This window comes from Argopecten irradians, chromosome 7, assembly GCF_041381155.1.
Source record: "Argopecten irradians isolate NY chromosome 7, Ai_NY, whole genome shotgun sequence".
Lineage (NCBI taxonomy): Eukaryota > Metazoa > Mollusca > Bivalvia > Pectinida > Pectinidae > Argopecten > Argopecten irradians.
The window spans coordinates 41,453,651-41,574,572 of record NC_091140.1 but is presented as its reverse complement, the minus strand read 5'-3'; the positions used below and the strand labels follow the sequence as shown (position 1 = coordinate 41,574,572).

The 120,922-nt window shown below is 36.2% G+C and overlaps 6 protein-coding genes and 1 pseudogene across 8 annotated transcripts; 6 read left to right on the top strand and 1 right to left on the bottom strand.

The window, feature by feature from the left end:
* Window positions 1-5,196: 5,196 nt before the first annotated feature.
* On the top strand, window positions 5,197-6,282 carry LOC138327226 (uncharacterized). Its single transcript, XM_069273207.1, has one exon. It carries the CDS (start codon window positions 5,197-5,199, stop codon window positions 6,280-6,282), a length of 1,086 nt encoding a protein of 361 aa, XP_069129308.1.
* A 743-nt stretch (window positions 6,283-7,025) lies between these two features.
* On the top strand, window positions 7,026-15,596 carry LOC138328468 (beta-1,3-galactosyltransferase brn-like). The gene is made up of 2 exons (XM_069275284.1): window positions 7,026-7,077; window positions 13,044-15,596. The coding sequence occupies exon 2, from the start codon at window positions 13,475-13,477 to the stop codon at window positions 14,654-14,656; it is 1,182 nt and encodes a 393-aa protein (XP_069131385.1). The 5' UTR covers window positions 7,026-7,077; window positions 13,044-13,474; the 3' UTR covers window positions 14,657-15,596.
* Window positions 15,597-23,296: 7,700 nt separating this feature from the next.
* LOC138328467 (beta-1,3-galactosyltransferase brn-like) lies at window positions 23,297-34,830 on the top strand. 2 transcript variants are annotated; one of them, XM_069275282.1, is made up of 2 exons: window positions 23,297-23,448; window positions 32,550-34,830. In XM_069275282.1, the coding sequence occupies exon 2, from the start codon at window positions 33,000-33,002 to the stop codon at window positions 34,236-34,238; it is 1,239 nt and encodes a 412-aa protein (XP_069131383.1). In that variant the 5' UTR covers window positions 23,297-23,448; window positions 32,550-32,999; the 3' UTR covers window positions 34,239-34,830. The 2 variants fall into 2 exon arrangements, with proteins under 2 accessions (XP_069131383.1, XP_069131384.1); XM_069275283.1 differs by lacking the exon at window positions 23,297-23,448 and adding an exon at window positions 23,892-24,037.
* A 5,903-nt stretch (window positions 34,831-40,733) lies between these two features.
* On the top strand, window positions 40,734-51,704 carry LOC138328466 (beta-1,3-galactosyltransferase brn-like; annotated as a pseudogene).
* Window positions 51,705-57,759: 6,055 nt separating this feature from the next.
* On the top strand, window positions 57,760-76,122 carry LOC138328465 (beta-1,3-galactosyltransferase brn-like). 2 transcript variants are annotated; one of them, XM_069275279.1, is made up of 2 exons: window positions 57,760-58,172; window positions 72,672-76,122. In XM_069275279.1, exon 2 carries the CDS (start codon window positions 73,095-73,097, stop codon window positions 74,346-74,348), a length of 1,254 nt encoding a protein of 417 aa, XP_069131380.1. In that variant the 5' UTR covers window positions 57,760-58,172; window positions 72,672-73,094; the 3' UTR covers window positions 74,349-76,122. The 2 variants fall into 2 exon arrangements, with proteins under 2 accessions (XP_069131380.1, XP_069131382.1); XM_069275281.1 differs by lacking the exon at window positions 57,760-58,172 and adding an exon at window positions 69,578-69,701.
* A 5,678-nt stretch (window positions 76,123-81,800) lies between these two features.
* On the top strand, window positions 81,801-99,862 carry LOC138328464 (beta-1,3-galactosyltransferase brn-like). The gene is made up of 2 exons (XM_069275278.1): window positions 81,801-82,020; window positions 97,936-99,862. The coding sequence occupies exon 2, from the start codon at window positions 98,255-98,257 to the stop codon at window positions 99,671-99,673; it is 1,419 nt and encodes a 472-aa protein (XP_069131379.1). The 5' UTR covers window positions 81,801-82,020; window positions 97,936-98,254; the 3' UTR covers window positions 99,674-99,862.
* Window positions 99,863-115,014: 15,152 nt separating this feature from the next.
* On the bottom strand, window positions 115,015-116,169 carry LOC138327224 (uncharacterized). Its single transcript, XM_069273204.1, has one exon. The coding sequence runs from the start codon at window positions 116,167-116,169 to the stop codon at window positions 115,015-115,017; it is 1,155 nt and encodes a 384-aa protein (XP_069129305.1).
* Window positions 116,170-120,922: the final 4,753 nt, after the last annotated feature.

Below are 120,922 nucleotides of genomic sequence, written 5' to 3'. Positions count from 1 at the left end.
GTAAACTTTTCATTCAAACAACTTCTTCTCAATAACCGTAAGGCCCAAAGTACTCATATTTGGCCTGTAGCATACTGGGATGAAGGGCTATCAAAGTTGTGAAAATAAATGACCTTGACCTACTTTCAAGGTCACAGAGGTCAAATAGGCTAAAATCTTTGAACAACATCTTTTAACTAACCCACCAGGGTACTCATAGGTCACAGAGGTCAAAAGATGGCTAAAACCTCACTTTGAAGGTCACACATCTTCTAACTAACCCACAGGTCCAGGGTACTCATATTTGGCCTGTAGCATGCTGGGATGAAGGTCTACCAAAGTTGTGAAAATAAATGACCTTGACCTACGTTGAAGGTCACAGGGGTCAAATAGGCTAAAATCTTTGAACGACTTCTTCTAACTAACCAAAAGGTCCAGGGTACTCATATTCGGCCTGTAGCATGCTGGGATGAAGGTTTACCATAGTTATAAAAATGAATTACCTTGACTTTCTTTCAAGGTCACAAGGGTCAATTAAGCTAAAATCTTTTAACTACACCTTTTAATTAGCTGAGAGGTCCAGGGTATTTATATTTAGTCAGTAGCATGCTGAGATAAAGGGCTATCAAAATTGTGGAAATGAATGACCTTGACCTACTTTCAAGGTCATGAGAGTCAAATATTCCAAAATCTTAAATTTTGAACTTCTTCTCAAGTTCTACCAGTGTGATTTAGCTGAAACCTGCATGAAATGATCCTGACATGGTCCCGACCAAGTGTTGTTATATTTTATGTCGATCCAAAATCCAAGATGGCTGCCACAGATGATCCAAGATGGCTGCCACAGATGCCATCTTGAAAACACATTTTGAACTTCTTCTCAAGTTCTACCAGTGCAATTTAACTGAAACTTGAAACATGAAATGCGGCTGATATGATCTTGTCAAAGTATTGTTATATCTCTGGTTGATCCCAGATTGAAGATAGCTACCATGACACCATATCTAATTATTTTCATATACAGCTATTGCCAAGATAGTGAGATGACCGTTAAGGCCCTTGGGCCTCTTGTTTAATGGATTAATATTGGTAAATCCACTTTAATTTAGTTTACGGCAACTCTTTTTTCCGACCGAGTTCCGTTTTACTTAAACAGAACTGGGAAATGTGAGTTGATCGAAAACTAAATTATAGTGAATTCATCACTAGTAACCCATGAAAAAAGACAACAGGCAACATTTCTCATATGTCTTAGGCATATAGAATGATTTTATCTAAATAAATAGAAAATTTCCTTAAACGGAACTCGGAACTGGTTCCGAGTTCCATTTTACTTAAACGGAACTTGGAAATAAGAGGTGATCGAAAACTAAATTGAAGTGGATTTACCAATATTAATCCGTTCAAAGAGCCAACAGGCAACATTTCTAATATGTCTTAGGCATATAGAATGAATTTATATAAAATGATAGAAAATTTCCATGAACGGAACTCGGAAATGGGAGTTGATCGAAAACTAAATTAAAGTGGATTCATAACTAGTAACCCATGAAAAAAGACAATGGAACGGAACTGGTTCCGAGTTCCGTTTAGCTTAAACCGAACTCGGAACCAACTTCAGCCTCCCAGTAGCAATACCTCGTGTATTGAGAGATGACGTCTTAAAGTCATATCATGATAGTCTAGCAGGCGGAGCTCATCTTGGCCTTGATCGCACATACCATGCGATACAGCTGAAATATTTTTGGCCGCGAATGAGAACATGCGACACATGTCAACGCATTAAGAAACCAACAAACCTGAAGCAAGCTCCGTTAACACCTATGCCAACAGAGGATACATTTTCTCGCCTACACATGGATGTCTTAGGTCCAATCACCACCAGTAAAGAAGGATACAAATACATTCTGCTAGTAGTAGATTCTTTCAGCAAATGGCCAGAAGCATTTCCACTAAAGACTCAAGATTCCAAGGAAATTGCCCGAGTGTTGTTTACAGAGATTTTCTGTAGATACGGAAGTCCCCGAGTGATTGTAAGTGATAGAGGACAAAATTTTCTCAGTAAGCTAGTCACAGCTGTCTGTGAACTCTTTCAGGTAACTAGACACTACACTAGTTCATACCACCCACAGACAAACTCTACTTGCGAGAGAATGAATAGTACTCTTGCATAATGTCTAAGAGCTTATGTTGATAAAAATCAACAAAACTGGCCCGAAATCCTGCCAAGTATAATGATGGCATTTCGCATGAGTCCATCTACTCAATCATCTAAACATTCTCCATATCAACTCTTGTATGGTAAGGAAAGGAACATACCTTTCGATACATCTCTAATTCCTAAGGATGGTTTTAACAAAGATACAAAGACACGCGTTGATAACCTCATGTCTCATCTGAAAGATGTAAAAGACGTAGCCAAGAAGAACATCGCACAGGCCAAAGCAAAACAAAAGCAACGTCATGATCAAAAGTCAGCTGAACCCCAGTTTGCTCTCAATGACCTTGTCATGCCTCATTCTACAAAGGTACCACAAGATTTATCTCCCAAACTGCATGATCCTTGGAATGGTCCATTCTACAATACTGACAAAGGACCAAGTCATACTTTCAAGTTACGACGGTGTTCAACACATAAAGAACTGAAATCACTTATTCACGCCAATCGCTTAAAGATCTATGTGAATCCAAATTCTAGACAGGATTTAAATCCAGCACCCCCACCAAACCAGGTGCCCCCTCCAAATCCAGCATCCCCCACCAAACAGGTGCCCCCTCCAAATCCAGCACCCCCACTAAATCAGGTGCCCCCTCCAAATCCAGCACCCCCACCAAAACAGGTGCCCCCTTCTTTGTACAACAATTATCTCCCTTTCATGAGATGATTATTTTTTTGCAACTGTTGCAAACAATTTTTGTTTCCTTAACATGTTTTGGGGACAAAAATTCAACCAATAGGGATATTTCATAAGGAAAATCTGTGATTTTCTATAAAACTTATATTTAATTGAAAATCAAATTATATTCATTTAAAACTTTGTTTTTGAAATAAAACACAACATGTTATTTAGCAAATCAATGTTACAAATTAGAATTCTATTTTCTCTGTAATCTGCTAACGATTACATCGTATTAGTATCATAAGGATTTTAGTGCTTGAATAAAACAAAAGACAGTGAACGCGTACCTACATATAATTTTAACGGACAGATGGATGTATATATTTATTTCAGACACTACATTTGACATTGCTATACAAATTTCCTTGATTTTATTGTTTTTGGATTAACCGCGGTAATTATATCAGCTTCAGTGTCACACAAAGTTAATTGAGTAATTGTATTACGTACACGGGGCAACCAGGTGGTATGACACTTAGCCTCAGGGCAATGGACACGCCAATTAAGCATAATTAGCCTACCCGCCTGAACAGTAAAATTAGAGCAGTAAATGTCAGGTGTTTATCTGTTGTATCAGTTTATGTAAATCGACTGGCCTTCGTATTATGAACGGCAGACTGGCCTTCGGCAGACTGGCCTTCGTATTATGAACGGCAGAGATCCTGACGGTACTTCGAATGATTTTACATTTTGTGGGTCAAATGGTATAAGTGTTATTGATTACTTAATTTTGCCTTTTTCTTTGTTTCCAGTGGTAAAGAAATTTATTGTTGGTAACTTTACTGAATTCTCGGACCATTCACCTTTGCATATTCAGTTATGTGCTAAACGTAATGTTAATGCTGATATCTTAAATGATTCCTATAATGGCGTAGATCGTCCTAAATTTGTATGGAACGATGAATCAAAACATTTATTTATGGAGTCATTAAATGTAAATTTAGACAGGCTGCATAATCATGTACTGATAAGAGGTGACCTGAATCAGATTTCCATTGATGAAAGTGTTAAAAATTTTACGCTTGAACTACAAAGTATAATGAAACCTTTTTTTATGAAATCGTGCTATGATACTAGAAAAAATACTTGTGATAAGAGGCAAAGGTTAATGACAAGAGAAGACAAACCATGAATTAAAATTTTTACGAACGCAATATCTTGACGCCCTATATAATTTCAATTATGATAAAAATTATTTAACTCACGATGTACTCAAAACTAAGAAAAAGCAGTATAAAGTAATGGAATGTAGACTAAAGCGTCAATATGTGTGTGAAGAGGGTGACATGATGGAGTACTTAAGAAAACATAATCCAAAATACTTCTACAAACTTTTTGCAAAGAAAAAAACAAAAGCTCCTCAAATGCCAATGGATCAACTTTTTGATCATTTCAAAAACGTAGCAGGTCACGGTAATGAAGATGGTAATTTCGTATCCGATACTGATAACAGCGATTTCGAAAATGACGTCATCTTCAATGAATTAGATTCTCCAATTTCTATGGAAGAAATAACTCTTGCAATTTCTAATCTTAAGAAGGGTAAATCTCATGGTCCGGATGGTCTGCTCAACGAATGTTTTATCTTCTGTAAAAATATGCTGATTCCATCATTACACACTCTTTTTCAATAATATCTTAGAAGCTGAATGCTTTCCAGCAGACTGGTCGTCAGCACTTATTGTCCCTATTCATAAAAAGGGTGTTACTACAGACCCTAACAATTTTAGAGGAATAAGTTTAATAAGCTGTTTGTGTAAATTATTCACTTCTATTCTTAACAAACGACTTGCAAATGTTTGTTCTGATCAAGAAATTCTTACGGATGCGCAGTTTGGTTTCCGATCGGGTTTAAGTATAGTTGATGCAATTTTTGCTTTACAATCTATAATTTCCAAATCTTTATCAACCAAAAAAAGATTATATTGGTGTTTTGTTGATTTTGGGAAAGCATTGGACGTTGTTGATAGAGTAAGTTTATGGTATAAGTTAATCAAACTGGGCATCAGAGGGAAATTCTTGAAAGTTATTAAGGGTCTGTATTCATTTGTAAAATCATGTGTTTTTGTGAATGGGAAATGTTCTGATTTTTTACTAGTCATATTGGATTGATGCAAGGGGAAATCTTATCCCCTCTACTCTTTTCCATGTTTATAAATGATTTTGAAAATAGTTTTATTGAAAATGGTGCAAGTACATACGAATTCGGTGATCTCAGTCTATTTTTACTTTTATATGCCGATGATTTGGTTCTTTTCTCTGAATCTGTCGAAGGTTTACAAAGTTTGCTTAATTGTTTATGTGATTACACTAAAAAATGAACACTGAAAAGACCAAAATTGTAGTTTTTCGAAATGGTAGGAATATTAAGGAATCGGAATCATGGACATATGAAGGAAAAGGTATTTCAGTTGTTGATGAATTTTGTTATTTAGGCGTTTTACTACAATTTAATAACAAGTTCAAAACCACTATTAAACACATAGCTAGTCAAGCTCGCAAGGCCGTTTTTGCCTTGCGGGCAAAGTGCAATCAAGTAAATTTCAATATTAAAACTTTATTACATTTATTTGATACATATATTGTTAGCATCCTTCATTATGCTTGTGAAACATGGGCGGGATTTAAAGCTGATGAAGTTGAAAAGGTTCATATAGAATTTTGTAAAAATATTTTATGTGTAAAAAAATCAACTTGTAATGCAATGGTTTATTATGAACTTGGTCGTTTTCCCTTGGTAAATCAACAAATCTTCAAAGCCTTCAAGTATTGGTTTAAACTATTGAATAGTAATAACTGTATTTTGAAGGAAATATATCAGTTCTTTTTTAAGGAAACTGAAAAAGTACATCCAAAACATAATTTTTTAGTGTTTATTAAACAGAAACTATCTGAACTTGGGTTAGGTTATATATGGTTAAGGCAGTCTCCTGCTGATATCATTTTACTTCCGTTAATTAAACAACGAATTGATGATCAGACAAAACAACTGTTGTTGGCAACAATAAGCACTTCCAGTAAATGTGATCTCTTTAGATATCTAGTAGATGACGTAACATTACAATTTTATTTAACGAAGTCTCTTTCAAAACAACGTAGAATTTCTGTATCCAAACTCCGTCTTTCAGCTCATAATCTTGCAATCGAGACAGGTAGATATAGAAATGTTGAAAGGAATAATAGATTATGTAGAAACTGTGAACTCTTCGAAATAGAAGATGAATATCATTTTTTATTTATTTGTCCAAAATTTTCAGATATTCGGAGAAAATACATTAAAAACTATTTTTGGGTAAAGCCATCTGTTTACAAAGTTATTGAATTGCTAAATACACATAACATGAAAGATCTTAATTCATTAGGCAAGTACATAATTGAGGCAAACAACAGCAGAATCACTTAATCACATATGTGAATTTCAATTTGTCTATGATAATTTAATGTTTACCCTTGTTGATTGTATATATGTATATTTTATGTTAATATTCCAATAAGTTGTATACTTACGGAAATAAAGAATTTCGAAAATATTTAATTTAAGCTTATGTTTATACTCTGTAAGGGAGTGAAGGCCACGACCACCGAACGGACAACACGGCACTATTTTGGAATATCCAGGATATGCCTACCGTTCACGGCCAAAGTGCTAGTGTAATAAAAGACCGTCAAAAGAAATCATTACGGATCCTTGTTTCTTTTACGAAATCAACATTTTGTATAACAAGCGAAAATTTCCTTGTTATATTAGTGTCAGCTTAAGGTATCCTGTGAAATTTGCATTTAGCTAAGTTCTCAAGTAAATAACTCAAATCTGTCTCTATAGACATAATGCTTTACCTGGTACCTGAGAACATGTCAAATAGGATGTGTTATCTGGCTAATTGTATAGAGAAACGTTTTCCTTCATGTATCTTTTGTACGCGTCACTTTGTGGCTTTTAACCATGAAAAACAAGTATTGCTTACGGCCGTTGAGAACGGACTGTCCACGCTACGTTATATGTAATAAGCCAGTACGCTGGTCAATTAAGCAAAATGTGTGAAACCCAAGTGGTCTTATGATAATTGACCAATCAGATTCTCACCTGACCAAGATAGCAAGTTTGTATAAACGCGTCCCTGGCTGAAATACTTCACTTCTTACCAGGACGCCAAATAAATAACATCAAACTTTAGAAGCTGTCTTGCTGTATTTTCAGGTGAGCATTTTATATTTTTATATGTACATTCCTTATTATTTAAACTTTGGTACAATTTTCTATGTAATATCTTTTATTAGTTTTGTTTTTCTAGTTGTATGTTACAGATACTGTATTTAATGTACTGTATATAAATCTTTCATTTTTTTTTCTTGTCGAATAATTATTTTTTTTACTATACTTGATTGTAAATCATAGCATTTGATATTGTTAAACAAATTTCTCAGTTAGAAATTGTTCAAGATATAAATAATAGGCTTAGCATTAGTTTAAATTGATATTCAGTATTACTCAAAAATACATATTCCAAATTATTAATGTGCTTCAGTGAATGACTGTCGCGCGCCCTCAGAAATATCTATTAGTACTGGAATTGTCTCCCTTGCATTTCCGGCTCGAAACAATGTTGTATTGTGACAAAAAATCACCAATCAAACAATTTACAATGCATGTCACATTCATCGACACGTTAATTATTATACAGGTAATGATCAGTTTCTTCCAAATTTGTTCCTTATGCGTAAAGCTGTTCTGATTGCTCTAAAATGGTATAAATTAACCTTTTGCACCTTGATTCGCATCAAGCATGTTTTTCATAAAACAGATTTAGTTAAGACCATTTTGATATTTACTAACTATAGTCTATAGGAAATAGTTCATTTCAATATTCCAAAGAGTAAGCATTTATTCTGATTCCTGTAAATACTTTTATTGTATTGAATGATAATTTTTTCATATCTTTTTATTATGATTTTATATGACCTTTCAACTCACTTTCAATTTATACTGTGACCGGAAGTGGTCCTTATTATGTCACCATTTGAGTGACCGGAAGTCTGTCTCTAATGTAAACAAACATGGCTGCTCCCATGACAAACATGGCTGCTCCCATAACAAACATGGTTGCCCCGATGCAATACTATTTTGTTATTTTTGTGTATTTGTATTTCTATATGTGTCATTATTTGTCTGTTGTTTCCATATCATTTAATAGTCTTGTATTACCTTTCACATGCCAAGTACAGTTCTACCATTTAATTCTGTATCACTTAATTCTATGTGATAAAGCTAATCTCCCTCCTCAGAATTTATTTGTATATTTACATATCTTAAAGTTCTGTCTTATAATGATTCAGCTAATTATTCCCCATTTTAATGTACATTTCTTTAATTGTGTAACCTCAATTCTTAACTATAATTATAAAGTTTCATACATTCTCTTTGTACATCATTGATCTCTATTTTAGTTCATTTCTCTGTAAATGGTACTCATTGTATTAGTAGGATATCTGCTATCCCAATACACTAATATGTTAGAGATCTTGTGCAAATGTGTATTGTGTCATTTATATTGTACTTGTGGATGTTGTGACTTCTTACCAGGACGCCATATAAATAACATCAAACTTAATCAGCTATCTTGCTGTATTTTCAGATCAAACCGCAACATAATAAAGTATAAAAGTGTCTTGATATGTGTTTTAAACGCTTTATGAATAATTGTTGCATACTTTTTATAGGGTGTACTGGGTTTTTTTTCCCGGCTTTCCCAGTTATATACTTTGATATGACGAAGCTATCTATAACAGCTACCAATAAACACCAGGGTTACAAACTTACATGTACACAAATGTAATTGTTTTCTATGATGGTGATTATGTATCGGCCCTTGCTGTGTTAATTTGTCTGCGCGAAATGATGATACTGTCCCGTGGTTATCCTATGTTTTTATTTGTGATTCAAATTTTTAACCAGGTTGTTATTACCAAACCGTATACTAATGAATACCAAACCGAAATGTTATGCGTACCAAACACGTACACTTTAGTCATAACATGCTCACTGAACACCATCGAGTATGGCACAGAGGACGTATTTACGGTAAATTTGAAGAGGTAGATCGTTTTAACTCCATCCTAATTATTCATTCAACATTTTATCTTAATGAAATGCGTCCGACATCTTGAGATATTTTCATATTTTTACGCATGTTCTCAATTTTGTACGGAAATACGATCCAGGTTACATGTTTGAATACAAAAAGTCTTTATTCTCATTTTCACATACAATTGTGGGACATATTAAAATTTTAAGCTTTCACTGTTCTAATTTTTGATAGGTTTCGATAAACAAATGAAATAATATCGAGTTTTTGAAGCGATTTAGCACGTACCCCTCTCATTTTTTTTATTTTTCCTGAAGTAGATACCGAACAAACGGGGCCGGATCCCGTTACCATACAGTGATACTGCTATTATTCATAGTATTGTAGGGAATACATTTAACAAGCGCGCATGAATACTTTAAATGCGTAGCCCTTTCAAAATAACGGAAACATTCCAGCCACAGACCTGTTTCAGAACTGAATTCCATAATTGCAAATATAATTCAATGGAGCACCGACTGTTTATAAATAAGCATGAAAAAATGTACTTTAAATAAGGAATCATTTATCGCTATGAAAGTAAACCCGTGTAATTTTTACATTTAAAAATATACATAAAGTATGAATGACGTAATCCGAAAAATAAACGAGAGATCGCGTAAGATATATTATATACGGTGCATATATACATGTCGCTGTGACGGTTTACGTTTACTAATATATCACAATGTCGTATGGAATTTACATGAAGCTACTACAGATAGTTCAGTTTATCCTATCATTGCTAAGGGTGATGCTATCAATTACTTGTGGTAGGGGTCTCCCACGGGAAAACAATAATACGATTTAGAATGGCTGAGATGAGTTTTTCGATGTATTTTGATGAATTTGAGAGCGCCAAAGACTCTTGTTAAAGCCATTTGCAAGAAAGAACTATGGATATATTTCATGTTTAGATAACAGACAATTATCTTTCTTGATTTTAATAGTCGGACTGCTATGGTTTAAATTTCACAATTTGACTCTCCCTGTAGTATCCCTACATGTAGGATTTAATTATGCATATTTTATTTTGGAATGGTCAATTGACAAGATGGCTAACGAACAGCCAATATAATAAAATAAAACTGTGGCGTAACGGGACGTGAAATTGTTTCATAATTATTCTTTTCTATCATTAAATTATCATATAGCTGTGATCATTTCTTATTATGAATAATTATAAATTCATATATTGTAAACATTTCATTATTTAAATGTCTATGTTATTAAGCAATGTGTTTATTGCTAATAAGTTTGCAAATCAATTAATGTCAATTAGTAAAAATAACTTTAAATGGAACATTTTGCTTTAGGCTGGCTTTCACTAAGGGTGACCTAACAGACTAAATCGATTTCAGAGGTGAAGACTAAGTGAACACAATTATCTACATTTAATTTTATTGATTCTTGATTAATGTTTAAAGGGCTATTGTCACGATGCTTCTCTCTCTCTCTCTCTCTCTCTCTCTCTCTCTCTCTCTCACTCTCTCTCTTTCTCTCTCCCTCTGCCTCTCTATCTTATCACTCTCCGTCTCTCCGTCTCTCTCCCTCTCCAACTCTCTCTCTCTACCTCCCCCCACCTCTGCTGACCGAGTGTGTTGCTGTGTCTTCGGTGGATCCTTCAGTGATATAGTGCTATAAAAGGATAAGTGTTCCATTATACAAGGATCGAGACACAACATAAATACATGTATACAACAGTCTTCTCAAATATGCACCTCGCACATCACACGCGCAATACACCACCTACACGGAGCACAGTCCTAAATGTATAGTAAACCAAACAAAACAAAATCTTGCAACAATAGAAGACCAAGTTAGTTGGGCAGCTTAATAGCAGAAGTTTGTTATCATATAGTTCTAAAGTAGACAGTTCTAAAGAAATATATCTCAAATCGCTGTTTGGTATTTTGATATTTTAATGTCAATGGATTGCATTTATGTACGATCATTTTTTAGATGGAGAAATGATTAAGTAAGGAGTATTTGGCTATTTTAAATCAGAAAAACGGAAAATATTTATGTTTGAATCGTTGATTTCTTTCTGTAAATTCTATATGTGATATCTAATATGAATTGACATAACTGAACAGGCACGTGGGAATGCTCATCAAACATATCTTCATAAGAGCGAAAAGGAAACGCTATCAATAACACCCTAAGTCTTCTGTCTTCATGTAGTCAAGACATTTGGATATATCATGTATTCGTGTATTTCTGCAGCTATAAGATAACATGTGCAAGAGAGTTATTGTTGAAATCATTTATATCTATGCCTTTATATCGTCCCTGTCATGCCGACATTGTTTAAAAGTTTAACGTTTCTTGCATATCGTCATAACTGCCGATCTGTACAATTTTGACAACGGAATTGTACCTCATGGAGATGCAGTTTGTAAGTTCCTCAAATCAATTTTGCTTTAGCAAAGGTTTCATACAAAGAACAAAAGAACAAGATTAATTGATGTGTGAAAGAATAGACAAAAACAATAAAAGAACAAGCAAATTCGTAGAATTTAACCCCCGCTTTCCTTAATCAAGGGCCCAGAACTCCGCCATACAATGCAAGTGCCGATCGAAGTTGGCCAAGACCTTGAGTCATTTAACCATATTACCAAGTTTCGAGAAAATCCAGTAGTATTTGCGAGAGTTATTTATCGGAAAACGAAAGAAATTGACGTTTTTCGTCAATCAAAGGGCCAACTCCAAATAGCGTCCAATCAAAGCACTGATCAAACTTGGGTCAAAATAGGGTCCGAAGAAAGTGCCGAGTGAACTCATCCGGGCCCTTGGCACATTTGATAACTTGAAAAATGTGGCCCATTTACAAACAAGAGATCCGAGAGGGATATTGGCGCCCACCAAAGAATGATCTACGTCTGACAACGGAAAGATGAAATTTACTCTGCTTTTGAAACTTTTACTTCATACTACATATGAAATTTGAGAAAGATCCTTTCAGTACTTTCTAAAATATATAGCAGTTACAAACTCCAATTATCTGGCCATTTTATTGACCGATCGGTCCCAAAGTGCAATATGCACAACTAAGGCCCTAGGGGAACATGCACATGAAATTTGAGACCCCTTCAGTACTTTCTGGGAAATAGCGGAAACAAACTTCAATTGTCAAAAAAAAATCAAGATGGCTTCTTCTCGGCCATCATGTTAACTGATCGGTCAGGAAATGTAATATGTATAACTAGGGCCCTAAGGAGACCTGCACAGGAATTTAGAGACAGATCCCTTAAATTCTTTTCTGAGAAATAGCGGTAACGATCTTCAATTATCAAAATCCAAGATGGCTTCCTGTCGGCCACCGTGTTCACCGATCGGTCCCAAAATGAAACATGCACAACTAGACCCCTTGGAAAATCTGCATATGAAATATTAGAGTGATCCCTTCAGTACTTTATGAAAAATAGCGGTAACAAACTTCAATTGTCAAAATCATTTCGGCCATGTTTTTTATCGATCGGTCCGAAAATAAAATAAACAAAACTAATGACGTAGGGGAACCTGCATATGAAATTTGAGACAGATATCGTTAGTACTCTCTAAGAAATAGCGGTATTAAGAATTGTTAACGGACGGACGGACGACGGACCACGAAACTTCTTCGAGTCTCTAACATCATACTGTCTTTGACGCATGATATGTTTAGTAGATGTTTTGCTTTTATGTCATGATATCAGCTTTTCGTGGTTTTGTGTGTCTGATATCACTTCCGGTGACGTAGGTTGTGTGCATACAAATCAATGTCCTGACGACATCCGCTATACTAATATAGGTCACTGTGACATCCGTCATACAAATATATGTCACGGCGACACTCGCCGCTGTCGGGGTATAGATAAAATTGGATTAGTGGTAAGCACTGCCATTTACGCATTCATACCGAACATTTTGGACCTCACGAGTAGAGACGCATTTCCCAATGAGTTGCATGATACAACCAAAATTTTTTTGTACATTTTTTAATTTCCTAGTTTTCATAAAATACACAAAATTCTGGAAAAAAATACTTTCTTTGTTCTAGGTCGATTGCTGGTGATGATCGGGCGATTGTGTTGAGGAAATACGAAGTACGCACTTGCCATTGCAGACTTTCTGGACATTTGAATCAGTTGATCTAGATAAATCAACTAAGTCAATTATATTGAATTTTTTACATCACTAGCAACAGAACAGACATAAGAACTATTCTGCTTCTGTGAAATGGATGAAGAAGTCAAAGGACAAAGCACTTGTTAATGAAAACAAATCGACGAAAACAATGACAGTTAATTTCAATTAAAGACTTTATTGGTTTTCGGTATTTCTTGGAGTGGTGATATGTTACTTCGTGAAGTGAGCTGAAATAACATCCATGTAACATTTATATACATGGTGGTGTCATAATGTCTTTTCTTATCTAAAAAAGAAATACTTGTTGGTAGCTTTTCGCATTTCTGGAAATCCAATGTTATCATGATGCGTAGATCTATTTGCCTTCGATCAGTTCCGTGTGCCTTGAAGTGCTTCTTCATCTTGATAGCTCTATATGTTTTTATTTTCATTAAGGACCAAAGAAAGATACAGAAAGTAACTTTGCACGACAAACCAAGAGTGGAGGTAAGAGAGAATACTCCACAGATGAAAATGGACCTTAGTAAGGTACAGAAAGAAATTTCGCAATCAACAGTGAAGATAAGAGAGACTCCCCCTATGAAAATACTCCCCTTCAGCCAGTTTCGTTATCCATTGGACGTGGACCTTCCGAAATTAGTGAATGACGTCATCGAAAACGGGACAACAGATGTTAAACCTATCAATGTTTATCCGTTTTCCTTTTTGGAACCAATGGAAGATATTTGTGGTTCCTCAACACATAAAGTTTTTCTCTTGTTTATGATCAAATCAGCACCAGGAAATTTCGCTCGGAGACAAAGTATTCGAGAAACTTGGGTTAATACCGCTTATTTCAAAGCAGACGTCATTCGTCATGCGTTTTTGCTAGCGAGAACTTTAAACGAAACTATAAAAGAAAGAATTACACAGGAGAAACAACAACATCGCGATATTATAGAGATGTCGTTCGTTGATAGTTATTACAACAATACATTTAAGACAATCGGTGGTATAAACTGGTGCGTCAGCCATTGTTCTGCCTCTGAATTCGTCATGTTGGTGGACGATGATATGTATCTGGCTACCGATTACCTATTGAGCTATCTTCACGGCTTCCCGAAGAACAATATTCGTTCTCTCTTCGCCGGCCGGATGGGGTTGAATCTTACCACAGAACGAGGGCCTCAACAGAAGTGGTATATGTCTGTAGCTGATTATCCTTACAAAACATATCCGCCATTCATTTGCGCTGGGGCTACAATAATGTCAATGGAATTTGTCAAAAGACTTCAAGTTGGTATCCAGTTCACGAAAAAGTTTAAGTTTGACGATATCTTTCTGGCAATCGTTGTTCACAAACTTGGTGTAAAACCGATAAATCTTCCAAATATTCATATATTCCCTCCTGTTTCTTACAACGACACGAAATTCAAAACTGTGCTGGCTTCTCACGGGTACGGGGATCCAAAGGAAATGAGGGCAGCATGGAATTCACATTTACGTATCCTAAACACCATGACCACAAGCACCATAAACAAGTAGAATAGGACGATATTTGATTAAAACCTCTTTTGATAAAATGGTATCCCAAAGCCAGCTACGTCCAACCCTTCACTCTTAGTCAGAAAGCCGAAAGGTCTGTTTTGACTGATGTGGTCTTGCACACTTCCATATTATTTCAAACCCATGTATGTATTTTTGTGGAGGGCTAAACAACCAATTAAAACAAAACCTGACGTTACCGCGTCCTAGTATTTACGACATTCTACGAGCCTATAATTAGTTCCTGAACTTTGGAGCTAGTAATGCAGATGATTTATAAGTATACATGTAGTTGGCATATGTCTGCGGTTTTGTCCCTACTACTACAGCTACCTCTGTGACCATGGTCTGACACTTCATCAATGGGTATAAGTTATCATAAGCATAAAATACAAATTAGGATATTGTCACATACGCAGTTCACCGAACAGTTACTTCTCTTCAATTCAACGCAAATTTCCAAATATTTTATTGATAAAAAGATGTTAGTGTCAATTGGATTAGACATCAGGCGTACATGTAGCCTATCTTAGTCTTCTCCCGATATTGGTGGTACAAACAAATAGTTATATAAAACATACATACATGGTGAGGTTTATGAAAATAAGGGGAGGTAACTTCTAGATGAGAAATGACATAATTTATGATCATATTTATTGTAACTCTTTAAATTAATTGTTAATTTTCAGGTTTTTTTATATTATAACCAAATATTATCACATAACTCTAACTATACTTGATAGTATGTATATTTTGTGATATTGGTCCTATTCGCCACAACAGATACAGGTTATAACGTATACATATGTATAACACAATTAGCCATTCACTGATGGGCATCAAGAACCAATCTCACAAAATACACATATATTTGATTTGTGGAGTTACAACTATATTTGTAATTACTAGTGTTTACCCATAATTAGTTTCTTATGAGTTACCTTACTTAAATATTTGATGAGTTACCTTACTTAAATATTTGATGATTTTAAAACAACACAAGGAAAGAAGGAGAATGATAATCATATTAACATATTAACAGAGAGACAATTCAAAAATTGAGTTTAAATAAGTCTCATTAGGCTGACCATAGTACAAATATATTGTTAGTTCCTAGCTGTATCAGGGTGGATCTAAAGGGATGAAGGATTATAGGTACATGTACATATATAGTCCGCTAAACCTGCCTATATTATTAGGCTTTTTTTAATTTGATTTAATTTTTTATTTTATTTTTTTTTGCCTAATATATAGTCAGCTCGCGGTACCTCGTAAAAATGTGAAATCGTAGGACAGATTTGGCCTACGCTACGTCAGCGGTATATTTCTAATATATCGTCCATGCAAAGCCAGGAAAACGTACACATACCTATTCATTGGGATCTTATGTACTCCACTGCCCCCATGTTACATCCCATTTATGAAATTTAACAACTTTGCACAATGAAAGACTTCCGATATCTTATTATTTCACACATTTTTAATGGCCGCCGTATACACATTTAGTAGAGCAAACGGTAGCCAATCAACGTCGCTTCCGGTTTTATTTTTTTAAAAACCACGTGTAGTTGAAAGATAAACAAAATGTTACCATGTATATGTATATGCTACATGTATATTAGAAATATACCGCTGACGTAGCGTAGGCCAAATCTGTCCTACGATTTCACATTTTTAAGAGGTACCGCGAGCTAACTATATATTAGGCAAAAAAAAAAAAAAAGAAAAGAAAAAATAGAATAAAAAAGCCTAATAATATAGGCAGGTTTAGCGGACTAGTACATATATACAATAATGTATAATTTTATAAGACCTACCATTACTATGACCTACATGGCTACATATACCAGAATAATTAATATTTTATTTACACAAATAAATCAAACTTTAAATCTCTTTGATTGAGCTATATAGTTAGACACGTGAGTTAATAAATTTCTATTTTCAGTATCATTACAATTACTTCTCTTCGATGGCTCTTTATTATGATTAACAGGAAAAATTGTTATACATGTAACATATATAGCTCTTAATACGGTTTTTACTAAGCATTGATTTATACAATTAGCTTATAATACTGTGACAAAAAGATGTTTTGTCAGTGGATGCAGTTAGATCTATTCATGATAAGGATGTATCACTTAATATTACTTAATAGAGAGATGCTACATCCGATAACTGATTACTTACGAGGTCAGTACATTGTGTAAAGATGTCAAGTAATTGATCTATTCAAGCACATGTTTCTGCAACTGGAAGCAGCCATTATTGTTATGACAGCTGCGGAGCTAGCCGATAGCTTAGTTACATGTACGTATTTTGTATTAATAGTGCTTCCTGTTGTTGCAGACAATGGTTTGAAAATGTAAAGGAAAGTGAGTTATTACAGTTATATTACATGTATTAATTTTGATAGTAGATAAACAATGTTTTGTATGATTATTGTTGTTGGTTTAGAGATTATCCAGCGAGTGATCCAGCCATTTCTAGCGAATCCAGCGATCGCTTTACCTGCTAATATTCCATAAATGACGATATCTTTGAAATCAGTCAGTCTCTGTGTCCGATGTTGGTTGTGTTTGTTGTTGTGAGTGTGTAGCGATGGACTAAGAGGTGATTTCCTCAGTTCGTGAGCTTGTAATGTTTGCGTATCATGTTACATATAGTTAATATGTGTGGGGATGGATTTATGGGATTATTCATGTTAATTTTAGGAATTTATTTGGTACTGAGAAACTGGAAATACTTTGTAAAGATGCATCTGTTACTATTACGTTAGGCTCAGTTGTTATTGGATTAGATTTATTTGTTGATGTGAAGCCTAGATTGCAATGAAGAATTTAAGAGACAATTGGAATAAAAACTTTTGTATCTTCGGAGATGGTGAAATATTGCTGAATTTGTGAACCTTTATTTTATGTGTCTTATTAATACATTTGCACCTGTATTTGGAATCCTGGTTGTTTCTTAGAGGATTTTAGAACTATTCAGATGAATCGATGGTGTAACTAAGTCGTCAATGGTTAGGGTAGTTAGGCAAGAGTCCCCTACCCCTCAAATACTTATGTGGCGGTAGCCGCGCTACCACTGGTTATTTTCAAGTTGGTTCAGGATACAATGTCCTGACCACTTGACCATCACAATATATATAGCCATTTGAAAATACTCTAACATATTAAATGCTGTGTGTAAGGCGGTGATTGGATTTTTATTGGATAAGAACGTGATCGTCGGGGACACAGACACCTGGCACGATTTTGCACTATTATATTATTTTTAACATATATGTATATACTGCTAGTTAAAATTCATGCCAGGTGCTTGTGGTCGGAGACCCATGGTTGTTTTCACTGCGCTACACTTTTCCTTTTATCGAGGCACATGCCTTTGGCTCTATAGACATTGTTCTCTCTAAATGTATATACGTAACACAGTACATATACATATATATAGAGAGTTTCAAATTTCATATGTAGGTTTCTCTTGGGCCAAAATTGTGCATAATGCATTTTGGAACCGCTCGGTTAACAAAATGACCGACACGCCACCATTTTGGATTTTGGTAGTTGAAGTTTGTTACCGCTATTCCTCAGAACGTACTGAAGGGATCAATCTCGAATTCGATATGTAGGTTCTCCTATGACCCAAGTTGTGCATATTGTATTTTGGGACCGATCAGTCAACAAGATGGCCGACCTGGCGCTATCTTGGGTTTTGGTAGTTGAAAAGTTTCTAAGAAAGTACTGAAGGAATTTGTCTCAAATTTCATACGCGTTTCCCTAGGTTCATAGTTGTGCATATCGCATTTGAAACTTAACGGTGAATAAGTTTGCAAACCAATCGTCATCTTGGATTTTAGTTGTTGAAGTTTGTTTCATATATAGGATCTCCTAGGACCTAAGTTGTGCAAATCATATTTTGGGATCGATTGGTCAACAAAATGGTCGACATGCCGCCATATTGAATTTTGACAATTAAAAATTAAATATGACTGCTGGTCGGTCATCTTGTTGACCGATCGTTTCCAAAATGCAATATGCGCAAATATGGCCCAAGGGAAACCTACATATGAAATTTGGAAAAGATCCCTTCAGTACATTTTGAGAAATAGTATGCAATATGCGCAGCTAGGGCACTAGGTGAACCTATATACGAAATTTTAGAATTATCCCTTCAGCACTTTCTGAAGAATAGCGGTAACAAACCTTTAGTATCAAAATACAAGATGGCTGCCGGGCACCCATCTATTCGACAGATCTATCCAAAAATGCAATATGCGCAACTAGGGCCCTAGGGGAACCTACATATGAAATTTGAAAAAAGATCCCATAAGGACTCTTTGAGAAATAGCAACTGTTACAGGATATTCATATTGTCTGGTACTGAGCTCTTTGCCTGGCTAATGTCGATACAAGTGCTGAAAATGAGTTGTTTATTGATGTTGTTCCACTGCTTTTGTTGACTTTAATTCGTAAAATGAACTTAACCCTCCGATGGGCGTCAGAATGGTTGTTTTCAACGAGAATAAACACCGTAGTGATAAAGACCTTCCAAATATGGCGACAGTGAATATTTGTATCTGGGAAACGGGGACATAAAAAGTTGACTTTCTTCAAAAGTAAGTAAGTTACAATATATTAATTTTGCTGAACACTTAAAAAAATCATTCTGATTTCAGAACAGTTCGAATTTTGAAGATACCTTGAACAGTATTTTTATTACTATTATCATATATTATGAAAGATAATTAATAGTTAATCAATAAAACTCATAGAGGAAATTGCCCAGAATTCAAATCAAAAGACTAGCTAACTTGACATTTACATATGTTTTAAAGTCTGTATTAGTTTACATCATTTTTGTTCATGGAACGGTTGTCTCCTAAGTATTTCAGCTTGGAAAACTGGTGTTTGTGTCTTCCAGTGGATAATTGAACCTTGGATCGAAGTACCCTACTGAAACATAGGCATATGAAAAAGTAAAACATTACCTCATTTCCGAAAACACATGCATTGCTATTCCTATAGTGTTAAGACACAGCTACTATGGTGTGGCGAAATGTGTGGCGAAGGGACCTGTTACACCTACCATTGAATTTTGCCCACGAACCAATTTAACAAAACTCATGTGGATTTTATACTAATGGCTGCCTTCAACTGGCAACTCTCGGGTCGACAGAGTTATTACTCACTGTATGGTAACGGTATCCCCCGGTTGTTTGGTATCTACTTCCGGAAAAATCGTACCCAAAAAATGATAGGGGTACATGCTAAATCGCTTCAAAAACTCGATATTATTTCATTTATTTATCAAAACCTATCAAAAATTAGAACAGTGACAGCATAAAATTTTAATATGTCCCACAATTGTATGTGAAAATGAGAATTAGGTCTCCTTTTTTGTATTCAAACATGTAACCTGGAATTTATTTCCGTACAAAACTGAGAAAAATGCGTGAAAATATCTCAAGATATCGGACGCATTTCATTAAGATAAGATGTTGAATGAAGAATTAGGATAAAACAAAAACGATCTACCACTTCAAATGTATCGTAAAAACGTCCTTTGTGCCATAATCGATGATGTTTAGTGAGAATGTTATGACTATAGTGTACGTGTTTGGTACGCACAAAATTCCGGTTTGGTATCCATTAGTATACGTTTTGGTAATAACAACCTGGTTAAAAATTTGAATCAAAAATAAAAACATAGGATAACTTTGGGAAAATATTATCATTTCGCGCAGTCAAATTAACACAGCAAGAGCCGATACATAATTACCATCATAGAAAACAATTACATTTGTATACATGTAAGTTTGTAACCCTAGTGTTTGGTAGCTGTTATATATGGCTTCGTCATATCAAATTATAAAACGGGAAAAGTCGGGAAAAAACACTACACCCTATAAAAAGTATGTAACAATTAATCATTAAGCATTTTAAATACATGTCAAGACACTTTTATACTTCCATACTCATGCGTAATTTTTACTCATGTTATTTCTTTTTTGTTATCATGTTATTTTATTCACCCCCAACCCCCACCCCCACCCCCCCCCCCCCCACCCCCCGGGGAGGAGATACGTTGTCTTTGTGTTCTATTTACAGATAAGCATTTTATTACATATAAAATTAATATCGATGTCCTTCTATTTTCATACCAATTTATTAACATTATAATCTCTCCCATGATTTTATCTACTGGGCGAAGCGAACGATGCTTATTTAAGTGTTAATTTTTATTAAACAGCCTATATCCAATTCTCCATAATTTACTGACTGTGGTGTCATATCGCATTTCCTTTGTTCAACTGCACTACATATATTTAAACAGCATTCCGATTGGAGAGACGTATCATCAGGAATCTCTCAAGGATCCGTGCTGGGCCCACTACTGTCCGTAATATTCGTGAACGATCTACCGGAAATAGTTATTTTAGATGTATATTTATCTACTGAGAATGTTGAAATATTTTAAAATTATAAACAAAATGAGAAAAGGAAATGATAGTAGATTTGATCCAATTTTATACATAAAGACAGCTTCAGTTTGCGGCCGCCCTTTTTATACATATGGGGAGGGGAATCATGGGTAATCAGCGTGGATATGATGCTTTGACGTATCGAGCGGTTCAAATGCTGTGATGATCTGACAAACGTAATCTTCATCGGCCAGAAGCTCACTGCTATCGCTCTTTATTTGCAAACGTTCAAGTGATTTAGACCACCTTCCAATATCATTATCTGACCATAAACGGAATATCTTTTACGGAAATAAAATGTCTTCCTTCTGTAATGGCCTTCTCAAATAGGGGTTTGGGGACAAGGGTAGAGTGTGAAGATATGAATAATAAATAAAGAGAAAATTTGGCTACGCTATTACCATAGATTGCACTTTTTAACATTGTATAATTAATGGTTACTTAGATATTTGACGGCGCATTTTAAGGCCTTGCCTTCAGTCATGTGATAAGCCTATATCCAGCTGTGCCTATGGGTACCACGTGTCCTTCCTTCCTTCCATCTGTTAAACTGTCTGTCAACAGGACAAAAAGTTTCAGCCATTAAAACATACAGTGTTTCGTACGAAAGAAGTCTTGTCAAACCAAAAAATAGATTTCTTTCGTGCGTCCTTTTTTGCACGTTCGTTACTTTGATCGTTCATCCTTTCGTTCCTTCAGTCAATCGGATTCTATTATCACCCGCGAAACGCGCTTTCTTTGTATATATATATAAGACAAGTGCCCTAGTTGTGCCTTTTGCTATTGCAAACCTTCCATTTTTTTTTATTTTTTTTTGTTACCATGGAAACTAAGTCAAAATCACCGAATTACCGAGGTTTCTTAAAAAGCATTAATAACATAAGAAAATATACCTTAAATGAGGTAACAACACCAAAAATATTCAAGATTTCCTGCGTAATATATGATAACTGTGGAGATTCATTTCGCTGTTTTGCCATCTGGCGCAGTGATAGTCAACTACCGGGTATGGTATTTAGGACGACGGCGGGAAACATAAGACGACCCGCGTGATCAAAATTAATATTTTATTCATTCTAATTAAATTGTTTAGAAGATGATGATATGTGTAGTATTAATGGTAAGTTAATAACTTTTGCTAATCTACAAAATGGTTAATCTTGTTTTACATTCCCATTTTAAAAATTAAAAGCCGTCTCGTAAAGGTGGTGGGCCTTTAACCCTACATAAAAATGTGTCTTCCATTAATTTCACCTCTGAGCCGCCGTACTTATTGCCCAGATGAGAAATATTTCTATACTCGGCCGTAGGGTGTTTTAAAGGGACAATTCAGTCTAAGAGTACATTAAAATTTGCACATAATCGGAAACAAACCTGTTGTAATAGAAATAAAATTAGTTGGTTTTACGGTGATATGCCAGAAAAGCCCACTGTAGTGAAATACATTTTTGTATATGTGAAATGTCCAAACTAGCTTACTGTCCGCCATTAGACATAGTGCTCGGATGTCGTGTATGCCGAACCCTGGCCCTTGCCAGTGTAGTAAAGATTTTTGTGTTTAGAACTACTCAAATCGCTTTTACAGTAGTGTATTTACCTTATTAGATGCATGTTCTTGTCTAAATATAATTTCATCAACTCCTCAATGGTTATGTATTGCATTTGTTTAACGTGCGTGACATTGGCTCGGGTATCAGTACAGCGTGCATGTTGCACCTGCTTAATCGTATTGATCCACGATTTGGAATTCCAACGGTATTAATCAATATACATAACAATGTCGTGGAATTTGTCAACATTTCTTGTTATTTGTTTCAAAAGGAACGTAGAATAATACATTTATGTCATATTTTGCTTCTTGCTTTTGTAAAAGAATAAGCCTCATTGAATTGTCCCTTTAAATGCCCCAGGTGTTAACAAGACAATTGTTTGATCAAACAACCAAACCGCCTACAGTGTCATGTCCTCGGTAAGTGGTGCACCTGTTTAAATAAGACATATCCCTCAGGTTACTCACTTCATCTAAAATAAACTGCATTACTGTCATGTATCTATTGTTGTGTCAATCTAAAATCAAATACTTGAGTTTTACTATAACAATAGAAACAGGTGCAGTTATTAAATAACTAGGCCAATACTGAACAGATGGGAATCCTCTCACCACTAGAAAATTAACTGATACGTGGCCGATGATTTCGTCGATAGTTAATGGAAGAGAGTCACTTTAGAGTGTACACTACATTTAACTACCTGTATCTATGTGTTATTGATGTACTGTAGGCATTTTTCATATCCAAAATCAGACAAGGTAAGACTTTCAATGACGGCTTTTTATATCGATTTAAAAGTAAATTTATTGTAAATCAATATACAAATGTACTTTTGTAAATCAATAGAGAAACGCGCATTTAAAAAAAAGTTATTTGATTTGACAAGAAACTGTTAATCGCGAAACAACACGTATATATGCACAAGAAAAACGTCATGATAACACAAGAAAAACCCGACTGAATAGTTCCCGATATTAACTAGATCATGCTCAAATTTAAGCAAAATAGAGAATTCAAATACCTCTTAAAAAGAAGCAAAACTATATATGAGAATCTTATGATATCATACTTTACAACTAGGGTAGATATCTCTAGATCTACCGTGCGTGTTTACGGTCACGGCGTCATTTATATTCATGCATGAATGAATATATGATATGTATTAAGTACAAAGGTGAACTCTAAAGTTAAAGTACCTTTAAAGTATTCTGTTAAGTTTACGTTCATACACTTTGAGAGTCATGGCAAATGGTCGTGCTTATTGGGACGTATATATCAGTTTATCAAGGCCGGTGACGATGATGACAGGAAGTTAATTAAATGGCTGCACATCAGTCAATATGCACGGTAAGATACAAAAGCGATTGTACTATAGTTATTAAACCTTCATATTCAAAGTGGCAATACTTAATCTACTTCCAACAGCGAATCAAGGTTGATATTTTTTCCATTCCATGAAATGACCATAGTACCAATGCGATTGACTATAATGATGTTGGTTTTTAACTTTTGTATTCAAATCTCATTATGTTTTTGACGGTATAAATGGACGTTCTACGGACGAATCATTAATATTCCTTACGAATTTATCTTAACTTGGTTTTGTCAAATCCTCACAGATTCGAAAAAATATATAAAGATAGAACTTGTTTATGATCTTGTCTAAAAATAACCTAAAATGATCATATTTTATGTGTACATTTGTACGTCGTCGGATGAACACCATGGCCGGGTAAATCTAACAAACTGCAACAGAGGAGATTTAGAACATGCTCTGATCTATTCAACGTTTCACAATGTTCATCCTAATAATATATCTGTAATAAAACAATTTACCACATTGTGACGACTTTAACCACGCAAATGCATGCAAAACTAAAAATAAATAATATATAAATGAAATATAATAAAAGAACCCTCAGGCGCCCCTAGTACAGACGGGTATGCTATATTCGACTTCGATCTGTAACCTACATACCCGCAGTAATTCTGTGTACGGTTATGACTGCCTAAGCCTCAAGGTACAGAACATAAAAAAAGTAATTGTTCGTTTATGAATTAAAGTAGGATTTTATTGTTTTCGGAGCGAGCTTTGACAAAACGTTCAATAATCTGTATTAACGATTGCCCTAGGACTATTACCACATCTATGATACCAGCTGTACGTTATGGTTAAAGGGACAATTCTGTCTAAGAGTACATTAAAATTTGCACAAATATCGGAAATAAACTAGTTTTTTTTTGTCAAGAACTACTCAAATCACTCAAGATTACAGTAGTGTGTTTACATTATTAGGTGCATGTTCTTGTCTAAATACAATTTCACCAACTCCTCAGTGGTTATGCATTGCATTTGATTAACGTATGTGACTTTGGCTCGGGTATGAGTACAGCATACATATTATACCTGCTTAATCGTATTGAATTTCAACGGTATCGATCAAAATACTTAACAATGTTGTGGAATTTGTCAATATTTCTTGTTATATGTTTTATAAGGAATACAGAACAATACATTTATATCATATTTTGCTTCGTGGCTACATTTTGTATGTAACATGATTAGCCTCACTGAATTGTCCCTTTAAGTCCTCTATCTTAGGCTAAATATTGTGCTAAAAGTGTTTGTTGTATTTAAATGCAAGTTAAAAAATAAATAAAATTTTGTTTTAATGCTAATGAGATTATGAATAAAAGTTATCTTTCCTATTCAATTCGATAAAAAATGCATTGAAAAAACTTCAATTATTCATAATATTGTAGGGAATACATTTAACAAGTGTGCATGGATACATCAAACGCATACCCAAATATGGGATACATCCCATTCACAATTTAGGCCTCACACCGTTTTCAGAAACTGTGCGGCGGAAAACCAAGCTAAAAGACAGCTGAATTCTATAGGCGCAAATTTTAGTCAATCAAGCACCGGCCGTTTATAAATAAACAAAAAAAAACGTATTTTAAAATAAGGAATCCTTTATCACTATAATAGAAAACCATGTAAGTTTTACATTTAAATATATACAAGTATGAATGAAATAATCGGAAAATACACGAGAGATCGCGTAAGCTACATTATATACGGTTTGCTGTGACAGTTTACTTTTACTAAACATATCACGAGTTCGTATGAAATTTACATGAGGCTACTACATATATTTTATAGTTTTGTTTATCATATCAATGCAAAGGGTTATGCTATTAATTACTTGTGGTCTGATTTCTGTATTGCCAGTAAACAGTGTGATGCTGTAAATGATACTTCAATTCTTTATTTGTAGCTGCTACAAAATACCAAAGTGTGATGTTCTTTTGCATTTTAAATCGCGGCAGTGAATTGTTCTCTCTGTATTTCTTATCCAAAGAACACACGTACAATGTAGGTCTTATATTAACCAAATACTGTGACAATTGCCCGTATTTCTTGGGTAAAGGTTGGTTAGCTTCCCTCTCCTCCCATCCCGTATCTCCTCCCACCCCTGTATCTCCTCCCACCTCCTCACCCCGTATCTCCTCCCATCCCCGTATCTCCTCCCACCCCTGTATCTCCTCCCACCCCGTATCTCCTCCCACCCCTGTATCTCCTCCACCCCCGTATCTCCTCCCACCCCGTATCTCCTCCCCCCTGTATCTCCTCCCATCCCCGTATCTCCTCCCACCCCCGTATCTCCTCCCACCCCGTATCTCCTCCCACCCCGTATCTCCTCCCATCCCCGTATCTCCTCCCATCCCCGTATCTCCTCCCACCCCGTATCTCCTCCCAACCCCCGTATCTCCTCCCATCCCCTGTATCTCCTCCCACCCCGTATCTCCTCCACCCGTATCTCCTCCAACCCCTGTATCTCCTCCCATCCCCGTATCTCCTCCCATCCCTGTATCTCCTCCCATCCCCGTATCTCCTCCCACCCCTGTATCTCCTCCCACCCCCGTATCTCCTCCCATCCCCGTATCTCCTCCCACCCCTGTATCTCCTCCCATCCCCGTATCTCCTCCCATCCCCGTATCTCCTCCCACCCCGTATCTCCTCCCTCCCCTGTATCTCCTCCATCCGATCCCTCCCACCCCGTATCTCCTCCCCCGTATCTCCCCCCCGTATCTCCTCCCACCCCGTATCTCCTCCCACCCCTGTATCCCACCCCTATCTCCTCCCACCCCCCGTATCTCCTCCCACCCCGTATCTCCTCCCACCCCGTATCTCCTCCACCCCTATCTCCTCCACCCCTATCTCCTCCCACCCCGTATCTCCTCCCACACCCCTGTATCTCCTCCCATCCCCGTATCTCCTCCCACCCCTGTATCTCCTCCCACCCCCGTATCTCCTCCCACCCCTGTATCTCCTCCCACCCCCGTATCTCTCCTCCCACCCCCCGTATCTCCTCCCACCCCTGTATCTCCTCCCACCCCGTATCTCCTCCCACCCTGTATCTCCTCCCATCCCCGTATCTCCTCCCACCCCGTATCTCCTCCCATCCCCGTATCTCCTCCCACCCCTGTATCTCCTCCCACCCCGTATCTCCTCCCACCCCCGTATCTCCTCCCACCCCGTATCTCCTCCCACCCCCGTATCTCCTCCCACCCCCGTATCTCCTCCCACCCCCGTATCTCCTCCCACCCCGTATCTCCTCCCACCCCTGTATCTCCTCCCACCCCCGTATCTCCTCCCACCCCTGTATCTCCTCCCACCCCCGTATCTCTCCTCCCCACCCCTGTATCTCTCCCACCCCGTATCTCCTCCCACCCCCGTATCTCCTCCCACCCCCGTATCTCCTCCACCCCCTGTATCTCCTCCCACCCCCGTATCTCCTCCCACCCCTGTATCTCCTCCCACCCCCGTATCCCCTCCTCCACCCCTGTATCTCCTCCCACCCCCGTATCTCCTCCCCCCTGTATCTCCTCCCACCCCCGTATCTCCTCCCACCCCTATATCTCCTCCCACCCCAGTATATCCTCCACCCCCTGTATCTCCTCCTATCCCCGTATCTCCTCCTCCCCCCTGTATCTCCTCCCACCCTGTATCTCCTCCCACCCCCGTATCTCCTCCACCCCTGTATCTCCTCCCACCCCCTGTATCTCCTCCACCCATTTCTGTATCTCCTCCCACCCCCGTATCTCCTCCCACCCCTGTATCTCCTCCCACCCCTGTATCTCCTCCCACCCCCGTATCTCCTCCCACCCCGTATCTCCTCCCACCCCTGTATCTCCTCCCACCCCCGTATCTCCTCCCATCCCCGTATCTCCTCCCACCCCGTATCTCCTCCACCCCTGTATCTCCTCCCACCCCTGTATCTCCTCCCATCCCTGTATCTCCTCCCACCCCGTATCTCCTCCCACCCCTGTATCTCCTCCCACCCCCGTATCTCTCCTCCCACCCCGTATCTCCTCCCACCCCCGTATCTCCTCCCAACCCCTGTATCTCCTCCCACCCCCTGTATCTCCTCCCACCCCTGTATCTCCTCCCACCCCCGTATCTCCTCCCACCCCCGTATCTCCTCCACCCCGTATCTCCTCCCACCCCGTATCTCCTCCCACCCCTGTATCTCCTCCCACCCCCCGTATCTCCTCCCACCCCTGTATCTCCTCCCACCCCCGTATCTCCTCCCACCCCTGTATCTCCTCCCACCCCGTGTATCTCCTCCCACCCCGTATCTCCTCCCACCCCGTATCTCCTCCCACCCCGTATCTCCTCCCACCCCTGTATCTCTCCCACCCCCGTATCTCCTCCCACCCCTGTATCTCCTCCCACCCCCGTATCTCCTCCCACCCCTGTATCTCCTCCCACCCCCGTATCTCCTCCCACCCCTGTATCTCCTCTCACCCCTGTATCTCCTCCCATCCCCGTATCTCCTCCCACCCCCGTATCTCCTCCCACCCCGTATCTCCTCCCACCCCGTATCTCCTCCCACCCCTGTATCTCCTCCCACCCCGTATCTCCTCCCATCCCCGTATCTCCTCCCATCCCCTGTATCTCCTCCCACCCCGTATCTCCTCCACCCCGTATCTCCTCCCACCCCGTATCTCCTCCCACCCCTGTATCTCCTCCCATCCCCGTATCTCCTCCCCCTGTATCTCCTCCCACCCCCGTATCTCCTCCCACCCCCGTATCTCCTCCCATCCCCGTATCTCCTCCCACCCCCGTATCTCCTCCCACCCCTGTATCTCCTCCCACCCCTGTATCTCCTCCCACCCCGTATCTCCTCCCCCCGTATCTCCTCCCCCCTGTATCTCCTCCCACCCCTGTATCTCCTCCCATCCCCTGTATCTCCTCCCACCCCCGTATCTCCTCCCACCCCTGTATCTCCTCCCCCCGTATCCCTCCACCCCCGTATCTCCTCCCACCCCCGTATCTCCTCCCACCCCCGTATCTCCTCCCACCCCTGTATCTCCTCCCACCCCCGTATCTCCTCCCACCCCTGTATCTCCTCCCACCCCCGTATCCCTCCCATCCCTGTATCTCCTCCCACCCCCGTATCTCCTCCCCCCCTGTATCTCCTCCCACCCCCGTATCTCCTCCCACCCCTGTATCTCCTCCCACCCCCGTATCTCCTCCCACCCCTGTATCTCCTCCCATCCCCGTATCTCCTCCCACCCCTGTATCTCCTCCCATCCCAGTATCTCCTCCCACCCCCGTATCTCCTCCCACCCCTGTATATCCTCCCACCCCCGTATCTCCTCCCATTTCTGTATCTCCTCCCATCCCCGTATCTCCTCCCACCCCTGTATCTCCTCTCATCCCTGTATCTCCTCCCACCCCCGTATCTCCTCCCACCCCCGTATCTCCTCCCACCCCTGTATCTCCTCCCACCCCTGTATCTCCTCCCACCCCCGTATCTCCTCCCACCCCCGTATCTCCTCCCACCCCCGTATCTCCTCCCACCCCTGTATCTCCTCCCACCCCCGTATCTCCTCCCACCCCCCTATCTCCTCCACCCTGTATCTCCTCCCACCCCCGTATCTCCTCCCACCCCTGTATCTCCTCCCACCCCCGTATCTCCTCCCACCCCTGTATCTCCTCCCACCCCGTATCTCCTCCCACCCCTGTATCTCCTCCCACCCCGTATCTCCTCCCACCCCTGTATCTCCCTCCATCTCCCAGTATCTCCTCCCACCCCGTATCTCCTCCTACCCCGTATCTCCTCCCATCCCCGTATCTCCTCCCACCCCCGTATCTCTCCCCCCGTATCCCCCCACCCGTATCTCCTCCCACCCCCTATCTCCTCCCACCCCGTATCTCCTCCCACCCCTGTATCTCCTCCCACCCCCGTATCTCCTCCCACCCCCGTATCTCCTCCCATCCCCGTATCTCCTCCCCCCCGTATCTCCTCCCACCCCGTATCTCCTCCCACCCCCGTATCTCCTCCCATCCCCTGTATCTCCTCCCACCCCGTATCTCCTCCCACCCCTGTATCTCCTCCCATCCCCTGTATCTCCTCCCACCCCCGTATCTCCTCCACCCCGTATCTCCCCCCTGTATCTCTCTCCCCCCCTGTATCTCCTCCCACCCCCGTATCTCCTCACCCTCCTCCACCCCTGTATCTCCTCCCACCCCCGTATCTCCTCCCCCCTGTATCTCTCCCATCCCTCCCCCCCGTATCTCCTCCCACCCCCGTATCTCCTCCCCCCCGTATCTCTCACCCCTGTATCTCCTCCCATCCCCGTATCTCCTCCCACCCCTGTATCTCCTCCCATCCCCTATCTACTCCCATCCCCGTATCTCCTCCCATCCCCATATCATGTTTACACTCGGGTGCACATTTTCTGTTGTAATAAAATACATTTATAGTGATTTTCCGAAATGCTCCTATAGAGTTTAATTCTCCAAAAAATAATGTGCATATCTTCAATCACACAGATATAACTTACCTCGCCACAAATATTTTCGACACCACGAGTACCGGTCACATTTTATTCCCCAAGAACAGTTTTAAATTATAAATAATTAAATTTTCATTCACAAAGCTGTCCCGTTTACTTATATGTAATAAATGACTGTTGAAAAAGAAATTCCATTCATTATATCTACTCTTCTTTTAGAGAAATATGAATTTGTTTTATTGGAAAATATTAAGGTCACATCGATCACATTTAGAACTTTGCGGGTAACGGTCAAGGGTAACGGTCAAGGGTAACGGTCACAGAGTTGTTGCTCTGTAAAAAAAACCTTAATATTGAGTCGTTATCTATTAGCATTCATGCAACTTCAGTGAATAAGTCGCCTTTATATATTCTTGGTAAATTTATCAGATCGTAAAAGACGACTTTTCAACCTACTATCAGTAAATGGCTGGCGAGCTCTTCGCCCGTCTGTCTATTGTTACTGCTATTTCTCAGAGAGTACTGAAGGGATATGTCGCAAATTTCATATGTATGCTCCCGTTTGTCTCCAGATATGCATATTATATTTCAGAATCAAACAGAAATCGAAGCGGTAGGAAGAGATCTTGAACTTCGATAGTAGAATCTTGTTAAATTATACATTGTTTAAAAGTTTAACGTTTCTTGAATATCGTGATAACTGCCTATCTGTACTATTTTGACAACGCAAGGTTAAATAGTACCCAATGGAGAACAAGCAAATTCGTAGAATATAAACCCCGCTTTCCTTAATCAAAGGCCTAGAACTCCGCCATAAAGGGTCCAATCAAAGCTCTGATCAAACTTGTGTCAAAATAGGGTCCAAAGAAAGTGCCGAGCGAACTCATCCGGGCCCTTGGCACATTTAATCACTTAAAAAATGTGGTCCATTTACAAACAAGAGATCCGAGAGGGATATTGGCGCCCACCAAAGAATGATCTACGTCTGACATCGGAAAGATGGAATTTACTCTGCTTTTGAAACTGTTACTTCATACTACATATGAAATTTGAGAAAGATCCTTTCAGTACTTTCTAAAATATATAGCAGTTACAAACTCCAATTATCAAAATCCAAGATGGCTACATGTCGGCCATTTTATTGACCGATCGGTCCCAAAATGCAATATGCACAACTAACCTACACATTCTTGGAAATAGCGGAAATACTTTTCTGAGAAATAGCGGTAACCATCTTCAATTATCAAAATCCAAGATGGCTTCCTGTCGGCCATCGTGTTCATCGATCGGTCCCAAAATGCAACATGCACAACTAGGCCCCTAGGAAAATCTGCATATGAAATTTTAGAGTGATCCCTTCAGTACTTTATGAGAAATAGCGGTAACAAACTTCAATTGTCATTTTTGGCGTTTTTTTATCGAGCGGTCCGAAAATAAAATAAACATAACTAGGGACGTATGGGAGTCTGCATTTGAAATTTGAGACAGATGTCGTTAGTACTCTCTCAGAAATAGCGGTAACAAGAATTGTTAATAAACGGACGGAAAGACAGACGGAAGGACGGACGGACGACGGAACACGAATCTTCTTTGAGTCTCTAACATCATACTGTCTTTGACGCATGATATGTTTAGTAGATGTTTTGCTCTTATGTCATGATATCAGCTTTTCGTGGATTAGTGTGTCTGATATCACTTCCGGTGACGTAGGTTGTGTGCATACAAATCAATGTCACGACGACATCCGCTATACAAATATAGGTCACTGTGACATCCGTCATACAAATATAGGTCACGGCGACACTCGCCGCTGTCGAGATATAGATCAGATCGGATTAGTGGTAAGCACTGCCATTTACGCACTCATACCGAACATTTTGGACCTCGCGAGTAGAGACGCATTTCCCAATGAGTTGCATGATACAACCAAAAATGTTATTATCTTTTTTATCCATTTTTTTAAATTCCTAGCTTTTATTAAAAACACAAAATTAGAACTAATTCTGAAAAAAAAAAAATTTAAATAATACTTTCTTTGTTCTAGGTCGATGGATGGTGATGATAGGGCGATTCTTTTGAGAAAATTTGACGTACGCACTTGACATAGCAGTTCTTTTACATTCTGGACATTTGAATCAGTTGGTCAAGATAAATCAACCAAGTCAATTATATCGAAAGTTTCTTATCACTAGAAACAGAACAGACATGAAGAACTATTCTGCTTCTGTGAAATGACGACTGGATGAAGAAGTCAACGGACAAAGCACTTGTCAATGACAACAAATCGACGAAAACAATAACAGTTAATTTTAATTAAAGACTTCATTAGTTTTCGGTATTTCTTGGAATGGTGATATGTTACTTCGTGAAGTGAGCTGAAATAACATCTATATCATTGATATACACGGTGGTGTCATAATGTCCGTCTCTTTTCTTATCTAAAAGAAATACTTTGTTTGGTAACTTTTCGCATTTCTGGAAATCCAATGTTACCATGATGCGTAGGTCTAACTGCTTTCCATCAGTTCCGTGTGCCTTCAAATGCTTCTTCATCCTAATAGCTCTATATGTTTTTTTTAGAAAGGTACAGAAAGTAACTTGGCACGACACACCGAGAGTGGAGGTAAGAGAGACTACTCCACAGATGAAAATGGACCTAAGTAAGGTAAAGACAGTAACTTTGCACGACACACCGAGAGTGGAGGTAAGAGAGACTACTCCACAGATGAAAATCGACCTTAGTAAGGTGCAGAAAGACATTTCGCAACGAACAGTGAAGATAAGAGAGACTCCCCCTATGAAAATACTCCCCTTCAGCCAGTTTCGTTATCCATTGAACGTGGACCTTCCGAAATTAGTGAATGACGTCATCGAAAACGGGATAACAAATGTTAAACCTATCAATGTTTATCCGTTTTCCTTTTTGGAACCAATGGAAGATATTTGTGATTTCTCAACACAGAAAATCTTTCTCTTATTTATGATCAAATCAGCACCAGGAAATTTTGCTCGGAGAAAAAGTATTCGAGAAACTTGGGTAAATAACGTTTATTTCAAAGCAGACGTCATTCGCCATGCGTTTTTGCTAGCGAGAACTTTGAACGAAACTATAAAAGAAAGAATTACACAGGAGAAACAACAACATCGCGATATTATAGAGATGTCGTTCGTTGATAATTATTACAACAATACATTGAAGACAATCGGTGGTATAAACTGGTGCGTCAGCCATTGTTCTGCCTCTGAATTCGTCATGTTGGTGGATGATGATATATTCGTGGCTACTGATAACCTATTGAGCTATCTTCACGGCTTACCCAAGGACATCATTCGTTCTCTCTTCGCCGGCCGGATGTGGAATGATGTTCCACAAAGAGGGCTTCAGCAGAAGTGGTATATGTCTGTTGCTGATTATCCTTACAATAAATATCCGCCATTCCTCAGTGCTGGGGCTACAATAATGTCAATGGAATTTGTCAAAAGACTTCAAGTTGGTATCAAGTTCACGAAAAAGTTTAAGTTTGATGACGTCTTTCTGGCAATCGTTGTCCACAAACTTGGTGTAAAACCGATACATCATCCCGAGATTCATATACACCATCCTGTTTCATACACCGACACGAAATTCAAAACTGTGCTGGCTTCTCACGGGTACGGGGATCCAAAGGAAATGAGGGCAGCATGGATTTCACATTTACGTATTCTTAACATCACAAGCACCACAAACAAGTAGAATAGGACGATATTTTGTTTAAGAGCTGTTTAGATTAAATGGTATCCCCGAGCCACCTTCGTCCAACCCTTTGCGTCTGGCTCTAGACCAGGAAGATCTGTTTCGACTGATATCGTCTTGCACGCTTCCATATTATTTCAAACCCACGTATGTGTTTTTGTTAAGAGCTCAAAAAAACAATTAGAACCTGACATTACCGTGTCCAATTATTTACGACATTCTACGAACCTACATAATTAGTTTTTGAACTTTGGAGCAAGTGGGGCAGATGCGTTATAAGTATAGTTGACATAGGTCCACGGTTTTGTCCCTAGGACTCCGGCTTCCTCTATGACCATGTTCTGGTTATTCATTAAATGACCACAAATGGATGTAAATTATAAAATACAAATTAGGATATGGTCACATACGTAGTTCACTGAACAGTTGCTTCTATTCGATGGCTCTTTATTATAATTTACAGAAAGAATTGTTATAAAAAGATATAGATCTTAATATAGTTTTTACTAAGCATGTATGCTATACATTTAGCTTTTGTGTTACACGTACAGCCTTTTGAAAAATACTCTAACATATTAAACACTGTGTGTAAGACGATGTTTGGGTTTTTATTGGATAAGAACGTGATCGTCCGGACACGCAAACCCGGCAGGAATTGTTTAAATATAGTATCTATAATATACACACACTTTTGGTTAAAAATTCGTGTCAGGTCCCTTAGTCGGAGACCCACGGTTGGTCGCACCACAGGTTTACGACGCGCAAAAAAAAAAAAAAAAAAAAAATACTAAAAATACTGAAAGGTTGTTTACTTAGCCCTGTATCCCATATCCAGAAAAGGGGGTAATTTATTTAAAAATGCTCTGAACACCATAAAAATCATCCGATCTGAATAGTTTTTAGCTTACATTGAAGGCAATTCCTTACTGGTTACTATGGTATATGATTTGATGGGATTATGGTCGAATTTTATTTCGTGTAAAAATCGTTAGTCGGAAAAGTACACGCTACATCCTCAGGTCACAATTCCCTAATGAGCACAGACCGAATAAAATCGCCATCCATTCAACGAATGCATCCCTGAAGTGCAGATCCTCAATATAAACTCACTTACTTATAAAAATTACACATTAGTATCCCTTAGCGATCCCCACGCTCCATTTATTGTCATGCAGAACAGATGATCACCGATCTCGGCCATTTTTTTGTCTGTCGTCTCCGATTTGATACAAACTCTCTGATTGACTACTAGGATCGAGTGGACCAATCAGAGAGCTTGTATCAAATCGGAGACGACAGACAAAAAATAGCCGAGATCTATCAATATATTGTTTTGAAGCCAGGCTCAAGGTTTCATAAACACTCAAAAACAGTTTTTTCTTGCATTGTCTCAACTTTTATTATTGAAAAATAACTGAAAAGGCGATTTTCAAAGTAATCAATTTATTGAAATAGATGTGTAAACTACAAAAACAAAGCACATAACACGGATGTGAACTTTGCTTAATTTACATTCACTACGCCAGGGTATCTTTCAACACAACTTACACATATTTTTCAAAAATATTGAGATTGTTAACCTATTTGATATATCTACATGCAGCACCCATTTTGAGAATAACAACCCCGAGAGACATCGCATGTTACATTCGCAACGTAAAAAATTGACAATATGCATTGAAATATGGGACTACATCTACAGGATAGCTGGTTTGGATGTTTCCTCCAGTTGCAGGTGTGTATAAAGGTTGGCAATAAATGATTCGTTATAAAGTCCCTAAAATGAGTAAAACACACATTGAATAGCAGTACCCGCTAATCTGTTTTTTAATCTCTCGCTTCGGCGGTCGCAACGTCCGGTATTTATACAGTGTAGTTCGCTTACTGTGTAGGTGGAATAAATGTGCTTTTTAATCGCTTTAAGTGAAGTGGGGTGTCGTAGATCACGTGACCTAGTTGCCAACCCTATACTATATAATTACCAAGACCAACGTCGAAATGTTTAGCTTTATGTGTCGAATGAAAGGTATGGCTTTACAGAAAGCCGAGACATTGGTAAGGTACGATGGCCGAAACCGGCGTGACACATTTTGGTGATATTTTAATCGTTTGTGTACCATTTTACACTTTTCAAGGTGAATAGTTATCGTAAGGAGACATTCTTGGTTTGTGTTTTAATGTAGGGACACCAAAAATAACTCAGGAGCATGCGCACGACAACCACTAACTACTAACACTTAGTCCGTCGGGTGGGACGCCCAGCCTCGCACGATAAAAACCCCTCTGCGGTCTTTCGATGAAAAGTAGGTGTGATAGGTAAAGGTACAAGATATACTTTAGATATTTTACATGGATAATTAGAAGGGCTTCAAAATTATAATCTATATATCAAATTGATAGGCCAAGTTCCTTCGAATTCCTTTCCCCCCTAATGGGTTGGACTAGTTACTGCTAGATGATGCCAAGATAGGACCTATTCGTAGTCGTCTTCCAAATTAATAGATATAGGTATAGCAGACGACTCCTCCCGCTCTGTGCTTTTTCTTTAAATACTTTGCTATTCCTACTCCAATTCCTATCTTTTCGCGTACCCAGAAACGATAACGTGACGGTACGTATTGCATATTGTGGCGTTAGTTTTGTGAGGGAGTAGAGAGTTTAGTAGGACGACTATGGGATGTTATTATGGAAAGATGAATGGATGGGGGGTGGGGGTTGATTGTGGACGGATAATACTTATATGTGGATGTGGATGACTCCCGTTGCCATTTGCTGTATTGTACAAAATAAATATTGACGAGGTCAATAATTATGAATATTAAGTTATTGATATGTTATTAAGGCAATGATACTAGGCAATTTTATATATGTAAAATCACCACAGCTTTAACAGTTTGCTGGTTCTTCCGTTAAGACTTTGTGGTGTCAATTATGACCTAAGGGCTGTTATATATATGTATTATCTGGTCTACGAGATATCTGGTAAGATCGTACTTATGGTCTAAGGGGAGATAAGCTAATTCCGGAATTGTCCATTTTCACTTTTAGTTTATACCAAAATCCGGAAATTCTTACCGGAAGTGATGTATTGATGTATAATTAGAACGTAATAAAAATGGAGGAACATAACGGAGACGTTGATCATTTTTCCCCCAAACAAGAACTACAACATGGTGGAGAATTTCAAATTGATCCCAACATCAAGGTGAACTTTGTATATCTATGAATTTTGGATGAGACTTTTCAATTAGCTACCAGTAACGTACGTGATTTTATGATGGACCCTTCACTAAATTTACAACCCTCCACGCCAGAAATCACAGCAAATATGGCGGGAAACATGTGGCCACCCCAACCCTCCATGATACCATTACAGAACAATCAACCAGCCCAATCCCAATCTCAACCCCAAGGTATTATGGATAGGCAAGCGATTATTATACAAGCCCCAGCTATTTACCTGAAAAAACATTGAATTTTTTTCTGGGATGATGTCTGAAGACGTTGATAAATTTCTGACAGAGTTTCAATCATATCTGACATTATCGCAGATAGATTCAGCGACATAAACTCCATAATTCCAAGTGTCAGATGTGTAAGCAGTGGGGTCACAAAGCCAAAAACTGTTTACGTTGCCCCGAGGAAATGTCTAACCCACACTGCCAATTGTGTTCGCTCCCAGGACACACAGCTCCCTCTTGTCCGACGTTAAACGGGCAAGGCCTGAAAGCTAGGCCACCTTTCAGGCCAAATATCAGACAGTTATATAAATGCTAACTAAGATGATTGTACAATGATTGATTCCAATGAACATGATTGTAATGATGATAAAATAACAATTGTATTGATGACCATATAAACAAATGTACAAATCACCATTTTATGTATCAAACTTTTTCTGTTAAATGTTGTCTCAAAATAATTTTTTGACAAATTTTTGGCAAGTCTTTCAGATTTTCAGCCTACAGATAGTAGTGTAATACTTGCTAACAATAGTACTGTAGATATTATTGGTACAGCTACATTGAAACTAGGTTACAAATCTAGTACTATTGGAATATTTTGATATTTTTGTGTATATCATACAGGAAACTTCACACCCATTGATTCTAGGTACACAATATGTGAAAGATCATGGTATTATTCTAGATTTTTCAAAACAACAGATTTTTCCTGATGTAAAGAAAAGTGTCAAAGTCAGATGCGTATCTTCTGTAAACGTTGAACCTAACTCGGAGTGTATAGTTATGGGTAAATTTCCAGATGTTGTGCCCATTGGTACACAAGGTGTCAACATTGGACATTTTGATGTTATGAACAAAGGTGTTTTAGTAGCCAAAGCTCTTGTTACATGTGATGTTGATCGGTTGACTCCTATCAAAATACTTAATCCTGGAAATAGTGTTGTTTATATCCAGAAAGGTATTATATTGTCATCTTGCCAGTTATTTGACAATCTTACAGAAATTGTTCCTTTGTCTTGTTCTAATGTACAGTTATCTAATGTCAGTGATAATAATAGTCACAATGAGCATGACATGTCTGATTATTTTCAAACTTTTGCATCAAAATTTTGATTTTGATAGTCGATCAAATTTGACAAATGAACAGTCACTTGAACTACAAAAATGTTTGTACCAATACAAAAATGTTTTTGTCACTCCTGAGAATCCTGATCTAGGTTACACTGAGATGGTGAAGCATAGAATCCATTTAAAACCAAATTTTGTCTCAAGCATCAGAAACCTTATCGTTTACCTAGTGATAAGGAAACTGTGCTTCGGCATCAGCTTGATGAGCTTTTACGACAGGGTATTATCAAACCAGTGTCTGAAACTGAGGAAATCCCTATATCTAGTCCTATTGTACTAGTCACCAAACGTAATAAGCCAAGACTTAAAGCAGGTGAGGAGATCACAAGGCAGCAAAGTTTATCATCTTACAGATTCTGTTGCGATTTTCGGTATTTGGATAGTCAGACATCTGATTTTAGATATACTATTCCTGACTTGAAAGACTTGACAGAATCATTTGCCTACCGTACGCCAAATTTCATCTCCTCGCTTGATTTAAGTTCTGCGTTCTTTCAAATGGCCATTGATAACCTATCAACAAAATACACAGCATTCAATACTTGTTATGGCACCTTTAAGTTTTTGAGGTTGTCTATGGGTTTATTTACATCACCTAATTCATTTGAACTTCTTATGGACAAAATACTAAAAACTCTTGTACTTTCTTAGACCATAAGGTTTCTAAAGCGGGTATTAAACCACCTCAAAACCGTATAGACCTACCTACAGAACATCGTGATCTGAGCATCCTGTCCCAAAAGACAGCTTCAACGCGTGCTCGGAATGTTCAACTGGTTCCGGAAATACATACCAAACTACAGTGCAGTGACTCAAACTATGCATCTATTACTCAAAAAAGGTGTTGGAGTAGTGATAGTCATTTCCGCGCTTTGATTTAGATTTCATTTCGTCTCGCGGTGGACACCAGTTCTAAAGGCATCGGATACACTTTGTATCAAATTCACTAGGACAGGATACCTCATGTTCTTCGTTTTGGATCAAAAGGACTAAATAAAGGACAGGCATCCTATGGACCTACCAAGCTCGAACTTCTTGGAGTGGTGACAAGTGTTTTAGACTGTTCTCCATATCTAAGGGGAAAGCACTTCGTCATGGAATGTGACCATCAATCTTTACGAGCCCTGTTTCAGAGACAGCTTCATGGCGCTATCTACGACAGATAACACCTCGCGTTATTTATTTGTGTACAGGAAGGAAGTAAGCGGGTCTAGCTACCATAGTTATCCCCCCATTGGTAACATGTGTTTCCGATTGTATAAGGTCAATTTCAGAGTGATAAATACTCTGAGTGACTAATGGGATTAAAAGCCTTACATTAGTAAGTCAGCACTTAATTAGAATAACTGACCAATGGGAAATCATGAAAATAATAGAACTATGCTCTGTCTGATGTGAAAACATCAGCACTTTGAAATGTGCAAGCGATGCGGCAGCAGGCAAATGCCTTTCTTTCTATTTTCCCACCCACCCTAGAACTTCCCATTTTCTTTTTATTTATTTATTTATTTATTTTAACTTAGATTAATTATTTTATATAATTAAGGTAGCTTTAGTAATTAGTATAGTTGGAGGATCATAGTTTAAGTTTATTCTATAAAAAATAACTGTAATTGTTGTACTGTTATATTTTATGATTATGTAATGCGCAATAAAAGATGGTCTGAACTTTACTCAAACCAACGTGTTTGGGTTTTTTTCTCAAAGGGATAGCATCTTCTGCTAGAATTAGGTTCAATTAGTTCTCACTCCTGATTTTACTTAAGTGCCTGAGCAATACAATGGGGACGAGTCTGAAAAAAACTACTAGAGTGTCCCAGCAATGGGGACGAGTCACGTGTGCCCCGAAACGATAGCGTGACGGCACGTAAAACTCTTCACTTCACTTCGGGGACGAGTCTGAAAGAACTCCCGACGCCGTGTTTTGTGATGTTTGAATGATTTTAAAAAGATGTGACTTGACTAGCCATTTATACGGACACCTGTATATGTGTAATACTGGGTACACGGTTAGAGTCTTCCGTGTATCAGCAGTCAAAATCTGGGTGTTCACTCAAGCCTTGCTGACTTATTGCATACACGGCCCATGTTCACAGGGATTAGTAAGCGATAGTGCGACGAACACCCGGGACGGAGGATGTACCAAGCCACGTTGTCAGATGATCTTTTTAGTCTGCGAATGGTCGTGGGCACCACATGTAAAGTAAGTACAGTAATGAAATAATTATTATAGATCATTATGATTTATTACTATTTATCTACTATGTTACATCTCGTTGCTATCTCAAATTAATATTTATCAAATACAATTTAGTTGTATATTCAAATATATATGTAGCCAAAGTACACTCAGTACACGTATGTGTCAATCACATATGTGTCCCGGGTGTACATGGACACCAATCTAAGGGGCGTCGATTGGGACTTTATTTTTTGTAATCAAAATCTGAAAAGTTGAATTCTGTCATAACGAAATCATTTTCGTCTTACAAAATTATCTTCCAGCACACAAAATTCATATTTGTCTACACAAAATTCATTTTTGTCTACACAAAATTCATTTTTGTCTACACAAAATTCATTTCTGTCTTGACAAAAAAATTTTTGCAGACGAAATTGTGTTTTGTCAGACAAAAGTGAAAATTGAACACATAATTCATTTCTGTCCTGACAAAATTCATATTTGTGGACGAAATTGAGTTTTGTTAAGCAAAAATGAAAATTGAACACAAAATTCAATTTATTGTCACAAAAGTCAATTTTGTCACCGAATCTAAATATGAATATATGCAAATGAACTGTCTGATCACGATTTTGTAACGTGGCCTCTCATTAGATATACACCGTGTGGTAATGACCCCGGAACTAGGTACCCCCTGAAGCGACAGTGAAAAAATCAGGATTTGAACGGAGCTAAGATTGTTGCATTTATCTGCATTTTAAGACGGTTTTGGATACTGACGTTTGGTGCACGTGTTTCCGTATATATCAGCCATACAATATGATATATACCATATATAAATGGTGTTCTAGAAGTGTCGCAAAAAACTTGACAGATGTAAACATGTCACCTCGCCAAGGGAGGTACCGACGTAAATCGCCTATCGTTAGAACAGATGCTGGAAAAGAACTTTCCATCGACCATAATTACATATTTTAGTACTACATTACTCTATTTTGATATATAAGGCTAGATTCACAAGAAAAATTATTCCCATCCCGTTTCATTTATGTCAAAAGGATCGTCCAAATCGTAATGGTGTACGGCACATAGCGAAGAAGGTGTACGGCTCATAGCAAATGCAGTCACTTTATATGAAGGGAGTTGTACGGCTTATAGTTACTATATATATCTTTTCAGTGATGGGTTGGTAAAAACAGAAAGGATAACTATTTAAGACTTAAGGTAATGGCTCATATGCATCATTATTACGTTATACGTTATAAGTGTTACTAACAGTTTACAATCACGCATAAATTTGGGATTTGTTTGTTTCTCGTAACCAGTGAACTGCAACATAAAGACACGTACAAAACGCACTAATTTCGTTCCCACTCACTTATTAGGTTATCATTTGTAAACCCAAATATATTCAATATCCACGAAATTGTCGAGAATGTAATACGTTTTCCTATGATAAATATATATATATATGTACCTAATCTATTGTCAAGTTTAGAAATAAAGATGCTGATGATGATGATGACGATGATAAAAATCATGGAATGATGACGATATAGATGATGATTGTGATGATGATGATGATGATGATGATGATGATGATGGTATGAGTAAGATGTTTGAGGGTGAGTGTGATAGCGATTAGCGATACTGAATGTGAATAAGAAGGAAATTATTTATCTATGTGTAGTATATCGCACATGAAAAAGAAACAACAATAGATTACAGATGTATTAAATTTAAGTCACAAAAATTGTTACTGGTTTACTTTCATATGTAACTGTTTCAGCTTTATATTAGGAAATGCTTGGTTTTGATTTTATTAGTTAAACGTCCAATTTACAGCCAGGGTCATTAATGTACATGCATGGTTTGTTGGTTGCGGAAAGTCGGAGTACCCGGAGAAAAACCACCATCCCGTAGTCAGTGACTTTCAACTGCCTCACATGGAATTCTAACCCGCATCCCAGAGATGGAGGGCTTGCGGAAATATGTCGGGACATCATAATCACTCGGCCACCCGAACCGGGCCTCGAGACACTTTCTTAGAGACGCACATGATAAAACTAACAGTTTAGTCTACAAAATCGATAATAATTTATCACCAAACTATCTCCACTCACTTCTTTGTCCAAACGTCGCTGATGCTTATAACTATGATTTAAGAACTAACAGCAATTATGGAATTCCTCTTCACAGACTTTCTCTAACTAAATCTTCTTTTATACATTCTTCTCTGCATGTATTTAGAATGAATTGGATAAGCGACTAGATCATTACCTTCATTAGCATTTTTTTTAAAAGTGTGTCATGTAATTATGATGAAAAAGATCCAGCCTACTACAATTTTTGGTAACACGAATACAAATGTTGTACATGCAAAGTTAAGACATCGGTGCAGTCAGTTAAACTTGTTTCGTGCAAACCTCATCAACAATCTAAATTGTATCTGTAGTCATAAGTGTAAGAGTGCCTTTCTTTTTTTCCAATGTAATAAATATTTGAATGGCAGAATTATTTTATTAGATAACTTAGGAAACTTGAATATTGATAAAAATTTGAAAATTTCACTACGCGGTAGCTTGCTATATTCTGCTCATATAATCCAAAGTATTTTCAGACACGTGCATCAATATATAAAGTCCAGCAAAAGATTTTGGTTTTATAAAAATAAAAAATGAATTATATTTTATGTTATTATCATTGTCAAATATATATTGTCTCTTGTTTCGTCATTGTATGTTACGAGAAGGCTTTTCAAAGTTGTAATAACTTTTGCCTGTTTTTTTTTTGTCTATTGAATTTACAATAAAATATATTTCAAAATGCAAATAATAGCTATGATCTTAGCTCTATTCAAATCCTGATTTTCTCACTCTCGCTTCAGGGGGTACGTACCTAGTTCCGGGGTCATTACCACACGGCGACATTGAGAGAAAAATAAAAAAAAACAATTTTTGCATGTAGAGTGATTTCCATTCTACTGATGAGATGTGTTGATTGGAACCAAGGATGCATTCGTTCAAACTAAGCCACATAAATCATGCGAGTAGGGGCAATGGGGTGATTTGTTACATTTTTCGCTGTCAAAATACGGAGCATGCGGTGGTTTTACGTAGTAAGATTTTCATTAACATTGAAAGGTGGTTTCTAGAAGTAAATTTTCTCAATGACTTGTAAAATGGTTGAAATTTGGCAAAAATTACCCTCCGTTAGCGAGGGACGGGATCGGGGTGAGACCCTATTTTAGCTGGGAACGGCGCATGGGTGGGCCCGCGGGCTACGTACGTATATATACGTATTTATATATATATATTCGTTAGTTCTACTTTAATCTGCAGAATGAATCACCTCATTTAAAAAATGATTAAAGATGAGTCTAATTTCCATATACATGATTTATAAGTCATCTACGTTCCTGTTTTTGCGATTTCTAAACCGGAGACATACTTGATTTCTTTCAAACATATAGTTCTACATTAATATTGTAGACAAAAAATATCCAATCATCAGCTTTGAAATAAAATTTTGTATTCATTTTTATTTATTCAATTATTTTATTTTATTTTTTTTTTATTATTGATATTATCATTTAGGGTGGTATACCTATCAATATCGTTATTCCAATGTTGAATAAATTGGTCAATTAATTTTTGTTTGATACATATTTTCAACTTATCTTTGCTAATAGTGCATGTGTTTTGGAAATTCCACATATTACTGAAACCAGTATTATCAAAAATGGATTAAGCAAAAGCCAGCCATTTGTACTCAATTTGACCTTATAAATGAAGTTTATTAACAAGAGTATATAACACACTAGATAGTTCCCCCCTCCCCCCCCCCCCCCCCCCCCCCCCCCCCCCCCCCCCCCCCCCCCCCCCCCCCCCCCTGTGATGAGCTTGTGCCGGAAAGTCGCAATTCGCCATGTACCATAGAATGTGGTGTATTATTTCTTAAGTTTTTTTGGAGACAATCTCTTGATTCCGACATCAGAACAGTATTGTCGGCATACAAGATAATAAAAAGTTTCAGATACAATCCAATGTGTAATGCATGCAGTTTCAATTTCTTTCAATGGATTTACATTATTTTCACTTAAAAAACTTTCTAAATCATTTAAATACAAGGAAAATAAAATCGGAGATAAATTTTCACCTTATTTTACTCCGACATTACATATGAAAAAATCTGACATTTCGCTTCCTTTTTTAACACAAGAATTAGTGTTCAAATATAAATTGTAAATGACTCGGAAAACTTTTCCACTTATATTTTGAGCAATTAACTTTTTCCATAGACCTACGCGCCATATAATATCGAATGCATACTTAAAACCTATAAAGGAACAATATAATTTTTTCTTTTGTGAAAGATATATAGAGATTAACGAGTGTAGGATAAAAATGTTTTCCGTGGTTGAATATTTTTTCCTAATCCCAGCTTGCGCATTAGAAATAAGGTTAACGTCTTCTGCGTAGTGATTCAGCCTTTCATTGATAATTGCAGTGAATATTTTTCCAAAACATGTCACTAAAGTTATTGCCCTATAGTTGTCCGGGTCTCTATTATCGCCTTTGTTTTTATAAATTGGTTTGATAACGCCAACTGTCCCAGGATTCCGGAACTTTACCCGTTTCTAAGACATGAGTTAGGCTGGTTTGGATGGCGACCAGCACTATCCTAAGGCGCTTGATCCCTGGAACGCGCAGGGGTTTCCCCGAATACACTGGTGTGTCTGAATTGATCGCGCGAGTCTGGGCGCGCATCCTGTAGGCGCCAAAGTTGGATACTGAGGCTGGTGGGGGTTCTCTGGGAGGAGCGCGGTCGGAATAATCCGGATGATGCTGAGGAGGTGGAGGATGGTATTGTCGGCCGGTAATGAACAGTTTGTCAGCTTTTAGTGGCACTTGTCGATTGTTACGTTTAGCCTCTTTGAAAACCGAATATAGAACACGACGGCGTTCGTTTATCTCCGGCGGGAACTGTTCGTTAATGATAATAACGTTGTTTCTAAATAAATTGAGTTGCTCTTGAAACAAATGAAATGCTTCATTTGTTTCAAAAGCAACTCAATTAATCACCCCATGAAATCGACCAAAGCAAGATTCAATCTTTAATTAAACCTACTTATTATCTTGTGAAAATCTACTTTATTTTTTATTTTTTTCATGGTATTTTTGGCAGGAGCGCGGTCGGAATATTACATGTACAGTAGTGTTCAATCAAGACAATACCTCCTGAGCTAATTAACACCCTGGCTAAGGTATGTACAGGTACTTGTCTAAAGTTGCTACATATTTACATAGTATTGTAATTAATTACCTGAATGAAAGTAAAATATGAACATAAAGCATACACGTATCGCTCACCGGATTCCATATGTAGTTGGAATATCGAGTAATTGTAATTTCTTAATCAGATAACATGACATTAGTTTATTATTTATAAGGCTAACAAATCACTATATAGCGGCAAAATAGGCCTAACATTCGTATCCTCATTATGAAATTCATGGCCGTGCTCACCCAGGCCGCCGTCGCCGGCTTTCGGCCTCCTCATCCATATCTCCGTCCCCAATATATTCACTATTTCATCATACCACCACTGAATTACACCTTAAATTTCCTTACAAATTAATATTAGAACATCTAACATCAATTATGTATCTTAAACACAGTGTAAACTACACACATGTACATAAAAGCACCGCATGCTCCGTATTTTGACAGCGAAAATGTAAACAAATCACCCGTCGCCCCGACTTATGAGGCTTAGCTTGAACAAATCGTGCATCCTTGGCTTCAATCAACACATCTCATCGGTAGAATTGATATCACCCAACATGCAAAAATTGTAAAATTGTTGGTTTTTAATTTTCCTCTCAATATCTGTGTCTATGATCACATTGAAAAAAACTTAAACAACTACGTCGGCCATTTTCTCGCTTCGAGCTCCCCCACAATGCCGTCTAAGCGCCCCCTAAGTCAGAGGTAAGCACCTCCTGCGCACCCCTATTCCGTTAATCTTCTCCACGGTGGAAATGGATACTCTATTAAAAATAGTCTTTCAAGGGAAATGCACATGAACTGCAATAAGCGTAATGATTATACGGACATATTTAACAAATATTCGTTCACTGTCACAAACTTCCATGTCTGGTTACCCTTCGCCAAAGAACGAGCGAACTGTAAGCGTTTCAACCAATCAGTTAGCAGCTTACAAGTAAAGGTAAAACTTATTTGCATACTTTATTAACGAAATTGAATTCTGTCGAGACGAAAATGAATTCTGTCCACAAAAATGAAATTTGTCATAACAAAAATAAGTTTTGTCCACAAGAAGATAATTTTGTTTAACGAAATGAGGTGATTATTAAAAAAAACATTTTTTTTCTAAGACGAAAGTAATTTTGTTACGACAGAATTCAATTTTGTATTCACAAAATTATTTTTGTCTACAAAATTGAGCCTACAAAATTGAATTTCGTTATTACTTTCGTTCGCTGAAATATTGTTTCTATAATAAAAGTCATTTTTTGTAATATGTTATAAATTTTGTTAATCTGAACTCCTTTTTGTTGAACAAAATTCATTTTTTTCTACACAAAATTGGATTTTGTGTACAAAATCACAAGTGTCCCATTTGGCGCCCCGTACAATCGGAAGACCTCGCCCACTTCTTCGAACATAAGCTCGGACCAAACTGTATGAATACACATCAAAATGATGTATTTTGTGATCCGCCGGACAATGGCCAAATCACCTCTACCTGTAGGACTATATCATATAAGGTTACCTCCCTTGTGAAACATACAGCGTTTATTTTTGTCTGCTTCAAAGCTCTATATGTACCACAAAGAAGAACTGAAAACAAACTCCCTGATTTATACTATCTAGATTTGTGTTGTGCAAGACTTATGAGATATATTTTTTTAGATTGAACATGAATACTCGAACAAGAATCATCAGTCAAAATATTTTCTTCTTACTATATTTTAGAAAAATCGTCCAATGCGTACGGTAACCTTTTATGAATTGAATATATGACTTAATAGTGGGGGAGGAGAAATAGGTTCAGGCCTAGGGAACCGAAATCCAAGATAGCCACCATATGACCCCTATGGGACATAAGTTGTCAATGGCAACAAGCATAAAATGAATATAGACATCATACCGGTCCTCAAAATCCATGTTTCGAAAAACTGCCAGAGGGGTACATGGGAACCTATTTCTCTTCTCCCCACTATACAGCTATAATACATTATACTCCTTTGAAAAATGTTCATAAAATGTACCTCAGTTTGTGCGTTATTTGAATCATTAAAATGCTATACTGCTGACCAATGGTATTTTTTTCTATAGTATATTAAAAAAAACAGGAGCAGACGAATCAAGTGCTTTTTTTCGTCAGTTTCAAAAGTTACTTACTTCACACCATTACCGTCATTGAAAAATTTGAGCTTCTTATTTCACTTCAAAATAAAAAATGTTAAAATAATTATTACTTTCCAAAAAAGTCCATAGCACTATATCCTATATTAAATTAAGTACTTATTGCGCAAGCACCAATTTGCAAAATATTCTATTTTACATATTTTTTGTGTTAATTAGACATACATTTACATGAGTAAACATTATTTTTTTCAAATGATGAGAATCGTTTATTCTCTGTCGGCGATGGAGCATCTTAAAACACATTTGTACCGAAATATGCATTTATTTGTGTGGTGACCGTTCCAGCTTGAAGACCAGATAAGATACTGTTTATTTTTATATGAAAATGATAAATTAAGTCTTTAACATCATACTGTCTTTGACGCACGATGTGTGTTTCGTAGATATATTGCTTTTATGTCATGATTTCAGCAAATGTTTATCTTGAATTGAGCGTTTTTTCGTGGTTTTTGTGAGTCCAATATCGCTTCCGGTGACGTAGGTTGTGTGCATACAAATCTATGTCACAACGACATCCGCTATACAAATATAGGTCACTGTGACATCCGTCATACAAATATAGTTCACGGCGACACTCGCCGCTGTCGAGATATAGATCAGATCGGATTAGTGGTAAGCACTGCCAATTACGCATTCATACCGATCATTTTTGACCTCGCAAGTAGAGACGCATATCTGCATGACACAACCAAAAAAATACTATTTATTAATTTTATTTAAAATACATAAAATACACAAAAATAAAACCAATTATGAAAAAAAACATTTAAAATGATACTTTCACTTTGTTCTAGATTGACTGCTTGTGATGATCGGGCGATTATGTAGTACGCACTGGACATTGCAGTTTTTTGAAAATTTGATTCAGCTGATCAAGAGAAATCAACTAAGCCAATCATCTCGAAAGGATTTCATCACTAAAAAAGAAAACAGACATGAAAACAATCCGGCTTCTGTGATATGATGAATGGATGAAGAAGTCAACGGACAAAGCACTTGTCAATGAAAACAAAATCGACGAAAACAATAACAGTTAATTTTAATTAAAGACTTAATTGGTTTTCGGTATTTCTTGGAATGGTGCTATGTTACTTCGTGAAGTGAGCTGAAATAACATCCGTGTAACATTTATATACATGGTGGTGTCATAATTTCTTTTCTTATCTAAAAAAGAAATACCTGTTGGTAGCTTTTCGCATTTCTGGAAATCCAATGTTATCATGATGCGTAGATTTATTTGCCTTCGATCAGTTCCGTGTACCTTGAAGTGCTTCTTCATCTTAATAGCTTTACTTGTTTTTATTTTCATTAAGGACCAAAGAAAGGTACAGAAAGTAACTTTGCGCGATAAACCAAGAGTGGAGGTAAAAGAGAATACTCCACAGATGAAAATGGACCTTAGTAAGGTACAGAAAGTAACTTTGCATGACAAACCGAGAGTGGAGGTAAGAGAGAATACCCCACAGATAAAAATGGACCTTAGTAAGGTACAGAAAGAAATTTCGCAACCAACAGTGAAGATAAGAGAGACTCCCCCTATGAAAATACTCCCCTTCAGCCAGTTTCGTTATCCATTGGACGTGGACCTTCCGAAATTAGTGAATGACGTCATCGAAAACGGGACAAACAGATGTTAAACCTATCAATGTTTATCCGTTTTCCTTTTTGGAACCAATGGAAGATATTTGTGGTTCCTCAACACATAAAATTTTTCTCTTGTTTATGATCAAATCAGCACCAGGAAATTTCGCTCGGAGACAAAGTATTCGAGAAACTTGGGTTAATACCGCTTATTTCAAAGCAGACGTCATTCGTCATGCGTTTTTGCTAGCGAGAACTTTAAACGAAACTATAAAAGATCGAATTAAACAGGAGAAACAACAACATCGTGATATTATAGAGATGTCGTTCGTTGATAGTTATTACAACAATACATTTAAGACAATCGGTGGTATAAACTGGTGCGTCCAGCCATTGTTCTGCCTCTGAATTCGTCATGTTAGTGGACGATGATATGTTCCTGGCTACCGATTACCTATTGAGCTATCTTCACGGCTTACCCAAGGACATCATTCGTTCTCTCTTCGCCGGCCGGATGTGGAATGATGTTCCACAAAGAGGGCTTCAGCAGAAGTGGTATATGTCTGTTGCTGATTATCCTTACAATAAATATCCGCCATTCCTCAGTGCTGGGGCTACAATAATGTCAATGGAATTTGTCAAAAGACTTCAAGTTGGTATCCACTTCACGAAAAAGTTTAAGTTTGACGATGTCTTTCTGGCAATCGTTGTCCACAAACTTGGTGTTAAACCGATACATCTTCCCGAGATTCATATAAACCGTCCTGTTTCTTACAACGACACAAAATTTAAAACTGTGCTGGCTTCTCACGGGTACGGGGATCCAAAGGAAATGAGGGCAGCATGGAATTCACATTTACGTATCCTTAACATCACAAGCACCATAAACAAGTAGAATAGGACGATATTTTGTTTAAGACCTGTTTAGATTAAATGGTATCCCCGAGCCACCTTCGTCCAACCCTTTGCGTCTGGCTCTAGACCAGGTAGATCTGTTTCGACTGATATCGTCTTGCACGCTTCCATATTATTTCAAACCCACGTATGTGTTTTTGTAAAGAGCTCAAAAAAACAATTAGAACCTGACGTTACCGGCAGGAATTGTTTAAATATAGTATCTATAATAAATACACATATATATATGTACTTTTGGTTAAAAATTCGTGTCAGGTCCCTTAGTCGGAGACCCACGGTTGGTTGCACAACAGGTTTACGACGCGCAAAAAAAAAAAAAAAAAAAAAATACTAAAAATACTGAAAGGTTGTTTACTTAGCCCTGTATCCCATATCCAGAAAATGGGGTAATTTATTTAAAAATGCTCTGAACACCATAAAAATCATCCGATCTGAATATTTTTTTAGCTTACATTGAAGGCAATTCCTTACTGGTTACTATGGTATATGATTTGATGGGATTACGGTCGAATTTTATTTCGTGTAAAAATCGTTAGTCGGAAAAGTACACGCTACATCCTCAGGTCACGATTCCCTAATGAGCACACAAACCGAATAAAATCGCCATCCATTTAACGAATGCATCCCTGAAGTGCAGATCCTCAATATAAACTCACTTACTTATAAAAATTACACATTAGTATCCCTTAGCGGTCCCCACGCTCCATTTATTGTCATGCAGAACAGATGATCACCGATCTCGGCCATTTTTTTGTCTGTCGTCTCCGATTTGATACAAACTCTCTGATTGAGACATCTAGGATCGAGTGGACCAATCAGAGAGCTTGTATCAAATCGGAGACGACAGACAAAAAATAGCCGAGATCTATTAATATATTGTTTTTGAAGACAGGCTCAAGGTTTCATAAATACTCAAAAACAGTTTTTTTCTTGCATTGTCTCAACTTTTATTATTGAAAAATAACTGAAAAGGCGATTTTCAAATTAATCAATTTATTGAAATAGATGTGTAAACTACAAAAACAAAGCACATAACACGGATGTGAACTTTGATTAATTTACATTCACTAGGCCAGGGTATCTTTCAACACAACTTACACATATTTTTCAAAAATATTGAGATTGTTAACCTATTTGATATATCTACATGTAGCACCCATTTTGAGAATAACAACCCCGAGAGACATCGCATGTTACATTCGCAACGTAAAAAATTGACAATATGCATTGAAATATGGGACTACATCTACAGGATAGCTAGTTTGGATGTTTCCTCCAGTTGTGTATAAAGGTTGGCAATAAATGATTCGTTATAAAGTCCCTAAAATGAGTAAAACATACATTGAATAGCAGTACCCGCTAATCTGTTTTTTAATCTCTCGCTTCGGCGGTCGCAACGTCCGGTATTTATACAGTGTAGTTCGCTTACTGTGTAGGTGGAATAAATGTGCTTTTTAATCGCTTTAAGTGAAGTGGGGTGTCGTAGATCACGTGACCTAGTTGCCAACCCTATACTATATAATTACCAAGACCAACGTCGAAATGTTTAGCTTTATGTGTCGAATGAAAGGTATGGCTTTACAGAAAGCCGAGACATTGGTAAGGTACGATGGCCGAAAGCGGCATGACACGTTTTGGTGATATTTTAATCGTTTGTGTACCATTTTACACTTTTCAAGGTGAATAGTTATCGTAAGGAGACATTCTTGGTTTGTGTTTTAATGTAGGGACACCAAAAAATAACTCAGGAGCATGCGCACGACAACCACTAACTACTAACACTTAGTCCGTCGGTCGGTGGGACGCCCAGCCTCGCACGATAAAAACCCCTCTGCGGTCTTTCGATGAAGAGTAGGTGTGATAGGTAAAGTTTATAAGATATATTTTATACATTTTACATGGATAATTAGAAGGGCTTCAAAATTATAATCTATATACCAAATTGATAGGCCAAGTTCCTTCGAATTCCTTTCCCCGTGCTCTTGATGGGTTGGACTAGTTACTGCTAGATGATTCCAAGATAGGATCTATTCGTAGTCGTCTTCCAAATTAATAGATATATAGGTATAGCAGACGACTCCTCCCGCTCTGTGCTTTTTCTTTAAATACTTAGCTATTCCTACTCCAATTCCTATCTTTTCGCGTACCCAGAAACGATAACGTGACGGTACGTATTGCATATTGTGGCGTTAGTTTTGTGAGGGAGTAGAGAGTTTTAGTAGGACGACTGTGGGATATTATTATGGAAAGATGAATGAATGGGGGGTGGGGGAGGGGGTTGGTTGTGGACGGATAATACTTATATGTGGATGTGGATGTGGATGACTCCAGTTGCCATTTGCTGTATTGTAAAAAATAAATATTGACGAGGTCAATAATTATGAATATTAAGTTATTGATATGTTATTAAGGCAATGATACTAGGCAATTTTATATATGTAAAATCACCACAGCTTTAACAGTTTGCTGGTTCTTCCGTTAAGACTTTGTGGTGTCAATTATGACCTAAGGGCTGTTATATATATGTATTATCTGGTCTACGAGATATCTGGTAAGATCGTACTTATGGTCTAAGGGGAGATAAGCTAATTCCGGAATTGTCCATTTTCACTTTTAGTTTATACCAAAATCCGGAAATTCTTACCGGAAGTGATGTATTGATGTATAATTAGAACGTAATAAAAATGGAGGAACATAACGGAGACGTTGATCATTTTCCCCCAAACAAGAACTGCAACATGGTGGAGAATTTCAAAACGATCCCAACATCAAGGTGAACTTTGTATATCTATGAATTTTGGATGAGATTTTTTCAATTAGCTACCAGTCACATACATGATTTTATGATGGACCTTTCACTAAATTTACAACCCGCGACGCCAGAAATCACAGCAAATATGGCAAGAAACATGTGGCCACCCCAACCCTCCATGATACCATTACAGAACAATCAACCAGCCCAATCCCAATCTCAACCCCACGGTATTATGGATAGGCAAGCGATTATTATACAAGCCCCAGTGTGTTTACCTGAAAAAACATTGAACATTTTTTCTGGGATGACGTCTGAAGACGGTGATAAATTTCTGACAGAGTTTCAATCATATCTGACATTATCGCAGATAGATTCAGCGAGCCCGCAGGCCGTGGCTGCGTTCCACCTGCACTTGACAGGTCCAGCATTGGTTTGGTTTGGAACTCTTTCACCGTATTCTAGGTCAAGTTTCTTCAATGTGCAAGCCCTGTTTAGAGAAGAATTTTGCTCCGACACCAACCAGCTTCAGTAGCTGAAGAAGCTGCCTTCCGACATTTGCTATTACGCCCAGAGCAGTAACTGGAGGAATTCCATTCAATAGAACTCCAGAAGAGGAAGCGTCTTGGAAAGTCAGACCGAGACATTGCATTAAAATTTACTGAGGGTCTACCCCCACAGCTTGCCTTTTTTGTCAGTGCGGGTAAAGCGACAACATAACGAGATGCTTTACATTCTGCCAGAATCGGTGAAACTCATGGTTACCGTCAATAGTCCCCTAGTCAAATGGCCGTTGCAGCTGTATCTCGCTTAACGAAAACCCTATGACACAGCTCTTAACGAAATTGGAGGATATTTCCAAACGATTAGACAGTTTGGAAGTGAGAGAGCCCATGCAGCGTCCGGAAACATTCGCGGATACTCGAACATATGGCGGGAAGCCTAAACCTGATGCCCAGGACACCAGACAGCAGTCTCGCTCCCAACAGGATTCGAACTCAAAGTCGCGAACGTGTTTCCATTGCGGAGGTCAAGGACACATAAAACATGCTTGTAATTGGAGTGGTGAAGGACATAAACTCCCTAATTCCAAGTGTCAGATGTGTAAGCAGTGGGGTCACAAAGCAAAAAACTGTTTACGTTGCCCCGAGGCAATGTCTGACCCACACTGCCAACTGTGTTCGCTCCCAGGACACGCAGCTTCCTCTTGTCCGACGTTAAACGGGCAAGGCCTGAAAGCATAGGCCACCTTTCAGGCCAAATATCAGACAGTTATATCAAATGCTAACTATGATGATTGTACTATGATTGATTCCAATGAACATGATTGTAATGATGATAAAGTAACAATTGCATTGATGGCCATGTAAACAAATGTAAAAATCACCATTTTATGTATCAATTTTTTTTCTGTTAAATGTTGTCTCAAAATATTGTTTTGACACATTTTTGGCAAGTCTTTCAGATTTTCAGCCTACAGATAGTAGTGTAATACTTCCTAACAATAGTACTGTAGATATTATTGGTACAGCTACATTGAAACTAGTTTACAAATCTAGTACTATGGAATATTTTGATATGTTTGTGTATATCATGCAGGAAACTTCACTCCAATTGATTCTAGGTACACAATATGTGAAAGATCATGGTATTATTATAGATTTTTCAAAACAACAGATTTTGCCTGATGTAAAGAAAAGTATCAAAGTCAGATGCGTGTCTTCTGTACAAGTTGAACCTAACTCAGAGTGTATAGTTATGGGTAAATTTCCAGATGTAGTGCCCATTGGTACACCAGGTGTCAACATTGGACATTATGATGTTATGAACAAAGGTGTTTTAGTAGCCAAATCTCTTGTTACATGTGATGTTGATCGGTTGACTCCTAACAAAATACTTAATCCTGGAAATAGTGTTGTTTATATCAAGAAAGGTATTATATTGCCATCTTTTCAGTTATGTGACAATCTTACAGAAATTTTTCCATTGTCTTGTTCTAATGTAATTATCTAATATCAGTGATAATAATAGTCACAATGAGCATGACATGTCTGATTATTTTCAAACTTTTGCTTCAAATTTTAATTTTGATAGTCGATCAAATTTGACAAATGAACAGTCACTTGAAGTACAAAAATGTTTGTACCAATACAAAGATGTTTTTGTCACTCCTGAGAATCCTGATCTAGGTTACACTGAGATGGTGAAGCATAGAATCCATTTAAAACCAAATTTTGTACCCAAGCATCAGAAACCTTATCGTTTACCTAGTGATAAGAAAACTGTGCTTCAGCATCAGCTTGATGAGCTTTTACGACAGGGTATTATCAAACCAGTGTCTGAAACTGAGGAAATCCCTATATCTAGTCCTATTGTACTAGTCACCAAACGTAATAAGCCAAGACTTAAAGCAGGTGAGGAGATCACAAGGCAGTCAAGTTTATCATATTACAGATTCTTTTTTTGCGATTTTCGGTATTTGAATAGTCAGACATCTGACTTTAAATTTACTATTCCTGACTTGCAGGACTTGACAGAATCATTTGCCAACCGTACAACAAATTCCATCTCATTGCTTGATTTAAGTTCGGGGTTCTTTCAGATGGCCATAGATGACAATCAACAAAATACACAGCATTCAATACTTGTTATGGCACCTTTAAGTTGTTGAGGTTGTCTATGGGTTTATTTACATCACCTTATTCATTTGAACTTCTTATGGACAAAATACTAAAGACTCTTGTACTTTCTTAGACCATAAGGTTTCTAAAGCGGGTATTAAACCAACTCAAAACCGTATAGACCTACCTGCAGAACATCCTGTCCTAAAGGACAGGAAACAGCTTCAATGCGTGCTCGGAATGTTCAACTGGTTCCGGAAATACATACCAAACTACAGTGCAGTGACTCAAACTATGCATCTATTACTCAAAAAATGTGTTGGAGTAGTGATTGTGACTTGAGCTTTCACAAGCTCAAGCAGTGAGGTTTTGTCATTTCCGCGCTTTGATTTAGATTTCCGTCTCGCGGTGGACACCAGTTCTAAAGGCATCGGATACACTTTGCATCAAATTCACGAGGACGGGAAACCTCATGTTCTTCGTTTTGGATCAAAAGGACTAAATAAAGGACAGGCATCCTATGGACCTACCAAGCTGGAACTTCTTGGAGTGGTGACAAGTGTTTTAGACTGTTCTCCATATCTAAGGGGAAAGCACTTCGTCATTTAATGTGACCATCAAGCTTTACGAGCCCTGTTTCAGAAACAGCTTCATGGCGCTATCTACGAAAGATATTACATCGCGTTATTTATTTGTGTACAGGAAGGAAGTAAGCGGGTCTAGCTACCATGGTTATCCCCCATTGGGAACACGTGTTTCCGATTGTATAAGGTCAATTTCAGAGTGATAAATACTCTGACTGACTAATGGGATTAAAAGCCTTACATTAGTAAATCAGCACTTAATTAGAATAACTGACCAATGGGAAATCATAAAAATAATAGAACTATGCTCTGTCTGATGTGAAAACATCAGCACTTTGAAATGTGCAAGCAATGCGGCAGCAGGCAAATCCCTTTCTTTCTATTTTCCCACACACCCTAGAATTTCCCCTTTTCTTTTTATCTATTTATTTATTTATTTTAACTTAGATTAATTATTTTATATAATTAAGGTAGCTTTAGCAATTAGTATAGTTGGAGGATCATAGTTTAAGTTTATTCTATAAAAAATAACTGTAATTGTTGTACTGTTATATTTTATGATTATGTAATGCGCAATAAACTATGATCTGAACTTTACCCAAACCAATGGGGTTTTTGGGGTTTTTTTTCTCAAAGGGCTAGCATATTCTGCTAGAATTAGGATCAATAAGTTCTCAATCCTGATTTTACTTGAGTGCCCAATATAATGGGGACGAGTCTGAAAGAATTCCTGTTGTCAATTGTTGTGATGTAAAAAAAGAATGTATTGACGAGGTCGTTAATTCACTTCTCATTCCTGATGTTACTAGAGTGCCCCAGCAATGGGGACGAGTCTGAAAGAACTCCTGTTTTCAATTGTTGTGATGTAAAAAGAATGTATTGACGAGATTGTTAATTCACTTCACATTCCTGATGTTACTAGGGTGTCCCTGCAATGGGGACGAGTCTGAAAGAATTCCCGACGCCGTGTATTGTGATGGTTGAATGATTTAAATGAAATGTAACTTGACTTGGCATTTATACGGACACCTGTATATGTGTAATACTGGGTACACGGTTAGAGTCTTCCGTGTATCAGCAGTCAAAATATGGGTGTTCACTCAAGCCTTGCTGACTTACAGCATACAAGGCCCATGTTCCCAGGGATTAGTAAGCGATAGTGCGACGAACACCCGGGACGGAGGATGTACCCAGCCACGTTGTCAGATGATCTTTTTAGTCTGCGAATGGTCGTGGGCACCACATGTAAAGTAAGTACAGTAATGAAATAATTATTATAGATCATTATGATTTATTTCTACATGTATTTATCTACTATGTTACATCTCGTTGCTATTTCAAATTAATATTTATCAAATACAATGTAGTTGTATATTCAAATATATATGTAGCCCAAGTACACTCAGTACACGTATGTGTCAATCACATATGTGTCCCGGGTGTACATGGACACCAATCTAAGGGGTCGCCGATTGGGACTTTATTTTTTTGTAATCAAAATCTGAAAAGTTGAATTCTGTCATAACGAAATCATTTTCGTCTTACAAAAATTATCTTCCAGCACACAAAATTCATTTTTGTCTACACAAAATTAATTTCTGTCTTGACAAAATTTATTTGTTTTTGCAGACGAAATTGTGTTTTGTCAGACAAAAGTGAAAATTGAACACATAATTCATTTCTGTCATGACAAAATTCGTATTTGAGGACGAAATTGAGTTTTGTTAAGCAAAAATGAAATTTGAACACAAAATTCAATTTTGTGTCACAAAAGTCAATTTTGTCACCGAATCTAAATATGAATATATGCAAATGAACTGTCTCATCACGATTTTGTAACGTGACCTCTCATTAGATATACACCGTGTGGTAATGACCCCGGAACTACAGTTGGGAGCAATCTAAACTTGGTATCTAGTGCACTTTGTAGTGTACACGTAGTGAACAACGTAGTGCACTAGACTAAACATTGAAGTGCACTAGAGTGCACTACGATGTGAACTCCAGTTAACTACAGTGTTAACTCTAGTGCACTACAATGTTAACTCTAGTGCACTACAATGTTAACTCTAGTGCACTACGTAGTGCACTTCAGTTTTACAGTGCCTGTACGTGATACACACATGTTCCAGTATAACCTTACAAATACAAGTATATTCAAATTTGTGGTATAACTTATATTCATTTTGAAATAAATAGATGAATGAATTTTCCGGATACCATATGGATCCTTACTAACATTGAATTGCAATGTGGGGGATGAAAGTAATCCCAACAGTGTGCATGGACAATTAAAATTGTCAATTAAATAACTTGTATTTTTAGATACAGTGTTCATGAAGCTACATTTATTGTAGCTAGATTATAGGTTTTACCAAAAAAATTATGCAGTATATTATCTAAATATCTGATTTTACACGTTCATTCATGTAATCTCATTCTTTTCTTGGACTTGTATATATGATGGTCGTATGCATACCTGAGCCAGCACGTTAGTTAAATTTCAGGTAAAACAATTCATATCAAGAGGGCAGAATAAGTATCAGAGTGGCGAAATACACATATAATATAGCTAGGTAGGTTTGGGATGGGGCTGGGGTATAAAGGAGCCCATGGGGTATTGTCTCGAAGCATGTTTGGAATGCACATATATACATGTACATGTCCATGTACACATGTAGTATAAATTTAACTATATAGTTCATAATTAATAAACCCCTCTCCATCTCCTCAAAAAATATAATAATAAAATAAAAACAAGACACAAAACAATGTGAATACATTATCCTCATTTTGAGGGAAAAAACAATATTATAACAATAATTCTCAATTGAAAGAATAGGCGTATTTTGATAAAAAGTAGCTTTAATTTTATTATTATTATCATTATTATATGAAACAAAACCACATGGGGTCAGAGACATATAGAATCTATATTTGTATGTCTCTGACAGAGTTATTTGGATACAAGGGTAGCTAATAATAAGAACTTTTTTAATAAATTTCAACTTAATTTATAATATATCAGTTATATTGTTGATTCTTGACAAAATACAAAGTTCTGTAACTTTTCAAAAATCAAAACTCATAGGGCACCTGTTCACCTGTATCTCCATTTGCCCACTTTTTATAATTTGATAATTAGCAGAATGTTGTGACAAGGATTATAGTCTATTTCAGAGAAGTTATCCCTGATTAACCTGTGTTTTACCTGTACTTATCCCATAAGGGTATCATTTATGTATAACATGTAATGTTTTAATACATTGATATTTACTCATATTTATATGTATACCTTTATATGTATGATATATAAATGTATAGAGAAAAGTACAATATATTTTATGTAAACAAGTTTGAATTTGACTTTTTTTAGGACAAGTCTCTCATAACTCTTTTCAGAGTGTCTTTTTTTAAAGATTTGTACCTTTCAATGTTTTAATATGATTGTAAATCTTTTAAGATGAGACGTTAATAAATTATCTTATCTGACGGAAATAATATTACATGTAATAATCTTTTAATTTGTTACTCTTTTTGTGATGTCAGCTATGTTCTTGATTTTTTATATTAATAAAATATAATTAACACATCAAACGTAACATTTATATTTGGTCGTAACTTCAAAAACTTCAAAATCCATTCCTCTCTTTTTGACAAACATATACGTCGTGTATATATGTTCATAAAACTACATTGAAATACATGTACATGTACATATAAACACATATATGATAACTATAGTTGCTAGGTGTACATGTAGTTCAATCAAAACAGACTTTCTTGGATATAAAGCTACATGTATTGAGGTACATACATGTATAAACTCTAGTGGCATTTGTAAGAAAATTCACATTCAACAAATTTATAAAAATAGTTTATGGTAATAATTATGTAATCATGCAGTTTATGTTTACGCCTCTTTTCATTAGATATCACCTTTGTGACAATTCTACTGAAATATTTATACTGCAATTTATCGTCATTTTTAGGAATGCCGTTGAGCCATTTTGCCGACAAAAATTGTACTTTTACGTTCATAATTTGACATGTTCGAACTATCTGAAATATAGTTTATTATCAAAAATCAGTGTTCGAACTATCACTAGCTAAACAATCATCTCAATAACATTCACATTCTCTCAAACAACTTGCAATCTGCAGAAGTCTATATTCTGTAGAAATGCTTAGGTTTTAAAGTGTGATAAGAGGGATGCGCATTATACATCTATATACATGACAAAATTACTTGCCAAATCATACAAATTCAAATGCAAATGTAAGTTTTGCGGGTTACACTTTCGCTATTACAGTGTAACATTTAAAACAAAAGATATTTAAATGAATCCAAATATTGCATATTGAATAAAACGTATACGGTATTTAAAATATCTTTACTTTCTTGATGGCTAACATACAAATATATACAGTATGTTTGATTTTTTTTGTCATTGAAGAAATGGAATTTCGGGACATCAGTACAGTTTGATATATATGGTATACAACTGTACATGGTATAATTAATTAGATACAAGTACAATATACATTTGTATCTATATGTACATATATATATTGTTACGTGTATCATCCTATAGAGTTAAACAGTATCTTATGATATATTCTCTATATCGATCTGTAGCTACATGATTTAAGTGCACATGCCAACATGTATATATATTACAAGCATTATTGTCTTGACACAGTCTTTATAATAATAATAGTGGAATATGTGTATTACTAATAATAATAAAAATAAACATCACGTATTTGTTTTTAACTAATAATTGAAATTGCAACAGTTTGTAAAAACTCCACTTTTTCTGACACTTAATTCTCCTAAAACTTGGATACAATTTTGTTCTTTAATTCACCATTTTAATGGTGAAATTTATAAAGATTTGTCTGTCAAAATGCACATAATTTTATTTAATACTGTTACTGTACTGTATACATACCTATTGCTATCTCTCTATTTCCCCACTTTTGACAAACTATAGGTAGCTCAGGTAAACGAAAACATGTAAGCACAGGTAAAAATTAATATGGAACTGACTATAATTGGTTTTCCATTGTTCTCTTATACCAACACTTTTCTTTGTTCTCTAAAAAGTGGGCAAATGGAGAACACACCCATATGGCACCTGTTCACCTGTATTTTCAGGAATCACAATTTTTGTGTTAATTGAACTGGCTTCATAGGTAATTACAGGATTAGGGGAGGGGCAGTCATGCATGACAAGACAGGTGACCCCTAGCTTTTTTTATGACACGAATAGAAAATAGACTCAAGCTTGGTTATTGCCCTGCGCCTGAAGTCTGGCCAGTACAGGTAAAATTCACCAAGCGACTTATGAGGGTATAATAAAAGTGTAATAGCCAAAACTGCTAAATGTACAAAATCTGACATTCTTAATTTGAAATGCAATTATATATAGCTGTTAATTTCTAGAATGGCAAAAACAAAGATATATGATTCAAATAAATAAATAATAAAATCAAATGAAAAAAAATTAAATACATGAAATAAATTAAAATAGATATAGCTATTTATATCTAGAATACCTAATATTTGATCTGAGCAAGGATTTATACGTCCTTGATCTGAGTAATAAATGTAGCTATTAGTAAATGTATTATAACAGGTATGAAATATTTGATCCTAATAAATAAATAAATTCAATTATTTTCTGAAAAAAATTATCTAAAGAAAAGATGCATGTGGTCAAGCCATATTGCAGCTTACGGTATAGTCTTTACTTTGATATTAAAACTCATATTAGGCTAAATTACTCAGATGAAACCCATATATAATAATGTACACCAATAAAAGTAACCATTTTCTTTAATAAATTAGTTATTTACACACTGACTTAGTTATGCTAATTTTTAAATACTTAGTACATTTGGTGATTCATCTGAAATAATTGAAAGATATTAAAAACCATTCAATGAAATATGTACATGAACAGATTGTACATGTACAATTTATGCAATAAGTAGGAGTATCAGGTTCATTTATCTTGTGCACTACGATGTGAACTCTAGTGCACTACAGTGTTAACTCTAGTGCACTACAATGTGAACTCTAGTGCACTACGATGTTAACTCTAGTGCACTACGATGTTAACTCTCCTGTGCACCTCATTACCAAGTTTAGCTTGCTCCCAACTGTAGGTACCCCCTGAAGCGAGAGTGAGAAAATCAGGATTTGAACAGAGCTAAGATTGTTGCATTTATCTGCATTTTAAGACGTTTTTGGATACTGACGTTTGGTGCACGTGTTTCCGTATATATCAGCCATACAATATGATATATACCATATATAAATGGTGTTTTAGAAGTGTCGCAAAACTCGACAGATGTAAACATGTCACCTCGCCAAGGGAGGTACCGACGTAAATCGTCTGTCGTTAGAACAGATGCTGGAAAAAACTTTCCACCGACCATAATTACATATTTTAGTATTACATTACTCTATTTTGATATATAAGGGTAGATTCACAAGAAAAATTATTCCCATCCCGTTTCATTTATGTCAAAAGGATCGTCCAAATCGCAATGGTGTACGGCATATAGCGAAGGAGGTGTACGGCTCATAGCAAATGCAGTCACTTTATATGAAGGGAGTTGTACGGCTTATAGTTACTATATATATCTTTTCAGTGATGGGTTGGTAAAAACAGAAAGGATAACTATTTAAGACTTACGGTAATGGCTCATATGCATCATTATTACATTATAAATGTTACTAACAGTTTACAATCATGCATAAATTTGGGATTTGTTTGTTTCTCGTAACCAGTGAACTGCAACATAAAGACACGTACAAAAACGCACTAATTTCGTTCCCACTCACTTATTGGGTTATCATTTGTAAATCCAAATATATTCAATATCCACGAAATTGTCGAGAAGGTAATACGTTTTACTATGATATATATATATATATATATTGGTACCTAATCTATTGTCAAGTTTAGAAATAAAGATGCTGATGATGATGATGATGACGATGATAAAAATCATGGAATGATGACGATATAGATGATGATTGTGATGATGATGATGATGATGATGATGATGATGGTATGAGTAAGATGTTTGAGGGTGAGTGTGATAGCGATTAGCGATACTGAATGTGAATAAGAAGGAAATTATTTATCTATGTGTAGTATATCGCACATGAAAAAGAAACAACAATAGATTACAGATGTATAAAATTTAAGTCACAAAAATTGTTACTGGTTTACTTTCATATGTAACTGTTTCAGCTTTATATTAGGAAACGCTTGGTTTTGATTTTATTAGTTAAACGTCCTATTTACAGCCAGGGTCATTAATGTACTTGCATGGTTTGTTGGTTGCGGAAAGTCGGAGTACCCGGGGAAAAACAACCATCCAGCGGTCAGTGACTTTCAACTGCCTCACATGGGATTCTAACCCGCATCCCAGAGATGGAGGGCTTGCGGAAATATGTCGGGACATCATAATCACTCGGCCACCCGAACCGGGCCTCGAGACACTTTCTTAGAGACGCACATGATAAAACTAACAGTTTAGTCTACAAAATCGATAATAATTTATCACCAAACTATCTCCACTCACTTCTTTGTCCAAACGTCGCTGATGCTTATAACTATGATTTAAGAACTAACAGCAATTATGGAATTCCTCTTCACAGACTTTCTCTAACTAAATCTTCTTTTATACATTCTTCTCTGCATGTATGTAGAATGACTTGGATAAAGCGACTAGATCATTATATTCATTAGCATTTTTTTAAAAGTGTGTCATGTAATTATGATGAAAAAGATCCAGCCTACTACAATTTTTGGTGACACGAATACAAATGTTGTACATGCAAAATTAAGACATCGGTGCAGTCAGTAAAACTTGTTTCGTGCAAACCTCATCAACAATCTAAATTGTATCTGTGGTCATAAGTGTAAGAGTGCCTTTCTTTTTTTCCAATCTAATAAATATTTGAAATATTTGAATGGCAGAATTATTTTATTAGATAACTTAGGAAACTTGAATGTTGATAAAAATTTGAAAATTTCACTACGCGGTAGCTTGCTATATTCTGCTCATATAATTCAAAGTATTTTCAGACACGTGCTTCAATTTATCAAGTCCAGCAAAAGATTTTGGTTTTATAAAAATAAAAAATGAATTGTATTTAATGTTATTATTATTGTCAAATATATATTGTCTCTTGTTTCGTCATTGTATGTTATGAGAAGGCTTTTTAAAGTTGTAATAACTTTTGCCTGATATTTTTTGTCTATTGAATTGACAATAAAATATATTTCAAAATGCAGATAATAGCTATGATCTTAGCTCTATTCAAATCCTGATTTTCTCACTCTCGCTTCAGGGGGTACCTAGTTCCGGGGTCATTACCACACGGTGACATTGAGAGGAAAATAAAAAAAAAACAACAATTTTTGCATGTAGAGTGATTTCCATTCTACCGATGAGATGTGTTGATTGGAACCAAGGATGCACGGTTCATTCAAACTAAGCCATATAAATCATGCGAGTAGGGGCATGGGGTGATTTGTTTACATTTATCGCTGTCAAAATACGGAGCATGCGGTGGTTTTTACGTAGTTTACAATTCCAGAACTAGATGAATTAAGATTTTCATTAACATTGAAAGGTGCTTTTAGTAGTAAAATTTCTCCATGGTTGAAATTTGGCAGAAATTACTCTCCGTTAGCGAGGGACGGGATCGGGGTGAGACCCTATTTTAGCTGGAACGGCGCATGGGTGGGCCCCGCGGGGTTACGTTACGTATATATACGTTTAGCCTAGCTACTTTAATCTGCAGAATGATCACCTCATTTAAAATTGATTAAGATGAGTCTAATTTCCATATACATGATTTATAAGTCATCTACGTCCCTGTTTTTTGGCGATATCTAAACCGGAGATTTTCCTTGATTTCTTTCAAACATATAGTTCTACATTAATATTGTAGACAAAAAATATCCAATCATCAGCTTTGAATAAAATTTTGTATTCATTTTTTTTTTTTTTTTTTTTTCTTTTTTCTTTTTATTTTATTTTGATATTATCACTTCGGGTGGTATACCTATCAATATCGTTATTCCAATGTTGAATAAATTGGTCAATTAATTTTTGTTTGATACATAATTTCAACTTATCTTTGCTAATAGTGCATGTGTTTTGGAAATTCCACATATTACTGAAACCAGTATTATAAAAAATGGATTAAACAAAAGCCAGCCATTTGTACTCAATTTGACCTTGTAAATGAAGTTTATTAACAAGAGTATATAACACACTAGATAGTTCCACCCCCCCCCCCCCCCCCCCCCCCCCCCCCCCGTGATGAGCTTGTGCCAGAAAGTCGCAATTCGCCATGTACCATAGAATGTGGTATATTTACAAAATTGCATATGGATTTTATCAATAATTTGAGTATTTTCATATCCCCATATTTCACAACCATACAGTAAGATAGGAGCCACAAGTGGATCAAACAATTTAAGTTGGATATCAATCGGAAGAAAAACATTTCGGATGTTCCTGTATAGAGCATTAAGTGCTTTATTCACTATTTCTATTAACTTCTTTTCAGCTTTGCAAAATTTTCCATTATAATTGAAAATGATACCAAGATATGAGTAGGAATCTTCAATTTTTAGCCTATCATTATTAAAAGTAAATGTATGTGTTCTTCTACTTTTCTTGTTTTCAAAAATCACTACTTTTGTTTTATTTACATTTACAGTAAGCTTCCATGTTTCGCAATATCTATGGAAACAATCAAGTGCTTTTTGGAGACGATCTCTTGATTCCGACATCAGAACAGTATTGATACAATCCAATGTGTAATGCATGCAGTTTCAATTTCTTTCAATGGATTCACATTATTTTCACTTAAAAAACTTTCTATATCATTTAAATAAAAGGAAAATAAAATCGGAGATAAATTTTCACCTTGTTTTACTCCGACATTACATATGAAAAAAATCTGACATTTCGCCTCCCTATTTAACACAAGAATTAGTGTTCAAATAGAAATTGTAAATGACTCGGAAAACTTTTCCACTTATATTTTGAGCAATTAACTTTTTCCATAGACCTACGCGCCGTATAATATCGAATGCTTTCTTAAAATCTATAAAGGAACAATATAATTTTTTCTTTTGTGAAAGATGTATAGAGATTAGCGAGTGTAGGATAAAAATGTTTTCCGCGGTTGAATAATTTGTCCTAAACCCAGCTTGCGCATTAGAAATAAGGTTAACGTCTTCTGCGTAGTGATTCAGCCTTTCATTGATAATTGCAGTGAATAATTTTCCAAAACATGACACTAAAGTTATTGCCCTATAGTTGTCCGGGTCTCTATTATCGCCTTTCTTTTTATAAATTGGTTTAATAACGCCAACTGTCCTGGATTCCGGAACTTTACATGTTTCTAAAATTATGTTAAATAGTTTTACTTAAACGGGTAATAAAGAGTTACTTGTATTTTTAATGTACTCATTTATAATTCCATCAAAACCACCAGTTTTATTATTTTTCAACTTTATGATCGCCTTTATTATTTCTTCTTCCGATATAGGTTCGTTAAATGTCATATTAGTTTGATCATCTAGTATATTTGTCATATCAAACTCACCATCGTCATTAATGGTACTACTACTAAGGATTTTAAAATAATCGTATAATTCATTGATAGATAAATTAACGTCACGTGATTTACCAGGCCCATCAAGTTTGTTAAGTATATTCCAAAGATTTTGGGGATTTTTCTTGAATGATTTTCTTATTTCTTTTTTTGTTAAATTGATATGATTTATAACATTTGTTTATCTCTTTCCTGTATTCCTTGCTATTATGTTTAAGACTAATTCTATTCATATTATTTTTACTTCTATTATATCTATGTTTTGCTTAATGAAGTTCCTTCCTAAGTTTAGCACATTTACCATTGAACCATGGTTTATTATTGTTATTGTTATGTTTTCTCTTATAACATTTTACTTCGAATGCTTTTGAAGCGCTTGATTTAAATAGTTGCCTATGTCGTCAGTTATAACATTTATATCAGAGCTAGTTATATCAGTTATTTCCTTACTTAGTAAATTATCTAGTTTCTGATTAATGTCGTTTAGGATACCTTCATTATCATTTTCAACATTGTTAATAAAGTAATCACTTCTGTTGTTTTGGCATTTTAGGGAGTTATCGTTAGACTGAAATTGAACAGGGTTAGGGTCTTTTATAAAAGTAGAGCTATATGTAAAGCGAAATACAATCTCAACTCTGCAATGAACATCCGAAAACAATGGGTTTAAATCAACTATTTAATTTCAAAGTTAGATATCACATTAAATAGATCCGCTGATACAATAAGGTAATCAACTACAGTTGCTTCATTATATTTTTTACCGATAAACTTACTTTGCCAGTGCGGCCATTAACTATGTAGATATTTTTTTTTACATAAATCAAGAAGTTTACTACCATAGGTGTTAATCCTCGCATTACATTCACTATATCGTAAAAGTGGAGTGTTAGAGGAGCTAAGTTTTCTATAGTCATACATGAATGAGTGTAATTCATCAGTTGTATCTATATTCAGTATATCTGATAGAGCTTCGTCTGGCTCGATAAAATCTGGTTTTTGCATTAAAATCACCAATTAGAGTAATTTGGGGTGAGTTTTTGGTGAGATTAATCAATTCGGTTTCAATTACAGTAAAAGCATCACGTGAAGAGTATTTTGAGTTATCAGGCGGGATATAAATACCTCCAAGTAATAGTTTTATGTCATATTTAAATAGAGAAACCCATTGCACAAATTCGGATTCTGTTTGATGAAAGTTTAACAACGATTTGAGCTCAGTTTTGTTTATTATTACTATTCCGCCAGATTTTTTACAGAACTTTTTTCCTATTTTAACATAATAAGAAAAGCCATCAGGGACATTCAAAATATCGAATTCGTCAGTTTTGCTTTCACCACAAACAATAATATCATAGGACTGTATAAGATCTAGGAATTCTGGGACTATAAGCTTTTGCTTTATACCACATACGTTAAGATAAGAAATGTTCAAGTCAAAAAAGTTGATGATACTGGTACCACAAAAGGGTAGACCTCCTGTTGGTCTGTCCTAACGACATGAGTTAGGCTGGTTTGGATGGCGACCAGCACTATCCTAAGGCGCTTGATCCCTGGAACGCGCAGGGGTTTTCCCAAATACACTGGTGTGTCTGAATTGATCGCGCGAGTCTGGGCGCATCCTGTAGGCGCCAAAGTTGGATACTGAGGTCGGTGGGGGTCCTCTGGGAGGAGCGCGGACGGAATAATCCGGATGATGCTGAGGAGGTGGAGGATGGTATTGTCGGCCGGTAATGAACAGTTTGTCAGCTTTTAGTGGCACTTGTCGATTGTTACGTTTAGCCTTTCTGAAGACCGGATATAGAACACGACGGCGTTCGTTTATCTCCGGCGGGAACTGTTCGTTAATGATAATAACGTTGTTTCTTAATAAATTGAGTTGCTCTTGAAACAAATGAAATGCTTCATTTGTTTCAAGAGCAACTCAATTAATCACCCCATGAAATCGACCAAAGCAAGATTCAATCTTTAATTAAACCTACTAATTATCTTGTGAAAATCTACTTTATTTTTTATTTTTTATGGTATTTTTGGGAGGAGCGCGGTCGGAATATTACATGTACAGTAGTGTTCAATCAAGACAATGCCCCCTGAGCTAACTAACACCCTGGCTAAGGTATGTACAGGTACTTGTCTAAAGTTGCAACATATTTACATAGTATTGTAATTAATTACCTGAATGAAAGAAAAATATGAACATAAAGCATACACGTATCGCTCACCGGATTCCATATGTAGTTGGAATATCGAGTAATTGTAATTTCTTAATCAGATAACATGACATGAGTTTATGATATATAAGGCTAACAAATCACTATATAGCGGCAAAATAGGCCTAACACTCGTATCCTCATTATGAAATTCATGGTCATGCTCACCCAGGCCGCCGTCGCCGGCTTTCGGCCTACTCATCCATATCTCCGTCCCCAATATATTCACTATTTCATCATACCACCACTGAAGTACACCTTAAATTTCCTTACAAATTAATATTAGAACATCTAACATCAATTATGTATCTTTACACACAGTGTAAACTACACACATGTACATAAAAGCACCGCATGCTCCGTATTTTGACAGCGAAAATGTAAACAAATCACCCGACGCCCCGACTTATGAGGCTTAGCTTGAACAAATCGTGCATCCTTGGCTTCAATCAACACATCTCATCGGTAGAATTGATATCACCCTACATGCAAAAATTATTGGTTTTTAATTTTCCTCTCAATATCTGTGTCTATGATCACATTGAAAAAAAACTTAAACAACTACGTCGGCCATTTTCTCGCTTCGAGCTCCCCCACAATGCCGTCTAAGCGCCCCCTAAGTCAGAGGTAAGCACCTCCTGCGCACCCCTATTCCGTTAATCTTCTCCACGGTGGAAATGGATACTCTATTGAAAATAGTCTTTCAAGGGAAATGCACATGAACTGCAATAAGCGTAATGATTATACGGACATATTTAACAAATATTCGTTCACTGTCACAACTTCCATGTCTGGTTACCCTTCGCCAAAGAACGAGCGAACTGTAAGCGTTTCAACCAGTTAGCAGCTTACAAGTAAAGGTAAAACTTATTTGCATACTTTATTAACGAAATTGAATTCTGTCGAGACGAAAATGAATTCTTTCCACAAAAATGAAATTTGTCATAACAAAAATAATTTTTGTCCACAAAAAGATAATTTTGTTTAACGAAATGAGGTGATTATAAAAAAACACATTTTTTTCTAAGACGAAAGTGATTTTTGTTACGACGAATTCAATTTTGTATTCACAAAATTATTTTTGTCTACAAAATTGAATTTTGCCTACAAAATTGAATTTCGTTATTACTTTTGTCCGCTGAAATATTGTTTCTATAATAAAAGTCATTTTTTGTAATATGTTATAAATTTTGTTAATCTGAACTCCTTTTTGTGGAACAAAATTCATTTTTTTCTACACAAAATTGGATTTTGTGTACAAAATCACAAGTGTCCCATTTCGCGCCGCGTACAATCGGAAGACCTCGCCCACTTCTTCGAACATAAGCTCGGACCAAACTGTATGAATACACATCAAAATGATGTATTTTGTGATCCGCCGGACAATGGCCAAATCACCTCTACCTGTATGACTATATCATAGAGGGTTACCTCCCTTGTGAAACATACAGCGTTATTTTTGTCTGCTTCAAAGCTCTATATGTACCACAAAGAAGAACTTAAAACAAACTCCCTGATTTATACTATCTAGATTTGTGTTGTGCAAGACTTATGAGATATATTTTTTTAGATTGAACATGAATGCTCGAACAAGAATCATCAGTCGAAAATATTTTCTTCTTACTATATTTTAGAACAATCATCCAACGCGTATGGTAACCTTTTATGAATGGAATATATGACTTAATAGTGGGGGAGGAGAAATAGGTTCAGGCCTAGGGAACCGAAATCCAAGATAGCCACCATATGACCCCTATGGGACATAAGTTGTCAATGGCAACAAGCATAAAATGAATATAGACATCATACCGGTCCTAAAAATCCGTGTTTCGAAAAACTGCCAGAGGGGTACATGGGAACCTATTTCTCTTCTCCCACTATACAGCTATAATACATTATACTCCTTTGAAAAATGTTCATAAATTGTACCTCAGTTTGTGCATTAAAATGCTATACCGCTGACCAATGGTATTTTTTTCTATAGTATATTAAAAAAAAAAAAAACAGCAGCAGACGAATCAAGTGCTTTTTTTTCGTCAGTTTCAAAAGTTTCTTACTTTACACCATTACCGTCATTGAAAAATTTGAGCTTCTTATTTCACTTCAAAATAAAAAATGTTAAAATAATTAATTACTTTCCAAAAAAGTCCATAGCACTGTATCCTATATGAAATTAAGTACTTATTGCGCAAGCACCAATTTGCAAAATATTCTATTTTACATATTTTTTGTGTTAATTAGACATACGTTTACATGAGTAAACATTATTTTTTTCAAATGATGAGAATTGTTTATTCTCTGTCGGCGATGGAGCATCTTAAAACACATTTGTACCGAAATATCCATTTATTTGTGTGGTGACCGTTCCAGCTTGAAGACCAGATAAGATACTGTTTATTTTTATATGAAAATGATAAATTAAGTCTTTAACATCATACTGTCTTTGACGCACGATATGTTTCGTAGATATATTGCTTTTATGTCATGATTTCAGCAAATGTTTATCTTGAATTGAGCGTTTTTTCGTGGTTTTTGTGAGTCCAATATCGCTTCCGGTGACGTAGGTTGTGTGCATACAAATCTATGTCACAAGGACATCCGCTTTACAAACATTGGTCACTGTGACATCCGTCATACAAATATAGTTCATGGCGACACTCGCCGCTGTCGAGATATAGATCAGATCGGATTAGTGGTAAGCACTGCCATTTACGCATTCATACCGAACATTTTTGACCTCGCGAGTAGAGACGCATATCTGCATGACACAACCAAAAAAATACTATTTATTAATTTTATTTAAAATACATAAAATACACAAAAATAAAACCAATTATGAAAAAAACCCATTTAAAATGATTCTTTCTTTGTTCTAGATCGACTGCTTGTGATGATCGGGCGATTATGTAGTACGCACTGGACATTGCAGTTTTTGAAAATTTGATTCAGCTGATCAAGAGAAATCAACTAAGCCAATCATCTCGAAAGGATTTCATCACTAAAAAAGAAAACAGACATGAAAACAATCCGGCTTCTGTGATATGATGAATGGATGAAGAAGTCAACGGACAAAGCACTTGTCAATGAAAACAAATCGACGAAAACAATAACAGTTAATTTTAATTAAAGACTTAATTGGTTTTCGGTATTTCTTGGAATGGTGCTATGTTACTTCGTGAAGTGAGCTGAAATAACATCCGTGTAACATTTATATACATGGTGGTGTCATAATGTCTTTTCTTATCTAAAAAGAAATACCTGTTGGTAGCTTTTCGCATTTCTGGAAATCCAATGTTATCATGATGCGTAGATTTACTTGCCTTCGATCAGTTCCGTGTGCCTTGAAGTGCTTCTTCATCTTAATAGCTTTACTTGTTTTTATTTTCATTAAGGACCAAAGAAAGGTACAGAAAGTAACTTTGCACGACAAACCGAGAGTGGAGGTAAGAGAGAATACCCCACAGATAAAAATTGACCTTAGTAAGGTACAGAAAGTAACTTTGCACGACAAACCGAGAGTGGAGGTAAGAGAGAATACCCCACAGATAAAAATTGACCTTAGTAAGGTACAGAAAGAAATTTCGCAATCAACAGTGAAGATAAGAGAGACTCTCCCTATGAAAATACTCCCCTTCAGCCAGTTTCGTTATCCATTGGACGTGGACCTTACGAAATTAGTGAATGACGTCATCGAAAACGGGACAACAGATGTTAAACCTATCAATGTTTATCCGTTTTCCTTTTTGGAACCAATGGAAGATATTTGTGGTTCCTCAACACATAAAATTTTTCTCTTGTTTATGATCAAATCAGCACCAGGAAATTTCGCTCGGAGACAAAGTATTCGAGAAACTTGGGTTAATACCGCTTATTTCAAAGCAGACGTCATTCGTCATGCGTTTTTGCTAGCGAGAACTTTAAACGAAACTATAAAAGATCGAATTAAACAGGAGAAACAACAACATCGTGATATTATAGAGATGTCGTTCGTTGATAGTTATTACAACAATACATTTAAGACAATCGGTGGTATAAACTGGTGCGTCAGCCATTGTTCTGCCTCTGAATTCGTCATGTTAGTGGACGATGATATGTTCCTGGCTACCGATTACCTATTGAGCTATCTTCACGGCTTACCCAAGGACATCATTCGTTCTCTCTTCGCCGGCCGGATGTGGAATGATTTTCCACAAAGAGGGCTTCAGCAGAAGTGGTATATGTCTGTTGCTGATTATCCTTACAATAAATATCCGCCATTCCTCAGTGCTGGGGCTACAATAATGTCAATGGAATTTGTCAAAAGACTTCAAGTTGGTATCCACTTCACGAAAAAGTTTAAGTTTGACGATGTCTTTCTGGCAATCGTTGTCCACAAACTTGGTGTAAAACCGATACATCATCCCGAGATTCATATAAACCGTCCTGTTTCTTACAACGACACAAAATTTAAAACTGTGCTGGCTTCTCACGGGTACGGGGATCCAAAGGAAATGATGGCAGCATGGAATTCACATTTACGTATCCTTAACATCACAAGCACCATAAACAAGTAGAATAGGACGATATTTTGTTTAAGAGCTGTTTAGATTAAATGGTATCCCCGAGCCACCTTCGTCCAACCCTTTGCGTCTTGCTCTAGACCAGGTAGATCTGTTTCGACTGATATCGTCTTGCACGTTTCCATATCATTTCAAACCCACGTATGTGTTTTTGTAAAGAGCTCAAAAAAAACAATTAGGACCTGACGTTACCGTGTCCAATTATTTACGACATTCTACGAACCTACATAATTAGTTCCTGAACTTTGGAGCAAGTGAAGCAGAAGCGTTATAAGTATAGTTTACATATGTCCGAGGTTTTGTTCCCAAGGACTCTGGCTACCTCTATGACCATGTTCTGGTTATTCATTAAATGACCACAAATGAATGTAAATTATAAAATACAAATTAGGATATGGTCACATACGTAGTTCACTGAACAGTTGCTTCTATTCGATGGCTCTTTATTATAATTTACAGAAAGAATTGTTATAAAATGATATAGATCTTAATATAGTTTTTACTAAGCATGTATGCTATACATTTAGCTTTTGTTTTACACGTATAGCCTTTTGAAAAATACTCTAACATATTAAACACTGTGTGTAAGGCGATGTTTGGGTTTTTATTGGATAAGAACGTGATCGTCCGGACACGCAAACCCGGCAGGAATTGTTTAAATATAGTATCTATAATATATACACATATATATGTACTTTTGGTTAAAAATTCGTGTCAGGTCCCTTAGTCGGAGACCCACGGTTGGTCGCACCACAGGTTTACGACGCGCAAAAAAAAAAAAAAAAAAAAAATACTAAAAATACTGAAAGGTTGTTTACTTAGCCCTGTATCCCATATCCAGAAAAGGGGGTAATTTATTTAAAAATGCTCTGAACACCATAAAAATCATCCGATCTGAATAGTTTTTAGCTTACATTGAAGGCAATTCCTTACTGGTTACTATGGTATATGATTTGATGGGATTATGGTCGAATTTTATTTCGTGTAAAAATCGTTAGTCGGAAAAGTACACGCTACATCCTCAGGTCACAATTCCCTAATGAGCACAGACCGAATAAAATCGCCATCCATTCAACGAATGCATCCCTGAAGTGCAGATCCTCAATATAAACTCACTTACTTATAAAAATTACACATTAGTATCCCTTAGCGATCCCCACGCTCCATTTATTGTCATGCAGAACAGATGATCACCGATCTCGGCCATTTTTTTGTCTGTCGTCTCCGATTTGATACAAACTATCTGATTGACTACTAGGATCGAGTGGACCAATCAGAGAGCTTGTATCAAATCGGAGACGACAGACAAAAAATAGCCGAGATCTATCAATATATTGTTTTGAAGCCAGGCTCAAGGTTTCATAAATACTCAAAAACAGTTTTTTCTTGCATTGTCTCAACTTTTATTATTGAAAAATAACTGAAAAGGCGATTTTCAAAGTAATCAATTTATTGAAATAGATGTGTAAACTACAAAAACAAAGCACATAACACGGATGTGAACTTTGATTAATTTACATTCACTAGGCCAGGGTATCTTTCAACACAACTTACACATATTTTTCAAAAATATTGAGATTGTTAACCTATTTGATATATCTACATGTAGCACCCATTTTGAGAATAACAACCCCGAGAGACATCGCATGTTACATTCGCAGCGTAAAAAATTGACAATATGCATTGAAATATGGGACTACATCTACAGGATAGCTAGTTTGGATGTTTCCTCCAGTTGTGTATAAAAGTTGGCAATAAATGATTCGTTATAAAGTCCCTAAAATGAGTAAAATACACATTGAATAGCAGTACCCGCTAATCTGTTTTTTAATCTCTCGCTTCAGCGGTCGCAACGTCCGGTATTTATACAGTGTAGTTCGCTTACTGTGTAGGTGGAATAAATGTGCTTTTTAATCGCTTTAAGTGAAGTGGGGTGTCGTAGATCACGTGACCTAGTTGCCAACCCTATACTATATAATTACCAAGACCAACGTCGAAATGTTTAGCTTTATGTGTCGAATGAAAGGTATGGCTTTACAGAAAGCCGAGACATTGGTAAGGTACGATGGCCGAAAGCAGCGTGACACATTTTGGTGATATTTTAATCGTATGTGTACCATGGTACACTTTTCAAGGTGAATAGTTATCGTAAGGAGATCTTGGTTTATCTTGGTTTGTTTTAATGTAGGGACACCAAAAATAACTCACGAGCATGCGCACGACAACCACTAACTACTAACACTTAGTCCGTCGGGTGGGACGCCCAGCCTCGCACGATAAAAAACCCCTTTGCGGTCTTTCGATGAAGAGTAGGTATGATAGGTAAAGTTATAAGATATATTTTATATATTTTACATGGATAATTAGAAGGGCTTCAAAATCATAATCTATATACCCAATTGATAGGCCAAGTTCCTTCGAATTTCTTTCCCCGTGCTCTTGATGGGTTGGACTAGTTACTGCTAGATGAATCCAAGATAGGATCTATTCGTAGTCGTCATCCAAATTAATAGATATATGGTATAGCAGACGACTCCTCCCGCTCTGTGCTTTTTCTTTAAATACTTTGCTATTCCTACTCCAATTCCTATCTTTTCGCGTACCCAGAAACGATAACGTGACGGTACGTATTGCATATTGTGGCGTTAGTTTTGTGAGGGAGTAGAGAGTTTAGTAGGACGACTATGGGATGTTATTATGGAAAGATGAATGGATGGGGGGTGGGGGTTGATTGTGGACGGATAATACTTATATGTGGATGTGGATGACTCCCGTTGCCATTTGCTGTATTGTACAAAATAAATATTGACGAGGTCAATAATTATGAATATTAAGTTATTGATATGTTATTAAGGCAATGATACTAGGCAATTTTATATATGTAAAATCACCACAGCTTTAACAGTTTGCTGGTTCTTCCGTTAAGACTTTGTGGTGTCAATTATGACCTAAGGGCTGTTATATATATGTATTATCTGGTCTACGAGATATCTGGTAAGATCGTACTTATGGTCTAAGGGGAGATAAGCTAATTCCGGAATTGTCCATTTTCACTTTTAGTTTATACCAAAATCCGGAAATTCTTACCGGAAGTGATGTATTGATGTATAATTAGAACGTAATAAAAATGGAGGAACATAACGGAGACGTTGATCATTTTTCCCCCAAACAAGAACTACAACATGGTGGAGAATTTCAAATTGATCCCAACATCAAGGTGAACTTTGTATATCTATGAATTTTGGATGAGACTTTTCAATTAGCTACCAGTAACGTACGTGATTTTATGATGGACCCTTCACTAAATTTACAACCCTCCACGCCAGAAATCACAGCAAATATGGCGGGAAACATGTGGCCACCCCAACCCTCCATGATACCATTACAGAACAATCAACCAGCCCAATCCCAATCTCAACCCCACGCTATTATGGATAGGCAAGCGATTATTATACAAGCCCCAGTGTGTTTACCTGAAAAAAACCATTGAACATTTTTTCTGGGATGACGTCTGAAGACGGTGATAAATTTCTGACAGAGTTTCAATCATATCTGACATTATCGCAGATAGATTCAGCGAGCCCGCAGGCCATGGCTGCGTTCCACATGCACTTGACAGGTCCAGCATTGGTTTGGTTTGGAACTCTTTCACCGTATTCTAGGTCAAGTTTCTTCAATGTGCAAGCCCTGTTTAGAGAAGAATTTTGCTCCGACACCAACCAGCTCCAGTAGCTGAAGAAGCTGCCTTCCGACTTTTGCTATTACGCCCAGAGCAGTAACTGGAGGAATTCCATTCAATAGAACTCCAGAAGAGGAAGCGTCTTGGAAAGTCAGACCGAGACATTGCATTAAAATTTACTGAGGGTCTACCCCCACAGCTTGCCTTTTTTGTCAGTGCGGGTAAAGCGACAACATAACGAGATGCTTTACATTCTGCCAGAATCGGTGAAACTCATGGTTACCGTCAATAGTCCCCTAGTCATATGGCCGTTGCAGCTGTATCTCGCCCAACTACGGAAAACCCTATGACACAGCTCTTAACGAAATTTGAGGATATTTCCAAACGATTAGACAGTTTGGAAGTGAGAGAGCCCATGCAGCGTCCGGAAACATTCGCGGATACTCGAACATATCGCGGGAAGCCTAAACCTGATGCCCAGGACACCAGACAGCAGTCTCGCTCCCAACAGGATTCGAACTCAAAGTCGCGAACGTGTTTCCATTGCGGAGATCAATGACACATATAAACATGCTTGTAATTGGAGTGGTGAAGGACATAAATTCCCTAATTCTATGTGTCAGATGTGTAAGCAGTGGGGTCACAAAGCCAAAAACTGTTTACGTTGCCCCGAGGCAATGTCTGACCCACACTGCCAACTGTGCTCGCGCCCCAGGACACACAGCTTCCTCTTGTCCGACGTTAAACGGGCAAGGCCTGAAAGCATAGGCCACCTTTCAGGCCAAATATCAGACAGTTATATAAAATGCTAACTAAGATGATTGTACAATGATTGATTCCAATGAACATGATTGTAATGATGATAAAATAACAATTGTATTGATGACCATGTAAACAAATGTACAAATCACCATTTTATGTATCAAACTTTTTCTGTTAAATGTTGTCTCAAAATATATTTTTTGACACATTTTTGGCAAGTCTTTCAGATTTTCAGCCTACAGATAGTAGTGTAATACTTGCTAACAATAGTACTGTAGATATTATTAGGTACAGCTACATTGAAACTAGTTTACAAATCTAGTACTATGGAATATTTTGATATGTTTGTGTATATCATGCAGGAAACTTCACACCAATTGATTCTAGGTACACAATATGTGAAAGATCATGGTATTATTATAGATTTTTCAAAACAACAGATTTTTCCTGATGTAAAGAAAAGTATCAAAGTCAGATGCGTATCTTCTGTACAAGTTGAACCTAACTCAGAGTGTATAGTTATGGGTAAATTTCCAGATGTAGTGCCCATTGGTACACCAGGTGTCAACATTGGACATTTTGATGTTATGAACAAAGGTGTTTTAGTAGCCAAATCTCTTGTTACATGTGATGTTGATCGGTTGACTCCTATCAAAATACTTAATCCTGGAAATAGTGTTGTTTATATCCAGAAAGGTATTATATTGTCATCTTGTCAGTTATGTGACAATCTTACAGAAATTGTTCCATTGTCTTGTTCTAATGTACAGTATCTAATGTCAGTGATAATAATAGTCACAATGAGCATGACATGTCTGATGATTTTCAAACTTTTGCATCAAAATTTTGATTTTGATAGTCGATCAAATTTGACAAATGAACAGTCACTTGAACTACAAAAATGTTTGTACCAATACAAAAATGTTTTTGTCACTCCTGAGAATCCTGATCTAGGTTACACTGAGATGGTGAAGCATAGAATCCATTTAAAACCAAATTTTGTCTCAAGCATCAGAAACCTTATCGTTTACCTAGTGATAAGGAAACTGTGCTTCGGCATCAGCTTGATGAGCTTTTACGACAGGGTATTATCAAACCAGTGTCTGAAACTGAGGAAATCCCTATATCTAGTCCTATTGTACTAGTCACCAAACGTAATAAGCCAAGACTTAAAGCAGGTGAGGAGATCACAAGGCAGCAAAGTTTATCATCTTACAGATTCTGTTGCGATTTTCGGTATTTGGATAGTCAGACATCTGATTTTAGATATACTATTCCTGACTTGAAAGACTTGACAGAATCATTTGCCTACCGTACGCCAAATTTCATCTCCTCGCTTGATTTAAGTTCTGCGTTCTTTCAAATGGCCATTGATAACCTATCAACAAAATACACAGCATTCAATACTTGTTATGGCACCTTTAAGTTTTTGAGGTTGTCTATGGGTTTATTTACATCACCTAATTCATTTGAACTTCTTATGGACAAAATACTAAAAACTCTTGTACTTTCTTAGACCATAAGGTTTCTAAAGCGGGTATTAAACCACCTCAAAACCGTATAGACCTACCTACAGAACATCGTGATCTGAGCATCCTGTCCCAAAAGACAGCTTCAACGCGTGCTCGGAATGTTCAACTGGTTCCGGAAATACATACCAAACTACAGTGCAGTGACTCAAACTATGCATCTATTACTCAAAAAAGGTGTTGGAGTAGTGATTGTGACTTGAGCTTTCACAAGCTCAAGCAGTGACGTTTTGTCATTTCCGCGCTTTGATTTAGATTTCCGTCTCGCGGTGGACACCAGTTCTAAAGGCATCGGATAGACTTTGTATCAAATTCACGAGGACGGGAAACCTCATGTTCTTCGTTTTGGATCAAAAGGACTAAATAAAGGACAGGCATCCTATGGACCTACCAAGCTGGAACTTCTTGGAGTGGTGACAAGTGTTTTAGACTGTTCTCCATATCTAAGGGGAAAGCACTTCGTCATTGAATGTGACCATCATGCTTTACGAGCCCTGTTTCAGAGACAGCTTCATGGCGCTATCTACGAAAGATATTACATCGCGTTATTTATTTGTGTACAGGAAGGAAGTAAGCGGGTCTAGCTACCATAGTTATCCCCCATTGGGAACACGTGTTTCCGATTGTATAAGGTCAATTTCAGAGTGATAAATACTCTGACTGACTAATGGGATTAAAAGCCTTACATTAGTAAATCAGCACTTAATTAGAATAACTGACCAATGGGAAATCATAAAAATAATAGAACTATGCTCTGTCTGATGTGAAAACATCAGCACTTTGAAATGTGCAAGCAATGCGGCAGCAGGCAAATCCCTTTCTTTCTATTTTCCCACACACCCTAGAATTTCCCCTTTTCTTTTTATCTATTTATTTATTTATTTTAACTTAGATTAATTATTTTATATAATTAAGGTAGCTTTAGCAATTAGTATAGTTGGAGGATCATAGTTTAAGTTTATTCTATAAAAAATAACTGTAATTGTTGTACTGTTATATTTTATGATAATGTAATGCGCAATAAACTATGATCTGAACTTTACCCAAACCAATGGGTTTTTTGGGGGTTTTTTCTCAAAGGGCTAGCATATTCTGCTAGAATTAGGATCAATAAGTTCTCAATCCTGATTTTACTTGAGTGCCCAATATAATGGGGACGAGTCTGAAAGAATTCCTGTTGTCAATTGTTGTGATGTAAAAAAAGAATGTATTGACGAGATTGTTAATTCACTTCACATTCCTGATGTTACTAGGGTGTCCCTGCAATGGGGACGAGTCTGAAAGAACTCCTGTTGTCAATTGTTGTGATGTAAAAAAAGAATGTATTGACGAGATTGTTAATTCACTTCTCATTCCTGATGTTACTAGAGTGTCCCTGCAATGGGGACGAGTCTGAAAGAACTCCCGACGCCGTGTATTGTGATGGTTGAATGATTTAAATGAAATGTAACTTGACTTGGCATTTATACGGACACCTGTATATGTGTAATACTGGGTACACGGTTAGAGTCTTCCGTGTATCAGCAGTCAAAATATGGGTGTTCACTCAAGCCTTGCTGACTTACTGCATACAAGGCTCATGTTCCCAGGGATTAGTAAGCGATAGTGCGACGAACACCCGGGACGGAGGATGTACCCAGCCACGTTGTCAGATGATCTTTTTAGTCTGCGAATGGTCGTGGGCACCACATGTAAAGTAAGTACAGTAATGAAATAATTATTATAGATCATTATGATTTATTACTACATGTATTTATCTACTATGTTACATCTCGTTGCTATTTCAAATTAATATTTATCAAATACAATGTAGTTGTATATTCAAATATATATGTAGCCCAAGTACACTCAGTACACGTATGTGTCAATCACATATGTGTCCCGGGTGTACATGGACACCAATCTAAGGGGTCGCCGATTGGGACTTTATTTTTTTGTAATCAAAATCTGAAAAGTTGAATTCTGTCATAACGAAATCATTTTCGTCTTACAAAAATTATCTTCCAGCACACAAAATTCATTTTTGTCTACACAAAATTAATTTCTGTCTTGACAAAATTTATTTGTTTTTGCAGACGAAATTGCGTTTTGTCAGACAAAAGTGAAAATTGAACACATAATTCATTTCTGTCATGACAAAATTCGTATTTAAGGACGAAATTGAGTTTTGTTAAGCAAAAATGAAATTTGAACACAAAATTCAATTTTGTGTCACAAAAGTCAATTTTGTCACCGAATCTAAATATGAATATATGCAAATGAACTGTCTCATCACGATTTTGTAACGTGACCTCTCATTAGATATACACCGTGTGGTAATGACCCCGGAACTACAGTTGGGAGCAAACTAAACTTGGTATCTAGTGCACTTTGTAGTGTACACTTAGTGAACAACGTAGTGCACTAGACTAAACATTGTAGTGCACTAGAGTGCACTACGATGTGAACTCCAGTTCACTACAGTGTTAACTCTAGTGCACTACAATGTTAACTCTAGTGCACTACAATGTTAACTCTAGTGCACTACGTAGTGCACTTCAGTTTTACAGTGCCTGTACGTGATACACACATGTTCCAGTATAACCTTACAAATACAAGTATATTCAAATTTGTGGTATAACTTATATTCATTTTGAAATAAATAAATGAATGAATTTTCCGGATACCATATGGATCCTTACTAACATTGAATTGCAATGTGGGGGATGAAAGTAATCCCAACAGTGTGCATGGACAATTAAAATTGTCAATTAAATAAACTTGTATTTTTAGATACAGTGTTCATGAAGCTACATTTATTTGTAGCTAGATTATAGGTTTTACCAAAAAAATTATGCAGTATATTATCTAAATATCTGATTTTACACGTTCATTCATGTAATCTCATTCTTTTCTTGGACTTGTATATATGATGGTCGTATGCATACCTGAGCCAGCACGTTAATTAGTTAAATTTCAGGTAAAACAATTCATATCAAGAGGGCAGAATAAGTATCAGAGTGGCGAAATACACATATGATATAGCTAGGTAGGTTTGGGGTGGGGCTGGGATATAAAGGAGCCCATGGGGTATTGTCTCGAAGCATGTTTGGAATGCACATATATACATGTACATGTCCATGTACACATGTAGTATAAATTTAACTATATAGTTCATAATTAATAAACCCCTCTCCATCTCCTCAAAAAATATAAATAAAATAAAAACAAGAAACAAAAGAATGTGAATACATTATCCTCATTTTGAGGGAAAAAACAATATTATAACAATAATTCTCAATTGAAAGAATAGGCGTATTTTGATAAAAAGTAGCTTTAAGTTTATTATTATTATCATTATTATATGAAACAAAACTACATGGGGTCAAGTAGACAGTTAGACTTTACTAAACTAATCAGGTGCAGAGGCTGTCACAGCATGCTATATATCTATTGAATTGAATGCTATAATGGACCCCCTGGGGTTAAAGAAAATAGGTATACCTTACCTGTGACGCCTGACTGATCATCTCAGGTAAGGTGTCACCTCAGGTGATGGGATGGGGAAATAGGGAGAAAAGGGCCCTAGGCCTAGTGACCATAACGACAGACCTGCACGTGTGCCAAGAGTTTACATTTACAGTATACAAGTCATTTATGTATGCGGGTACAGTGTATACATATGTACCTGTATCCCCATGTACAGTACATGTATATCAGTGTATGTGACAGACTTTTGTTCCAATTGCACACCAATTAAATATGATAACAATTAAATAATTAATATGTACACGTATGTAGTTAGAAATCCTTGATATGTATATGATAAAAATATTGTATATTATGTGTATGTGTACAGACTAAAACACAACATGAATTGTATGCGACACTCCTCATTATTTTAATGTACATGCCGGTCGATGATCATCACTTTTAGTTAATAATCTTTTAATAAATGTACACAACTTTTGCTGCTTAATTTTGATATAGATTTCATATGTTTATACATATATATACGGTATATAGAAATAAATCAAAATTTAATATATCAATCAAAATATATTTCAAATATTATGATGTAATATTACATGTGTAGAAATATATGTTTAAACAGAAATAAGAATTTGATTTAAATAATAAGACTCATCAACGTGGTCCGTTTATTATATGGAATGATTTCGCAAATTTGATTGACTGATCGTCCCAATCGCACAGATGTTAATAAACAACCATTATTTCTTGCTAGAATTAACAGAGTCAGAGACATATAGGAGTTATTTGGATACAAGGGTAGCTTATAATAAGAACTTTTTAATAAATTTCAACTTAATTTATATCAGTTATATTGTTGATTCTTGACAAAATACAAAGTTCTGTAACTTTTCAAAAATCAAAACTCATAGGGCGGCTCAAGGACGTATCTCACTTATAAATCCTTGGGCGGCTGTATCTCCATTTGCCCACTTTTTATAATTTGATAATTAGCAGAATGTTGTGACAAGGATTATAGTCTATTTCAGAGAAGTTATCCCTGATTTACCTGTGTTTTACCTGTACTCATCCCATAAGGGTATCATTTATGTATAACATGTAATGTTTTAATACATTGATAATTACTCATATTTATATGTATACCTTTATATGTATGATATATAATGTATAGAGAAAAGTACAATATATTTTATGTAAACAAGTTTGAATTTGACTTTTTTTAGGACAAGTCTCTCATAACTCTTTTCAGAGTGTCTTTTTTAAAGATTTGTACCTTTCAATGTTTTAATATGATTATAAATCTTTTAAGATGAGACGTTAATAAATTATCTTATCTTATCTGAAGGAAATAATATTACATGTAATAATCTTTTAATTTGTTACTCTTTTTGTGATGTCAGTTATGTTCTTGATTTTTTTTTATATTAATAAAATATAATTAACACATCAAACGTAACATTTATATTTGGTCGTAACTTCAAAAAACTTCAAAATTCATTCCTCTTTTTTTGACAAACATATACGTCGTGTATATATGTTCATAAAACTACATTGAAATACATGTACATGTACATATAAACACATATATGATAACTATAGTTGCTAGTTGTACATGTAGTTCAATCAAAACAGACTTTCTTGGATATAGAGCTACATGTATTGAGGTACATACATGTATAAACTCTAGTGGCATTTATAAGAAAATTCACATTCAACAAATTTATAAAAATAGTTTATGGTAATAATTATGTAATCATGCAGTTTATGTTTACGCCTCTTTTCATTAGAAATCACCTTTGTGACAATTCTACTGAAATATTTATACTGCAATATATCGTCATTTTTAGGAATGCCGTTGAGCCATTTTGCCGACAAAAATTGTACTTTTACGTTCATAATTTGACATGTTCGAACTATCTGAAATATAGTTTATTATCAAAAATCAGTGTTCGAACTATCACTAGCTAAACAATCATCTCAATAACATTCACATTCTCTCAAACAACTTGCAATCTGCAGAAGTCTATATTCTGTAGAAATGCTTAGGTTTTAAAGTGTGATAAGAGGGATGCGCATTATACATGCATATACATGACAAAATTACTTGCCAAATCATACAAATTCAAATGCAAATGTAAGTTTTGCGGGTTACACTTTCGCTATTACAGTGTAACATTTAAAACAAAAGATATTTAAATGAATCCAAATATTGCATATTGAATAAAACGTATACGGTATTTAAAATATCTTTACTTTCTTGATGGCTAACATACAAATATATATACAGTATGTTTGATTTTTTTTGTCATTGAAGAAATGGAATTTCGGTACATCAGTACAGTTTGATATATATGGTATACAACTGTATATGGTATAATTAATTAGATACAAGTACAATATACGTTTGTTTTTACATGTACATACATGTTTATACTGTTACATGTATCATCCTATAGAGTTAAACAGTATCTTGTGATATATTCTCTATATCAATCTGTAGCTACATAAGTGCACATGCCAACATGTATATATATATTACAAGCATTATTGCTTTGACAAAGTCTTTATAATAATAATAGTGGAATATGTGTATTACTAATAATAATAAAAATAAACATCACGTATTTGTTTTTAACTAATAATTGAAATTGCAACAGTTTGTAAAAAACCCACTTTTTCTGACACTTAATTCTCCTAAAACTTGGATGCAATTTTGTTCTTTAATTCACCATTTTAATGGTGAAATTTATAAAGATTTGTCTGTCAAAATGCACATAATTTTATTTAATACTGTTACTGTACTGTATACATACCTATTGCTATCTCTCTATTTCCCCACTTTTGACAAACTATAGGTAGCTCAGGTAAACGAAAACATGTAACCACAGGTAAAAATTAATATGGAACTGACTATAATTGGTTTTCCATTGTTCTCTTATACCAACACTTTTCTTTGTTCTCTAAAAAGTGGGCAAATGGAGAACACACCCATATGGCACCTGTTCACCTGTATTTTCAGGAATCACAATTTTTGTGTTAATTGAACTGGCTTCATAGGTAATTACAGGATTAGGGGAGGGGCAGTCATGCATGACAAGACAGGTGACCCCTAGCTTTTTTTATGACACGAATAGAAAATAGACTCAAGCTTGGTTATTGCCCTGCGCCTGAAGTCTGGCCAGTACAGGTAAAATTCACCAAGCGACTTATGAGGGTATAATAAAAGTGTAATAGCCAAAACTGCTAAATGTACAAAATCTGACATTCTTAATTTGAAATGCAATTATATATAGCTGTTAATTTCTAGAATGGCAAAAACAAAGATATATGATTCAAATAGATAAATAATAAAATCAAATAAAAAAAATTAAATACATGAAATAAATTAAAATAGATATAGCTATTTATATCTAGAATACCTAATATTTGATCTGAGCAAGGATTTATACGTCCTTGATCTGAGTAATAAATGTAGCTATTAGTAAATGTATTATAACAGGTATGAAATATTTGATCCTAATAAATAAATAAATTCAATTATTTTCTGAAAAAAATTATCTAAAGAAAAGATGCATGTGGTCAAGCCATATTGCAGCTTACGGTATAGTCTTTACTTTGATATTAAAACTCATATTAGGCTAAATTACTCAGATGAAACCCATATATAATAATGTACACCAATAAAAGTTACCATTTTCTTTAATAAATTAGTTATTTACACACTGACTTAGTTATGCTAATTTTTAAATACTTAGTACATTTGGTGATTCATCTGAAATAATTGAAGGATATTAAAAACCATTCAATGAAATATGTACATGAACAGATTGTACATGTACAATTTATGCAATAAGTAGGAGTATCAGGTTCATTTATCTTGTGCACTACGATGTGAACTCTAGTGCACTACAGTGTTAACTCTAGTGCACTACGTTGTTAACTCTAGTGCACTACAATGTGAACTCTAGTGCACTACGATGTTAACTCTAGTGTGCACTACGATGTTAACTCTAGTGCACTACGATGTTAACTCTAGTGCACTAGCTAGTGAACCGGAGTTAACTTTACCTGTGAACTCCATTGCAACTCACTACCAAGTTTAGCTTGCTCCCAACTGTAGGTACCCCCTAAAGCGAGAGTGAGAAAATCAGGATTTGAACAGAGCTAAGATTGTTGCATTTATCTGCATTTTAAGACGTTTTTGGATACTGACGTTTGGTGCACGTGTTTCCGTATATATCAGCCATACAATATGATATATACCATATATAAATGGTGTTTTAGAAGTGTCGCAAAAAAATTTGACAGATGTAAGCATGTCACCTCGCCAAGGGAGGTACCGACGTAAATCGCCTATCGTTAGAACAGATGCTGGAAAAAACTTTCCATCGACCATAATTACATATTTTAGTATTACATTACTCTATTTTGATATATAAGGGTAGATTCACAAAAAATGATTCCCATCCCGTTTCATTTATGTCAAAAGGATCGTCCAAATCGCAACGGTGTACGGCACATAGCGAAGGCGGTGTACGGCTCATAGCAAATGCAGTCACTTTATATGAAGGGAGTTGTACGGCTTATAGTTACTATTATATATCTTTTCAGTGATGCGATGGTAAAAACAGAAAGGATAACTATTTAAGACTTAAGGTAATGGCTCATATGCATCATTATTACGTTATACGTTATAAGTGTTACTAACAGTTTACAATCATGCGTAAATTTGGGGTTTGTCTGTTTCTCGTAACCAGTGAACTGCAACATAAAGACAGGTACAAAACGCACTAATTTCGTTCCCACTCACTAATTGTGTTATCATTTGTAAATCCAAATATATTCAATATCCACGAAATTGTCGAGAAGGTAATGCGTTTTACTATGATATATATATATTGGTACCTAATATATTGTAAAGTTTAGAAATAAAGATGCTGATGATGATGATGACGATGATAAAAATCATGGAATGATGACGATATAGATGATGATTGTGATGATGATGATGATGGTATGAGTAAGATGTTTGAGGGTGAGTGTGATAGCGATTAGCGATACTGAATGTGAATAAGAAGGAAATTATTTAGCTATGTGAAGTATATTGCACATGAAAAAGAAATAACAATAGATTACAGATGTATAAAATTTAAGTCGCAAAAATTGTTACTGGTTTACTTTCATATGTAACTGTTTCAGCTTTATATTAGGAAACGTTTGGTTTTGATTTTCATTAGCTCAACTGGCCCGAAGGGCCGGTTAGCTTATGTCATGGCGCGGCGTCCGTCATCCGTCGTCCGTCCGTCCGCCAACATTTCCTTTAAATCGCTACTAATCATAGAGTTCTGCATGGATTGTAACCAAATTTGGCCACAAACAAGAGGGAAGAGGAACAGAACTTTTATAAATTTTGGCTCTGGCCCCCCGGGGGCTGGAGGGGCGGGGCCCAATAGGGGAAATAGAGGTAAATCCTATAAATCGCTACTTGTCCTAGAGTTCTGCATGGATTGTAACCAAATTTTGCCACAAACATCTTTGGGGGAGGGGAAACAGAACTTGTATAAATTTTGGCTCTGACCCCCCAGGAGCAGGAGGGGCGGGGCCCAATAGTGGAAATAGAGGTAAATTCTATAAATCGCTACTTGTCCTAGAGTTCTGCATGGATTGTAACCAAATTTGGCCACAAACATCCTTGGGGGAGGGGGAACAGAACTTGTATACATTTTGGCTCTGACGCCCCAGGGGCAGGAGGGGCGGGGCCCAATAGGGGAAATAGAGGTAAATTCTTTAAATCGCTACAAGTCATAGAGTTCTGAATGGAATGTAACCAAAGGAATAGGTATGGTAAGGGTATATTTTGGCCCCAAAATCCGCTATTTTTCAAAGCTTGTTATTTTAAGATGTTAATCTTGCATTTCAAATATTAACTACATACTTGACATATTTCATAGTGCTATTAGGTAATATAGCAGTTCTAGTTGCCATGGCAACCATTTTTATTATACATAAATTATGCAAAATGTGAAAATTTCATCAAAATTGACCCTTTTTGTGCAGTTTTTCATCTAGTTAACATAGAGCGCATTCTAGAACAAACTTTATATTTCTCAAAATGATGTATTCTTCGTGTCTGCTAATTCACTTAAAATATAAAGTGTGTTCTAGGTTGCGCTCTATTGATTTTAAAGGAAAAACTATCAAAAAAATGCCAAAATTGACCAAATTTTCAAATTTGCATAATTTATGCAAAGTTACCATGGTTATATAGCAAAAACATACTTTCTGTCAACAAAAATATCATTAAGTTTTTATCAGGGTCATATTCAATATTTCAAACGCAGCAAATTAATTTCTAAATACTTTATTTGAAATTTGATAGATTTAGGGGCCAAAAAGAGCCATTATCATATCTATAAATCGCTACTTGTCCTAGAGTTCTGCATGGATTGTAACCAAAATTAGCCAAAAACATCCTTGGGGAACAGAACTTTTATAAATTTTGGCTCTGTTCCCCCAGGGGCAGGAAGGGCGGGGCCCAATGGGGATAATAGAGCTAAATCCTTTAAATCGCTACTTGTCCTAGAGTTATGCATGGATTGTAACCAAAATTAGCCAAAAACATCCTTGGGGAAGGGGAACAGAACTTGTATAAATTTTGGCTCTGTTCCCCCAGGGGCAGGAGAGGCGGGTCCCAATAGGGATAATAGAGCTAAATCCTTTAAATCGCTTCTTGTCCTAGAGTTCTGCATGGATTGTAACCAATATTAGCCAAAAACATCCTTGGGGAAGGGGAACAGAACTTGTATAAATTTTGGCTCTGGTCCCTCGGGGGCAGGAAGGGCGGGTCCCAATAGGGGAAATAGAGGTAATTCCTTTGAATCCCTACTAGTCATAGAGTTCTACATGAATTGTAACCAAATTTGGCCACAAACATCCTTTGGGGAAGGGGAACAGAACTTGTATAAATTTTGGCTCTGACACCCCGGGGGCAGGACGGGTGGGGCCCAATAGTGGAAATAGAGGTAAATCCTATAAATCGCTACTTGTCCTAAAGTTTTGCTTGGATTGTGACCAAATTTGGCAATAAACATTCTTGGGGGAAGGGGAACAGAACTTATATAAATTTTGGCTCTGACCCCCTAGGGGCAGGAGGATTGGGGCCCAATAGGGGATTTTGAGGTTAATATTAAAATTCCTTCAGAAAAGAAACAATGAACCTGCATTCAGATCATTACTTGGCATAACAAACCAGGTGAGCGATACAGGCCCTCTGGGCCTCTTGTTAGTTAAACGTCCTATTAACAGCCAGGGTCATTAATGTACATGCATGGTTTATTGGTAGAGGAAAGTCGGAGTACCAGGAGAAAAAACAACATCCAGCGGTCAGTAACTTTCAACTGCCTCCCATAGGATTCGAACCCGCATCCCAAAGATGGAGGGCTTGCGGAAATATGTCGGGACATCATAATCACTCGGCCACCCGAACCGGGCCTTGAGACACTTTCTTAGAGACGCACATGATAAAACTAACAGTTTAGTCTACAAAATCGATAATAATTTATCACCAAACTATCTCCATTCACTTCTTTGTCCTAAGAACTAACACAATTATGGAATTCCTCTTCACAGACTTTCTCTAACTAAATCTTCTTTTATACATTCTTCTCTGCATGTATGTAGAATGACTTGGATAAAGCGACTAATCATTATATTCATTAGCATTTTTTTTAAAAGTGTGTCATGTAATTATGATGAAAAAGATCCAGCCTACTACAATTTTTGGTGACACGAATACAAATGTTGTACATGCAAAATTAAGACATCGGTGCAGTCAGTAAAACTTGTTTCGTGCAAACCTCACCAACAGTCTAAATTGTATCTGTGGTCATAAGTGTAAGAGTGCCTTTCTTTTTTTCCAATCTAATAAATATTTGAAATATTTGAATGGCAGAATTCTTTTATTAGATAACTTAGGAAACTTGAATGTTGATAAAAATTTGAAAATTTCACTACGCGGTAGCTTGCTATATTCTGCTCATATAATATAAGTATTTTCAGACACGTGCTTCAATTTATTAGGTCCAGCAAAAGATTTTGGTTTTATAAAAATAAAAAATGAATTGTATTTAATGTTATTATTATTGTCAAATATTTATTGTCTCTTGTTTCGTCATTGTATGTTACGAGAAGGCTTTTTAAAGTTGTAATAACTTTTGCCTGATTTTTTTGTCTATTGAATTGACAATAAAATATATTTCAAAATGCAGATAATAGCTATGATCTTAGCTCTATTCAAATCCTGATTTTCTCACTCTCGCTTCAGGGGGTACCTAGTTCCGGGGTCATTACCACACGGTGACATTGAGAGAAAAATTAAAAAACATCAGTTTTTGCAGGTAGAGTGATTTCCATTCTACCGATGAGATGTGTTGATTGGAACCAAGGATGCACGGTTCATTCAAACTAAGCCATATAAATCATGCGAGTAGGGGCATGGGGTGATTTGTTTACATTTATCGCTGTCAAAATACGGAGCATGCGGTGGTTTTACGTAGTTTCCAATTCCAGAACTAGATGAATTAAGATTTTCATTAACATTGAAAGGTGCTTTTAGTAGTAAAATTTCTCCATGGTTGAAATTTGGCAGAAATTACTCTCCGTTAGCGAGGGACGGGATCGGGGTGAGACCCTATTTTAGCTGGAAACGGCGCATGGGTGGGCCCGCGGGGTTACGTTACGTATATATACGTATATATATATATATATACGTTAGGACTACTTTAATCTGCAGAATGATCTCCTCACTTAAAATTGATTAAGATGAGTCTAATTTCCATATACATGATTTATAAGTCATCTACGTCCCTGTTTTTGGCGATATCTAAACCGGAGACATACTTGATTTCTTTCAAACATATAGTTCTACATTGATATTGTAGACAAAAAATATCCAATCATAAGCTTTGAAATAAGATTTGATTCACATGTTTTATTTATTCATTTTTATTTATTTTATTTATTTATTTATTTATTTTTGTTGATATTTTCATTTCGTGTGGTATACCTATCTACATTAGATCTACATTCAAATCACGCCAATTTGCAGATGATATGTCATAATTCATGTTATCAGAAACATCTTAATTGTCAATCTGTTTTGATGCTTTTACACACAGAATAATAACCTGTTTTTATTTTCATCCAGTAAATTTATATCATTCTCTTCTGAATCATATCATTACTTAACTATGTGTATACCCAATGTGTAGACATTACCACATATTAACATACAGACACAGATGGGGATACAGGTATATATAGTTGTGTAATAATTTCACCTAAATATTTAGATAGTGTGCCTGTAACTTTAAGTAGCTGCAGGTCTGATGTTATGACCACCAGGGCTTTTAATTTTCCACGTTACCCTCATTCGACTCATTCCCTGGGGCCATTCCCTACCCAAATACCAAATGTAACACCTTACCGGATTTGATGATCAGCCAAAGCGTTACAGCATGTAGGTATACCTCATTGTTACCTAATTAATCTATCTCCAGGGGGTCGTTTATAATGACACAGCATAAACAATCTAACTAGTAAACTAAAGTTTACTTCAATTCAATTCATTTTATTCACTCCAGACACACGATCTGTGTGTAACAGGAGGTCAATCGAAAAAATACGTAGAGATGACAGAAAAGAGATACATCAATTACATAATAATGTTCTACAAGTTTAGCAATAACACATACATTACATATATACATACCCTACATCCTTACATCAATATGTAATATATACATTACATACATACATTATTCTTCATAACTACAAAAATACATTACATTACATATATTATACACATTACTTACATATATTATACACATTACATACATACATTATTCCACATAAATACATAAATACATTACATATATTATACACATTACATACATATATACATTATTATACATAAATACATTACATTACATGTATTATACACATTACATACAAACATTACATTTATTAAAATACATGCATACATTACATTACAATTCATACTTTTTATACACAGACATTACATACATATGTCACATTACATTTCCGAACGATACATACCCCTATATACACTGTACATATCCTACAGCCACGCACACATACGTGTATATACGTATGAAATAAGTATAAACACGCATACATATACGTAAAAATACACATACATGTATATAAGTATGAAATAAGTATAAACACGTACACATACGTACAAACACACATACATGTATATAAGTATGAAATATGTATAAACACCTACACATACGTACAAACACACATAAGGGTATATAAGTATGAAATAAGTATAGACATGTACACATATGTATAAACACACATACATGTATTTTAGTATGAAATAAGTATAAACACGTACATATACGTACAAACACACATACATGGATATATTTATTTAAGTATGTGATATGCATATATCCGTACATATATCCATACCAAAACACATAAAAGTAAGAAATATATAGAAAAAAATAAGTATACATAATTAAGAGAATAATAGGGTTTCCAATTTAGATATGAATTTGACAAGTTTTTTCAGAAGTGCAACATTACATATTGAGAACATACCTTTCATTTTAGATTCACTTGGGCAATTGTAATAATATTCCGGAATATGTTTGTATCGAATTTCCTTTACTAAATCATTTTCACATTTATATAAATAATGAAACTCATCACCAATGTCTAGATTACATAATGTACAAATCCTATTTTCTCTACTCACACCCGCCCACCGACCTGTTTCAATTGGTAGCTGAATATTTGAAGTTCTAAATTTACATTAAGTTTTTCGTTCTTCTGGATGCAATTTTTCGAGAGAAATTTCTAGTTCCCACTTACTTTTAAAGATTGAATAAATTTTACCACGAGATGAAGTATCAATATCGTTATTCCAATGTTGAATAAATTGGTCAATTAATTTTTGTTTGATACATAATTTCAACTTATCTTTGCTAATAGTGCATCTGTTTTGGAAATTCCATATATTACTGAAACCAGTATTATCAAAAATGGATTAAGCAAAAGCCAGCCATTTGTACTCAATTTCACCTTGTGAATGAAGTTTATCAACAAGAGTATATGATATACTAGATAGATTTCCACCCCATGTGATGAGCTTGTGCCAGGAAGTCGCAGTTCTTGTCTTAATTTCTATTTCTAATGGATATCGTCCCAATTCGCCATATACCATGAAATGTGGTGTATTATTTCGTATAAAGGTATTTTTACAAAATTGCATATGGATTTTTTCAATAATTTGAGTGTTTTCATATCCACATATTTCGCAACCATACAGTAAGATAGAAGCCACAAGTGAATCAAACAATTTAAGTTGGATATCAATCGGAAGAGAAGCATTTCGGATTTTCCTGTATAGAGCATAAAGTGCTTTATTCGCTTGTTCTATTAACTTATTTTTAGCTTTGAAAAATGTTCCATTATAATTGAAAATGATACCAGGATATGAGTAGGAATCTTCAATTTTTAGCCTATCATTATTAAAAGTAAATGTATGTGTTCTTCTACTTTTCTTTGACGTTTCACACACTGAGATACCAGGCTAGACATAGGGCCATCTGGGCAGCTGACCGATATGCAAAAATTTATTGTGATAACGAGTCTGTCAGCCAGCACACGTCACTGGTTCACCGACTGGCTCACCGATGCTGATGAGACCGGCACGAATAGAGCTAAACACCTAAACTTACAGTTATCTTATACTGTGTTTCACATGACATAATTACAGGCTGTCATTATTTAAATTGAGTGTGGTGCAATGTGCTGCTTATGGCTGCTATAACAATCACAGAAATAAAATAAGTTAGAATAAAATAAGTTTTTTAAAACAAGTTCTTTCGCTTTCCAAAGAAAAAAAGTATTCAAAATGCATGGTTGCATTACATAAGTGTCAAGTTTGAGCTGACAGAAAATCAACATTTGTGTGAATTGGGTTTTATATGGAGGCATTAAATTAGTTCAGGGTCAATTTAATTCATGTTTGAAAAGGTGACCTATTATCTAAGACCTGATATTGGTATTTATTGTACATTTATATTATAATTACTCAGCCCTGTTTGTTAATAAACAATATACATGGAATGTGTAACAACTTCAGGACAATTTATCATCACCATTGCCTGCTACTTAATTACTCATACCAATGCTACAGTACACATTATTAAATAGATAATTGCATAATATCAGTAATACTATCTGGCTGTATAGTCATATAAATACATCATATCAAGAAGAGGATGTAATGTATATAAATATTGCAACAAAAGTAACATTTCGTTAATTATAAATATATCAATAGGTAAAATTAATAACAATATAAACAGAGATGGGTTTTTTTTATTGAAAACTATAGAATTGATATCATTTATCTCACGACAGCAGACCGTAGATTTCGATTCCGTAACCATTGAATCACAGAAACCACAATAACACCTGTTGAAAATAAAAAAAAATCTAAATATATATCCACAACATGAAATGGAAAAATTGACTTTTGGTAATTGAACCATGTACAAAATGTAATTAGCTTTGTTTCAAAGTAGTAATCAATGTCATTATTATACATTCCTCTGTTGTTAAGAATATAATCCTCATTTACTGAATTTCAATTTATTGACATATATAGTAATAAAGTGTATTACACATTGTTGTCATTGATGTTGATTAAAAAAGATTTTATTGAAATACATGTATATTTCTAATATGTACATGTAGGTATGTAAAATTAGTGTAGTAATTATATAAGTTGCATGTCACTGATATCAATCATAAAAATGCATTAAGGTTAATGCATTAATAATGTAATAAAAGGAGAAATTAATTGTTCTCAATGGATGATTTTAATATAAAACATTTAATTATGTAAGATATATTACAGATTATATTCACTTATTAAAAATAAATTATCTAATGAATACCCATGGAGGCATCCACATCTATATTTAATGCCAATAAATTGAAATAATAATAGGTGTATTACAAAACATGCTGTGTTTGTCAACCGATCCTCTTCAGTACCTTCTTGGTTTTCTTGATCAGCATCTGAAACATCTGGCGATGTTATCCCTCTTCTCCGTAGAAAGAGAATTATCAGTGCTCATCAAAGGGTAAAACAGGTATGGGATAATGTCCGGAACAAAACCCAAAGCAGGGATATCACTGTCATTTATTTCCACTGCAGATATTTAAAAATACTAGAAGACTTTGTAGTTTTTCTCTATAAATATACAGTATTTACAGCAGACAGCATAGCATGGTGAAACGGATGACGCGTTGGTACTACGTGACCGACTCGCTCATTAAAGTTTTCTCAGCCGCAGCAATTTACTCTAACTGCCCTTAAAGTAGATGGGGTCAAACTATCAGAAAATTTATAAATAGGTTTTTGTGTCACAAACCCTTTAATTATACATATATATACATGATTTAATACCGATTATTGTTCAAATGATGAATATCATTTATGCTCTATCAGCGATGGAGCATCTTTAAAAAAAAATACAATTTACATATTTTCAGTGAATAAAATGTGACCGATATCCCTGCTGTCGAAAATATTTGTGGCCAGGTGTTCGCAATATCTGAGCAAATTAAGTTTTTAAGATCATACTGTCTCTGACGCACGATATGTTTCGTAGATGTATTGCTTTTATGTCATGATTTCAGCAAATTTTTATCTTGAATTGAGCGTTTTTTCGTGGTTTTTGTGAGTCCAATATCGCTTCCGGTGAAGTAGGTTGTGTGCATACAAATCTATGTCACAACGATATCCGCTATAAAAATAAAGGTCACTGTGACACCCGTCATATGAATATAAGTCACGGCGACACTCGCCGCTGTCGAAATATAGGTCAAATGGGATTAGTAGTAATTAGCACTGCCATTTACGCATTCATACCGAACATTGTTGACCTCGCGAGTAGAGACGCATATCTGAATTGCATGACACAACCAAAAAATCACTATTTATTAATTTTATTTAAAATACATAAAACACACAAAAATAAAACCAATTATGAAAAAAAACTCATTTAAAATTATTCTTTCTTTGTTCTAGATCGATTGCTTGTGATGATCGGGCGATTATGTAGTATGCACTGGACATTGCAGTTTTTGAAAATTTGATTCAGCTGATCAAGAGAAATCAACTAAGCCAATCATCTCGAAAGGATTTCATCACTAAAAAAGAAAACAGACATGAAAACAATCCGGCTTCTTTGATATTCTTGGAATGGTGCTATGTTACTTCGTGAAGTGAGCTGAAATAACATCCATATAACATTTATATACATGGTGGTGTCATAATGTCTTTTCTTGTCTAAAAGAAATACTTATAGTTTGGTAGCTTTTCGCATTTCTGGAAATCCAATGTTATCATGATGCGTAGATCTATTTGCCTTCGATCAGTTCCGTGTGCCTTGAAGTGCTTCTTCATCTTAATAGCTCTACTTGTTTTTATTTTCATTAAGGACCAAATAAAGATACAGAAAGTAGCTTTGCACGACAAACCAAGAGTGGAGGTAAGAGAGAATACTCCACAGATGAAAATGGACCTTAGTAAGGTACAGAAAGTAACTTTGCACGACACACCGAGAGTGGAGGTAAGAGAGAATACCCCACAGATGAAAATGGACCTTAGTAAGGTACAGAAAGTAACTTTGCACGACAAACCGAGAGTTGAGGTAAGAGAGAATACCCCACAGATAAAAATGGACCTTAGTAAGGTACAGAAAGTAACTTTGCACGACAAACCGAGAGTGGAGGTAAGAGAGAATACCCCACAGATGAAAATTGACCATGGAAAGGTACAGAAAGAAATTTCGCAACCAACAGTGAAGATAAGAGAGACTCCCCCTATGAAAATACTCCCCTTCAGCCAGTTTCGTTATCCATTGGACGTGGACCTTCCGAAATTAGTGAATGACGTAATCGAAAACGGGACAACAGATGTTAAACCTATCAATGTTTATCCGTTTTCCTTTTTGGAACCAATGGAAGATATTTGTAGTTCCTCAACACATAAAGTTTTTCTCTTATTTATGATCAAATCAGCACCAGGAAATTTCGCTCGGAGACAAAGTATTCGAGAAACTTGGGTTAATACCGCTTATTTCAAAGCAGACGTCATTCGCCATGCGTTTTTGCTAGGGAGAACTTTGAACGAAACTATAAAAGAAAGAATTACACAGGAGAAACAACAACATCGCGATATTATAGAGATGTCTTTCGTTGATAGTTATTACAATAATACATTGAAGACAATCGGTGGTATAAACTGGTGCGTCAGCCATTGTTCTGCCTCTGAATTCGTCATGTTAGTGGACGATGATATGTACCTGGCTACCGATTACCTATTGAGCTATCTTCACGGCTTACCGAAAATCATCACTCGTTCTCTCTTCGCCGGCCGGATGGCGTTGAATTTTACCGTTCAACGAGGGCCTAAACAGAAGTGGTATATGTCTGTTGCTGACTACCCTTACAAAACATTCCCGCCATTCCTCAGCGCTGGGGCAATTATAATATCAATGGAATTTCTCAAAAGACTTCAAGTTGGTATCCAGTTTACGAAAAAGTTTAAGTTTGACGATGTATTCCTGGCAATCGTTGTTCACAAACTTGGTGTAAAACCGATAAACCTTCCCAAGATTCATATATATCCTCCTGTGCCATACAACGTAAGGAAATTTAAAACTGTGCTGGCTTCTCACGGGTACGGGGATCCAAAGGAAATGAGGGCAGCATGGAATTCACATTTACGTATCCTTAACATCACAAGCACCATAAACAAGTAGAATAGGACGATATTTTGTTTAAGAGCTGTTTAGATTAAATGGTATCCCCGAGCCACCTTCGTCCAACCCTTTGCATCTGGCTCTAGACCAGGTAGATCTGTTTCGACTGATATCGTCTTGCACGCTTCCATATTATTTCAAACCCTTATATGCATTTTTGTAAAAAAAAAAAAAAAAAAAAAAAAACAATTATAACCCGACGTTGCCGCGTCAAAGTGTTTATGACATTCTACGAACGATGTTCTCAGTTTCCCGACGGCCCGCTGATTGAAGTAGTTGTGTATTGTACACTTGACAAATAGTACATGGTCGTTTACTTGAAGTAAATAAAAACACAATGTACATCTACTTTAGAGTAAATGGCCATGTCCACTTTGTCAACTTATAAATGTAAAACTACTTCAAATCAGAAAGCTGTAATTTGACGATTTAAACGGACCATCGTACATATGTGCTTTACCTGTACAGGATTTAGAATTATGTAAAACTACCATTTATACATGAGGACACACATTGGAATGTTCTTCAAACATACAGGTATACCAGTCTTTATACTTGATATTTTCTGCTTGTTAGATGGAATATAAACAAGCGTGCTACAATAACACGCTTTCTCGGCACACATTTTAACAGTTATCATTATTTACTTACTTTATCTATGTAATTTTAACTTTGTGTTCAAACAAAACTGAGATGGGTCATCACTGACACTTAACCTGCCAAATAATCGATTGTTAATGTGGGCGAGTGTTATATAGTGTTAATGTACTTTATTTCTAAAATAATGCATATGTTTGCGATGTCTTTGTCAGAATTCAAGCAATACATCAACATGCCGTGTAAGAATCTGTTCTGAAATGGAACACAGCAAGTATAAATAATTGAATAATTAAGAAGTAGATATGCAGTGTATCTGACTATAAGTATATGGTTTCAATGATATGATATTATAAGACTCTTTCATATATTGATATGAAGGATAGGGATATTCTACCCGAGGGTAAGAAAATGTCGTAAAACCTGGGGCTTGCCGAGGGATTTCCAACATTTTGTGATCCAAGAGTAGAATAGCCTTATCCTTCATATCTGCATATGAAAGACTAATTTTCTCTCATGCATCCGTACATGAAAATCGCGTGATGTTTTTAACGCAAATACAGATGATTGCATTTATTAGAAAAACCAGCTTAGTGTCTGAAAAAATGTTGGAATTTTGCCGAGAAAATAGTAATTTTGTTTAAGCTGTGACGTCACGAGGCTTTATTGCGTGGGTAATCATGCAATACGGCCTCAGGCTACATGAGTGTATTGCACTAAACCAGCCAGTATTATACCAGTAGTAATGAGAGAAACATATTAACTGGTGCATGTACAATGAATTGCACCACGGCGGAACAGAGCTAGAGGGTTCGTTTCGATTGAAGCTTCGCGGAGCTTTGAATTTGGATTTGTATTTGGAAGTTGTAAAGGTTACCCGAAACCACATCAAAAGAATTCTGCAATTGGTGTAACAATCTCCCGATCCGAAACGAACCCTCTCTGTTTCCGCCATGGTGAAATCTCATCGTAGGAGAGTCTGGTAGTTGGACAATAGCAGAAGATTGTTACTATAGAGTTCTAAACTAGACAGTTCTAGAACTAAAGGATTTTGGTATAGATATTTTGGTTTTTTTTAATGTCATAGGATTGTATACATTTATGCTCATTTTTAAGATAGATAAATGATCAAAGAATGCATATTTGACTATCTTGATATTAATCATAACGAACCGAGAGAAAGGATCCCAAGTAACTGGTATGGAATTTTTCTATCTTTGTATTATTATTATTTTTGTTTTGTTTTTGTTGATGTTTTTTTTTTTTTTTTTTTTTTTTTTTTGTATTTCTATAGAGAAAAAATATTCACATTCAAGTCGTCGAATGCCTTCCGTTAATGTCAAATGTGATATGAGTTGAAATCTGAAGAAACATCACTGATTTTACACGTGGAACTACTCATCAAACATATCTTCATAATATTGATCGAAAAGAAACGTTATCAGAAAACACCCAAATTCATTTAGTCAAGACATTTGAGTATATCATGTATTCGCGTATTTCTGCAGCTAATATATTAGCGAATTATCCCCTTTTGTTGACTTCCGATGTGTTTATTTCTTTGCCTTTGTATCATCGCTACCATGCAACCTTTAAATATCGTTTTTACTGCCTTACTTTGCCACTTTAGAAAAAGAAATGTTAAACTGTACAATCTCATTTTGTCTCATTGTTCATGGTTTGTATGTGCCTCAAATCTATTTTTTCTTTAACAAACAATTAACACAAAGACTTTGCAAGAACAAAATTAAGTGATGTGTGAAAGAATAGGCAAAAACAATATTCGAATAACCAGAGTCTTTTTGAATAGAAATAGTTAACGATACATTATACCTGTATGAATGACTATAAACGTGGAGTGTCAAATCATTTCAAGGTGATTTACATGTATACTTATAAAGGTACGTGCTCAGCCGGTCATCCTGGTTACCTGATACTTCTGGTTTCTATTGATTTGTTTACAAATATATAAATATCTACGTTCCTTATCTAAATTTTGTTAACATTGAATTCTACGCCGGTCGCATGTTCTCCGGTCATGTAAAGTAAAATTACCATAAATTTCTCCATGCTTGTATTTTATCAACAATTTGTAGACAAATAACTTTTTACTGTTGTTTAATACTAGTCTTCTCACAATCTGTTTTATATCTAATTATTACCAAGGAATATCTCTCCCTGCATGCTTATTGTTTCCTTTAAAAGCAAATTACTTTAGTGTTCTAGACTAAGTGTGATACACGGAGTGTCCAGTCGTCCGTAACGCCCCAGTGAAGCGGAGTTTGGTCACTTGAAATTGTGTTGCCTTTTCTGTACATTAATATATCCCTGTTAAAACAAGAGTATTGAAATGTCGCTGATTTATTTTTATTATTACTGTTAAAGGTAAAAATCAGAGTTAATTTAGAATGTATTAATCCGTATACATATATATGTACATCGTCTGAAATCTATGATTGAAATCATGATACCCAATACCCGTGTATACTTGTATTACCATTCTCACTCTTACAAATATCACTTGAATTATTTATCTGGCCAGAGTTACCCCACGGTCATATATGTATATTCATACATATGCACATGTATATTATGATAATTATTTTGTCCTTATATATATGTTATTTTTTACTTCAAGTTATGTTCTTTTCATGCCGCTGGATCTATGCACAACAATTTTTGGGAATTTCTGATATGCCAACTTGATATATTTCTAGATGAACGCTCGATTTTAGATAATGGGTAATGAGTCACAGGGTGGCAATCGGAAGTTTTTATTCCAAAGAATATGGTGGTAAACTGTATCGGTATACTTTATCAAGCCTATATTTTAGAGTGTTTGTCAATTTTATCTCTGTATTTAAAAGAATACTTCTAATACAGCACAGGGATATTGAATCGAATCCATCATTTAAATATTAGAAGTGCGAGGATCAAATTTGAGTATATTGAAAACATTGCCGGTGAATATGATGTAATTTGTCTCACCGAAACGCACCTAGAAGTTATTGATAGACGTTTTCATCCCCCTTTTAGACTTGACATGAATATCGCTGGAGGGGTGTCTTGGTTTACGTTAATAATGTTTTTAAAGTAACCAGGCTAGATAATCGACCCAACACAGAAATACTGTGGATGCAAATTGTTCTCCCTGGTAAGATTCTGGTTATCGGGACGGCTTACCGTTCTGCCTATCACTCAAACAAATTTTGGAAGACTTTTCGTGATTCAATAAACGATGCTTTTGAATTATCGAACTATGTTATTTTAACTAATGACCCGAATGTCGATATATTGACAATGTCACCGAATCATGTTTTAGCTGATATTATTGATTCGTTTTACTTTACCAGTGTTATAAACGAACCGACTAGGATTGGTCCCACTAGGTCCAGTTTACTTGATCCAATATTGGTATCAGAGTCTCTTTCCTGCTCGGAATCGTCCGTTATTTCTACTGAAAACAGTTATACTGATCATGAAGGTTGTGTCGCATATTTCAATGTGCAGTCTTTTACTACACCAGTGTATAAACGGAAAATTTGGTTATATAAAAGAGGCGACTATGTCCTTTTTAATCGTCTTATTGAAGGATTTGTTTGGAATTCTCTGTTTGAAACATGTGATTCTGTTGATTTAGCTAGTGAACGCTTTACTCAAGTCTTCCTAGGATTTGCTGGTAAAGAGATCCCCCACAAAGAAGTAACTTTAAGACCTAACTATAAGGTATGGTTTAATTCAGACCTCAGAAAAAATATGAGATTACGAGATAGATTGCGTGAAATTGCTTAACGTACTAACCATCCACGGGATATTACAAAATTCAAAAACCAGCGAAATAAAGTCAACAATATGAAAAAGTATGCAAAGAAGTCCTTTTATGAAAACGTTGGAAATCTTATAGACTTTTATAGATCTCTTATAGATCCTTTTTCGGGTCATTTGTTAGTTGGTGATAAAGAAAAAACTAATCTATTTAATTCTTATTTTTGCAGTATTACAAATTTAGATGATTCGAACCCTGATCCTCCTTTCATAGAAAAGAAGACCGAGAGCGTTTTTGTGACACCTGTACTAAATATTTGGAAATCTGTTAAAGTCATGCAATGTGATTTCTTGTCTTGGATTGAAAACTACCTAAGTAATAGGAGTCAGAAAGTACTTATTAATAACTGTTCTTCAGATTCTGGTTCTATAAAGGCTGGCGTTCCTCAAGGTTTAATTCTTGGATCTCTTCTTTTCTTGATCTATATTAACGACATTGCTGAAATACTTGAATCTACAACGCGTCTTTTTGGTGATGATACATCTTTAAAAGCTTCTTCTTATTGTTGTCTTGAGATACAAACTGTGTTAAATAGGGATCTACAGGCTTTAAACAGATGGGCAAATACTTGGCTTGTAAATAAGACTGAAATTATTTTTATTACCTATTCAAAAGATCTTGATGAAGATTTAGATCTAATTTTTGATGGACATTTTTTAAAATTTAATTAAGCAGTACACATAGACACCTAGGTGTAGCTTTTAACTCTGATGCAAAGTGGTCCGATCATATAAATGAAGTCTATAAATTAGCGATGAAAAAAAATAAATGTTTTACGGAAGCTTAATTACATGTTGAAGCGTGAGGATCTGTTAAAGATCTATAAAACCTACATATTACCAGTTTTAGAATATGCATGTGAAATTTTTGATGGGTGTACTTTGGGTGATTCAGAAAAATTAGAAAAGGTTCAGCGTGAGGCGGCTAGAATAATCACAGGTCTACCATCATATGCTAGGAACGATTCATTATGATATAGAAACAGGTCTTAAATTGCTTTCATCTAGAAGAGAGAGAGAGACGTAAAATGCAGTTGATTTATAAAATGCTCAAAATTTGCTAACTAACTTACTTCCTACTTCTGTTGGTGTAAATAGACAAGGCCTCAGAAATAATTTCAACTATAGAATTCCTAATTTAAGGCTTTCAATCACTAATGTGTCTTTTCTTCCTTCATCTTTAAGAATTTGGAACTCCCTTGATTACGATAGCAGATCAAAGCCTTCCGCATATTTTAAATCAGCTCTCTTCTCTAACTTACCTCTTCCTGTACCGCGCTACTACCTACATGAGGATAGAATACTTAACATACTTCATTCCAGATTAAGACAAAATACCGTTCTCTTAAGTACGACCTCTTCCACGCTAACCTGTCCCCAGACTAAATTTGTTTAAGTTGCGGTAACTATTGTAAGATTGCTTACCACTTTTTTTTAATGTCAAACATATTTGGCTGCTCGCACAGATCTAATTGATTCTTTAGATAATTTAGATTTACATGTACCATTATCTCTTGCTTTATTATTGTTTGAAAATGAACATATATCTTTGGAAGTATATTGTGATGTTTTTAGTAGAGTGCATATTTTCATAAGATCCAGCGGAAGATTTTAACATGTTTACTTCATAAATGTACACTGTATATATAAATATATATCTGAATGTTAATGTAAGTCATCATTTTTTATGTTAATGTATATTACCAGCCATTGCTGTCATCTGTTGTCTATGTAACTTTGTAAGGAGATGGCTTCATAAGTTGTCATAATTTATGCCAGATCCCTTTTTTCCATATGGTAAATAAAATATGTTTAAAGTTTAGAAACATTTCAGTAACTGTGAATGTGACCGTTAATTTGTAATATAACGCCAACCATTTCGCTTTCTTAGCTGATAAAATGAAAGATAGTTACCATTCGAAATATAATTCTTTTTATATAAGTGAATGGAACATGTTCGTAACAAAAATTAACATGTTTCAATTTACATATTTTCAGTGAATAAAATGTGACCGACAGCCCTGCTATCGAAAATATTTGTGGCGCGGTGTTTGCATTATCTGGGCTAATTTGACAATATTTAGGAACTTCCTCGAGTCTCTAACATCATACTGTGTTCGATGCACGATATGTGTAGTAGATGTATTGTTTTTATGTTATGATTGCAGCAACTTTTCTTATCTTTTCTATATTTTTATATTTTCATAGGAAATCGAATCACTTTTCAATTTCACTTGTAAAATACAGAAAATGACTAGCAAGATTTAAGACGTGTTTGAATTGCGGTAGTTTTTTAAATAATCATCCGTATATATAAAATAAAATCACACAAAATGTTAAATTAATACAACACCTTTCAATCAGAGTGCAAAAACAAATTTTCAGGACACCAATCATTGTAAAACAAAATGTCCTTGTATAAAACAGAGAAGGTATATTGAAAAAAATCGTAAAAAAAATGTGTGAAAATTAAACCAATTCAGGTACCGTGACGCCCTTTTCAAAGGAGTAACCGTTTTGTGAATATTTCCTAGAAATGTGTTTTATCCGCTAAAATAGGTGGGATAGAAATTTTGTGTCGGCAAGGTTTCCTCTTTTTTGGTGTATAGTATCATGTAGAATATAATTTTCATTAATTTTAATCTAGATCCCTGAAACTTCTAACAAAGGCCTATTGACATTTCGGTGGGTCCAAATTGATGTAATTCAAATTTCGTAGTTGTGAGTCTCATTCTAGGGAATACATGGTTAGTATCTTACATTATTATACCTCAAGTGAGAATCCTGCATTCTGATTGGTCGAAAGATATTTGGTATTTTACACTATCACACGGCAGTTTGCATTTCAATAGACACGTTCGTAGGAACCCCCTAGCAACGGGTGTTAGTGTATTTTTGACAGTGCAAAATATTAACCGCCCGAAAAAAATGCGCACTCGTTTCCTTTTTCGACGCCATCTTTGTTTTTTGAAGCGACGCTTCAAAATTTATCTGTAGCTATTTAGTAATAGTTTTGCCAAATCAGTCTGTTTATCAATATCTTTTGTTCAAATAAAGTACGGAGCTTTCCGTTTACACTTTTCGCTTACCGTCTAAGCTCTATGTGTTGGTTTTTATTAATCCCGTCGGTGATTAAGTGAATGGAAGACATGCGATTACAAGCGTCTTCGTGACGTTGCTAATGTTATAAACAGACGACGGGACGAAACAAAAATTCACTGAGTTTTACAACAGAAACGTTAGGCCTAAGATTTTAACAAACTCAGGAGACAAGACAACAAGAATATTTCACTTAATGCTTATTGTGAGTATTCTTTTTTTACAATGCAATGGTAATAAGCGCTATTGAGCGGAAGCTGATATGCTATTTTACTACCGACGGTGAGTTTTTGACTTTTGCTAAAATAATTTAAAACTTTTCAATATATTGCAAAATAACTAGTTTTGTTTCTAGACTTTTGGTATAATAAAATAATAATACCTGCATTAGAGGGTGACAGTGCCTAGTGTCACCCTCTATTGCAGGTTGTATTTATATAATACAAGGTTTATTTTGGTGCGAGACTTAGAAAAGCCGAGATGACGTGGCTTTGCCGATTCATCCCGTCTTTCCGTGTCGTATCATTTCTTTGAGATTTACGCTGCAGCTTGTTTGTTATGTCGAGTGATGAAATTGGATTTTTTTTTTCTCTAAAATATCAACAATTATGGCAGAAAACAGTACATAACATTGCATGCATCTGTGATTTCGAATTTTGCCAGTAATCGATGTTGTTTTACCGATTTGTTTAACACGCCATCTTCTCTTCTTCTCGCTTCGATACTCTCAAGTGATTATATATATATATATATATATACAGTCTAGAATATACCCACTTTCGTTCATGCATGACCAGTAGTCCTGAACCTTGGGACTCATGAATCAGAAGGCGAGAATCCGCAGACGATGACGAAAGGAAGTTATAAATGGCTGCATTTCAGTACATTTGGGCGGTAAGATACCTTGTACAATTTTGCAAATGATTTTTAAGTTATCATATTATAGTAATTAACCTACATATTCGAAGTGGCAATAGTAAGTGCAAATTAATGTTGATCGTTTTCCATTCCATGATTTTTCTGAGCATAGTACAAATGCGATTGGCTAAAATTATGTTGGTTTTTAACTTTTCTTTTCAAATGTCTAACAAAAAAAACTAAAATTATCATATATATGTGTACTTCCCCCGATATCCTTCATATCCACGTATGAAAGAGTATTTTTTATTTTTATTGCAATTTTACTACTATGATTTTTCCGCAATTTTGAAATGAATTAGGAAAAAAACGCGACTACAAGTCAATTATTCAAACATAAAAATTGCATGATATTTCCAACGCAAATCCCGTTGTTTGTATCTTTTAAATTAAACCCAGTCTAGTCTCGATGTTGGACCCCATAGCAAACTCTTGAACTTGTATGTCAGTATCTACCTGAATAATTACACGGGGACGACGTACAACGATGTATATGTTAATATTATGAAAACGTGAAAGCACATCTTGAATCGAAATTTGTGTCCTGATGCAGTCTCGTAAATGCATTATATACCTTTGGTTTCAGTAACTAGTAAGTAACTTAAATCATAGTCAAAAGGACGCAATTCTAGATGATCTCGTCGACCGGTCGCGATCGTTATTTAACTTTGATGATCAAATTGCCAATTTCATGAGACAATATTTCTGCCATTATGTCTGATATGACCTTGAAACTCACAACTGTTATAGACATCGTTCCATAGTATATCCCTACATGGAAGTGCGACAAATGGCCATTAAACACCAAGTTGTATATTCGCTGAGCTCCCATGAAAATCATTCAAAGACACGGACAACATTATGAAGCTTTATAGGCATCCGTAACAAGACATATTTATGTACCATATTAGCTCTTGTCTTTACGCTTAATGAACATCTAAGTTAAGATGTGAGCTTATGTGAAAATGTGTAAAATAACCGACAAACTAGTTAATTCAACTACCTACTGGGTCTAGAAAGTGTCCATAACTGTGGTTTAGTTGATGTTGTCTATTAAAGGTTTTTAAATTTAAAAAGATTGTTTAAATTGCACTTTAATGGAACTGATGTAATAAAATCAACTGAATGGATCACTACCTGTCGTGTCTCTGGATTTTCAAACTTCAAACTGAATTATTAGTTTGTTTACAAAATACACTGTGTAGAGAAACATATTTAAAACATTCAACAGATGCAACATAGATGGAGGATAATTTATAGAACGTTTTGTGAAACATGCATGTGCATTGAACGGATCACTGCCTAAGATGGGGTAATGAGATATATTATATCTTTAAATGAAATCTAAACATTTTGTGCTATTAATGTGAAATGAAGCCGGCAGTTTTGTATAAACATAAACATTATGTATATTTTATATGTGGTTATTAACACGTAAAACTGCGCGTCTCAGTGGAGACCAGATCCAACAGTATTCAAACAACGATTTATGAAAACGTGAAAAGCACATCTTTATTCAAAAGTTTCGTCCTTATGCAGTTTTATAGCTTTGGTTTCAGTAACTAGTATCTTTGCGAGCGGTCGCAATCGTATTTAACTTTGATGATCAAATTGCCAATTTACATGAGCCAATACATCTGCCATTTCGTATGATAAGACCTTGAAACAAAAATTGTTATAAAAATGACCATTACACAGCAAATTGTAAATAAGCTGAGATCCCGTGAAAATCATGAGGCTTTATAGGCACCCGTTACAACACAGCATTTATGCACCATATTAGTTCTTGTCGTTATGCTTTACGTATGTTTACATGGGAGCATGTGCGCAAAGGTCACTTTATAATTACTGATATCATTGTAAAATGTTAAATAAAATAGCAGACCACAACTTACCTTCTTGGTCGGACCGTGTGTATTAATTCTACTTTAAGTCGCAAATATTATGATTTTTTGGCAGTACATATACAGCTAATATTAATTAACTTTTAGTTAACTTTGTAAAATCAAACCCTGTGCATTGTAAATATTGCAATTCTCAAATTGTTGGTAACTTTTGGTGGTGAATAACGTATTAAAAGCTCTTCTCGTTTCGTGAGTATGAACTTACGACAAATAAAACTTAAACTGTATTGTGCTCTTGGGGTATGATTTGACTACTGTGACCTTTTGCATGTCAAGGTCATTCGATTGTAAGCATATGCATTTATACCATACATGAGCTCAGCTGTTTCAAAGGAATTGTGTTAATGTAAAATGATATTTAAGCATATAATTCAACATTTTACTACCGTGACCTTCAAGAGTGATATAGGTAATACATTAAAAACTTATTTTGACATTTGTCTATCATGATATAGACGTAATTGCATGTCTATGCGGCAATCGGTATTTGATTTAAAGATATTCTACAACAATTGCACTTCTGTAGCATATGTGAATTGTATGACCTTGGCTTTAGTTTTATGTTTGATAAATGAAATCTGTATGATCAAGTTTAATGACGTAAAAGAGTCACAAAATTTTGGCTTAAACTGCTTTAGACATATGTCCATGGTATGTCTATGCAAAAAATCAAGCATGTATGCTAAGTATTAAGGCGCTGAAACCTTGTACATTTTTGGCAGGAAAACGACAAAATTGACGTTTTCAAAGTGGTATATATCCGTCATTTTAAATGAGATGACCCTGAAACTTGTAGTTATATATTTCTGAGAGCATGCTCTTTCATATCAAACTTCCTAAGCTTTCCAAATTTCTTTTTTGACCATTACTTGACCCCGTAGCGAACTCTTGACCTTGGCGTAATCATACGCTATGTCAGGATCTACCAGAATAATTTAACGGGGACGACATGCTGCGTACGGTTACGAAGTAATGAACGTTTAAACTTCGTTCAAAAAAGCAGGTTTTACGTCTGTGACCTTAACCTTAAACGTTATCGTACAAAACCGAAAGTACGTTTTAAGAATTCATGTACGTACGTAATGTTTAATTTCGTACCTAGTTCCGTTCGTGAGATATTCTACTAACAAGATTTGGGGAAAATTAGGTGGGGGGGGGAGAAGAAAAAATATAATAACTGGATTTGATCGCGACCAAAACACAGGATTTCAATCCAGATAATGATATATAAGTACAGAGCATATATATGAGTTAAAATATATCGAACAGACGCTTGCTTTAATACTCTTTATACAAGGTCCAAGGTCTCGCAATTAAATGAGCAAAAAAAAGCGGGGGTCTGGTGAGAATACCAAGTTCCCTATTTTAATTGGATTTGAATTTAAAAGTTTTGGAAATGTGTTTTGATATGTTCATATCTTATATTTCAAACTAACAGAAAGTACTGATTGTTTATACTGAGATGTACTTCCTGGCAGATATACACATGTACATGTGGACAATAAAGGGACTGCAGAGTAAAACCAAGACTAGATTTGTGGAAATTCTCTTTTCTGGGCATACGATTACACTGCGAGATAAACGTTTTAGAGCCTGTCGATTGGGTATATTCATGGTGCGTCAGTTTCAAATTTTAATGTTTAATGTGTGAGTTGGGCAATACATGTAGATGTAAAATTTGTAAAGGAATTATGAAAGTCTGTTTCTGATAGGGAATCTCGATATTGCAACTAATTTGGCTTCAATAAGTAATGTATATAAATATTGCGTTGTGGTTGTTATGATTGGATTAATGCCGATGTCCATGAATCAATATATAAAACAGAAAATATATAATAATATGTATTATTGAAGTTTTGTATTACAATTAAATTGAATTGATTTGATTTAATTGTTATTTATCTGTCCAATTTTTACAATGCTGCATGTAGCGTAGCTCTCTACCTTTCACTGTACATAAGTTCAACTGGACCTGTAGATTTGTTGAAACTAATCTACAGCTACAGGTAAACTTATGTACAGTGAAAGGTGTACTTATCGACAGACAGAACAAGTACTTGAAAAATGGTCTAAATAAAGCACGGTGACAACAAAAGATAATATCATAGCAATGTTTTAGTAATAGTTCCGGTCAGTGTTTATGTTTATAAAGAACCTGCCTCGGAGTTGTCATTAGACCACGGGGTACATATATATAGTCATTCATTTATATTTTAATAGTAAACCCAAATACGTGTTCCAAATGTATTCTAATCTGATTATGTATATCCTGTAACTGTTTTAAAGTATGCGCTGCTGTCGTAAAGTTTGGCATGTACATGTATATCGAAACTAGGTAATGTTTGGTTGCAGGGATTCTTTATTTCTGTGTCTACATGTCTATATTAAGAATAAAAATATGAACTGAAGTTCCTGCGGATCATTGTCCTTCTGCTAAGGCCCAACCCAACAGAACCGATTCCCGACTTTATTACATTACTACTACATACTATGTTGAAATAGGGAAGGATGTATATAGAATATTATACAGGTAATGTTGAATATTGACATTCCAAAACTCATCTAAAATATTATGACCCGTACATAAATATAAAATATTTAATGTTGCTAACAGGATGGAGTCAAACACAACGTTGTACAACATAGTTGAAATATCTTTCTATATACATGTATCATACGACTGGAGGCCCACATAAATGTTTCTATAAGCCAAACAGTGCATTTTTGTATAGGCCCGCTTTCAGATGCCATGGTAATATTTTAGTGCTAAAAATCAATAATTTGTCATCAATTATCACCATGTTCTCTTCAAAAGTCAATATGCATGTTGAAAGGTAACTCAAATTATAATTAAAAACATTTTTGCTACAGTTAAAGAAGGACAAATACAGCTCTTAATCAAAACATTTAAAAAAAATCATCCGTTTTAAATATTTCTTGGTAAACGTGGTAACAACCAAAATTAAATTGAAAATATGAGATTTAAAGATGCTCCATTGCCGACAAATAGTATTTTTCCACTATCAAAAACAGGAGCAGACGATTTAGTATTTTTCTTCATTTACAAAAAGTACCTACTTTACACCATTACCACCATTGAAAAGTATGAGCTTCTAATTCTTCGTCAAGTTGAAAATATGAAAAATAATTAATTGCATCCCGAAAAAATTCCGACGCACTATATCCTATATGGAATGAAGTACTGATTGCGCATGCATCAAAGGCAAAATGAAAATATCTGTATTATTTTTGTGTTAATTAGACATACATACACACGATTGAACACTGATTATTGTTCAAATAATGAATATCATTCATGCTCTGTCGGCGGTGGAGCATCTTTAATAGAACTCTTATTCAATGATATACTTGATTATCAAGTTGTAAAATGAGCATTTACATCACTTTCATTGGCTTAAGGGCTATAAATGTAAGAAACTTCAACATTTTTGTGAAAGTCCCAATATCCATATCTATGGTAACGTCATTAACTCAAAAACACATTTTTTCAAATAAAATCTGAAAAAGGATGTGATCTGAGAAGCTTCATGAAAATTCTAAATATGTATGAATTGTTTACCAAAATTGTTGGTGCAAAAAGGTGAAAGATCACTTTGAAACAAAATGTTGGGATTTCATGAGTTCCGCAAAAAAATCATTGGATTTAGGAGGTTATACTGTGACGGACACTTTTTCCAAATTTTCAATGAAACGCCAATTATGTCGCTTTCTTAGCTGATGAAATGAATGATAGTTGTTATTCGAAATATAATTCGTTTTATATCAGTAAATGGGACAGGTTTGTAACAGTAAAATTAAAATTTACATATTTTAGAGGATGAAAATGTGACCGATATCCCTACTATAGAAACTTTTTTTGGCGAGGTGTTTGCATTATCTGATGTGCTGTCTAGGCAAAAATAAAGTTCTACTAGCTGAGACATTCTAACTTCTTTATTCATATGCGCACATGCACAAACCCCACTAGGTAAATATAGCCTGACAGAAGGCTGAAACAGGGAGTGAAATCTGCAAACAGAATAAATGAGATTACTATACATAGACACTATCTATCATTCCAGACATCTTATACAGTGTAGATATAAAGATATGAGACAATAAATCATAAAATTTACCTGCACGCAAACTTCGCTTACAACTATTAACAGCATAATTTATTTCACAAGCCCCTGTGCTAACAAGGTGTGAATAACGGAACCACTTATAATATGAAATTATGACTAGTTTATAGCAATCTACAACTAATAACCATAAGAATATAGAATTATGTATTATTAAACACTACTTGTTACGTAACTTTCTTAGTTAACCATATTTAATGGTATTGTAAACAAACAGACGACACTGATTGACATTTGGCGGGACGGACCCAAGCCGAACCAAGAATTACCAATTTACAGCATAAAATGAGTCGACATATCAATGTAACATAAAAACTAGTATTACAGTTACTTCATACATTCATTCTATACACTTACTCTTTTGGGGGCCTACCCATTATGGTAAAATTGACTATTTAGCGTGTCTGAGACGCTTCCACATGGTACTGTCATGGACGCATGGGAACTTGAAAAGTGAAACTAAAACCCGGAGTCAACCGGAGTCTAAATTCCGGAATTAAAATTTTCAGACCAAAAATTCCGGACGAAGACCGTAACACTCCCCCTCTGATTTCATTTGAAATCATTTACATAATACACAATAACTCTGTAACTACTAATAATAAATGTCAACAAATTGATGAAAGTCATTAGTCTGCTTCAAATAGGGTCACCAACTCAGTCACTGATCTCACGTACAGAAAGCGTTTATTGTCTCTCACTCCCGAGATCTGAATACATCCACTGACGGTCTGTTGTTTACGATCGCAGAAACCTAATATAGGAGAGTGGTCAATACCTCATGATTGAGATCCTACCTTTTTCGTTGTAGTAGCATAGCATTCAAAATGTTTTTTGAGACACCGATGAGCCTTTCTCAAGAGCCACCCATATGGAGTGAGTGTGGTTTGGCTTTGCCTAGGAGAAAACCAATGCTACATCTATCAGCATCGTACAGTTTGAGATAGGCAACAGCTGCTATTACATCTTTTGACGCGTCAGCAAACACAAGAACTTCTCTCCTCAAGGCGTCGGTGAAAGAGATGTCGCAAGAAGCTCGCGGTATACTAAGATTTCCTAAGTAGTGCATAGAGTCGACCCATGTACACCACTTAGCATACAGTGATTCTGGCAGAGGGTCATCCCACTCATTGCTTGTGGTGACGGACATCATCTCCCGAAGCAACAATTTCCCGCAAATAGTGAAAGGATGGGCAAATCCAAGAGGGTCGTAGATACTGTTGATGGTCGACAACAGACCACGTCGTGTGTAGGCTTTCTCGACATGGTTAATGCTGCAGGTAAACATATCTGTCTCTTTGTCCCACAGAAGTCCTAAGCTTCTCTGCATTGGCAGCGCGTCTGCCGCCAGATCAAGATCTTTAAGTTCTTTAGCAAGGTCTTCCTGTTGAAAGGAATGAAGTAATTCCCTGCTGTTAGATGAAAACTTATGGAGTCTGTTCCTTCCATTCTCCCCGAGGGTCTGTTTAATGCGTTTCACAATGCTGATAGCTTCCGATTCGGTTTTATACGAAAGTAACCCGTCATCAACGTAAAAATCCTTGTTCACAAAGTTAGTTACATCCTCATCTGCGTTTTCGACAATTTTGCGTATGCCGTAATTCGCTATGGCCGGAGATGTCGTGTTACTAAACACATGTCTTGTCATCTGATATACTACTAACGGCTGGGTCAAGTCGTTGTCTTTGTGCCACCAGAAACGCAGAAACCGTCGTTGCCCCTCGGGTACATGAAAATTGTAAAACATCGGTTCTACATCCATGGTGACTGCAATCTTTTCACGTCGGAACCTAAGTAGGATACCAATCAGTCTGTTCAACATATCAGGGCCTTGTAACAGGATATTGTTTAGTGAAGTGTCCTGGCACATGGCTGACGAGTCAAACACGACACGCACGATTTCCGGTTTCTTAGGGTGTTGAACCGCGAATAATGGTAAGTACCATTTCTCTGTAGAGTCTGGTAAGACTGGTGCTAACTCAGCATGCTGTCTACTAAGTAGTTTCTCCATGAACTCCAAAACCTTCCTCCGTTTGTCTGGGTTAGAACTCCAAAACCTTCCTCCGTTTGTCTGGGTTAGAACACCGAAACCTTCCTCCGTTTGTCTGGGTTAGAACACCAAAACCTTCCTCCGTTTGTCTGGGTTAAAACACCAAAACCTTCCTCCGTTTGTCTGGGTTAGAACACCAAAACCTTCCTCCGTTTGTCTGGGTTAGAACACCAAAACCTTCCTCCGTTTGTCTGGGTTAGAACACCAAAACCTTCCTCCGTTTGTCTGGGTTAGAACACCAAAACCTTCCTCCGTTTTTCTGGGTTAGAACACCAAAACCTTCCTCCGTTTGTCTGGGTTAGAACACCAAAACCTTCCTCCGTTTGTCTGGGTTAGAACACCAAAACCTTCCTCCGTTTTTCTGGGTTAGAACACCAAAACCTTCCTCCGTTTGTCTGGGTTAGAACACCAAAACCTTCCTCCGTTTGTCTGGGTTAGAACACCAAAACCTTCCTCCGTTTTTCTGGGTTAGAACACCAAAACCTTCCTCCGTTTGTCTGGGTTAGAGCTAAGACTTATGTCAAACGATGTCGCTCTTTTAAGAGCCATTCTTTTGTTGTCAGATAAAAATGGTCTATTCTCCTTGAAAGGCATGGGCGCTTCCCAATGCCCACTCGTAGTTTATTGAAATCCTGTCCTCATAATATTGAGGAACCGCTTGTCCTCCAGCGACAATCCTGGTTTCTCATCGCCGGGAACTCGTTTGAATATTAGGTCCTCCTTTATATTGAGTTCACTCTCACATGGCTCCAAGTATGAAGGTCTTCCGTTTGCAAACACTGTGATTTTCCGGACATTGACCTGCTCCGGTAGGTGTGCCTGACCTAAACAAACATTACCAATAATGACCCATCCTAAAGGCAACCCTTGTCCAAATGGCAGCATATCTCCACTGATGCATTGTTCCAGAACATGATGTGCACAGACTAAGTCCCTTCCTAATAATAGTTCGATCTCAACGCCATCGTCTATTGTAGGAATCAGTGGTGCAATGTCCGCAAGATGGCTGTAGTTCTCCGCTACTGTAGGAGATGGTATTTCGCTGCGTGCTTGGGAGATATCATTGCACTCAATCAGACATTGGGATTCCAATGTACATGATCCGTCAAGAGATTGTATGGGAAAATATTTACAAACAATATATTTGCACATGACTTGCTAGTACTGTGAAGTGAATTACAGATTTCGGTGCAGCGTGTTTCGATGATTTTCTCCCCTTCACCTTTTCCTTTTGGTTCTTGAGACTTCTCTCCCTCATGCTGTTTCCTAGTTTCAAAATCTCCATGGAGAATTCCGATGTGATGTTTGGAGCACAAACGTCACATTTGATGATTTCTTTACACGCTTTGCGTGTACGTCTCTGTCCACAGCACCTTAAGCAGTAACCGTTCTTGTAAAGAAAACCTTTGCGGTCTTTCATTGTCTTATTTAGAAATTTCCTTTAAGTCTTTAAGTAAATGGTTAGATTTCTCCCCATGAAGAGGACATTTTCCTCCATTGTTATCCTGCGAAACATCTGGGGGGTTTTTGGTTTTTTTTTAGGACACGGTTTGTTGAGGATCACGGGATGATTGCTTCGATTTTACAATTGAGATATCCGAATCAAAGCTGTGGTCATTCCGTAGACGAGCTAGATCATACAAGTACTTCTTTAGTACTGAAAAAGGTACCCATGATTCCCTATGAATTTCCTTATATCGAAAGCACTGACCAGCCCATTTCTCGCGATAACGTTTTGGCAGCTTTCTAACAAAGTCGTTCATTCCACTAGAAGTGTCATAATGTGAGAAGACTGGTCCTAAAATGGAGTCACTTTTGACAGATTCAACCTCTGCTGATAAATCATACAGATCATAAAAGCGCTTTGAATCACTTTCCTTAAGGTCAGGAAATTGGTGTATCCTTAGCGTCTCGATAACTTCAGCACTGCCAAACTGACTGTCCAAACTTTTCCAGATCTCCTCGACCGCCTTCTGAGGGTTTCTAGGATTGGTTGCACGTATGTGTTTTGCTCGACGTTTTGAGTCATTCCCAAGGTAATTAAGTAGCAAATCTAAATGTTCTAAGACTGAAGCGCAAATCTCCTTCATAACATTTAAAACCCCATATTTCCACGTAAGGTATCTTGCAGGTTCATCAGTAAATTGGCAAAGTCTCTTAGGCAGGAATTGATTCTTAGCCACTAATTTTGCCAGCTCCAATGCCTCAGATCTGGTATTGGGTGTAAATAGAGCTGCAGAAGGGTTTAGAATATTCATGGAACTAGATTGGATTCCAGGCTGTGACAACATATCGGACTGAGGCAATATGTTGGGCTGTGACGCGATGTTAGGCCGTGACGCGATATCAGGCTGCGACGTGATGTCAGGCTGTGACGCAATGTCAGACTGTGACTTGATGTCAGGCTGTGACGCGATGTCAGACTGTGACGCAATATCAGGCTGTGACGCAGTGTCAGGCTGTGACGCGATGTCAGGCTGTGATGCAATGTCAGGCTGTGACGCGATGTCAGGCTGTGATGCAATGTCAGGCTGTGACGCGATGTCAGGCTGTGATGCAATGTCAGGCTGTGACGCTGTCAGGCTGCGACGTGATGTCAGGCTGTGACGCAATGTCAGACTGTGACGCGATGTCAGACTGTGACGCGATGTCAGGCTGTGACGCAGTGTCAGGCTGTGATGCAGTGTCAGGCTGTGACGCAGTGTCAGGCTGTGACGCAGTGTCAGGCTGTGACGCGATGTCAGGCTGTGATGCAATGTCAGGCTGTGACGCGATGTCAGGCTGTGATGCAATGTCAGGCTGTGACGCAGTGTCAGGCTGTGACGCAGTGTCAGGCTGTGACGCAGTGTCAGGCTGTGACGCAGTGTCAGGCTGTGACGCGATGTCAGGCTGTGACGCAATGTCAGGGCTTCCACATGGTACTGTCATGGACGCATGGGAACTTGAAAAGTGATACTAAAAACCGGAGTCAATCGGAGTCTAAATTCCGGAATTATAATTTTCAGACCAAAGATTCCGGACGAAGACCGTAACATCTGAGCTAATTTGACAATGTTTAGGAGTCTCTAACATCATATAACATCATACTGTTTTTGATGCACGATATGTTTAGTAGATGCATTGCTTTTATTTCATATTTCCAGCAAATCTTTGTCTTGAAATGGGCTTTATTCTTGGTTTTTGTGTGCTCGATATCGCTTCCGGTGACGTAGGTTGTGTGCATACAAATCTATGTCATGACGACTATACAAATTTAGGTCACTGTGACATCCGTCATACAAATATAGGTCACTGTGACACGACTCTGTTCTATTGCTTCCAGTTTAACTTTGAGATAACCCAGGGATGTAGATATCATAGGTGATCGGATCCTCTGGAGTATCGAGGATGCAAGTGACGTAGGTTATGTGCATTGTAGGTCGCATTTAGTGCAAGAAATTTGTTTACTACAATATATATACTTACATATATACAGACTCTTATATACCAGTAATTTAGTTTTTAAGTGTGTCTGCTTTCTAAATTACCATTCGCCTAATTTAACGTTAATAGTTTGTATAGGATTTACAGATTTTAAGGGATTTTGAAAAAAAAATCCGAAAAAAACCTAAGATGACTATTCATGTCGTTGGCAGTCAACACCTAAAGTGTTGTGACTAATTTATGAGAGGTCAAGGTGATTGTCATTATGTGTGGTTTGTTTATATCTCTCGCAAACTGATGGGGATATCTATCCTGGTTATTCCCCAGACATGTCTTTATAAGTTGAAGGCTGCCAAGGATGGGGCCTTGGGGTCTACCTTCATATATAAATAATGTCCCCTCACAGGAGGGCTTTCACACGTCACGCATATCTTTCATCCCATTCTAAACATTCTTAGGCTTAAATTTACTACATTAGTTTCATTCTATTCTCCCTTTCTAACTACTCTCAGCTCTCAGACCTCAAGTATGTATGCTCATGAAATCTACATATGTACACATTCATTCATTCATTCACAATTTTTCCATATTTGATTAACGTAATATACAATCTTAGCCATTCATTAATCGAAATGAATTTATATTGTAGATCTAGAGTAAGAGGGATCCTCCCATGTGAGCAATATCTAGCGTTTACACCGCCCCTCCCCCAACACCCAATGGGACGAACTTAATAATGAGTGAACTTAATAATGAGTAGAGTTAATATAAATAACTTTCCAATATTGTGAAATTCAAAAACTTATGTGACGATATTGCTCAAAGGCTCCCCATTTGTTTTTGAAAAGTTGTAAAGATCTGTTTTCCCCGATTTGTTTTTCTATTGTCATAGTATTGGCAAAAATAAATAATAAAACACGCTCCGAAATTTTGAATGGAATCTTTCATACGACAATAGTATATAATTTTTATGCTGTTATAAGAAAATAAGAAAATTGTTTAACAATTTTCCAAACTTTTGATTTCCCAGAATGATATCTTGTTCGTTCAAATTATAGAAAGACTGTTTGTTGTTGTGTTCGTTGTACCAAGCAATAAACTGTACAAATAACATTTGCACATAATAACATTGCAAAAACAAATGCCTTAAAGTTACTGGTTCCCTGTTACAAAATGTCCAATGTCTGTTATTGGATAATTTCATTTTTACCAACACATCATTTGTTGTAAGAATCCTCTGATTAATCTTATACTGAAATGTTTGTAATTTTGTTTCCATTTAACAGTTAAA

Excerpts from the sequence above, each read along its gene's own strand:
- LOC138328464 (XM_069275278.1), top strand. The coding sequence starts at position 98,255 with ATGATGCGTAGATCTATTTGCCTTCGATCAGTTCCGTGTGCCTTGAAG.
- LOC138327224 (XM_069273204.1), bottom strand. The coding sequence starts at position 116,169 with ATGGAGAAACTACTTAGTAGACAGCATGCTGAGTTAGCACCAGTCTTA.
- LOC138328465 (XM_069275279.1), top strand. The coding sequence starts at position 73,095 with ATGATGCGTAGATTTACTTGCCTTCGATCAGTTCCGTGTGCCTTGAAG.
- LOC138327226 (XM_069273207.1), top strand. The coding sequence starts at position 5,197 with ATGAACACTGAAAAGACCAAAATTGTAGTTTTTCGAAATGGTAGGAAT.
- LOC138328468 (XM_069275284.1), top strand. The coding sequence starts at position 13,475 with ATGATGCGTAGATCTATTTGCCTTCGATCAGTTCCGTGTGCCTTGAAG.
- LOC138328467 (XM_069275282.1), top strand. The coding sequence starts at position 33,000 with ATGATGCGTAGGTCTAACTGCTTTCCATCAGTTCCGTGTGCCTTCAAA.